The sequence below is a fragment of the Leucoraja erinacea genome, chromosome 7 (genome assembly GCF_028641065.1).
Source record: "Leucoraja erinacea ecotype New England chromosome 7, Leri_hhj_1, whole genome shotgun sequence".
In the NCBI taxonomy this organism is placed as follows: domain Eukaryota; kingdom Metazoa; phylum Chordata; class Chondrichthyes; order Rajiformes; family Rajidae; genus Leucoraja; species Leucoraja erinaceus.
The window spans coordinates 8,073,878-8,218,056 of NC_073383.1; the positions used below are offsets into that span (position 1 = coordinate 8,073,878).

Sequence of the window (144,179 nt, forward strand, 5' to 3'; positions counted from 1 at the left end):
CTTGTCCACTTCCCTCTACAGTTGCTGCCTGACCTGCTGATTTCCTCCGACAGTTTGTTTTTTACTCAATGTTGGAGAGAACTTTGGGACATTTCAAAGGGTTTCCTCGTGTTCTTCAATATTGAGTAACTTAAACGGAGTGAAGTGGGAACTGTGTACGATTTACAGCATATACTGCGTTTAAAAATAACAATTTGAATTTGTAGAACGTATTTAACAGTTAATCACCCTAAGGCACTCCACGGACGTTCATACATTCATGTGATAGGAGCAGAATTAGGCCATTCAGCCCATCAAGTCTACTCTGCCATTCAATCATGGCTGATCTATCTCTCCCTCCTAACCCCATTCTCCTGCCTGCTCCCCATAACCCCTGACACCCGTACTCAGTGGCAGACTGGCCAGGGTGTCAGCTTGCCCGATGGCAAGTGGGCCCCTGATGAAGTGGGCCCCCTATATCAAGTGGGCCCCTGATGAAGTGGGCCCCCTTGGTCTCCTGGCAACCAATATTTTTAGACCCAGTCCGCCACTGCCCGTACTAATCAAGAATCTATCTAACTCTGCCTTAAAAATATCCATTGGCCTCCACAGCCTTCTATTGCAAAGAATTCCACAGATTCACCACCCTCCGACTAAAGAAATTCCTCCTCATCTCCTTCCTAAAGGAACGTTCCTTTGTTCTGACGTTAGACATTCGGTCGGATAATGAGATTTTTCAGGGGACAAAAAAGAGCTTCAACAAAGAGATCGATTTGAAGGAGCTTGTCAAAGGTGGAGATTGAGTTGGAAAAGGTGGAGAGATTTGAGGAAGGACTTCCAGAGCAACTGAAGCCGCCGCTAACATTGCTGGAATGATGAAAATCTGGGAAGTACAGGAGCACGAGCAGCATCTCTGGGGGGTGAAAGGAATTGTCGATGCTCCAGGTCAAGACAATGCATCAGAATTCCTTCCCCGATGTTGCTGAACCCTCCCGATGCTCATATAGTGTTCCAGATTCCAGTACAGGCAGTCACTTGTGTCTCTAAAGATCTAAAGGTTACATAGTAAGGATGGATGAGGCATGGAAGATCTAGAAACAGAAAATAGGTGCAGGAGTAGGCCATTCGGCCCTTCAAGCCAGCAGCGCCATTCAATATGATCATGGCTAATGATCCAGAGTCAGTACCCTTTCCTGCTTTCTCCCCATATCCCTTGATTCCGTTAGCCCCAAGAGCTATATCCGACTCTCTCTTGAATACATCCAGTGAATTGGCCTCCACTGCCTTCTGTGCCAGAGAATTCCACAGACTCACAACTCTCTGGGTGAAAAGGTTTTTCCTCATCTCAGATTTAAATGGCCTACCCCTTATTCTTAAACCGTGACCCCTGGTTCTGGACACCCCCAACATCGGGAACATTTTTCCTGCATCTAGCCTATCCATTCCCTTAATCATTTTATATGCTTCTGTAAGATTTCATTACAAATAGCTTCCACAGCTTCATCTTTTCTCCATCAAAGGCAATCAACAGCAAAAAACAGGGAAAACCCAATTGCCAAAGAGGGCTGTTCCATTGCAAGATTGGTTGACTGCTCCAAAGAAAGACACAAAACGCTGGAGTAACTCAGCGGATCAGACAGCATCTCTGGAGAAAAGGAATTGGTGACGTTTTTGGGTCGAGACCCTTCTTCAGACTGCTCCAGTTGTATACCCAAATAATAATCTATTCAGTGTTGTCTGTGTATCGCGTATAATACTTTGATGCAGTTCTGAAAATTGCTCCATAACAAATGTCTAGGTATCTTCAGCGACCATCCAAAGGCAGCAAATGAAGCAGTTCTTTAGGAAAATAGAATAATGTTCCTCAGCCCATCAGAAATCCAATCGTGGAACTGAAACATTTGGAAAGTACAAATGGCTCGATTCTATCAGTAACATGGCCATACCTTACTATCAGTGGCGTACAGGCCAGGGTGTCAACTTGCCTGATAGCAAGTGGGCCCCTGATGAAGTGGGCCCCCAATGTCCCCAATGTCAAGTGGGCCCCTGATGAAGTGGGCCCCCTTTGTCTCCTGGCAACGAATAATTTTTAGACCCATTCCAGCACCTGTAAAGAAAGCTATCATGCAAGTTATCTTCAGTTTTCTGAAATCAATTGGCCTGAATTTTAAAGTCAGCGATGAAGCTTTGAAGCAAGGCTTTAGTCAACTCTGTGGCTTGGATTTCGTTCAGTAACAAAGCACACCTTACTGAATTAAATAGCAGGGGTATTGTACCTTTTTTTTCAACATTGTAAAATCATATGAGTGGAAGCAGAAGTTGGCCATTCAGCTCCTTGGTCCCAGCTCTGTCATTATTAAGATTGTGGTTATTCTGACTGTAACTTTAAATCTGCCTCTCCTTCCACTGTGCTAAATGTTCACCCCTTTTTTATCAAGAAATCTATCCAAATAGATTTTAATCAAGAAATCTATCAAAATATACAAAAACCTGCTTCCACGGATCTTTGAATAGAGTTGCAAAGACTCGTGGCTTTCTGTGAGATTTAAAATAAATCTGTCTTAAATGGGAGACCCAATATTTTTAAACAATGGCTCCCAGTCTAGATTCTCCCACAAGAGGAAACATCCTCTCCATATATATCTCGCCAAAACCCCTCAGGATATTACATGCTTCCTAACATTTTATTTTCTCAGTCAATGATCTCATGCATGATGTCTTCCTAACTCTTTCCGATTTAAAGATTCCCTTAAAAAAAAACCAATGCTGAAATAAACACAAACTGCTGGAGGGACTCAGTGGGTCAGACACAGCTGTGGAGAGATTGGACAGGTGAGGTTTTGGGTTGGGACCCTTTCTTCACACTGATTTGAGTATGGGGGAGAAAGCTGGAAAGGAGAGGTGGGGATGGTACAAATCCTGGCAAGTGATAAATGGATACAAGTAAGGGAGGATTTGGATGGGCAGAGTCTAGAGGTGAAAAGGAGACAAAAGGGTGTCAGATAAGATTGTAGAGAGTCCAGAGATTCAAGAGACATGTATTGTCACATGCTCCAATTGGTAGAGTGAAATTTGGTGTCACCATACAGCCATACGAATAAAAAAAAGAACAAAACACTTGAATAGTATTTTAACATAAACATCCCCTGCATGGAATCAAAGTTTCCTACTGTGAGGGAAGGCCCAAAGATCAGTCCTCCTCCTCTTTGATGTACACCCATGTTCGGGGCCTCCGGAGCCCTCCACATCCCTCTGCTGTCACGGGTGGCCCGATGCTCAGGCCCTCTCGCCGGCATGATGGAACTCCGATGTCGGAACGGGAGAACAACCTCAGCGGCTTGGACCTCCGAATCCACCAATCGGAGTCCGCGGCTCCCGAAGTCCACAAGCAGAGACCCACGCTGGCGGCCCTCGGCAAAAGGTCCCAGGGCACCGCGATGTTGAAGTCAGCGCCGCCCGCGCTGGAAGTTCTTCAAACCACAGCCCCGCGATGTTGTTGCTGCAGGCCCAGCACTCCGGTGGTTCAAACGGCGATCCCAGGTGATGCATCGCCCGCTCCGTGATGTATCCAGCGCTGCTGGAGCTCTGGTCCGGTCCTCGGCAGCATAGGCCGCGCCAATCCAATTGGTAGGCCGCAAGGACGCCACTCGGAAAATAGTCGCATCCTCGCCAGGTGGCAACTGGGAGACGGTTTCCCCCTTACCCTACCCCCCTCCCCACATTGAAAAACTAAAGAAGCCTCCTCAACATACTTTTAAGCAAAATTTAAAAAAATAAAAAAATGGAAAAAACGGACAGACTGTGGGCAGAGGCAGCCTTCATACGGCGCCCCTAGTGGCCACTAGGGACAGAGAGTGAAGAGGAGGGGTGATGTGTAATGTCAGATAGAGGGATATGGGAGGAATGGGACAGACAGGAGTGATTAATGGGAAAGAGGGGTGATTAATGGGAGATGGCATCTCGGGGATGTGTGAATGAGTGAAAAGGAGAAGGTTGAATAGGGAGTGGGAGACGGTGGGAAGATGTGTACGCAACAGTCAGAAAGATCGGTGTGGGAATGGGAAGTGGAGTTAAAATGGATAATAACTGAGAGATTAAGCAGGTCATGGCAAACAGAGGCCCCCATTCCATAGAGACCACTCCCTCTGTAATTCCTTGCTTCACTCATCCCTCCCACTCATCCCATCCCCTTCCCAGGTACGTTCCCCTGCAACTGCATGAGATGCAATGCCTGTCCATAAAGCACCTCTTTTGCTTCCATCCAGAAACCTCAGCTGCCCTTCCAGGTGAGGCATAGGTTCGCACGCACCTCTTCAAACCCCGTCTACTGTATTTGGTGCTCCCAATGTATCCTCCTTTACATTGGCGAGGCCAAGCATACACTAGGCAACTGTTTCTCCAAATGTTTGTGCCCTGTCCGCCATGGGCCCTAAGCTGAAGCATCATCTGCCAATTCCCTCCACAGATGCTGCCTGATTCTCTGAGTTGCTCCAGTACTTTGTGCTTTGCTCAAGATTTCAACATCTGCACTTCCTTGTGTCCCCTGCGCTGCAAACGCCTTCTCAATCCCATTACAATTCAGCACCCCCACCCAGACAACTTGCTCAGTGAATAATTTCGTGCTCCTTCTTAAATCTTCTGCGATGTTTTGTTTGTGTGGGGAGCACGGCACGAAAGCAAGGTGTTTGTCATGGCACTCCAAGAAATATAAAAACTACATCTGGTCACAGTTAATATGTCCGCCATCTGCATTTGATTCTTCCATATTTCTACAACACATATGTTATCATTCCGGCATTTGCTCAGCACTATTACTTCATGCTCATAAAAAACAGTTTCCATTAGCAAGTCAAGACCTGTAGGATCCAAGCGATCATGCCCTATTTGGGGCATGCAAAGCATTGCTCATGCAGCATTAAAATTATCATTGTTGGAACTCATGACGATACGGAGAGGCAGAAAAAGATCCGACTCTCCAACATAACACACTGGCAAACACCAAAGTGATATACTGCAAATGGAATGGAACTGGGAGACACAGCAAGATATTGAAAGTGCATTTGCTTAGAAATGAATTAATGAACAAAAGCGTCTCAATATTCTTTTTTTTTTAACATTTGAAACACAGTTTGATAAGCACCAGAACATTTGGATGAAACGATCTTTTCATAGACTTTCATGACATAATGTTGTTCTTGGATGATGAGAGTTTCTAGACCACCCAAGTGGTTCAGAACCTAAGCCTACAAGAGCATTCCCCAGACCTAAAGGATTTTGTATTTCCACACTCCAGGCAAAGAGAAGGAGTACATTTTGGGAAGATGTGTACCACATGTCCATGATTTCCTAACCACTAATTTTAATGGCGGGGCTTGTACTCTATGTGGTCCCGGAGAACATCGAGATAACTGATGTGCATAATTCCAGTCAAGCACAACTGAAGCCAGGCTCATTAATCATTTTCAATTACGGGCATAGTAATAGGCGATGGTGCACAGTTTGATAATGGGTAAAGCTCACAGCCTGCACAGGGTTCAAATGTCCTCCAAAGCTCAGATTTCATGAGATTTAATTAGACGCTGGTCCATGTCCTTGCATTCACACAGATTTCAAGATCTTGGTCGAATATATCATTCACCTCCAGATTGCAGTTGGGTAAAGAGGTTGAACAGCAATTTAACTGCAGATGATCTAAAGCGGGAAGACGTAGAATAAAGATTTCCCTTCACCTCACTGACAAATAAATAGTTGAAAATTGTGCTTGTATGGAGCAGAAAACTGCCCACCACCTTTCTATGGTCTAAGAAAACAGGGAATGCTGGAAATTCTCAGCAGGTTCATCCACGTATGTGGAGAGAGAAACATTGCAGGTGGAGGGTTTTTTATTAGTTAATCAGTTAATATTTCAGATCAGTTCTGAAGCAAAATGTTTGACCTGAGATTTTACCTCTTTCATTTTGCAAAAGTGCAGACGGACTTTTTTATTTCAGCTTCTGCAGTTTTTTGTTTTGGACTTCTTTCAGGTGGTATTCTTGAACGGTGAAAGTAAATGTTTTCCTAGCTTAAAAAGTTCCATAGAAGCTTTCCCACAGATACCTTGTTCCTGAATTTATCATTTTCCGCGGCGCCCTGTTCCAGTTCCAAACCCCATTGAAGACCGGCATTGGCTGTTGCTGTTTTGTCTCTGCACTCTGCCCAATGCACAAACTGTGTCACGCTGCCATTTCTACTGCACGCTGCCCAGTACTAGACTGCAACCTTTTATCTCCTGTTCCTTGAAACCAACATCACATTCGTTTTTTTTCTGTAGTTGTAACATTATTCGTTTTAGACCTATGGGGCCACCATATTAGATTATGTTTCAGACAGGCTTCAAGTGTTCTGCAATTATTTTACGGAGTGACTTTCTCCCCAAGGTCATGGAGCTCAAATTTCCCCAAATCAAATCTGATGATTAGAAACCAAATCTTCCATTTTGCATTGTTTTTCTCTGTTGATTTTGTGATACAAAACACAAGTTATTTTCATGTATGTTTTACTCAATCTATTTAAAACATTTTTACAGATCGATCACACTTCTGGAGTCCAGGACCAGGGGTCACAGTGTAAGAATAAGGGCTAGGCTAGTTAGGACTGAGATAAGGAAAAACTTTTTCACCCAGAGCGTTGAGAATCTGTGGCATTCTCTGCCACAGAAGGCAGTGGAGGCCAATTCATTGGATGTTTTCAAGCTCTTGGGGCTAACGTAATCAAGGGGTATGGGGAGAAAGCAGGAACAGGGTACTGATTTTGGATGATCAGCCATGATCACATTGAATGGCGATACTAGCTCGAAGGGCCGAGTGGCCTACTCCTTCACCTATTTTCTATGTTTCTATGTATAATTGCAGTCTCATTGGTGGCCTCCACAAGGCTCACCCTTTGGTAACAAATCAATTGTTTCTTTAGTAATTCATTAGGAGAAACTGTTATGCCCGGCGGTCTGTTGAGGATTAACGTACATCGATTCCAAACACCACCTTGTCACTTATTTTCCACGTTTAGCCTTATTACCCTGTCGACTTCATTTCTGTTTTCAGGAGCTGTGGCATTTCTTAAAACTCATTATCAGTTTCTTCGTCAGAAAGTCCAAGTGGATTGTCTCACTTCTTTGTGAGGCTACTAATATGTAACACCTAACCATTGCAATGGATCTTCCATGGATGGAACAACAATGGATGGATGCCCAGTCATTGTGTTGGAGTGATGATTTCTCAGCACGAGACATTGGCCGTAAACATGCTGCAATATCATCAGGGTGCTTAGCAGCTAGAAAGTAATGGTAGGGTCAACTGGTTTTGCCAGAAAGAGGTGGAGACTGGCTTTAAAATATAAGATGAATATATTCATGAGCTTTGCTAAATAAAGAATAATATAGTAAATTTTAATCTGCCCAGTAATCTGAAGATGATTACCAGCATATTATAATCTCTAATTTTCAATATACAGTTCAAGTTCAAGTGAGTTTATTGTCATGTGTCCCTGATAGGACAATGAAATTCTTGCTTTGCTTCAGCACACAGAACATAGGCATTTACTACAAAACAGATCAGTGTGTCCATGTACCATAACATAAATATATACACACATGAATAAATAAACTGATAAAGTGCAAATAACAGATAATGGGTTATTAATGATCAGAGTTTTGGCCGAGCCAGGTTTAATAGCCTGATGGCTGTGGGGAAGTAGATATTCCTGAACCTGGTTGTTGCAGTCTTCAGGCTCCTGTACCTTCTACCCAAAGGTAGCAGGGAGATGAGCGTGTGGCCAGGATGGTGTGGGTCTTTGATGATACTGCCAGCTTTTTTGAGGCAGCGACTGCGATAAATCCCCAGTAGAGAAGAACAGAAATTACTCCGTTTAGTATAACCAATCTCCTTTGACCAAACAGTGAAGACATAAAGTACCCCAGTCTGTGTGGGAAGAAACTGCAGATGCAAAAAAAGTTGGAGTAACTCAGCGGGTCAGACAGCATCTCTGGAGAAAAGGAATAGGTGATGTTTTGGGTCGAGACCCTTCTTCAGACTCAAGTTGAAGGTCTGAAGAAGGATCTTGACCCAAAACGTCACCTATTCCTTTTCTCCAGAGCTGCTGCCAGACCCACTGTTACACCAGCTTTTTTTATGTCTACTGCCCCAGTCTATTGCTCTAAAAAGGATTATATATTCATTGGTAGACAAAAGTGCTGGAGAAACTCGTTGTTTTCAATAATAATAATAATAATAACTTTATTTATAAAGCGCTTTTAGACAACATCAGTTACCACAAAGTGCTGTACATGGGAAATCAACAAAAAGTTATTACAAACTACTAAAACCATTAAGACGACAGGACTATAAAAACAGTAAAAAATTAAAAGACATTAAAAGCACTAAAACAGGAACAATGTCTCAGCCAGTGTCGAAAGCCAGTGAATAAAAGTGAGTTTTTAGGGAGGATTTAAAGATGGACAGTGAAGGGGCCTGTCTGATCTGCAGCGGCAAGGTGTTCCAGAGTGCCGGTGCAGCAACAGAAAAGGCTCTATCCCCTCTGAGCTTCCGCTTAGACCTTGGTACCTCAAGGAGCAGCTGATCTGCTGACCTGAGGCACCGGGTAGGAGCATATAGGTGGAGCAGCTCAGAGAGGTAAGGCGGGGCGAGGCCATTCAATGATTTAAAAACAAATAAAAGAATTTTAAAATGAACTCGAAAGTGCACTGGAAGCCAGTGAAGGGAGGCCAAAATTGGCGTAATGTGCTCCCTCTTTCGAGTTCCGGTTAAAAGGCGAGCGGCAGCATTTTGGACCAACTGGAGACGAGCCAACGAAGCTCGTGAGACTCCAGTGTAGAGCGCATTACAGTAATTCAGCCGAGATGAAATAAAGGCGTGAATTACTGTTTCAAAATGCTGCCGCTCGAGAATAGGCTTCACCTTTGCCAGCTTCCTTAGGTGAAAGAAGCTGGACTTAACCACTGCGCCTATTTGTTTATCTAATTTAAAATCACCGTCCATCATAAAACCCAGGTTTAAAACTGTTGGCTTTACGAACACTGCAAGTGGACCCAAGTCAACAGAGGGAGGTTCACGGCAGCCATTAGGGCCGAACAAAATCACTTCTGTCTTTTTTTCGTTAAGTCCCAGAAAGTTTAAGGCCATCCAGGACTTAATGTCCTCAAGACAAGACAGAAGTGATGAACAAGAAGGAACTGCAGATGCTAGAAGATCGAAGGTACACAAAATTGCTGGAGAAACTCAGCGGGTGCAGCAGCATCTATGGAGAAAAGGATATAGGCGATGTTTCGGGCCGATATTCTTCTTCAGACCATTGATCTGTATGATTAACCTATTTTCATGAAATCTAAAAATTTAGACATGTAGCTACAACTTCCGTTGTTAGATACTGAGAAATGTATTAATTAAATTGTTCTCGGGTTAGTAAGTGCATTCGTGGTTTTAAGTGCCACTGTTAGCTAATCAAAATTGGTTTTCAATGTACCATTGACTAAATATATTGGTTAATCCCCAGATGAGATTTGTTGCAAGATGCTAAATAGCTTTAGATGTAAAACATTAAAAATGTCTGCTGTCTTCTCCTGAGATGCTGCCTTACCTGCTTACTCCAGCACTTCATGTCCTTTTGTGTATTCACCGACATCTGCAGTTCTTTGTTTCTATAAAATGTCAGATTTGCTTATAATCTGGAGTTCGTCATTGTTCCAATATGTACAATTTAAAAAAATTCATTTATCGATCATCCATCCTCAATCGCTCTTCAGAAGGTGGTGGTGAGTTATCAACTCGAATCATTGCAGTTCTTCTTGTGAATGTTACTCCACAATAGCATTGGATTTAGACCAGTGATGGGCAGAAGGCAGTGAGTTCTGGGTCAGGATGCCATTAGACAGAGTTGGGAACCTAAGGATAGAGAGGGTCCCCATACCCCTGCTTCCTTTATCCCTTTTGGTGATTGACGTCATGGGTTTAGGAAGTAATGGCAGTAGAGCCTAGGTGAATAACTACAATCCATTTTCTCATATTTTTGTTGCTGGTCCATTTCAGGTACTGTTCAATGGTGACCCCCCCCACCCGATGTTGATGGTGGGGGGATTCAGCAATAGGAATGTCATTGCCTGTCAAGAGTTGATAGCTGGACTCTCTCACGCTGGAGATTAATACGGACCAATGTGTTTTTACCCTGAGTGCTAGTTGCAATTTATCAATACAATACAACGGTTTATTTGTCACATTGCACAAAAAGTGCAAGTGAAATGATATGTCAGCAGCGATACAATGATGAAGGGCACACACAAAAACACAATAAAATTTTAACATAATATCCACCACAGCATTCATCACTGTGGTGGAAGGCACACAATTTGGCCAGTCCTCCTCCATTTTCCCCAGTGGTCGGGACCTCAACCCTCCGCAGCCGTTGCTGCGGGCGTCCAGATGGTAAGGACAAGGTACAAGTCCAGGTAAGTCCAGTCGGCTCATCCCCACCGGAGATCGCAGCTTTTAGTTGGTATAGGCCAGCGGCCGAAGATTTAAAGTTCCCTCCACGTCGCAGCCATAAGCACCGCAGTCTGCAGGGCCGGCGGTCGAAGCTCCCCTCCAGGGGTGATGTTAAGTCCATACCGGACCCGCGGTAGAAGTTGGCCGCCCCCCACACAAAACACACAAAGGAACATTAAAAACATACTTCAAAACATACCAAAAAAAAAAGTTGAAAAAACTAACGCGCTGCTGACAGGGCTGCCGCCAGTGCAGCGCCCCCACCGACCAGTTAGCTGTTAGCTGAGGACCATGCATCAATGTTGTCTCGGCCTGCTGGCAGGCAGGTCTGGGTTGTTTCATTTGCTGAGGAGTTGCAAGTGGAGTTGCAAGTGGAATTGAAAATAGGACAATCATTAATGAACATCCCAACTTCTGACCTTATGATTGAGAGAAGATGATAGTAAAGTTGTTGAGGGTGTAGATACACTACCCTGAGGAAGCCCTACAGTGATGTCCTAGGTTTGGGTTGATTAGTTTAGAGATACAGCATGGAAACAGGCCCTTTGGTCAACCAGGTCCACGCCGACCAGCAATCCCCGCATTTTAACACTATCCTACACACACTAGGGAACATTTTTACATTTACCAAGCCAATTAACCTACCAACCTGTACGTCTTTGGAGTGTGGGAGAAAACCGAATATCTCGGAGAAAACCCATGCAGGTCAGGGGGAGAATGTACAAACTCTATACAGCCAGCACTCTATACAGACAGCACTCTATATAGTCGCGATCGAACCCAGGTCTCCGGTGCTGCAAGCGCTGTAAGGCAGCAACTCTACCGCTGTGCCACCGTGCCACCCAAATATTGACCTTCAATAATCCAAACCATCACCTGTTGTGTACGGTATAACACCAACTGCTGGGTGCCTTCCCCTTGATACCAATGGACTTAGCATTCACCAGAGCATCGTGAATCCACACTTATCCGCGATGCTGTTCCGATGTCAAGAGCAGTCATTTTCAGCTCACTTAATCAATTCAATCCCTTGTCCATTTTTGAACTGGAAATGTGAAGAGCTCTGGTCCTATTGAAACTCAACCTTATCGTCAATGAGTTGGTTATTGGCGTGTAAGTGCCACTCGATAGCATTGATTGGATAGATTTGCCTCGCTTCTTGTGAGCATAACATATCTGGGCAATGGTCCATGTCAATGTTGTAACATTATTGTAATAGCTTGACTCGAGCCACTGCTACTGCTGGAGTACATATCTTCAACATTACCATGCGGATGTTGTCTGAACTCATGGCCTTTGCTGTATCCAGAGCTTTAAGCCAACATTGTTGTCACGTGGACTGAATTGCATTTTTCTGAAGGTTGGCCTTTGTGATGGTGGGGATCTTTGAAGGAAACTAAGATTGTTGGCTTGCCACTTCTGGCTGAATGTAGCCAATGCTTCAGCTCTTTCTTTCACAAGCTCAGCTCCATTATCATTGAGGCTTTAGGATGATCTTGGAGCCTCCTCCGGCCATGAGCTGTTTAATTGCCCACAACTTCCATGACGATCTGTGGTGGAACATTGCTCTGATCTGTTGGTCTTTGTCCATTGTACATTGACTTTGCTATGAATGAAGCATGCGGGATCCTGCACAACCTGAGGTATCACTGCTGCTGATAGTCCACAGTTCTTTGTGGATGTCCAGGTTTAAGCTGCGTGTCTGGAGTTCATCACATGCAACATTGTTGCAGGACTTCACAACATAATGGGAAATGTCTGCAGTGCAAAGATGGTAAATTGTCTTCACAAGGACTGTGCCATGGTCACCTCTACCCGTGCTATCATGAACAGATGTACCTGCCATACGTAAATTGGTGATGATGAGGCAGAGCAAATTTATTTCATTTTTTGAATAATATTTTTTATTAGAAGCATATGCATATCATAATCCAAACCAATACAGAATTTGTTTAACGATTACATATTATTAGTATCTAGTGTCTCGGGGTCCCAGCTATCAAAATAGCTGGGATCCTCATTTATTAATTACGTATTAACACTGCTTCTAATTATTTATTTTAATTTATAGATAGAAAGAGAGAGAAGAAAAAAAAAGATAATTAATAAAAAGAGTAAATTATCAATAATACAGCTTAGTAGGTTATAAAACGTATCTAATCCTGGATTCAAGCTTCAGTCAGGCTCCTGTGCTGGACCAATCTACCCCTTCAAATAATCTATAAATGGAGAGAGCAACTTTATTTCTCATGTTGATTCACTCACAACCCACCGCAGACCTAATCTGGCAACCAAGTCCTTCAAGACACTTGGTAGTAGCACTGCCAAAGCATTCTTTGTGATATCTCACCCAGAGGTCACCAATATATTCCTGCATCAGCACTACAATATTTAAAAATCTAAATAGGAAATAAAATTGTGTGTATTAACTGATTTGGTTTATATATAGTGGTTCAACATTCTTAACTGTTTGAACTGAAGCGGCTTTGAATATTCATCATTTAATTAAAGTAGACTTAATTTACGACAGCATCCACTTTTCCATCCTTTCATGGCGGTATCAAGCTCGCTGTGAAAGGTGGATGCTGGCTTCTATCTCTCAAAACATAAATCTGATATTTAGATCTGACTCCCTGTTAAATCAATATTTCCTTACAACATCGAAGGCGACTATTTGTCCCATTGTCCAGGATAACTCTCAGAGTAATTCCAGCAATCCCATTTCTTTACTTATTTTCCTGCAACCAATTCATAGAAACATAGAAAATAGCTGCAGGAGTAGGCCATTCGGCCCTTCGAGCCTGCACCGCCATTCAATATGATCATGGCTGATCATCCAACTCAGTATCCCATACCTGCCTTCTCTCCATACCCCCTGATCCCTTTAGCCACAAGGGCCACATCTAACTCCCTCTTAAATATAGCCAATGAACTGTGGCCTCCACTACCTTCTGTGGCAGAGAATTCCACAGAATCACCACGCCCTGTGTGTGAAAAATGTTTTCCTCATCTCGTTCCTAAAAGATTTCCCCCTTATCCTTAAACTGTGACCCCTTGTTCTGGACTTCCCCAACATCTCTTACACAATTCTCTCTTATGCACCCTTTTACTCACCCTGTCTCTTCTTTCACCCACCTACGCGATGGGCAATTTACAGGAGAGACTTAGTTCACTAACCAGCTTGTCTTTGGGGTGGAAGAGGAAACCAGAGCACCTACAAGGCAAACACGCAAACTCTGCACAGACAGCATCAGCAGTCATAATTGAAGCTGGATCAATGGAATTGCCCGATATTTATGTTAATCTTTAACCAATGAAGTTTATGCATGGTAGTCGAACTATGCTAACAGTCATCAGTAAACATTGTTATAGTAAATCCTTTTGCGATAAAGATAAATTGAAAGACAAGTGTTGGATGGAAATTGCAAAGCAAAGTGCCCCACATGAAGACCAATGCTCAAACTAAAAATCACTGAATATCAATTTATCAGCTGATCAACAGACAATTTATCCGCTGATTAATAGATAAAATGATGAATCATTCTCAATTTGAATATTAAAAAAATTTAAACTTGAAGCACATTTTGTAAAGGATGCTTAACAAGATATAAGATAGGGCAGAAATGAGGTAACTTTTCTCGATAGAAGATTTTCTAAAACCAGAGGATCTAGGGTAAGAGATAATAGGATTAGAGGGTATTTGAGGAATAGATTAGGTGGCACAGAGTCTCTTGCCCAGAGTAGGCAAATCGAGGACCAGACATAGGTTCAAGGTGAAGGGGAAAAGATTTAATAGGAATCTGACGGGTAACTTTTCACACAAAGGGTGGTGGGTGTATGGAAGGAGCTGTCAGAGGAGGTAGTTGAAGCAGGAACTATCCCAACATTTAAGAAACAGTTAGACAGGTACATGGAAAGGACAGGGTTTGGAGGGATATGGACCTAGCACAGGCAGGTGGGACTAGTGTAGCTGGGACATGTTGGCCGGTGTGGGCAAGTTGGGTCAAGGGTCAAAAGGTCTGTTTCCACACTGTATCACTCTATGACTCTATGACCCAGTAGGAAGTTGGAGACTGGACACACTGCCTCAATGGATGGTGAAGGAGGACATTCTGAGACTACTTAAGAAGCATTGTGAGACTTCCGGTGGCGCTATGAAGTAGGAGAGACTCGCGCCAACTAGCTCCGTGAAAAAAAAAAAATGAAAAAACGGGGGGAAAAGACAGATCCTACTGGCAGAAAACGGCACCGATTGTTTTGCAGTAGGCCCGTGACGCCATCAGGCGCGCGACATCGGCAGTATGTCGACTCAGCATACTCCCCCCCACAAGACAAAAACCGGCAAGACTAAAGAGGTAGGCCCAACTGAAGCCTCGGCCTCAGGTTTAACAGCATCCCGAGAAGACATCTCAAAGAAGAAGAAAAAGACTGAGATAGAAGAATTAAAAACGTTTCTTACACAGGAAATCTCTAATTTAATGGAGGAACTTAAAAATCTTAGACAGAACTTTAAAGAAGAGCTGACATCTTTTAAAAAAGAAATTAAAGAACAAATTAAAGACGATGTTACAGAGATGGTACACAAAGTCCTGGAAGATTGGAAATTAGATATGGAAAGAAATTTGAGTGAAAATGTTGATGAAGTAAATGAAAAACTGAATAAGATGGAATCCAGATTTGATTCTAAACTTGAACCTATCTTCCAGACATTAAACCAACACCACAAGATTGTAAAAGAACTTGAGTCATTTGCTGAGACAAGCACCGCAACTACAAAACAACTCATCACCGAGAACCAACGCCTATCAAAGTTATTGCGTCAAATAACCGAAAAATGTACAGAGTTGGAGGGACGACAAAGGCATCAGAACTTAAGAATCGTGGGCATCCAGGAAGGCAGAGAGAGGAATCGTGACCCCCGTGAATTTCCTGCAGATGTACTGAAAACAATTTTGAACCTGGACCAAGCGCCATTACTTGCCCGAGCGCACAGAGTGCCGGGACGTCCCCCAAAGGTGGGCGACCCTCCAAGAATAATGATAGTAAAGGTCCAATATGACCATGTATTGGATGACATGATGAGGAAAATTGTCAAAAGCAGAAATCTTGTATATGAAGGAGACAAGATTAGCGTATTCAGAGATTATCCTATGGAAGTTGCTAAGAAAAGAGCATTGTTCACAGAAACAAGAAGAATACGGAAGAACATAAAGAATTTGAGATATGGACTGTTATACCCCGCAACACTAAGAGTTACTTACAAGGAGAAGGAACACTTCTTCATCAAGCACACAGAAGCATTTGAATTTGCCAAGAACATCGAGGACAAGATCGAAGATTGAAAAATATTCAACACTCAACACCTACCTGGATACTGCTATCTAGCAGAGAAGATATGGAACTGTAAACTTTAAACTATTATATTTAAGAGTTGCCTAAAATTCGCAATAAGAATTGGGTAAATATCCTGCAACGGATATATAATACTTACATTCTTGTACTAACTTCTAACAATTATTAATAATCATGAATACTAACTAACACCAACTATTGATAATTAGATTATTTAGATTATTTTAGAATTAACTAAAAGTATGAAATATAAGTAAAGTGTGATTCAGGTATTTTATAATGAAAAATGTATGGTGGCTCTCTCTGAAGTTTTTGTTTTTGATTATTCTTTGATAAATGTTTATATTATACAAAACTAACATTTCAATTTGAGACTACTAATTACATCATTAATGGAATATAATCATTATTTCTTTCCCCCCACAAATTGTTTGCATCGAATTGGAAACTTTCCTTTCAAGGAAAGTACGGAGCTAGTATTTTTATTAACCAAAAGCTACGGAAGTCCATGATGCTTAGCCACATTAGGGTGGCTATCACTAACTGCACTAACTGTAGTTGTAGTTGCTTTTTCTTTTTACTTTCCACACTTTACTAGTCCAATTTGCTATCACTTTTTTTTAATCTTATATCAAATTATATTTTGTATTTGGAATGGAATTGCATATTTTATTTAAGGAGATATGTTCGGATGGAAAACAGACGTGATCTAAAATTCATCTACCTGATGTTCGAGTATAAGGTAGGGTTGAGTGTGCTGAATCATCTGCTCTACCACTTAATCACAAGATGCAAGACATGAAAATAAAAATTGGGGGTGAGGGAATTAAATTCTGTAGATGGAATGTTAAGGGAATTAATGAACCTATCAAGAAAGGTAAAGTGTTAGCTCATTTAAAATCATTGAAAACAGATATAATATTTCTCCAGGAGACGCATCTTAAAAAGGAAGCACAACACAGATTGAAAGCAAAATGGATTGCTAAAGCGTACCACTCTTCATTCTCACATAAATCTAGAGGTGTTGCAATATTAATTTGTAAAGATATACCCTTTAAACATATATCAACGATAGAAGACATTGAAGGCAGATATATTGTAATAATAGGGGAGTTATACTTAAAAAAGGTGACTCTCCTCAATGTGTATGGACCCAATTTTGATAGCCCTCTGTTTTTTTCAGAGAATTCTTAACAATATTACGGAATGTACACAACAAAACTTAATAATCGGTGGAGATTTAAATTGTACATTGGATGCTTGTTTGGATAGATCATCAACTCAAAGAAAACTAAAATCTCGATCAAGTGAATTTTTAAACTCATACATTAATACTACTAATATTAAGGATGTTTGGAGAATTGAAAATCCACCGGGCCGAGAATATTCATTTTACTCACCAGTACATAAAACTTACTCAAGGATAGACTATTTTTTAGTAGATTCAAAACTTATCCCATTTACCTATAACTCGCAATATCATAACATCATAATCTCAGACCACACCCCACTAACATTTATGATCAAACTAAACGGAATGGTAGAGACACAGTCACAATGGAGATTTAATCCCCAAATTTTAAAAGATAAGATGTAATGAATACATAGTAAAACAGATTAAAATGTTTTTTGAGGCCAACGATAGCCCTGAAATCTCTGCTTCCCTTCTTTGGGAAACATTTAAAGCATTTGTACGAGGAGCATTAATTTCTTCCCAATCATTTTTTAATAAAGAGAATAGGGCCAAACAACAGAAACTGGAAATGGAAATAAAGTAATTAGACACAGAAAATGCAGCAGCACCATCCACGATAAAACACAATAAAATTGCAGTACTGAAATATAAACTAAACAAGATATATTCAGACCAAGTAATAAAACTTTATCAACATACAAAACAATTAAATTTTGAATTTGGTGATAAACCACAAAAACTATTAGCGCGTCAACTTCGTAAATTAGATGGGGAAAAAACCATACAACCATATAACCATATAACAATTACAGCACGGAAACAGGCCATCTCGACCCTTCTAGTCCGTGCCGAACACATAATCTCCCCTAGTCCCATATACCTGCGCTCAGACCATAACCCTCCATTCCCTTCCCATCCATATAACTATCCAATTTATTTTTAAATGATAGAAACGAACCTGCCTCCACCACCTTCACTGGAAGCTCATTCCACACAACTACCACTCTCTGAGTAAAGAAGTTCCCCCTCATGTTACCCCTAAACTTCAGTCCCTTAATTCTCAAGTCATGTCCCCTTGTTTGAATCTTCCCTACTCTCAGTGGGAAAAGCTTTTCCACGTCAACTCTGTCTATCCCTCTCATCATTTTAAAAACCTCTATCAAGTCCTCCCTTAACCTTCTGCGCTCCAAAGAATAAAGCCTTAACTTGTTCAACCTTTCTCTGTAACTTAGTTGCTGAAACCCAGGCAACATTCTAGTAAATCTCCTCTGTACTCTCTCTATTTTGTTGACATCCTTCCTATAATTAGGCGACCAAAATTGTACACCATAGTCCAGAATTGGCCTCACCAATGCCTTGTACAATTTTAACATTACATCCCAACTTCTATACTCTCCCTATAGCTCAGACCGTCTAGTCCTGGTAATAATCCTTATAACCTTCTCTTTACCATTTCCAGCTTGACATCATCTTTCCAATACTGCCCAGAACTGAACATAATGCTCTAACCACGGCCTCACCTACATCTTGTACAACTGCAACATGACCTCCCAACTTCTAAACTCAATAGGTAGACAAAGGGGGACAAACAATATACAAAATTAGAACAGACAAGGGAGAAACATTAACACTGCCTAAAGATATTAATGATAGATTTCTACAATACTACCAAAAATTGTATTCATCTAAAATAACAGAACAATCAACGGGAATGGAAACATTTTTACAGAATTGTAAGCTTGCGGGTCTAGATCAGAAAGAGAGAGAATTACTAGGGGCTGAAATTACGATAAAAGACATCGAAGAGTCAATCAAATCTTTAAAAAACGGAAAGGCTGCAGGCCCCGATGGTCTAAATTCTGAATTTTATTAAAAAAATTATGATTTGCTTTCCCCACGCCTACAGACAATGTACAAATACGCTTACACTCAACAGAAACTCCCAGAAACTCTAAATGAATCTACAATCATACTCATACCAAAAACGGACAAGGATCTTGAAGACCCAGGTTCATACAGAGCCATAGCCCTCTTAAATACTGATCAGAAAATATTAACTAAAATTCTATCTAATAGATTGAGCTTAGTGATCAGCAAATTAATACATCCCGACCAAACAGGGTTTATCCCAAACCGTTATTCATTTTATAATCTGAGAAGATTATTTAATATTATATACTCCAATAGAATTCCTAATGCAGATCTAGCAATTATTTAGTTAGATGCTGAAAAAGCATTTGACCAGGTAGAATGGCCATATTTATTTTCGGTGATGGAAAATTTTCAACTAGGAGAGAAGTACTGTACATGGGTTAAATTGTTATATTCTAATCCAACAGCCAGAATATTAACAAACAAAATGTTATCAACTAAATTTAATCTCTCTAGAGGCTGTAGACAAGGATGTTCACTATCCCCACTATTATTTGCTCTTGCAATCGAACCCCTAGCAGAAAGCGTTAGAAACCATCCAGGAATATATGGATACAATACTAGAGACACAAGGAATAAAATTTCCTTATATGCAGATGATGTACTAATATATATTACAAAGTTAGAAACTAGTATTCCAAACCTATTAAATCTAATAACTCAATTTGGTCAGTTTTCGGGATATAGAATTAATTGGAATAAAAGTGAAATCATGCCAATAACAAAATTCAATTTACATACAATACAACAATCCCCTTTTAAAATAGTTAAAGATAAATTTAAATACTTAGGAATCTATGTAACTAAGACATATACCTCTTTATTTAAACTAAATTTCCCACCCTTACTGAATAAACTACATAAGAATATTCAATACTGGAAAACACTCCCCATTTCTATGCTTGGGAGAATTAATGCTAAAAAATGATTTTTTTACCGCAACTGCTGTACCTATTTCAATTAATTCCGATATATATCCCAAAAACTTTTTTCAAAAAAGTCGACTCCATTGTTACAAGTTTTGTCTGGGATTATAAGAATCATAGAATAAGTAAAAAACATTTATGTAAGTTAAAGATAAATGGAGGTTTGGCTTTGCCAAATTTCTTATTTTATTTTTGGGCAGTCCATATTAAAAACATGAATTTCTGGCTGGAAGAAATGGATCGACAACCAGATTGGTTAATGATGGAAAAGGAAGACTGTCTACCTTTTGAAATAGGTCCAATCATATTTTCCCCCACAAAACTGCACAAAAAACCTATAAAGAAAACCCCATAATACATAGTGGAATACGAATTTGGAAACAAATAAAAAAATATTTAAAATTGAATAATATACCACTATGCCTTCCCATTGTAAATAATCCTTTACTCAAATCATCCTTTATGGACAAAGGTTTCACACAATGGAAAAATTATGGAATCAAAAATATTGGACATCTTTATGGGAAAGGCACTTTTCTTTCATTTCAAGAGTTACAACAGAATTATGGACTGCACTCAAATAATTTCTTCAGATATCTACAAATTAGAGATTATGTTAAATCTAATACACAAGTCTACAGGAGTAGGGAATCAGAAATTCTTGATGAATGTTTGAACAAGCATCCTAATACTGAAAAACTAATAGCTTATATTTATAACACCCTACTAAACAACGAGGTACCAGCGACCAAACCTTATAGATACAAATGGGAAAATGAAATAGGTCACCCTATAACGAAAGATATGTGGGACGAAAGTTTACAACAAATACATCAATGTTCATTAAATGCCAGACATACTTTAATACAATTCAAGGTCTTACATAGACTACACTACTCTAAAATAAAACTAAATAGAATCTTCCCACAAATCTCTCCTATTTGTGATAAATGTCTACATCTAGAGGCTAATTTAACACATACGTTTGCAAACTGTATAAAACTTAAACATTTCTGGACTGATATTTTTGAAATAACTTCAGACGTTATTAATACAAAACTGGACCCAGACACAAAATTAATAATACTTGGAATATCAGAACAAAGTTTAACACTCACAACAAACCAAAGAAATTTCCTCGACTACAGTATAATAATCGGGAAAAAATTAATATTAAAATTTTGGAAAGGCCCTACAACCCCCACAATTAAAATGTGGATTACGGAAATGTCGGAGACCCTATACTTAGAAAGAATTAGACTCGTCTTAATGGACAAAGAAGATCTTTTCGATAAAATCTGGGCTCCATTCATTAACTATCTGAAGGGATAGATTGGCACAGCACGAGGACCCAACTGAAACTTGAACTCGGGATCAGATGAAAAGCTATACTTTCTACGAACCTGTCTCCATTGACGTATTACAGGTAACCCATTCCACCTCTTCCGTTTTTCTGTTTTTTTTTTATTTGTAACTTTCTACCCTCTCTTTCTATAAAAAATAAAAACACTAGAAGCAGAAGTAATTGATAATTGAAAATTTTAATAATGTATGACTGATGTATATGAAAAGTCTTTTTACTATAATATGTAACTATACTTTATAATATGTCTACTTCTAATAAAAATATTATAAAAAATAAAAAATAAAAAAAAGCATTGTGACAACTACTTGAACCACATGACATACAAAGCTAAGGACCACATGCTGGTCAATGCTTGTTGGTTGACGTTGACATGGAGATGATGGGGCAAAGGGCTTATCTCTGTGCCCTCTAACGATGATTCTAAACCAAAATTGAATATAATTATAAATGTCATCATTAACCACAAGGTGGCCCCCATGTGTTAAATCAAGCTGGACCCCATAAGCTTCTTCATGAGGCAAACGTTAAACAACTGCGGACCAAACAAACGTTAAACAACTGCGGACCAAACAAACTCCACTTTAGAGATGGATGCCGGAATTTTACTGATAAATACTAAACGTTTCACCGCTTCAAATGAAATATTGTTCATACCACTGAAAATATCTACTTGGAAAAGCATTTGGTAATTGTTTTATTTCGCCCAACAAGGCAGAGGCAATATATTTGTCCAGAGGATGAACATATTCATACAGATGCCAATCCAGCAGAAAAGTAAAACAACATGAAAGTATTACCAGGCTTAGTAAAGTTGTACGGAGTGAGGATCAGTCCAGTTGACCTTGTCATAACTGTCTCAGTTCACACCAAGTGCAATATAATTCCAGCCCTAGATCTCTGCCAGGTGAGAAAATGGAAATAGAGAGAAAAAAAAGTGTAATTATTGGTAAATCAGCAATTTCCGGTACGGACAGGAAATTCTTTCAAGTAAAGACATAAAATCCTCAAATGTAATCAATTACAAATCACCAGCCAGAGCATTGATAAGTTTACTCACGGCCATAACTAAACATTTCTTGCAGGCCAAACTAAATTTGTTCAGGATTGGGTCGGAAATGGACAGTGCTTACGAAGAAGTAATTTCATGCTCACAATCCTTTCCACTGTATGAGCGTGTCAAACAAATACGTATAACAGGAAATCAATAGCTCTGATAATCATTGCCAAATGCAAAAAATGCATAACAAATTATTTCAGAACTATAATGCAACTGCTCTAAAAAAGATTTGGAAACACATCTTTGCAAAATATGCTTGTGAAAATTTACAATGGTAACCAACATGTGTGTTTATGAACTAGTACAATCCAAACCAGATGCTGCATTAATATACAAATGAAAGCAACAGCTACAGGATAAAGCAGGACCACAGGAGCTGGCTGATGCTCCTTCAAGAACCACATGTCACACTGAACTCTCCTCTTAAGCTCACAGATGAGTTATAGGTGAAATGGGAAGAAAGACCAAGGCTAAAGTAAGCAATTAAAAAAAAAAATCAGCACAATAATCACAGAATTGGTGACGATACTGACGGGTGTCAGGGGTTATGGGGAGAAGGCAGGAGAATGGGGTTAGGAGGGAGAGATGGATCAGCCATGATTGAATGGCGGAGTAGACTTGATGGGCCAAATGCTCTATTTCTACAACTATCTCTTATGATCTTATGAAATGTTGAAAATGAAAATCATTCCAAATGTACCTTCATAAAATGCAAATGCCACACAAAGCAACTGACTGGGATTATATTAGTTTTAAGTCCTATACAATTATATTAAATAATTTCAACATTGCTGGGAAAGTATTTTTATGCAGAGGAAATGTAGGGAATTGCATCTGTCTGAAGAAGGGCCTCAACACGAAACGTCACCCATTCCCTCTCTTCAGTGATGCTGCCTGTCCCGCTGAGTTAATCCAGCTTTGTGTCCAACTTGGATGTTGAAATATTAATAATCAGTTAGGGAAGTGTAATTTTACTTCGGAGTCACGCGAGTGACTACGTGAAGAACCCGCTTCAGCACGCATGCGCGGCATTACGTTTCAGCAGGCAACAGCGCGGACTCCGGGGAAGGAGCGTTCCGTTCGCGGAAGGGGTAGAGACGCCACCAGGACCGCACTCGCTGCGGTCCACGGACAGGGAGCTGCGCCGATGCCAGTCCAGCTGCAAGTGGCCCCCCTTTGACTAGGGAAGGAGTGTTTCGGTCACGCAGGGGAGAGACGGCACAGGACCACACTCGCTGCGGTCCACGGACAGGGAGCTGCACCGGTGCCAGTCCAGACGCAAGCGGCCCTTGGACTCCGGGGAAGGAGTGTTCCATTTACGGGAAGGGGAGAGACGGCACAGGACCGCACACACTGCGGTCCACAGACAGAGCTGCGCCAGTTTCCAGTCCAGAGGCAGCTTAAGGAACAAGACTCCAAGAAACGTGTCCCCAGCTCGGCTCCAGCAGACAGGCGTCTCATCACAGGGGGACAGAGGGCGGTAGGACCGCCAACCCGGCGCTCCGCCATCCCCGACACCGAGCCGAGCCCAGTTCCACTAGCGCCTGAGCAGCGGACTGGATGTCAACAATCCGGCCGGTGGTATCCGATTCGGCAGACGGGGACGTCTCACCGCCCGCTTAGGGCAGAGACAGCCGCCTGAGCCGCATGGAGCGGCTCGTGGAGCATAAGCTCCAGCGAGACTTGCTTTATGGGGAGCAGTTTCGCAGAGGGAGTTCAGGCACTCCCTCCACAGTGCCTCATGCACTGGCCATTGCTTCCTCCTCATACGAGGACAGCTTTGGCGACCAGAGCTGGGCTGGTCAAGAAGAGGGGCACTGGCTGAACAACATCGGGAGTATGCTTGAGGTACAGGAACAGGAAGAGCTGCTGGGTGTGGCCGCTACGTGGTTTCACCACGAGCAAAATGGCTTCAGTCTTAACTGAGGCCGGCCTACTACCTGTCTTTTCCAAAAATCCTCTCCAAGACAGGTAGCCATGAGGCGTTGGTTTTATCACACCTCCCCTAAATTGCATTTACTCAAAGTGCCCGCCATTATTGGGGGATACATTGAGCAGCGCATTTAACCTAAATGTTTTTTTTAAATGCATTTGATACCTGACGTCGGCTATCATGTCCACCTGCTCATTCCAGAAGGGCAGGGTAGTATGGCAAAACACCTGACCCTAATGTTCAACAGTATACCCCATAACTTCTCTAGTAAAGTCACAAACCTGCCCTCAATCTATGAAATTAACAGGATTATGAGAACGCCGACCTCACAAGCACAGATCCTGCTACCTGGCACTTACCAAACCAGTCCTTAAATACTGGACGAAGTGTTCAAACTATTCAGCACAAGAGGGCAGAGTCTGGAATGAGCACCACACAGAATACCAGACAGCAGTACCTCTCCGCGTCCACCAGCGGCGTCTACCTCATGGTACTGGTGAAAGCTCGGGGCCTGCATGCCAAACCCGTAGCATTTTAGGCCACGGCCCAGAGCAGGCCCCATGGAAAATGTGCCACCCCCCAACAAACATCGTCCCTACAAGAACAAGGAACCAGAAACCAAAGAAAACAACAATAAAGACAGATAAGTATGGTTCCTACCATCACATAAAGGTGAAGGGTTTGTACTAACAAAGGGTGGGTGAATCACGCCTGGTTAGGAAGCTATCACTTTGGTAGTTATATATAATATCTTGCCACCAATTTAGCAAGCATCCCAAGGGGTCTACCCTCCCGCGATGGTGAATGTCGCACCATCATTGCTAAACCACTTGAGTATTCACCAGGTATACCCATTCATGGGATTTGTAACTACTACCATGGGACCAAGGATACTTTATGGTAGCATCAACCTTGAGGATGCGTACTATTCAGTACCTTCTCATATAAGTTTCGGATATACCGCAGTTACCTGGATGGAGTAACCATGATGAGCATTGCGGCATTTAAGTCAAAGCTATCCAGTATCAACTAGCCCTGACACTTAAGAAACACCCGTCATGGCATGTCTATATTAACGACACATTATCTTTGGATACAGCTTTAGCTGCATTAGCTACTAACTTATTTAGCGGGCACTGCCATATATCCAGATATTAGGTGACCATCCACAACTTTGTCATCTGGTATTCATTAAGACTTTCAGTTATGGTAACGTTAACCACCAATCAACTACGTGGCAAAGTAATTGGGATAGCAGCAGCATTACCAGCTACTGAACATTGTACCTTTCCTATGAGCTGAGATACTAGTGTTCAAAACTATATCCATACCTGTGATATGGGGGCAAATGGATTAATCTGGAGTGTTATCATGGAATTATCGGCAGGAAGGATTATGGTTGTACACTTCCACCTGTTTTGAGTTACATCTTATGTGTCCTGATGTGTTGCTGAGCTTGTAATACTTAGTGCCAATGTGAATTGACTTAAACGTGTTATATATTAACTTACTTAATTCTAGTGAAGCATTTGCTCAGTAATCCACCAAATTTGCATGTTCATTTATAAGTTAACAACATCACAGTGGTGGCATATACCAAACCACTTGGGCGGAGAACATCGATATTAGGTGACAATTTATTAACAATTGGTAACCGTATGTCGTCAAACATGTTTGACCATCAGTAACCTCACCTATCAGGTGAGCTAAATACTGTAAACATACATTTAAACCAAAAATATTTGCTGAAATTACTAAGCAATATGGACACCAGATATCGATTCCTTATATCCAATCAAATCACCACGTACTAACTTACGTCACATGAAACCAATTTCAAGACAGCGGCAATGGAGACATTCCCGCGTATTGAGGGGTGGGGGAAATCTAATCTCTAAATTCTCCTTTCCTTCTACCTCTTCAATAGGTACTACGGCTTCATCAGTCGGGTATTACGCAAATTACAGTGGACCAAGTCCACAGGCATGGTTCCCAGTGATCCTCGATATGGTCATTAAAAGAATTGCAAAATTGGGAAGACCACTGCTGTGTTTGGATCAGCAGCACTATCAACCTGATGACAGCATTCCGTCGCATATCCTAGGGAACATACCTGAGGACCATCAAGAAATGGGACACTCTTTTCCAAAAACAGGAATTACACATTCAACTACAACAAAAAACTATACTGGAGCTCCTGGCAGGTCTTCACCACAATGAAGGAAATGTTCTGTCAGCCTACTCAACTTGGGTACCGCTCACTGGTGATCAGATACAGGAGAGGTATATTCAATCCATTCCCCAGAAATAGGTACACCCAAATTGGGATATCAGTATCCTGACATACCTTAGGGGATGATCACCAGCCAGGTCACTCACCCTGGAACAGCCTACCCTGAAGATGGACATGCTGGTGGCCTTACATCAACACAAAGAGCCAGTTCTCCCATCTACTGTGATGGGACAACATGGTTATGACACCAGATAGTGTCACATGCCCATTCAAGGGTTGGCCAAACAGAACAGACCAGGAACATTAGGTCCAGTCATGAAATTCCGGACATACCCACCTGAACCACGTTTTATGTGTCATGACCCACTCAGAGATCTACATCGACATAAGGAATACCGAGGGAGAGGAAAAAGCCTTATGGGTCAGCCACAATAAACCTCTTGGTCGGGTGACGAGCTAAACTATCTCTAGTGGCTCAAGCAGGTACTGGGAGTTGCTGGAGTAAATACTAACGTGTATAAATCTTATTCCACCAGGATAGCTCCCACGTCAGTGACTAAGAGAATGGAAGAGCCTATGGACCACATCCTGGCTACTGCAGGGTGGTCTAGGGAGTATACGTTCCAAACTTTGTTAACAAACCACTGTCAGAACCTGTATCGTTTGCAGAAAAAGAATCTGCAAAAATTATATAATTTAAGCCCAGGGGAGCAATTGGTCTTGTTGTTGTTGTTAATAACACCATTATTGTTTTTACAAACAGATTCATGGTTGATTACGATAACATACTTCCTCCCTCGACTGACTTCGGCAGCGAGTGAAGTATGAACTGTTACACGGTTTGAAATCACAGAGCTTTGAAGTCTTCACGTAGTCACTCACGTGACTCCGAAGTAAAATAGTAAGATTAAACGAGAACTTACCAGTTCGAAGTTTGATCTGTGTTTTATGAGGAGTTACGATGAGGGATTACGTGCCCTCCGCTCCCACCCTCATTATATGGATCAAACTAGCAAACTGATGTCTCCTTGTCTTTACTATGTTTACTTCAAATAACTGTGTCTATCTGTGATTCCACACCGCTGCTTTGAAGTATGCCGCGCATGCGTGCTGAAGCGGGTTCTTCACGTAATCCCTCATCGTAACTCCACATAAAACACAGATCAAACTTCGAACTGGTAAGTTCTCGTTTAATCTTACTATTAAATGCTGTCAAATGGTTGATCGTCAACAAGCATGCCAAGCTGAGGGGGTCCCAGGTCCAATATTATAGTTCCTCCATGCTCCTAACATACAGGGGCAAGTATAAACTGACTGGAAGTAGACATGGAAGTAGCTTCACTCGGATCAGCTCAGACCTTATCACGGCTTTAGTCCAACATCGGATCAATGAGCTGACTTGCAAAGGTGAGGTGACTATGACTGCTGTGACATCATTCTGGGATTTGGCCTTGTGGCACCAATAACAAACTAAAGCTAGTGCTCACCAAAGGGAAAACACTCGAATGGCTGGAGCTACAACTTGCATCTTCATTGCCAAAGGTCAATTATCTCTTTTCCAGAACATCAATGCAGGAGTTCCTCAGAGCAGTATCCTGGGCCCTATAATGATTAGATGCTTGGGTGGGAAGAAACTCCAGATGCTGGTTTACACTGAAGATAGACACAAAATGCTGGACTAACGAAATGCAGGCAGAGTCTGTGGACAGAAGGAATGGGTGATGTATCAGTTTGAGGGTCTTTACCCTAAACGTCACCCATTCCTTCTCTCCAAAGATGCTGCATGTCCCGCTGAGTTAATCCAGCATTTTGTGTCTATCTTCAATGATTAGATGCTTACTTCTGTAACAAGGTCAGAACAGGGGATGATCTTTGATGATTGCATGATATTTCATTCTACTTCTACAAGTGACTGCTCTGAGATTCATCTACTAAATGAACTGCAGTTGTTTGTTGATCTGACAATATCTCTCGAAGAACAAAGGCAGCAGGTACATGGGAACACCGCCACCTGCAGGTTCCTCTCCAGATCGCACACCATCCTGACTTGGAGCGACACTGTCAGCCCTTCACCATCACTGGCTCTCAGTCCTACAACGCCATCCCCTGTGGGGGCATCTTCACCAGAAAGTGACTCAGCACCATCTTCTCAAGGCCAATTGTGATTGGACAACAAATGCTGACCTTGCCGGAGATGCCCAAATCACAAAAAAAAAGATCAACATGTCCTTTCTGGTAGGGAGAGAGGGTCCAATTGCAGGATACAAAATCCACCATTATGCACTTAGACAGAAGGTAGACAAAAATGCAGGAGAAACTAAGCAGGTGAGGCAGCATCAATGGAGAGAAGGAATGGGCGATGTTTCGGGTCGAGATCCTTCTTCAGGCTGATATTGGGGGTGAGGGAGGGGCGGGAAAAAGAAAGGAAGAGGTGGTGACAGTAGACTTGTGGGAGAGCTGGGAAGAAGGGGGAAGGGGAGGGGAAGGAGGGAGAAAGCATGGAAATTGGAGAAGCCATTGTTCATACCAGTGGGGTGTAAACTACCCAAGCAAAATATGAGGTGCTGTTCCTCCAATTTGCGCTGGGCCTCACTCTGACAGAAAGGTCAGATTTGGAATGGGAGGGGTAGTTGAAGTGCTGAACCACCAGGAGATCAGGTTGGTTAGTGCGAAATGAGCGGAGGTGTTGAGCGAAGCGATCGCCAAGCCTACGCTCGGTCTCACCGATGTAGAGAAGCTGACACCTGGAACAGCGGATGCAGTAGATGAGGTTGGAGGAGGTGCAGGTGAACCTCTGCCTCACCTGGAAAGACTGCTTGGATCCTTGGATGCCCTAGGAACAGGAGATATGTTCAGATTTCGGATTAGGTTCATTATTGCCACTTGCACCATTGAGGGGTGCAGTGAGAGGAAATAGAAACACAGATAAAGCTAAAACTAATTTAATTCAACAATGGGCCCTGCCAGCTACTGCAGCAACTTTGAGCTTGGGTATAGACTTTAGTTTTTACCTTCCAAATATGTTTTCTTTAATAGCAAACTAGCTGTCCAAATTTAATTCTAAAACAGTATGAATCTCAAGTAAATTTTAAAGATAACTTGTTCTAGATTTCTACTTTATTGCTGACAGTTACAGCAATAAACATTATGTCGTTTCAAATTAAGGTATCTTAGTTACCAACCAGCTCTTTTTCTCGGTCCACTCCACTAGAATGCATAGAAAAAGAAATCTATAACTTTGTACAAGTTACCTACAGGTACTTCCCGACTGGCATAATAGGTGAGTTATGTAAACTTGCACTTACGTAAGCAATTCTTTAACCCTAGTGACACCACGTGGACTCTGCGTCGGAGCTCCTATGTGGTCTCCACGTCAAGTCAGTCGAGTCTGCATTGGAGTTCCCACGTGGACTCCATTTCAGACCTCCCACGTGGTCTATGTGTCAGAGCTTCCAATGTGGTCTCAGCTTTGGAGCCTCCACACAGGAGCTTCACTGTGGTCTCTGTGTTGCATGCTCCCCCCCATGGTCTCTACACCGGAGCTCCCCTGTGGTCTCTGTTGCTTCCCCCATGGTCTCTGCATCAGAGCTCCCACATGGTCTCCGCGTCAGATGATGTCTGTGTCGAATAGCAAACTTACAGGTGTGCAGCAGCTCTTCCGTTTCCAACTTATGTAACATGCGGCTTACGGAAGGGTCGAGAAGTAACCCTTTTGTAATTCAGAGTGTGTCTCTATACTATATCCAAACAATAATGCCTACTGCAGAAACATCGTGCCAACATAAGCAGACAGCACATACTTCAATGTACCAACTACTGATTAAGGCAACACTAGCAATTAAGTTGAACACATCAGAATTTCCACTGACAGTTACAGTGATAAATATGTCATTGCTCAGCAGTGCATCTTCACCAAGCACACAAACCAATTAAAAAATGATACATCTCCAACTGTTGGCAGCCTAATAGAGGATGGCAGAGTCTTAGTATCCTCCAGAGAAGGAGCCATCAAAGACAAGAGCTGTGAAACAACATAGCTCAGGATAACATGTAGAAAATAATGGTCAAGGGATATTTATCACGATGGTGCCCAGTAAAGAATGCTCCCCCACAGGACCTAGTACGCTAGCACTATCCTACACATTAGGGATAATTTACAATTCTTAACCTCAAAACCTGTATGATTTTGGATGTGGGAAGAAACATCCTCGAGTTGTACTTTACCGGAGCCCTGAACTCGACTTGGATAGATGAATAGAAAAGGTTGAGAGGTATACGGTTGAAACACAAGCAAATGGGACTTGCTCAGATAGACATCTTGGTTGGCATGGACAATTTGGGACAGAGGGTTTGTTTTCATGCTGTATAATTTAGTTTTTAGTTTAGGGATACAGCGAGGAAACTGGCCCTTCGGCCCACCGAGTCCGCGCCAACCAGCGATCCTCATACACTAGCACTATCCTACACACAAGGAACAATTTTACCAAAGCCAATTAACCTACAAACCTGTACCTCTTCAGAGTGCGGGACAAAATCAGAGCACCCGGAGAAAACCCAAGCAGGTCATGAGGAGAATGTACAATCTCCGTACAGACAGCACCCACAGTCAGGATCGAACCCGGGTCACTGGCGCTATAAGGCAACAACTCTACCGCTACACCACTGTGCCGCACAATGACTTCACGACTATCTACAAGAAGCATTAATAAAGTGTTGGTTAACGATCATTCTCCTGTTCCCATATTTTCTTATAAGGTTGAAGGAGATCATTCAGTGCATGGAGTCAACATCGATCCTCGGAGCCTACTCATTCCCTCACTTGTTTACCTACAACCTATTCGCCTCACAGACCCATCAACAGCACATTGTTTCTCCTATTACAGGAGATAATTTACAACAGCCAACTAATCTGTCGACCTCCATGTCTTTGGATGTGGGAGGAAATTGGAGCATCTGAGGAAACCAACATTGTCACAGAGGAAACATACAAGCAGGAGGCTGCTCGGGAAGTCAGTATCAAACCTGGGTTACTCGAGCTCCACAAGGTGCTACTCCACAATGTATCAAGATCAAAGCGGCAACAAGAGTATTTATTGGAGCCTATGTTAGTCTCAGTAGTTATAATGATTAAGTGGGGTCAAGGAAAGAGCGTTCACGTCGCGACCCAGTTTCCACCAATCTTTCCACCACCAAGCACAAGAAGCGCAAGACAGACACCATTGTATGCAGATGCCAAGAAGTATGCCCAGCTCTGGCTGAACAACTTGTAATCTTGTGTGTGGACTCGATAAGAAGAAGAAGATGATGATTAAGTGATCTTCCCCTGTCTGATTTTATCCCTGAAGAACCTCAGAAGGTGTCAAAGTTGTTCTGTATTTGAGACCAGATTCAAGAAGGATTTCAGACAGCAGGATTTCAAGATTCAAGCAACATTTCAAGCAGATTCAAGCACTGGTCGGCATGAGTTGGACTGAAGTGAAATATTTCCACCTTTCCAATGTGGCTTATCCCCAGTTATTTAGCTTACTTGCACGGAGTTACTTTTTTTGTTTTTTTGTGCTCTTTCCCATTTTCAGATCAGGTGAAAACCAGCCAGAGCTTCTCAGACCAGGTTACCAGCCAGCTGCGTATTTCTTGTGAAAGTAACAGACTTTACACCAGAGAGTGTGAGAGATAGTAATAGGCAGAGCGATGGAGAATGAAACAGAATGACAGAGAGCATGAGAGCAACTGAGGGAATAAAAGTAAACCCTCTTATTGGCCATTTGAGCGTATGGTCAAGACGCAGCTGGCTGGCCTTGGGGCTCAGCCACATTGGAAACGAAAACTGCAAGCAGAGAGAACTGGGGATTAGGAATAGGACACGGGGAGAACTTGGAGTTAGAGATGGGAGAGAGACAATTTCCTGATTTCACCATGGAGCCTCATTTGGAAATATTTCATTTTAGCATTTCATGTATATGTTCTTGGTGATTTTCTTTCCATTGATATATCTGAACAAGGAATAGTGAGCTGCAAATTAGGTCTACTTTGTATGCCCCAGTATTACATAAAATACCCAGCTTTCAATTGTACTTTCGAGAAGATAGACACAAAATGCTGGAGTAACTCATGAGGACAGGCAGCATCTCTGGAAAGAAGGAAAGCAGAATCTGCAGTTCCTTCCTCCATTATACTTTAAGGAATCAGGCTGTGATGCAAGGGAATGTCAGAAACGGGCAACAAAATAATGTTACAGCGAGTTAGCCTGACATTCCCACTGATTGTACATGTGCTCACATTTGTAATCTTTTCCACATTATGGTGTTATTTGGATTTTGTTAATTCCACACAAGACCCTCTGCAGAGGAAATACTGGGAATCTGTTCCACTGCAGATGAAAGGTCGTCACCCTGAACCTTACCAACTCTGTTCCTTTCTTCGCTGCTACGGCCTGACCAGTTGAGGTAACAACCACCACCTATAAGTGAGGGATGAGGTCAGTGCTGTGGTGAGAAATAATTGTGGCTCAGCAGATCATGGTGCAGAACTAGAATCAAGCTAAGAAATACCAAAGGGCAGAAAGAATTGCAGCAATTTTCCCAAACCAAAGCTGCAATATTGATCAGGATATAAATCAGGAAATTAAAGGCACAATACATGTAACAGGTGTAATACAGAAATGATAGAGGATTTTAAATAGTTTTGTTTAGTTTAGTTTAGTTTAGAAATACAGCGTGGAAACAGACCCTTCAGCCCACTTAGTCCATGCCGACCAATGATCACCCATACTCTAGTTCTATCTTACACACCAAGGACAATTTACTAAAGCCAATTAACCTACAAACCTGCACATCTTTGGATTGTGGGAGGAAAGCGGAGCACCTGGAAAAGACCCACGTGGACACGGGGAGAACGTGCAAACTCCGTACAGAGAGCACCCGTAGGCAGGATCGAACCCAGGTCTCTGGCACTGTAAAGGGCCTGTCCCACTTTCACAACCTTTTTTACTCGTGGACATTTTTCATCAGGCTTGAAAAACGCCCCGACCTACTTGATGCCACGAGTACCTACAACTAGCATCACGGCCTACTACGACCTACCTACGACCTCGTGACAACCATGCTGCGAGTATGAGTCAAGGGCAAACTCTGCAGAGGTCGTGAATTAGGTTGTGAAAGTGGGACAGGCCCTTAAGGCAGCATCCCTACTGCCGCGCCACATGTAAATTGGAAAAGTCAAAATAGGAAACTAAGAGGTATATTCGTACAGGAGTCTTATTTCAACATGATCAGATGCACAGCATGCACAGAACATTTGCCATAATATGTATACAGAACCATTATCTTCAACATAATGATTGTTTTAGGTTAATTCTGCTAATGCTTGTTTAGTTTAATGTTAACCCGTCTTTCTGTTTTAACAGCTCACTAATTTAGCTACTTTTTCATCATTTTCTATTTTTCTTTTGGATTTCCAACATTGCCAACATTTTCATTACTACATTCCAAAATATCCCACAGACCCTGTCACATCTTTTAGGCTGCAACAAAGGCAAGTTAATTCACAATCTTCTGCCTTCGGAAACGTCACCTGAGGTTTGATCGTTATACACTCTTTCTCATGGCTATGATCACATTGAATGGCTGTGCTGGCTGGAAGGGCCGAATGGCCTACTCCTGCACCTACTGTCTAGTGTCTATAAATGTTAAGGCGGTATGATGTTGCAGCACAACTTTTTCCAGTATTTGTCAACATTGCACTGCTCTGTAAATTCTTGGCGAAGGAGGACGATGTGTGTACTGATGGGTGCTCTGATTTGCCTGGATGTAGCTGAGAAACCAATAACCTTCTATCTATGGCCTGACCATTCACAGGAAGATGCAAGGACACACATGAGTCGCGCTCATGAAAAAATGGAGCAAGGTTTAAAAAGAAGACAAGAGTGAGCTATTTAGTTTAATTTAATGATACAGCGCAGAAACAGGTCCTTCAGCCCGCCGAGTGTGCGCCGGCCAGCAACCACCGCTCATTAACACCATCCTACACACACTAGGGACAATTTACACATACACCAAGCCAATTAACCTATAAACCTGTACATCTTTGGAGTATGAGATGAAATCGAAGATCTCGGAGAAAACCCACGCAGGTCACGGGGAGAACGTACATACTCGGTACAGACAGCGCCCATAGTCGGGATCTTACCCGGGTCTCCGGTGCTGCAGGCGTTGTAAAGGGCCTGTCCCACTTTCCCGAGTTATTCATGAATTCTCCCGAGTTATTCACGAATTCTCCTGAGTTTTCAAACTCGCAGAATGTTCGTAACGAGTCTGCAGGAGGCCGTGGATATATCGTAGTGGCTCGTTATGCCAGCTGTAGGTACTCGGGGCGTCAGGTAAGTCGGGACGTTTTTTCCAGCCTGATGAAAAATGTCCACGAGTAAAAAAATAGTCCCGAGTACCTATGGCTGGCATAACGAGCCGCTACGATATATCCACGGCCTCCTACGGACTCGTTACGAACATTCTGCGAGCTTGAAAACTCAGGAGAATTCGTGAATAACTCAGGAGAATTTGTGAATAACTCGGGAAAGTGTGATAGGCCCTTAAGGCAGCAATTCTACCACTGTGCCACCTTATTGTAACAGGACACAGGGGACTGTGAGGAGCGATGGTTCAGAAAACTCCAGATGGGATGCAAAAGTAGGTCTTCAGTATTGGGAAGAGAATGATGGGAAGCCTGTTGTGGAAGGAAGACCTAAGCTGCAATAATTCAGTCTATCGTGTGGAGATCAATTACATGATTAGTACAAGCTATGTGCTCACTTTATCTTATGCCTAATATATTGGAAGGTAATCTAAAATATCTTGTCTATCTGTCACAAATTGTTTAATATTCAACTTTCAATGAGCATTCAGGAAGAAGACTTTTTTTGATTGAATTGCTGTTGAAATATTCTACATGTACGTTACTAAATAAAATGACCAACAATTTATTTCATTAGTAATTGATAAGGAACTTGTATACAAAAATATGCTCAGTTAATCATAAATTCAATTATGCTATTTAAAGGTTTGGGAAATTGATCAATTCATATTTAACTTAATCAGGAATGAGATTCGAAATCAACCTAATATCAAGAGAAACATTTAATTTGTCCACAAAACCATTATTATATTATACTGAGAGAAGAAAGGGAGGATTTCTTTAATTACAGTCTGTTCTGTAAACAGCAGAGAAGGGCAAGATTGATTAATTCAGAATCTCAATGATTCATAAATGCAAGATATCTCTGAACTAGTTTGTAAGAAAATAATTTATTATTTATTAGCTGACAATGACAGAGGCTAAAATAAATTGTTTTTTTCATTACTTATTAAAGTAGATTTAGAGTATGAAGGAAACCAAATTAATTGTGCTTTTATTTATTAAGCAACAGATATCTCATTTATATCTCAAACTAGACTAAGTGGGACCCGTTGGGTCCCAGCATCACACGGGAGGGCTGGTCCCCCAACGCAATATTCCACTTCTCCACCAATTCCAATATTGCTGGCCAGTGGGGGGGTTTCTGGAGCGCTAATATGTGTGTTGTGGGTCAAAGGGACTGGCTTCCAGAGGGCTAGTATGGACATTGTGAGCTGAATGGATTCTTGGGCTGGCAGCTCGGCCACTCTGGCCAGGCAGCTCAGGCAGCTCAGGCTGTTGTGCACTGAAGGAATTGGGTTCCAGAGGGCTAGTATGGACATTGTGGACTGAATGGATTTTTGGACTTGCAGTTCACTAAGTCATGGGTGGTGGGCTGGCACTTCAGTCACTTACAGCTGGTGGGCTGGCATTTCACTTACTCATGGCTGGTGGGCTGGCAGCCCAGTCACTCACAGCTGGTGGTGGCAGTTCACTCAGTCACCCCTCTTCCCTTCTCCCCCCCCCACACGCATTCAGTCCATCTCCCCTCAATCTCCCCCCATGCACTCTTAGTGGCTCTCATTCACACACATTCACACAGATACTCAGACACTCATACACAGAGACACAGTCAAACACACACTCACGCAGACGCTCACACTCATCCACAGCCACAGCAACTCATACATACGCACGCACAGACGATGACGCACACACACTTTAGAAGCAATAGAGATACTATATCTGCAAGCATTTTAGAACCAATAGACATTTTTTTCAAGCATTTTAGAACCAAAAAAGACACATTCTGCAAGCATTGTAGAACCAAAAGAGACACTTTTTGCAAACATTTTAGAACCAATAGACACTTTTTGCAAGCATTTAGAACAAGTAGACATTTTTTTTGCAAGCTTTAGAACCAATAGACATTTATTTGCAAGCATTTTAGAACCAATATACACTTTTTGCAAGCATTTTAGAACCACTAAGGGCACTCACATTTGAGTAGACATGTGTTATTCACAGCTCAGAGAAACGTGACCCTCTGCCTTTCTCCATCTTGAAGAGATTGTGAGGCACACCACTTCTGGGTTTTATAGTCCTTCCCCCTCCCACAATTGCAAGCATTTTAGAACCAGGAGACATTTCATTGCAATCATTTTAGAACCAGGAGACATTTCATTGCAAGCATTTTAGAACCAGGAGACATTTCATTGCAAGCATTTTAGAACCAGGAGACATTTCATTGCAAGCATTTTAGAACCAGGAGACATTTCATTGCAAGCATTTTAGAACCAGGAGACATTTCATTGCAAGCATTTTAGAACCAGGAGACATTTCATTGCAAGCATTTTAGAACCAGGAGACATTTCATTGCAAGCATTTTAGAACCAGGAGACATTTCATTGCAAGCATTTTAGAACCAGGAGACATTTCATTGCAAGCATTTTAGAACCAGGAGACATTTCATTGCAAGCATTTTAGAACCAGGAGACATTTCATTGCAAGCATTTTAGAACCAGGAGACATTTCATTGCAAGCATTTTAGAACCAGTAGACATTTCATTGCAAGCATTTTAGAACCAATAAACATTTCATTGCAAGCATTTTAGAACCAATAGACATTTTTTTGCATTTTAGAACCAAAAGGCACATTCTGCAAGCATTATAGAAACAAATAGAGACACTTTTTGCAAACATTTTAGAACCAATAGATACTTTTTGCAAACATTCTAGAACCAATAGACTTTTTTTTTAGCAAGCTTTAGAATCAATAGACATTTTTTGCAAGCTTTTAGAACCAATAGACATTTTTTTGCAAGCTTTAGAATCAATAGACATTTTTTTGCAAGCTTTAGAACCAATAGACATTTTTTGCAAGCTTTAGAACCAATAGACATTTTTTTGCAAGCTTTAGAACAAATAGAGACACTTTTTGCAAGCTTTAGAACCAATAGATTTTTTTGCAAGCTTTAGAACCAATAGACATTTTTTTGCAAGCTTTAGAATCAATAGACATTTTTTGCAAGCTTTAGAACCAATAGACATTTTTTTGCAAGCTTTAGAATCAATAGACATTTTTTGCAAGCTTTAGAACCAATAGACATTTTTTGCAAGCTTTAGAACCAATAAACATTTTTTGCAAGCTTTAGAACCAATAGACTTTTTTGCAAGCATTTTAAAACCAATAGACATTTTTTGCATTTTAAGAACCAGTAGATATTTCATTGCAAGCATTTTAGAACCAGTAGACATTTCATTGCAAGCATTTTAGAACCAATAGACATTTCATTGCAAGCATTTTAGAACCAACAGACACTTTTTGCAAGCATTTTAGAACCACTAAGGGCACTCACATTTGAGTGGACATGTGTTCAGTGTTATTCACAGCTCAGAAAAACGTGACCCTCTGCCTTCCTCCACCTTGAAGAGTGAGTGAGGCACACCACTTCCTGGTTTTATAGTCCCTCCCCCCTGCCACCAGCGGGGGCAGCAGAGAGAATGGGGAATTTTGTAAAAACATTAATATCTCTGTCATTTTTCATCGACGGGAAAAATCCTCGGCACACATGTGGCGGAGGCCGGGCTCTGAGCAAGGTGGCCAGAAAAGACAGCCATAGGTGGCGGCGTTCTCTCGGAAATCGCAGCACAGACGGCCAAAAGCGGTCAAGAACAGAGATTTAGTAATATAGATATCTAATTTCACAATGGTCCACACTGTCTAGTGAGTAGGGAAAATACTGTTTTCTCTATAGCCCCCACATCTATCTGCAGTGGGCTGACCAGAACTGCAGTGAACTTGCATTAACGTGCATCATTATGATAGACACAAAAAGCTGGAGTAACTCAACGGAACAGGCAGCATCTCTGGAGAGAAGGAATTGGTGACATTTTGGGTCGAGACTCTTCTTCAGACTAGGGATAAGGGAAACGAGAGATGCAGATGGTGATGTGGAGAAATAAAGAACAATGTATGCAAAACAGTAATGATAAGGGAAACAGGCCATAGTTAATTGTTTGTAGGGTGAAAATGAGAAGCGAGTGCGACTTGGGTGGGGGAGGGATAGAGAGAAGGAATGCCGGGGCTACCTGAAGTGAGAGAAATCAATATTCATAACGCTGGGCTGTAAGCTGCCCAACAGAAATACGAGATGCTGTTCCTCCAATTTGTGTTTAGTCTCACTCTGACAATGGAGGAGACCATCATTATGATGTTGCAAACAGAGAAGTCATCCTGATGTCAAATCTGACAATGTGACACCAGAGAAGGATAGCCAAATTAACATAAAGCCAAAGTTAAACTAACTTTAACATCTACAGCCATTTCTGGATTTACAAAAAGGATGCGTCCATGGGAAATGGCTCATTCAGTGAAAATTTGCAAATTGAAAATACAATATAGGGCTTTTGCTATGATTTATTCCAATGAGCCGAGAGAGGCAGCCTACGCATTTTTGCGGAAAATATATTCATAATTCAAAGAAATCTACCACAAGACTCACTGCATTGCAGAGAAAATGTCTAAACCCAGCATTCATAAATCAAAAAATGCCTATATCATTTTAACGTACCTCATAACATTGTTATGAAGTGGTGTCCCTTGATTTAGAAACAATTTGTACCGTTCCACCATCATGTTTTCAAAAGAGAGAAACATGGAACTGCAGATGCTGGTTTACACAAAAAAGGCACTGAGTGCTGGAGTAACTCAGAGGGTCAGGCAGTATAGATGCCGTAAATAATTCAGAGATGCTGCCTGACCCATTGAGTTATTCCAGCACTTTGAGTCTTTTTATGTTTTCAAAAGAGCCACCTTACTCTTAATTTCCCCGCGAGTTTTATAAATTTGCTTAATTTACTCATTAATTGATGATTAAACCCCCTACAGAAAGTGATCTAATAAATATCTCTTTAATACGATTGAAGTTTTTAATGCCTGCCAATCAATATAGAGCCCAGATATTAAATCTTTATTATTCTTTCCTTTAAGTCATGAATTATTTGAGGACGATTTGAAATTTCAGTTGTTAGATTTACAAATTACAAATATACAAATAGTTTACAATTTACAAATAGTTTCACTATGCTTATGTTCCCTTTCCTTGTATTTCTGTGCATTTGCTAATTCAAACATTCTTTCCACTTCTCAATTTTACTTTGTGTACATGATGTGACATTGAGTTCAATCCACCCCATGCTATTTAACCCGACCTTCAGTCGTTCCTCAAATTCCTACTCAACCCTACAAATGTTTATGTAGATACAGTTTGTCTGGAGCAGAAAATGCTGGAAATACTAAGCAGGCTTTGCAACATTCCTGTCGGGCAGTGGGGCTGGAGAAAATTGCACAAATACACATGGGAGAGGTTGTGGGAGAAATGGAGATAAGGGGTCACCATTTCAAATGTCAGAGGACCCGGAGCAAATGTGTGTGTTGCCAGTGGATGCAGGAGCTAGTGAGGATGGCAACGTGGAGAGCAGAGTTTGGAATGAACTGGCTTGTGGAAGGTGTGATACTGATCAGGAAAGCCATAAGCATGGACACAAGATCCAAGCAGCATTTTGGTGCCAACAAGACTCACAAAAACATGTACGTCAAAAAATTGCAATTAGTTTAGAGAAGAATAGCTGCCATTTCAATCCTGGTCAGCCACAGATGTAGAAGGACAAGGACATATCAAATAAACAAAGGAGCCCATTTGGTTACTCAAGTCTGAACGATCATTTCACGGTAGGCAGATGGATTGGAAAACAACAGAACGACACGTACAAATGCAAGCTATTATTCTGGTGAAGACATAAAGTGCTGGAATAACTCAGCAGGTCAGGCAGCATTTCTGGAGGACATGGATAGGTGACATTTTGGGTTATAACTCAGATTATTATCCATGTCTTCCAGAGATGCCGTCTGACCTACTGAGTTAGTCCAGCACAGGGGTGGGGAACCTTTTCATGTTGGAAGGCCGCATTAGGTTAATCTAATAAGGCCCCATCCAAGAAACTTAAATTTGATATAGGATTATTTCTTTTTTTATTATTTATTTATTTATTTATTTTTATTTTTTTAATTTTTATTAGAAGTACGGTAAATTACAATACTACACAACACATATATCTTAATACATTTTTTGTACCGCTTCATTTTTTTTTGAGCTTTAAGAAAAAGATAGAAGTAAAGAAAGTAAAGAAAGTGCGCAAGTCGTGAAGTGCAAGAGTGTTGGGAAAAGAAAGCCCCTTAGAAAAGAAGTTAGAGAAGGAAGTAAAGTGAGAAAATAGACCCTAGAAAAGAAAGAAAAAGAAAATAGGAACAATCGCTCTATTATAACGTTAAACTCCGCAGAAAGGGGACTACCAACCAAGTCTGGTTTTGTTGTTTTACCTCCCGTTACCAGGTCCTGATACCATTTATTTATTTTTTTTAATTACTATTGCACCTCATACTTGTAATAGGTCCAGAAACATAGACCACGTATTTTGGAATTGGTCTGCTTTACCTGCTAAGAGGAATCTCATCTCTTCCAGATGTAATGTTTCAAACATATTTGATATCCACATTTTTATTGTTGGTGTGGGCGCATTTTTCCAGAATTTAAGTATAAGCTGGAAAGTAGGCAGATGGATTGGAAAACAACAGAACGACACGTACAAATGCAAGCTATTATTCTGGTGAAGTCATAAAGTGCTGGAATAACTCAGCAGGTCAGGCAGCATTTCTGGAGGACATGGATAGGTGACATTTTGGGTTATAACTCAGATTATTATCCTACTGAGTTAGTCCAGCACAGGGGTGGGGAACCTTTTCATGTTGGAAGGCCGCATTAGGTTAGCTGTAATCTAATAAGGCCCCCATCCAAGAAACTTCAATTTGATATAGGATTATTTCGTTGAATCTTCTTTTACTCTGGTATTTTAAATACGTTAATTTTAAGATTAAAATAAAAATAATAAGAGACAAACAAAAACATATTAATAAAAATAAAAGGATTTATTCTACAGAATTTGGATTCATTCAAAAGGCCGCACTTAATGGCCTCGAAGGCCGCATGCGGCCTTAAGGTCACAGGTTCCCCACCCCTGGTCCAGCACTTAGTGTCTCGTTTTGCAAAGTACCGTCTGCAGTTTCTTTTGTCTCTATTGTTCTGGTGAATGTCTGGTCTCAACTCTGACTTGGGAAGCATAAACTTTGCTGTTTTCCATGTTTAGTTGCCAGCAATCTAGCTAGTTAAATTCATCAGCATTCAAGTGAGCGCATTACAAAACCTGAAATGCTTAGATTTAGGCTTGCTATTTATCCGAAACCATGCATGTGCTTGAGTTTGCTCAGTGCGTGGATAAATATACTTTTTATGTTAACTGGGTCCACTATTTAACTCACTTCATGGTCTGCTGTGTTTACGTGTTCATCCAGGTAATTTTCAGACACATCAGTCTCGCACATCATTTGTACAGAAGCCAATAAAATCATTAGCTTGTTAAGCTTGCATAGTAAAGTTAAATCACAGCCTATGAAGAACAGATTAATAATTGAGGAACCCTAAACCATCCAAATTAACAGTTTATTGCCATAGACAGAAGAAGACTGCATAGAACCTTGGCAATGTTTTTCTGATGCATTATAACAAGGTGTACTTACTTAACAATAGACTACAGCTCTTGTTCCAAAAGATAGTGGTCAAAGTTCATTATAAAACTTTTATTAGAAGCATGCATTTCTTTGATCTTCATACACTGAAAAGCAGCCCCCATTAGTTTCATATTTACCTCTCCAGTAACACACGTTAAATGTGTCACTAAGTGCCATCCTCAAGGATGCTTTTATTAATGTCCAACTGTCTGCTTTGGTTGTTTATTTAACCAGAGACGCCCATTTTTGCTGATAATTTACCATGTATTTGGAACTCATTGTGACCAGACTTTTATTTAAAACTGAAGACCTAATTAAACATAGAAACATGGAAAATAGGTGCAAGAGGAGGCCATTCGGCCCTTCGAGCCAGCACCGCCATTCATTCTGATCATGGCTGATCGTCCCCTCTCAATAACCCGTGCCTGCCTTCTCCCCATATCCCTCGACTCCACTAGCCCCTAGAGCTCTATCTAACTCTCTCTTAAATCCATCCAGTGATTTGGCCTCCACTGCCCTCTGTGGCAGGGAATTCCATAAATTCACAACTCTCTGGGTGAAAAAGTTTTTTCTCACCTCAGTCTTAAATGACCTCCCCTTTATTCTACGACTGTGGCCCCTGATTCAACATAGGGAACATTTTTCCTGCATCTAGCTTGTCCAGTCCTTTTATAAGTTTCTATAAGATATCCCCTCATCCTTCTAAACTCCAGTGAATACAAGCCTAGTCTTTTCAATCTTTCCTCGTATGACAGTCCCGCCATCCCAGGGATCAATCTTGTGAACCTACGCTGCACTGCCTCAGTCACTAGGATGTCCTTCCTCAAATTAGGAGACCAAAACTGTACACAATACTCCAGACTTGGTCTCACCCGAGCCCTATACAACTGCAGAAGAACCTCTTTACTCCTATACTGAAATCCTCTTGTTATGAAGGCCAACATTCCATTAGCTTTCTTCACTGCCTGCTGTACCTGTAAGCCAGCTTTCAGTGACCGGTGTACAAGGACGCCCAGGTCTCGCTGCACCTCCCTCTTACCTAACCTAACCCCATTGAGATAATAATCTGCCCCCTTGTTTTTGCCGCAAAAGTGGATAACCTCACATTTATCTATATTATACTGTATCTGCCACGCCTCTGCCCACTCACTCAACCTGCCCAGGTCACCCTGAAAACCTCCTAACATCCTCTGTTCCTGGTTATGCAAAATCAGCAGGTTAATGGCACTATTCTTTCAATGTATTGTACATGTGACTGGGTTTTAAACCAAAGACGTTAAAACACTAGTGTTCCCTAGTTGGCAAAAACAAATGCTACCAAACTGACAAAATGGTTCATTTGGAAGTTATATTTAAAGACCTTAAAACTGAATTCATCAATATGAATAAAATATAACTGAAAAAAAGACAGATGCTGAAGTAACTCAGCGGGTCAGGCAGCATTTTTGGGAGACGTGGATAGGCGATGCTTCTGGTCTGGACTCTTCTTCAGACTAATTGTAGCATGGGACGAGACAGCTGAGAATAGAGATGGGGCGAGACAAGGCCTGGCTAATGGCAGGTGGATACAGGTGAGGGAGGGTTTTTTGACAGATGGGTGGACAGAGTCCAGAGATGAAAACAGACAAAATGATGTAAGGTACGGTAAATAGTAAAAAGTCAATAGTGAAACCAGAGGAGGGGATATCGAAGCAAGGCTAAAGGGGGCAGGGAGCAGGATAGTTGGAGAAAGGAATATGCATCTGGTAGAGGCACAAGGAAGAGAGGGGATATTAAAGGGAGGGGAATGTGAGGAAGTGGTTACCTAATTTTCAATCTGAAATTGACCCAATTTACACAGGATATCAGTAGTACAAGAATGAAACCAGACACCATTGTTAAACCTTTACCTCTTTCATTATTACACTTACATTTAATGCTCTTCAATCTACTAACTGTCCCAGTTTTCACTTCAACATCACCCTTTCACCTCATCCACAGTTCTCGTGAACAGTTTACTTAATGTCAGGAAACAAATAAAAACTTCATACCTCCACCTCTTAGGTCCCTGTGAAACCTCCAAAGTGTTGTCTACTGTATATATCTCTGACTAGATTTTGTTTTTTCCTTTCACAATCTGCCTTTGACCGCCCCTCCATGTCTAACCCTAAACCCTAAAAGATGTCTCCTCAGAATTGGTGTTTCTTTCATTGCACGTATCTGATATTTCAATGCATTGGGACTCAACGTGGCAGTTCTGTCACCTCAATCTGCAAACAAGAGACCTCGTCATGATTCTAATCCCTTTTCCCAGCCTTTTTAACCTTGTGGATCCTTTTATTGATCCTTTTCCTTTCTTTTAGATTTTAAGTACGGCCACACTAATATAGTTTGGCTTTCTATTCTTTAATCTTTCTTATCTCTGTCAAGAAAATCAGGATTCAAACCCTTCTGATAATAGTTGAAGTCGAATACTAATTTTCTGTTGACTTAGCCTGTCTAAACCATTCCACTCCTTGAATCATCATTCTGAGCATATTCCCAATTTGAGCTCTCTTGAAGACTACTTATTATGCCTCCATCCATCTTGCTCCTCAACCATGCAGAGATCTTTCCCAGATTTTCACAGATTGCTGTGCTTTGGTGAGGAAGGGTGGAGTTACATTTTGCCACGTTTTATTTTGCTTTAGTTTTAGAGATACAGCGTGGAATCAGGCCTTTCTGCCCACCAAGCCCATGCTAACCAGCAAACACCCGTACACAAGTCCAATCCTACACATTTGGGACGATTCACAAAATCCAATTAACCTGCAAACCTGCACATCTTTGGAATGTGGGAGAAAACTGAAGCACCTGGAGAAAACCCACACGGTCACAGGGAGAACATACAAACTCCGTACAGACAGCATCTGTAGTCAGAATCGAATCCGCTGGTGTTGTAAGGCAGCATCTCAATCGCCGCACTATTGCGCTGCCTAAAAACAGTATACTGATATAATCAGCAAGATATGTTTATTTCAGATCTCCTGTATTTGCAGTTTTCTATAACTTTATTTTTAATTTCCACCTTTTCTTCAGACGTACCTTGTTTACCCTCTTGCTCATTTTTTCTCATTGTCTCCTCAGAGGCAGATGGTGGATGTGGGTGGTTTTACATAAACAAGCAAACAAATAACAATTTGTCCAATCCTTCGGGTGTGAAAGCCAGCATTTCCCATTCATTTATCTTGTCACATTATTTGAATAGTTGCTAGATACTAGTCTCCCACCCTTGAGAGGTTAGCGTCCCCGGCTTCCAAATCGTTCTGGAATGTTCGCCTCCATGTGAGTTTTGGTCGGCCTCTTTTCCTCCTTCCGTCAGGTTGCCATGTCATTGCTATCTTAGGTGCACGTTCTGGTGACATTCTGAGCACATGTCCTACAAATTTCATCCTGCGTCCCTCTATGTCCTGGCTGAGAGGCTTTGTTGCAGTTTCCCGGTAGATCTCCTCGTTTGTGATGTGGTCTCTGTAGCTAGTCTTCAGGATCTTCCTCAAGCAACGTTGTTGGAATGCATCCAATTTATTTTTCATCTTCACATTGATTTTCCATGTGTCACTGGAATAGAGGGCTGTAGGGAGGACTACGGACTGGAAGAGCTTGACTTTTAGCATCTTGGATATCTCACCACTAGACCATATTGGCTGCATTTGGCTGAAGACTGATGCAGCTTTACCAATTTGGGAGTTGATGTCGACCTCTGCATCTCCATCTGCTGTGAACATGCTGCCAAGATAGGTGAATCTTGTGGTGTTTTCCACTGGTTCCCCATTGATTATCAGTTAGACTATTGGCTGCTGGTCTCCAGTCTGCATGGTCTTAGTCTTCTGACAGTTGATCTTTAATCCAACCTTTGATGCATTCTCCTCCAGAGCAGTTCTCATCTCTTGAAGGGTGGGTCTCGACTCTGCTAGTAGTCGGCATCGGCAAAATCTAGGTCAGTGAGGAGTCTTCCTGTTCTCCACCAAAGTCAGGTTTGTTAGACCTTATCTTTACACAGTTGCAAATAGCATCACAAGCAATAGGAGGATAAGGTGCCAACAATATTCTCTTTTCAATTATAATGGAGCCCAATGAAAGAATGCAACCACCTTTAGTCACTTGTGTTTGCTGGATGATCCAAATTAGCTTATTTCCATGGACACACTCCACAGAAATAAACAAATGTGGTTAACTCAACATGATATTTAGAAATGGGTGGGTTCGCTGAATACAGTTAAAGCAATGGATTCCAATATCAGTCTGGCCACAATGTTAAAGGGATGGTGTTCTTGGCAAATGTTCCACTACAGCAGTTACACCGTCACACACCCTATAAAATGAAAAATGAACAAAGGTTGGACTGATTCAATCTGCCAAGATGTCAGCATCCGCAATTCTTTAAGACTCAATACAATCAATACAATCAATACAATCAGTTTTATTCATCACATTGCACATAAAGTCCAAGTGAAATGAATTTGCCAGCAGCGGTACAATGAGAAAGAACACACAAAAACACAATAACATTTTAACACAAACATCCACCACAACATTCATCACTGTGGTGGAAGGCACAAAATTTGGCCAGTCCTCCTCCATTTACCCCGTGGTCGGGACCTCAACCCTCCGCAGTCACCGCTGCGGGCGTCCGGATGATAAAAGTCAAGGTAAGTCCTGAATCAGTGCCTCCCCCACCGGAGACCGCGGCTTCAGATTGGTGTAGGCCGCAGGCCAGCGGTCGGTGATTTAGAGTTCACGCCGCAGCCAGAAGCACCGCAGACTGCAGGGCCGGCTGTCGAAGTCGAAGCTCCCCTCCAGGGATCCCCAGCGTGGAACCACGCTCCCGATTGTAAGTCCATGCCGCGCCCGCGGTAAAAGTAGGCCACGGGCCAGCAGTCAGAGTGGAATCTTCTTCCTCTCCCGGGTCCCCAACGTGAGAACCCGGGCTGTAGACGCCGCGCCAGCTGGAGCTGTGCACGGCTTCAGGCTGCCGGCTGCCCCGGTCCAGCGAAACGGAGCACTCCCCTCCGGCGAGCCCCAGTGAGGGCTCGCCCGCTCCACGCCGAGAGTCCACGCTGCAACCGCCGCTGAAGCCCCGTGCGCGTCTCCAGGAAAGGCCGCACCGATCCTCGTTGTTAGGCCACGAGGGTGGCGACCTGGAAAAAGTCGCCTCTCCATGGAGGAGGCGACCAAAGCGGCACCCCCCCCCCCCCCCCCCCCCCCCCCCCCCCCCCCCCCCCCCCCCAACACAAGACACACAAAGAAATATTAAAAACATACATTTAAACACACTAAAAGAATTTAGAAAGGTGAAAAAATAGCATTAGTTCAAACGACCTTCTGAAGAATGGTCTCGAACCGAAATGTCAACATCGGGGGTCTGGGAGCTCCAAACCGGCGCGGCCTTGTTAGCTCCGGAAGCTGCGGTCTACAGCTTGGAAGCAGCCGTTCCAGGTGGCCCAGCCGCTGAGAGGACTCTCCCGACGCCAGGGCAAGACCACCCAGTGAGAACAGCCAGGAACATCGGGCCTCCGTACAGGCAACTGCGGTGGCAGGCCTGACTTTGGGTGAACTTGGGGTTGGGGACTTGACATTGTGCCTTCCCCCACAGTGGTAACCATTGTGGGGGGGATGATTTTCTGTCTCTACGTAATCCTGTTAGTCTGTGTCCAAGATGGCTGCCGTGGAGGGAGAGTGGACACTGGCGCGCTTTGGCTGCCGCTGCTCTCTCTTCACATTGTGTTTTTGATTTTCTGTTTTTGGACTGAATTCTGTTTTTTAGTTTGTGTCTCTGTGATGTCTTTATTATTTATTTTACTCTGATTATATGTTTATATTCCTATTAATCTATGCAAGGTGTCCTTGAGATGTCTGAAAGGCGCCCAAGAAATAAAATGTATTATTCTTATTCCTTCGCTCCATAGATGATGCCTCACCCGCTGAGTTTCTCCAGCATTTTTATCTACCTTAAATCAAGATAAAATGAGTGCGACTGCACTGGACATAGAAACATAGAACATAGAAAAAATAGGTGCAGGAGGAGGCCATTCGACCCTTCGAGCCATGGTTGATCACAATGAATCAAGGGAGATTTGACACATTTTGGTTTCCTGTTAAGGTTCAAGCCAATGAAGCCAAACACATACCTGGCATAAAGGAAGGTGGATGCTATTGTTGGATGAAAACTATCCCAGCTCTGGCACACTACAGCAGGGGATCCTGATGCTGGCGTTCTTGCCCAATTATCTTCAGCTGCTTCATCTATGGCCTTCCCTCCATATCCAGGTCAGAAGTAAGGACATTCTTTAATATTCAATTCCATTTGCAACAACATCAGCTAAAGAAGAAGTCCATGCCTGCATACAGCAAGACCTAGACAAGATTCAGGCATGGACCAAATGGTGGAAAATAATATCCATAACCATACAAGCAACTTACAATGATTGTATGAAGATTGGTCTTCAGTCTGAAGAAGGGTCTCGACCCGAATCATCACCCATTCCTTCTCTCCAGAGATGCTGCCTGTTCCGCTGAGTTACTCCAGCTTTTTGTGTCTACCTTTGGTTTAAACCAGCATCTGCAGTTCCTTCTTACACATACAATGATAATAGCCAATGATAGAGGGATCAAACTAACCATCCTTGACATTCAATGGCATCACCATTGCTGAGTCTCTGGGGTTTCCAGAGAAGATTAAGTGGACTGGCTGGGAAAATACATTGCTACAAAAGTCACAAGTGAACCACCTCCTGATACGCCAAGGGATTTGCACCATCTGCATGATACAAGTCAGGAGAGTTTTGGAATATTTTCCATTTGCCTGGATGAATGAAGTTCAAGCAACACTCAAGGAGCTCAACACCTGCTAGCACAAGACAGTTCACTGGAATAACACCCTGACATTTAAGTGAGAGGAGCAGAATCAGGCCATTCGGCCCATCAAATCTACTCCGCCATTCAATCACGGCTGATCTATCTCTCCCTCCTAACCCCATTATCCTGCCTTCTCCCCATAATCCCTGACACCTGTTCATCCTGCATAAATATTTACCTTATGCATCACCAGAACAGTACAGCAACAGTTCTCCTATAAAAACTCCCTACACCTACTATGCGTATTCCAAATGTGCCCCCAGGTGCAGTCTCTACCACCTGGAAGGACGAAGGCAGAGAGCATATGACAATGCTCAACTTACAGGTACCCCTCCTACTGCCATCCCATCCTGTCCCAGATACAGATTGCCATTCCATCACAGTGGCGGGGTCAAATCCTGTATCCCTCTTCCACATTGCCACGTTGATCAGAGGGATGACAGCAGGCTGAGGATGTGACTCGCTACAATCCTCTAAAGCGAAGGGATGGGCAATAAACGTTGCCTCGCCAGCACAGTCAGCATTTCATGAACAAATCAAAAATTGTTTACAAGAAGACAGAGCATGCAGTGTTTACTCTAATTGCAATGTCTTCAGACATCAATTATTATAATCATGTTTCGGAATAGATTATTTGAGACTGTTGAGAAGATGTATGTTTATGTTTTATTTCATGAAGGATGTGGCATGGGCCCATCTAGAATGTTTATGCTTCACTGCTCCCATTGCCTGCCCTCCTCCTAGGCTCTACACCATTGCCAGCCTGAACAAAACGTTGATCTTCTTGCCCTCTGTTGTGACAGATAACAATCTTCCAAAACTGCAATTCATCATTTCTCGTTACAATGACAGACAAGTTAAAAGTCCAGCACTTCCTGCATTTGTTGAAAAAAAAACGTATCAGGATATTCTCTGTATGACAATATTGTAGCCATTATTTCCCATCCATGAATGTTTTCATTGAAACTATTCCATTTACACCTCATGCTGGCTCAGGAGTGTAGCTGACTCAATAAGAATCTTTTTCTTCCCGATGATTCCCTCTCCTCCCTTCTTCTGTCAGGCAGAAGATAGGTACAAAAGCTCGAAAGTACCTACCACCAGATTCAGGAACAGTTTCTTCCCCACTGTTATTCTTCTTCTTCTTCTTCTTCTTCTGTATGGCGTGCACAGCCTAAAGTTGTAAGCCAACTTGTTCTGTTTGATCTTCTGTTTCTGCACGCCAGATCGATTGAAACAGGGTGGACCACGTGAAGGTTGCAATCTCCCACCCCTTCCCCACTGTTATCAGACTGCTGAATAATCCTCCCAAAAGGCATAGTCTCGATCTTCCAATCTACCTCATTGCAGTCCTTGCACTTTTTCCCTGCAGCTATAATGCTGTAACACTATATTCTGCAGTCTGTTATTTTACTCTTTGCAATACCTGGTATACTTGTTGTGGTTTGATTGTACTCATGTATAGAATGCTTTGACTGGATAGCACACAAACAAAGCTTTTCACTGTATCTCGGTACACATGGCAATATTAAACCCATGCCAAATGATCAGACACTGGGACACAAATTAAAGCAAGGTATTAGTGTAAGCTGTAGAAACAAGGAACTGCAGATGCTGGTTAAAACATAAAAGGACACAAAGAGCCAGAGTAACTCAGCAGTTCAGGCAGCATCTCTGGAGAACATGGTTAGGTAACGTTTTTTCGAGACCCTTCTTCTCCAACCTAAAATCACCCGAGAGACTTCTCCTTCCTCTGAAGAAGGGTCTTGACCTGAAACGTCACCTTTCCATGTTGTCCAGAGATGCTGCCAGACCTGCTCACTTAATCCGACACTTTGTGTTATTGATGTGACTAAACATATCACACACTGGTCGGTTCCATAAATTCCACAATGGCCATCAGTGGAATTTATCAATGGCATGCTATTGTACATTACCTTTAAGCTTCATAGATGTCGATTTGGGATCAGAGATCCTATGCTCCTGGACATCTCCCTCTGCCACAAGTACATCCGTGAGCATAACTGTCTGGCGTCCACTGAGCTGGCCAATGGTTGCTCCAGCAATGCTGATCATTTCATCAAAGATGTAACAATACCCAAGAGGTCCCTGCAAACTCAAGGGAAGAGAGTTTAAGTTTCCTGCCATGAACATCAGCCATGTGAAGCCCTGCACCCCATCCACAATCATTGGCTGACACATTTGTAACTAACCCACACTTGAGATGAGAAGTACCAGACTGCAACCACTTCAAATGTGTGCATTTTGTTTGGTGATGTGTTCACCACATCACTGGGGAACAGCTGCAGGTGGCATAGCTCTTAACTTGCAGGGGCATTCCAAGGTTACTTCATGTCCTCCCTCAAGCATCAAAGGCCTCAGGTCAGCCAGTGGAAGCAGTGATGGTTTACTTCAGATCTGCTTGCAAACATTCATGGTTAACTGTCTTTGAATAGACCAGTGCAGCATTGGGAGTGCGTTGACAATAACTGGTACACTTTCTCTCTGGTTTGAGGGGCATTGATGCCTTTTCTCCCATAGATCGAAATAATTCAGTAACTGTTTCCAGGGCTTGTCAGAAATATTGGAGACACGCGAGGAAGATGGTTTCTTCAGGACGTCAGTGTTTCAGTGATTTCCAAACAACAACTCCCGCACTCCAAAGACACATAGGTTTGTAGGCTAGTTGTTGGTAAAATTGTAAATTGTCCCTAGTGTATGTAGGATTGTGTCAGTGTGCAGTGATCGCTGATCAGCATGGACTCAGTGGGCCGAAGGGCCTAATTCGATGCTGTATCATGTATTTTCTACATGGGAAAAGTGATTAAAGATATGTATACAGTAGGTGGTATTAGGTTATCACAATGGCTCAGTGACAGAGTCGCTGCCTTAAGGGCCTGTCCCACGAGCATGCGACTCCATGTGGCAAGTGTGACCTAACGTGGTCGCTTGAGCCGTACGGCCTCGCAGGGCCAGTCCCACTTCGATCGTCGGAGACGTATGGAGTTGTTTGGAGCCGGTCCCGACATCACGCGGGGCTCCGAAAAACTGACCATGTTCAAAAATTCTGCGCGGCAACGGCCTGCCGGCCCGCAGCCACCTCGATGCCGTACGCACCGCCTCGCCGGGCGTACGCAGCGTCTCGACGCAGTACGCAGCGTCTTGACGCCGTACATCACGCGCGAACTTCGCTCGAACTTCACGTCACTCACTCGACCTCCACACGGCCCCCGCTTCTGGTTTGGTCGCGCTCGGCGCATGCAGGCGCATGCTGGTGGGACCGGCCCTGTACGGGGATCACTCGACCTCTGCGCGGCCCCCACTTCCAGTTTGGTCGCACTTGCCGCATGCAGGTCGCATGCTGGTAGGACAGGCCCTTTACAGTGCCAGAGACCTGGGTTCGAACCCGACTGGAAACATAGAAACATAGAAATTAGGTGCAGGAGTAGGCCATTCGGCCCTTCGAGCCTGCACCGCCATTTAATATGATCATGGCTGATCATCCTGACTGGGATCCTGACTGTTCAGCATTTGATTCTTCTCCTTGTAAACCTATGGGTTTTCATTGGTTGCTTTGGTTTGTTCCCACAGTCCCAAGACGCACAGGTTTGTAGGCTGATTGACCTCTGTAAATTGTGAATTCCCTAGTGTGTAGGGTGGTGTGAGTGTGTGGGGTGATTGCTGGACGGTGTGGGCTCAGTGGGCCAAAGGACCTGTTTCCATACTGTTTCTCTAAAGTCTAAAGAAACCAGAGCACTATCCTACACACACTAGGGAACCCTGGGGGAAACCCGTGTAGTTACAGGGAGAAGATGCAAGCTCCAGACAGAGTACCAGAGGTCATGATCTAACATTGCCTATAAGACAGCTGCAATAACTAATGCACCATTGTTATTTGTAGTTTATACCCACTGGTGTTTCCTTATTCTCAGTCTCTACCAAGTTACATGTGAGTAAACAAGTGAAAGGGCCAGTCATTCTGCCCTTGGTGACTTGGTGAACTTCTTGATAATCAAGCACGTCGAGACCTAATCAAATTACAGAATGATCTGCGTTGGAATGGTCAGACTCATCATGCAACGGTGAAAGCAACAGGTGTCCTAAACTTTCTGAGGCGCAACTTTCATCATTGTTCAACTTCTGTCAAGGAGAAACTATACTTCACCCTCTTTAGACCTCACTTGGATTACGCAGTTGCAGCATGGGACCCATACATAAATAAAAACATTTCTTCCATTGAACGTGTCCAAAGACAGGCAGCTCGATTTGTTACTAACACCTATGAGAGAGAAGCGTGTGTCACCAAACTTCTGAATTCTCCGGGGTGGAACCCTCGCCAAGACAGACGTGAAGCTCACCGTTTGACCTGTTTTTACAAAATGTTAAATGGTCAGCTCGACATAGATTACAAGACCTACACCAAACCCAAACCAATTAGGAGCAGACGAGGGCATTCGATCCAATTTGTGATCCCAGCTACCAAGACAGATGTGTACAGCAATTCGTTCTTCCCCCGCACAATTAAAGCATGGAATAATCTCCACCCAACTATAGTTACCCAACCAGATGCAACTAAATTTAAAGTAGCTCTTTCTTCCCAATAACCCTTTCTGGCTTCAGTCCTCCCTCTACCACCTCCAGTTTAAATTCCATTTGGAATATTTTGGAGGACCAAGAAACCAAGAACCAAGAACCAAGCTGACAATGTTCACAGCTTCCAGTCGGCTGTCAATAAAGGGTGGAGCACAGGGAGAGAAAAAACAAAATCACAAATGAATCTTAAACCAAATCCATTTAAAACTAGCATTTTGAAATTATCATTAAGGACTATTTCTAAAACAAATCTGGCAAGGTTTTGACAAATAGCAATTCAACAAAGGGTGTTAGTTATGAAATGTTAACTCTGTTTATTTTTCCACAGGGGATGCCTAACTAGCTGATTGTATCCAGCACTCTCTACTTTTGCTTCAGATTTCCAGCATCGGAAATGTTTGGATTTTTTTGTTCTTTATCAGTGGTATTTTGAAAAAAATATTTAATACGACCAGCCAGTCCCCACGGAAGGTAGCAAACAAACGAGAGAAGGAGAATTTCTGTTTAACACTGCAAGTTATAGTTTGCATTTGTTTTGTCTAAAAGGGCTATGAACATGGATTTGTCTTTTGATTTCAACACAAAATTGGATACATTCTTAATGGTGATTAAATTGCTGGATTATGGAGTGAGTTTCCAAAAGTAAGATGGGTTTAATGACCTTATTTCATGATCCTCTTTACAACACAAAACACAATGTGGATAAACAATTTTTGTGAGGAATGTACAAAACATCAGAGAATTATTCTCAGGTGCAGCTCCCACTGCTTTACTTTGCAAGTATGCACTTTGTCCCAAAAATAACACAAGGTCTCTCAATGCCTCCCCAATGATGTGCTTCAACCATCCACAGCTCCAAATGTTTCTGTCTACAGCCAATAATATGGTGAGGCTGTCCTCACAGTGCAGATCATCTTCCAAGGAGATGAGAATTCAGTGGTGTTTTTAGATTAGCTAAGAGCTCAGCTCAACAGTTCCAGAGGCCCATTGCAGCTGGCACTTACCATCTAGGGCATTGCTTATTAAATAACTCAGTATATGATAAATTCTGCATGCTGTTTATGGCAGTCATGTGGACTGAGGTTGCCACAGCTGGGCTGCACGCTAATGCCTTGAGTGTTCTGAAACGCCCAGTTCAGCAAAGCACATTCTAATTCGGCTTCCTCCATCAGTGACATGTTTCTGCACTCTTGCAAATGGTCCTTTGAGAGAGATAAAAAGGAAATAAAAACAGATGGCAGTGCGCCAGCAATAATTCTGCTAACTCAAACTTCACTGCCGCATTGGTTGTGACAGCAGATTATTTTATTTACCAAAGATGTAAAAAAAAAAAAAAAATCCTTTACATGTGCACAAAAGCCACTTATTCAGATGCTCCCACTTGTTTGCTTAATTTTTTTTTTGTCAGCCTGGGACGATCACATCACAAGCTTTCCAGCTTATATCTGAGAGCAAGATGTGGTACAATTTCATTTTCCGTACTTAAAGACATATCGGTGTCAAGGCAACTCCTCTTCTCATTGCTAAAAACAGAAATTAAATTAGACAAGACCACCCTGAAAATCAAGGATCCACTTTTTTTTTTAGTCCTAAACCATATTCACTTGTCTCCACCTCATCTGTTGCTCTCGGACAGATTGCCAAGAAAATGTGCTTTTATCTGAAGAAGTCATCTTCACCCAATCCTTTGAATGTAATTTGGAAATAACCATTAGTATTGTACTTTTAGAAATCAATTTCCTGGGCAGTCTTTATGATTCTGGCAGTGTTTGCAGGCTGCTACATTTCAAATGCAAGTCACAAATTATTTGACCCTGATCCTATCAGCTAACTTATCCACTCTGAGATAATAATTTATTGCTGTGACCATGACTTCAGACCCATGGTGCTTTTGAAGGCATGTCACAAAGTCATACAAATATTTATTTGAAATATAGAGAAATTCTGAGCAACCCACAGTGTGTATAAAAAAATGAGAGGCATGTAAAGAATATTCTGTTAATTAGTTGATCCTAATAGCAAGTTGAACAATAGGAATACCTTTATTTCATTCAGTTTATGACTTTTTTCCAGACAAAACCTCCCTCTTGTGACCATCTTCAAGGCCAGAATAGGTTATTTGATTAAGACTCTTTGAATGCTCCTGATAAGAATGTTTCCAGACAACTAATGCCTTTCCATAGCAGTTGCAAACAGGACATAACTTGTTGACTGAAAGTTATTTATCAATCTCAGTAAATAGGTGGGATTAGTCATAGTATCCCAAAATACACAATTCATCAGTACCTCCACTTTTCTGTAATGACTCCTTCTTTAACACAGCACTGACCAATGCTACACGAGTCAATAACATAAGAAATCCAGCAATTACAATGAAGCTTCTTGAATCTCATCTATCTTGTAATTTTGAACACTCTAAACCATCTTCTTTGCACATTACAGATCTTGAACTTTTTTCTCATCTATTCATTCATTCATTCATTATCGTTGAAAACATTAGCGACGCAGTGGTGCCAGTTTCTAACGGGAACAGTGATGGATGCACCACGCATCTCTGTCCTTCAGTTCCTGCGGACTTCCGCCTTTGGAAGGCTGGAGCAAGGTTCGGATGTTCCATGTCCCCACAAGGATGTATTTCTTTGGCATCAGAAGGTGTATCAGCTTCCCAGCGCCCTTGCGGGTTTGGCTGGGAAGTATCATGTTCCCCATCGCTGGGGCACCTTCTTCAACCAAGTGTGTCATTTGGTTTTCATTCATCAAAGTTTCTGTAACACACTTTTTTCCAGGGTGGGGTAGTTAACCACACGCCCAACCCCCAACCTGGAGGACCAGGGACTGCTTCATCTGACTCCTCACCCGATACCTGTCCGGTTTGGTTGAACCTGCCAGGGATACAAAAATCCCATCCGACATAGCTCTCAGGATCACTGGAGTACACAAGCCTCTCCTCCATGTCAAGGTTGCAGTCCAGGAGAGGTCTGACTAAGGATACATGTCTCAATTCAGCCAAAAATTACTAAGAGTATGGCATACTAGAAAACATATTCACGGGAGTATTGAAGGTTTTAAATGGGCAGAAATATTTAGTATGGTGTAATGATCATCAAATAGAACTACCAATGGTTGTATCTAATAATCAAGCAAGGTCAATGATAAAGATTTACCCAGAATATTGAAGTTGGCCTGGAGAGAGTTTTCAGTCAAAATCAAAATTAAACAAAGTAAAATGATTCAAAGATATACCAGGCTGCCTTAAGAAATATTGCAGGGCAAATTACCCATAGTCATATCAGTTCAGGTACAAACCCAATCTTGATCTGTCTCACATGCATCGAAGGAGCAGTTGCAGTAAGTTAGTTAAGTTAGAATGGAACTGATTGTCAGTGAAGACAAAGCAGATAACTAGTTGTAGTAATGATTAAAGTAGACAGGTTTGTGGTGTGGTGACTGTGTGGTGAATCCAAGCTGATGAATTCATACCCGTGTACAGTACAATACAATACAATACAATACCATTTATTTGTCATTTGAACCTCACATGAGGTTCAAACAAAATTTGGTTTCTGTAGTCATACAAGAAAAGAACCAAGACACACACCAACACAATTTACACAAACAGGAAGGAATTGCAGATGCTGGTTTACACCGAAGATAGACACAAAATGCTGGAGTACCACAGCGGGACAGGCAGTATCTCTGGCGGGAAGAAATGGGTGCTGTTTCGGATCTAAACCCATCGTCACCCATTCCTTGTATCCACAAATGCTGCCTGTCCTGCTGAGTTACTCCAGCATTTGATGTCCATCTTTGAATTCATACCCATTGTCAACTTCACAAGACTGACATAGAGAGCTGGCAAGATCAAAAGCTTTTACCGAACCAGATCAATCACATGCACACCCATTTGATAATAAGAATCTTCCAGGCTTGGTAATTAATAAATCACTTAATGTTCAGACACAAAATTGTCTTTGGATGTGACGATTTTGCAAGCAACCATGGACAAGATATTACATTGCATAGGTAATTGTCTTTTACAGATTAACTTCACCATAGAAAGCATTTTACCGGGATGCATCACAGCTTGGTTTGGGAACGGCTCCATCCAAGACCGCAAGAAATTGCAGCGAATTGTGGACGCAGCCCAGACCATCACTCAGACAAACCTCCCATCTATTGACTCCATTTATACCTCACGCTACCTTGGCAAGGCCAGCAGCATAATCAAGGACGGGTCGCACACTGGCCACTCCCTCTTCTCCCCTCTCCCATCAGGCAAAAGGGATACATGTGTGAAAATGTACATCATAGATTTTGTACGATAACAAATTGAAATCTAATTTCTTGTGTCATGGTTCACCAGAAGAATTAACTTTGGAAAACAGTCCTCACTTTCATTCAGATTTATTTGACTACTTTATGAAGCAACCTGGTAGTAAACTAAAACTAACTTCACCATATCATTCAGTGTCAAATTGGCAACAAAGGAAACAAACATTACTCAACTTTAACATTGACTTAAATCAAATTAAATCGCTGGAGAGAATACAATAAATTGCAGCCAAGTTGCATTTAAACATATAAAATTGTAAAAGATAATACTTAATTCCTATTAATTGAAAGAATTTGCAAGAGTGAGTGGATTTGGAGGTCAGGGGCACTAGGAGCAGATGAGAGTTAGGCTGGATACCCAAGACTGGATACCTTGCAGACGGTGAGATCAATTAAACTGACCTAAGATAGACATGAAAAGCTGGAGTAACACAGTGGGACAAGCAGCATCTCTGGAGAGAAGGAATGGGTGATGTTTCAGTCGCTGAAAAAAATCGCCAAGTAGGACAGGCCCTAAAGGGTGTGAGCAAACCTGTAGAAAGGCTGCTAACTAGAACAGGACAGCAGAGGAACAGGTCCTTCAGCGCAGAATTTCTGTTCCGAACATGTTATCAAGACCAATCCTTATCTTCCTTCACATAATCCATATCTCTCCATTCCCTTCACATCCATGTGCCTACCCAAAAGCCCCTTAAATGCCACTGTTATATCTGTCCTGATCCTGACCCCCTGCAGTGCTTTCCAGGCACTCACCACTTTCTGTGTAAAGAACTTGCCCAGTACATCTCCTTTAAACGTTGCCCCTCTCACCTTAACGCCCTGCCCTCGAGTATTTGATATTCCCATCCATGAAAAAAGGTTCCGATTGTCTACCCTATATAATTTGATATACTTTTATCAGGCCTTTCTAAGGGACTACAAGGTGGCTTCTTAGAGCAGTTTATGGTTGACCCTACTAAGGAAAAGACAATTCTGGATTTGGTGTTGTCTAATGAACCAGATTTGATTAGGGAGTATGGTAGTGTCCATAATATGATTAAATTCAACCTGTAGTTTGAGAGGGAGAAGATGAAATCAGATGTGAGAGTATTACTGTTGAGTAAAGGAGACTACAGAGGCATGAGGGAGGAGCTGGTTAAAGTTGATTGGAAAGGGATCCTAGCAGGAATGACAATGGAACAGAATTGGCAGGAATCTTTGCGAATGATTCAGAAGACGCAGGATCTTTTCATCCCAAAGAGGAAGAAAGATTCTAAGGGGAGAATGAGGTGACCATGGCTGGCAAAGGTGGCCTCAAAGACAGCAGAAATTGAAAGTGGCCTGCACTCTGCTTGAAAAAATAATTGAACATATAATATTGCTTGAAATGCTATGAAATTTGCTGGGAAGCCAAATTGGATTGGGAAGCTCAAAATGCTTGAAATTGAATTTGAAGGCCTACACTCTGCTCGAAAAAGGAAATTGAATTTGCTGGCCTGACTCTGCTCGAAAGATAAAATGAATTTGCTGGCCTAATGCTATTTCAAGGAATAAAACTATAAGCGACTGATAGCCCAAAAGATTCTTCAGAAATAGCCCTGATATCAGCTAGCCCAAAGTGACTCATCTTGACCAACTGAGTGACTCAGCTGTCTGTGCTCCATACTATTGAGTTTTACAAAAAAACGCTCCAGAAACCATATATTGCTATGATTTTTTGGACATCTTACTGCCATCCCAGTCCTCAACGGGTCCAGTCTGATAGCAGCCCCAAGGAGTGGACATAGGGCTACTTTCCGATCGATGGGGATGAAAAAAATAGATAAATTATACGTTTTTTTGAGTGCTTCACAACAGAAGAAAAATCTTGAGATCAGCTGATTGGTTGCTCTTCGCCCGTCAATCACCATGATGAAGGTGGTAAGTCACCTGGAGCTTACCGGGGGGTACTTTAGAAATTGTGGAGACATTAGTAGTGGTCTTTCAAGACACACTGGTGTCAGGAATGGTCCCAGAGAACTGGAAAATTGCAAACGTTACTCCACCTTTCAAGAAGGGAGTGAGGCAGAAGAGGGAAAACTATAGGCCAATAGCCTGACTTCAGTGTTTTGTAAGATTTTAGAGTCCATTATAAAGGATGAGGCTTCCGAGTACTTAGAAGCTCATGATAAAATAGACATGGTTTTGTGAAGGGGAGATCTTGGGCCTGACAAATCTGTTGGAATTCTTTGAGTGATTAAATAGCAAGATAGACAAAAGAGAGGCAGTGGATGGTGTTTATCTGGATTTTTGGAATGTCTTTGATTCGTAGCCTCATGTGTGACACCTAAAGAAGATGAGAGCCCATGGTACTAGTGGGAAGATACTAGCATTAATAGATGATTGGGTGACTGACAGAAGGCAAAGAATGGGAATAAAGGGTTTTTTTTCTGGTTGGCTGCCAATGACTAGTGGAGTTCCGCAGGGGTTGGTGTTGGGTCCGCTATGTTTCATGTTGTGCATTCATGATTTGGATGTTGGGATCAATAGCTTTGAGGATCTCATTGAAACTAACAGCACAATGAAAGACCTGCAAAGAATGGATGTGGCGAGGATGCTTCTACCATAGGGATGGTTTTGGACCAGAGGAATTTATTTGCCAGAGATGGTGAATATGTGGAATTCAGTGCCACAGACATTTGTGGAGGCCAAGTCTTTGGGTGTTTTTAAAGCGGACATTAATAACTTCTTAATTAGTAAGGGTGTCAAAGGTTACCTGGAGAAGGCAGGAGAATGGGGTTGAGAGGGAAAGATAGAGAAGTCACGATTAAATGGACATTGATAACTTGTAGACTCAATGGGCCAAATGGTCTAATACTGCTCCTATGATTTAAGACTTACCATAACTTCTGCCAGTCCAGAGAAAAACCAGAAATCAATCTCCTTGCAACAAATGGAAAGCAGTGAATATTATATAGGTGATGTGGTGTGTATATAGGAGAATCAATGACAAAGGCACATGTTTGCAGAATACTTAAAGAGAATGGAATGAACAAGCTACACATTCTCTAGCAATGCTCCATGTGTTTTAGTCATTCACTGTAATCTTGGCACTCAATGTATTTAGAATGAGATCTCGCACAAATATTATAGCTGTCAAGGGTGAAGAATTTTAGCCATGCACAAAGGTTGGCAAAATTAGGGATATTTTTAGAAGAAGCTGAGGTAAGGTTTATTCAAGGATTATTAAATCACTGTTATAGACTGAGATGCCCCATCTAAGGTAGTCCCATTTGGCCCTGTTTGGCCCATATCCCTCAAAATCTTTCCTATCCAAGAACCTGTCTAAGTGTTTTATAAATGCTGTTACAGAACCGGCATCAACTACCTCCTCTGACAACTCATTCCATATGGCCACCACCTTGTGTGTGACAATGTTGCCACTCGGGTCCCTTTTAAATCGTGCCCATCTCACCTTAAACCAATGTCCCCTGCTTCTTGATTCCCCTACCCTGGGTAAAATGTTCTTGCATTCACCCTATCCAATCCCCTCATTATTTTATACACCTCTATAAGGTATATATAAGGTACCTCTATCACCCCTCAGCCTCATGTGCTTCAAGGAATAAAGACTCTGACTTTATTCCTTGGAATAATTCCTAAAGCTCTAATGAGCCCAGATATTGGGCCAAATGGAAGGCTCCTATTTCTCAACATAGAGGGCAAATTAGCGACACCCATTACCTAGAACAGAGATATAAATAATAAGGGAATATAGTTTTGAACTAAATAGCAGGAAATTGGAGGGATGTTGAAGAAAACGGCTTTTGACTCAGTAAATAGATGGATCTGAAACTGTGCTGGTGACAGAAGCCTGCATTACATTTCAAAGGAGGACACAAAACGCTGGAGCAACTCACCGGGAGAGGCAGCATCTCTGGAGAGAAGGAATGGGTGACATTTCGAGTCGAGGCAAAGGGATGGATAAGAACAACATGTTGTACAATGACCTACAGGGCTACAGACAGAGAGAGAGGAAGCGAGAGGAAACCCCGTTGCTCATTTTTTAACCCATGTGGATATGATGGCTGACATGATGGGTTAAATCCAAAGACAGGCACAAAAAGCTGGAGTAACTCAGCGGGACAGGCAGCATCTCTGGAGAGAAGGAATGGGTGACATTTCAGGTCGAGACCCTTCTTCAGGCATCTGAAATTATCTCCAGCTTTTTGTGTCTATCTGATGGCTGAACCTGTTTGAGTCACATGTCAGTGGACTTTGCATTAATTTTGCGTGGCAAACCTGCAGCTGCAATGCTGGTGGCTGCAGGACTCCCAACGCCCTGCCTGCCCCGGATCTGTGGCCATTCTACAAGGTGGAAAGAGCCATGATCCACCATCAGTGATGGGAGCCACATGCAGTAGAAACCAAGGCCCCTCCACTTTCTGCACTGATGGCCCTTTGACAACTCATCATGTCAATGGCCTTTTTTCTAAATGTGTCTGTTGATCAGAGGCATTCAGAAACAGTCAGAAAACATTTAAATAATTCAAACAATTAAAATATTAATTAAACAAATAAATAATTCATTTTAAACCACTCAACTTATGTAAATTAATTTAAAATATCAATATTAATTAAGAAAAAGTTTGTTTTTTTTTAAAACAAAGCGCTCAACTTTTCAATGAAGGTTGGCAACTCGATCCAAAGGAATGTGGTGTTGTCTGAAGCATCAGCTGTGGCTGGTGTGTGAAGGGCCAAACAAGAAGTGTGGCTGTACCCTCGCCAGTTACACTGGAACAGCTGCTAGATTAAGCAGCAAGTCCATTGACCATGCAAGATCTGAGATGTACCATATGAGATACGAGTAGGAAGAAACTGCAGATGCTGGTTTAAACCGAAAAGACACAAAAACTGGAGTAACTCAGCATCTCTGGAGAAAAGGAATGGGTGACACATACAGCCCAGTGGTATGAATATTGAAATTTCTAACTTCAAGTAACCCCTGCATTCTCTCTCCCTTTCCCTCCCCCACCCATCGCACCAGCTTCTCGTTTTCACCCAACAGCTAACAAAGGCCTTTTTCCTTTATCATTACAGGGTTTTTGCATATCGAAGATTTCTGGTTTTCGTACCAGTTCTATATATCTGAAAAAATACATCATCGTGTTTGGAATTTTGTACAAAAAACAAAAGAGTGCGCTTGGTTCTCTTGTTCCCCATTTATCCCTGGTGAAACAGTAGGGAAGATTTTAAGAAGGGTCTCGACCCAAGTAAATGATTACGTCTCTTTTGATACCTATTCCATCTGTTTGGGTATTTCTATGTTTAAAATGATATTATATAGGGTCTCCAGAGATGCTGCGGAAGGCGTCCCACCGAGTTACTACAGCAGAGTGTGTGTGTGTGTGTGTGTGTATATGTGTGTGTGTCAATATACACACACACACACACACACGTGTGTGTGTGTGTGTGTGTGTGTGTGTGTGTGTGTGTGTGTGTGTGTGTGTGTGTGTGTGTGTGTGTGTGTGTGTGTGTGTGTGTGTGTGTGTGTGTGTGTGTGTGTGTGTGTGTGTGTGTGTCACACACACACACACACACATTTTTTTTTCTCATTTATGATATTGTTTACAGTTTACATATTCTGTTATGCTGCTGCAAGGAAAAATCGCATTGTTCTATCTGGGACATATGACAATAAAACACTCTTGACCTGACCTCTCCAATGCAGTGTCCGGGCTCAGAGTTCCTGCTGGCATGTACACTGACGCCAGGCAGGAACCATCGACTAACAGCCATTAGACTAAGCATTGAGTCCTTTTGACCATGCGAGATCTGAGATGTACCCACCATCTTCCTATTCCTATCCTCACTAACACGTGGCACTGGGAGTAATCCAGAGAGCTCTACCCTCAATGTCCTGCTTTTTTAAACTTGTGCTTAACTTACTATATTTTTTTTTTTTTTTTTTTTTAAATTTTTTTTTTTTTAAATATTCACTCTGCAAAATCACATCCATTTTTCTACCTATGTTATTTCTGCCAACGTGCAAAATGGCTTCTAACTGCTCACTGTCCCCCTTGAGAATGTTCTGCAGTTGCTCAGAGACTCAGTGAGTTAGGGGGGGGGGGGATCATTTTGTGGTCTTTTCATTTGGTGGTTGCCCAAAGTCCAATGGGGACAGCGTAATGCTGTTTAGATCTTATTGAAATAGCATGGTAATGATTAACATGGACTCGGGAGATGAGCAGCAGCACAGATATCAGCATCTAGATCCCATCTGGTTAATGAAACATCTCTTGCAGAATGCAAGACATCTCTTTTGATACATTTTGCAAGATGTGGGTGTCAGTGGCTTGGCTAGCATTTATTGCCCAGCCCTAAGTTCCCTCATGAAGGTGGTGGTGACTGCAGTTACTCACCCGAACACAGCCAATCCCATAACCACCGATGAGTCACAGAACAGTAGCAGTAACAGTAACAGTCAGATGCCCTGGACCTGAAACAACAACTCGTTTCTCTTTCCACAAATGCTACCTCAATTACTGAGCATTTCCAGCATTTTCTTTGGTTTCCCATCCAACAGGCAGCAGGATATGTAGTATCTCAGGAATCGCATCTACCAACTGCAGTCACTACAAGTATAATATAATCCACAGCAACAAAAATAAATTGTGTTTATAGTTTTCCTTCAACATCTTAAAATGTCCCAACATGTTATGTAAGATCAACTTCTTAAAACGAAAGGTAACAGGAATTCAAAATTTGAATGAAACAAATGATATAATATGGCATGAACAGGAGGTATTGATGTAATTGAATTGGTTGTAAAGATGACCTGGGTAGTTATGTATAAGAAAGAACTGCAGATGCTGGTTTAAATCAAAGGTAGTCACAAAATGCTGGAGTAACTCAGCGGGTGAGGCAGCATCTCTGGAGGGAAGGAATGGGCGACGTTTCAGGTCAAGACCCTCTGGGTAGCTATGTTTAGGGATAAGATGATACATTGCTTCACCATGGCAGGATATTGATTTTATTTAGATTTATAGCTCGCCTCAACCTATAATAATCTCAAAATTTGAACACCACAAAAGGATCCAAAAAAAGGATATGACAGAAATGTTTACATGGACTGTATTATTACGAAATATATTTACGTGGACTGTATTATTTTTCACAAATATAATTTTACTCTTTTTTTAACTGCTCATTCTCAGGAAACTGCCGAACCACATTGACTTTTTGTCCTCATCGTCCTCAGGTCAATGGCCATCTTCTTCATTAGCTTATTTGGGCTTGACAGGAGAGACCAGTGGCACAGTTTTCCACTCCTAAGGTACACATCTTAGGTAGTATCCCATGATAATTTACATTAAACAACAACTTCACTTTAGTGGCGGTTTTCTCTTCCAACAGAATTGAAATTCCTAAACAGTTTCGAGGGACTTAAAATCTTTATCTCTCCCTTATTTTGGATTACTTCTGCTTCTTCTTCTTGCGTATGGCGTGCACAGTCTAAAGGGCCCGTCCCACGAGCATGCGACTGCATGCAGCAAGCGCGACCAAACCAGAAGCGGGGGCCGCGCGGAGGTCGAGTGATCCCGTACAAGTTGACGTGAAGTTCGAGCGAAGGCGTACGCCGTCAAGACGCTGCATACGGCGTCAAGATGCTGTGTACGGCACAGAGACGCTGCGCATGCCCGTCGTGGCGGTGCGTACGGCCTCAATTTTTGGACAGTGTCAGTTTCTCGGAGCCCCGCGCGATGTCGGGACCAGCTCCGCACAACTCCATATGGCTCCGGCATTCGAAGTGGGACCGGCCCCGCGAGGCTGTACGGCTCAAGCGACCATGTTAGATCGCGCTTGCCGCATGGAGTCGCATGCTCGTGGGACAGGCCCTTAAAGTTGTAGGTCAACTTGTTCTATTTGTTTGTGCATGTCAGGTTGATTGCATTAGTCGAAACAGGGTGGACCACGTGAAGGTTGCAATCTCCCACCCCTATTTTGGATTACGACTCAATATTATAACCACGGCACCATCATTGCTCCTTACAGCCACAAAACACATTCATCAAATCAAGTCAAGTCAAGTCAAGTTTATTTGTCACATACACATACGAGATGTGCAGTGAAATGAAAGTGGCAATGCTCGCGAACTTTTGTGCAAAAGACAAAGAACCAAACAAACTATAAACACAATCATAACACACATATTCTTTTACATAATAAATAATGGAAGGAAAAACGTTCAGCAGAGTTAGTCCCTGGTGTGATAGGCGTTTACAGTCCGAATGGCCTCTGGGAAGAAACTCCTTCTCAATCTCTCCGTTCTCACCGTTCATGATTTATATGTCTTACTGCTTTAAGAGCATTTTCAACATAGTGTAGGCTTATCCATCATAACAGAGATATTTGACGTTATTATTGCTTCCGATGCACTGTAATCATGATTCGATTTGAACCTTACAGATTTCCACAAGTCTGGCTGCCAAAGTTGAATCCAAGCCATTGACTGGACACATCCCAGGACTCACCCATTCAGTGAATCAATTCAGCATTGAGGGCTTTCCTTATTGATATCAACAGGTCAATAGTATGAACTAGGAACCTGCAGACTGGTCAAGATGGTGCTGATGCCACCCTGCTGGTGCTGATGTTAAGACCCAAGAGTGTTTGTCAAATACACTGGGAACTGAACAATAACAATGTTACTTGCTGCAGCTTTACAGATTAACACAATAACAGAACAAATAAAGAGACAACAAACAATACTAGTGAATTAGACCCTAACAGTGCAACCCGATATACACAGTGCAATCTATAAAAGGTTTATAGTAGTTAGCTGCTGATGTAGAGCCGTGACTAAGGTTATGCAGTGTGGTTCAAGAGCCTGATGTTTAACACAAAGAAGCTGGTCTTTAACCTGGAGGTGTCAGCAGGCTCAGAAATGGAAAGGATTCGAATGCAGGCTCACCAAGAAGTACTGAAGAAAACCCAAAACCCAAACGCGAATGGAATCGAAAGATATAAACCTGGAAACATCAGATCTCAGAACTGCTATCAAACTGACAGAATGCAGAACTGATTAGTCAGCACCCAATTAGTGATTGTCTCAGATATTTATACCAAGTGATAGATTAATGGAGCAGATTAAATGCAGGTGTAACTCCCATTAGCTCGGGGATGAGTGTGGATAGACACTAAGTCTGGAGGCAAGCGTGGCAAGTGTGACAGGAGGTAACGGTTCCCATAATTAAATTCCACCTGTCAATACTCTGCTCAACTTTCCACCTGAACTATATCCTCTGTGTACGACCTTCCTTGCAATCCACAACATCACCGTTTTTTTGTGTCAACCACAACCTACTAATCATACCTTGTGCATTACATCCAATTCATGACTATATATTACAAGCAACAAATGTTCCAGCATCAATCTCTGTGCTACTCCACTGGTCATAGACCAAATCAGAAGAACAAACTTCCACCATTGCCTTCTACTTACTACCAAGCCGATTTTGGATTCCATTCAACTTGTCTTGGATCCCAGGTGCCTTGAACCTCTGGACCAGTCCACCATGTGGGACCTTGTCAAAAGCCTTACTAAAGTCCATGTAGCCAATATCAATACCCAGCCTTTATCAATTATCTTAGTTACCTCCTCAAAATACTCAATCAGATTAGTGATAAGATTTCTCCTGCACAAAGCCATATTGACTACCTGATCAGCCTCTGCCTTTCCAACTAAGTACAAATCTTATTGCTTCAAACCTTCTCCAGTAAATTCTCTACAACTTCTCTACTAGGCTAGTGAGCCTAGCATTAGCCTGTAGTTACCTGTTTTACCAATGCTGCTGCTCTTCAATAAATAAATAATCCTCCAGTCTCTTCTGTAATCTTGCCTGTGACAAATTAGGATGCAAAAATTAATCAGAAGGACAGTGAAACTGTCATTGTTACTGACAGTTTCACTGTTCATGTGATGCATTTTACTGATTGTCACCTTCCCCTCAGCTAACAATGAACCATTCTACATTTCCTTGTCATTGTCTGCTTTGATCTGTCGTTTTCACACTTTACCCTTCCATAACTCTAGACTCACTCTCCCCTGACTCTCAGGTTGAAGATGGGTCTTGACCTGAAACGTCGCCTATTCCTTCTCGCCAGAGATGCTGCCTGTCTCCAGCATTTTGTGTCTATCTTTGGTGTAAACCACCATCTGCAGTTACTTCCTCCTCATTATCTTCTGTGTCCTTCACCTTTGTGAATATAAACATGAAGTATTCATTTATGACCTTTATCCCATCCTCCGGTTTCCACACAACAATTCCCTCTTTAGTCCCTCTTCCCCTAGCTACCCTTGCTCACAAATATATTTTAAAATGACTTGAGATTCTCCTGAAGCTTAGAGACACAAGGAATTGCAGATGCTGGAATATTGAGCAAAACACAAAGTGCTGGAGGTACTCAGCAGGTCAGGCAGCATCTGCAGAGGGAATGAAGAAGCGTCCTAACCTGAAACACGGCCTGTCCATTCCCTCACAGATGCTGCCTGACCCATTGAGTTTCTCCAGTACTCTGTTTCTCTCTATTGAATCTTGCCGGACGATCTTTGATCAGAGGTTGCTTGCTTTACCTTGCGCTAAACTTTATTCCCTTATCATGTAGATATATACACTGTAAATGGATCGATTGTAACCATGTATTGTCTTTCCGCTGACTGGTTAGCACACAATAAAAGCTTTTCACTGTACATCAGTGCACGTGACAATAAACTAAACTGAACTGAATGCTTAGAAATTCTTCTCTGGTCAGGAGTTCTAAATATACTTGTTGCTTGCAGCCAAATCTGCGTGTTGCTCTTCAACTCTGGGATTAACTTAACCAAAGTCAAATGCACTTTATTCAACCAGTAACTTCTCACCCAAAGAAAACATTAACCTTTCTTTAAACACACAAGAGACAGGATGAATCTCTCCCTATCTTTCCCTTCAACGTCCTTGAGAGTCTTAAACGCCACAGTTAGACCATTTCCTAATTCTCTATCATTAAGAAGACAAACACCAATTAAGTGAACGCAACATAGAGGGAGAAGAGTCAGAAGCATAGACTGGAACTTGTTGCATTGAATTTCAGAGGAGACTTTACTTCATCACATCATAGGTCCACAAAGATTTTATACGTAAGATCTTTTATACGTAAATGTGTGCTCCCCCACATTTACAGAAGGTACTGCTTCCTTAACCTTTAAGATTCAATAGTAAATCAATCCAGAAGTGATCTAAAATAGAAACAAGTGCTCTTCATCAAATTTAAACTAAATTGAAGTTATAGCCATGAAAAGTTATTTTTAATAATCAATTGGATAAATCCAAATATTCTGATATTTTGTTCATTTGACAGTGTGGCGGCTGAATTAAGCTGCATGGATCTTCAAGCCATTATTCTACAGGTTTCTTATTCATTATGAGGTGATCATTTAAATGGTTTTATTAATCTCCCACTCAAAGTGTGCATACTGTACCTATCATCCAATTCCATGGGCCTTACTGAATATACTGCAAAGCAGTAATGGAAAGAGCTTCAATACAAAGATTAGTTTTGTTTAGTTTAAAGATACAGCGTGGAAACAGGCCCTTCGGCCCACCGAGTCCACGGCGACAAGTGATCCCGCATACTGATATTATCCTACATACACTCGGGACAATTTTTTACATTTATACCAGGCCAATTAACTTACAAACCTGTACGTCTTTGGAGTGTAGGAAGGAAACTGAAGATCTTGGAGAAAACCCACGCAGGTCACCGGGAGAACGTACAAACTCCATCGGGACAGCACCCGTAGTCAGGATTGAACCCGGGTCTCCAGTGCTGTGAGGCAGTAATTCTACTATTACACCACTGTTTGCCCAATTCCTGGCACAGCATTATTCCAAAATGAATAATTGTACACAGAATGGAGAGAGTAACTGCATGAGGCAGAGATTCTAGTTATTCTAATACCGATGGAACCTGTCGTCATAATGCCAGGGGCAGCTTACAATCCAACATTGAATTCTCCAATGTTAGGTAATCTCTAACAATCCATGCTTCCCCCTCCCCTTTCTCCCCCTTTCTTCCCATCTCCTCTCCCCTCTCCTATACACCCATTTCTCCTCTCCTCCGCCCTATTCTCCTACATCGTTTTTATTCTAATCATCTGGTTTCACAATTTGCAACTCTTGAATCATTCTGTCACACACCTTTAGTTTTTATCTCTGACCTTTGTTCCAACTATCTACCTATCAAAAACCCCTCTTGCCTGTTTTGCCAATCCTCTCCCCTCTCCCTACCCCGCCCAACTACAACAATCAGTCCGAAGAAGAGTCCTGACCTCAAACGTCACCCATCCATGTTTTCCAGTGATGCTCCCTGACCCGCTGAGTTACTCCAGCACTGTGTGAAACGTCACCTATCCCTGTTCTCCAGAGATGCTGCCTGACCCGCTGAGTTACTCCAGCACTGTGTCGTTTTATGCCAAATATCTTGACGGATTCTTGGTGGACGCTGCTAGAAACAAAGAAAAATGCTGCGACCATGACAAAAAAAATAAGCCGGGTGAAAGAGGTCATGTGATTGTCATCTGGTGAGAGCAACGTTGTGCAGCGGTGGAGTTGCTGCCTTACAGCGCCAGAGACCCGGGTTCAATCCTGACTACAGGTGCTGTCTTTACGGAGTTTGTATGTACTCCCCATGATCTGCATGGGTTTTCTCTGAGATCTTCATGGGTCCTCCCGCACCCCAAAGACATATAGATTTGCAGGCTAATTGGCTTGGTCTAAATGTAAATTGTTCCCAGTGCGTGTAGGATAATATTAGTGTGTGGGGATCGCTGGTCGGTGCAGACTCGGTGAGGCAAAGGGAATGTTTCCGCCTGTATCTCTGAACTAAACTAAACAAAGCCAACTTCATGGTTATGCAGTGTATCCTGGAATGTCTGGAACGCCATTTTGCAGATAGACTATAGGGAGCATATGATGAAAAGGAAAATATGAATTAAGAACCATATAACATTAAGAAAGAAGATGAGTTCTGTTCATTCAGTCCTTGAAATGATTCACGAGAGTCTTGGGTTAGAACAGAGGGTTTTTTAGAAGATTGAAGGCAAACATCGTAAATAAGAAGTGCAGTCCGAGTCATCGGCATTCTAAGTTTTCATTAATTGCCAGGAAGAGAAGCAAAGTCATGGAGTTTTGTTTTGTTGTATCCGTGTTTTAAGTTGGTTTCTTTGTTGTTTTGTTTCTTTAGAATTGGTTTGAGAGAGAGTCCTGGATTGTACGTAGTCAGATTAAAATGTTAGGAATACGACAGTCGCTATTTCATATACGAAGTCTCCACATGTCAGAAAAAAATTGGCATTTAGGCAAGTTAAGGGGCTGTCCCACTTCGGCGATCTAATTGGCGAGTTTAGAAGAGTTTGAAAAAATGGCATGTTGAAGACCTCCTTCGACTATGTAGAAGACCTCCTTGGACCTCCTTCGACCATGTAGAAGACCAGCTTCAACTAGCTACGACTAGCTACGACTAACTTCGGGAACATTTGTCACCGAATAGTGGAGAGTGAAGACGACCTCCTTCGATCTCCTTCGACCTCCCTTCGACTATGATGAAGACTATCTACAATTACCCTTGACTACCCTCGATTACCTACGACTACCATGCCGACCTACTACGACCTACTACGACCTACTACGACTAAACCCACCAGTAAAAAAAGTATAGATTTTTTCCATGACGACCTTTTTTTACTTGCAGGCATTTTTTTAACATTTTGAAAAAAATGCCGTGACCTAGCTGAGGCCTCGCATACGCGGAGACCACTCTCGAGCATGAAGGAGAGTTACGAAGACCTCCTACGACCTCGTGTCGACCATGCTGCGAGTATGAGTCGAGGGTAAACTCGCCAGAACTCGCGGATTAGGTCGCCCAAGTGGGACAGGCCCTTTGGTGATTCGTGTAAATTTAAATTAAGAATTTGAAATCGCTACTTTGGGAGATTGGAATATTTGGGGAGCAATCCAAAAAGTTGTTTTTGCTAACAAGAATGTTTTCTTTTCCATAAGTTTAAAATATTTTGCAAGAGGTTTTTGACATGCTGATTTTGAGTTTTAATGTTCCTCTGGAAAAATTGTTTTGATATAATCATACTCTTCTTGCAATCTTAATCACACTGGGGAGCAGCCCATGGGAAAATTTGTGCCGAAACTAAAGGGGGAAAGCTGCAAGGCAGGGAATAGAGATGACAGTAGACAAACTGTTAATGAAAATGATACCGCAGATATAACTTTTTTTTGTTGATGGATCTTCTCGGGTGGTCGTTGGAATCAAGAATACTGGATGTGACATTGATGTAGAAATGAGGCACATTGCTAGCAGAGATAGCTTTGAAACTGCCAACTAAACTGAGTGCTCAGATTACCAAAGGTAGACAAAAATGCTGGAGAAACTCAGCGGGTGAGGCAGCATCTATGGAACAAAGGAAATAGGCAACGTTTCAGGACAAAACCCTTCTTCAGACTGATGTGGGGGCGGGAAGAAGAAAGGAAGAGGCGGAGGAAGAAAGGAAGAGATGGAGCCAGTGGGCTGAGGGAGAGCTGAGAAGGCGAGGAGAAAGTAAGGACTACCTGAAATTAGAGAAGTCAATGTTCATACCGCTGGGGTGCAAACTGCCCAAGCGAAATATGAGGTGCTGCTCCTCAATTTTACGGTGGTCCTCACTCTGGCCATGGAGGAGGCCCAGGAAAGAAATGGAGGGGGAGTTGAAGTGCTGAGCCACCGGGAGATCAGGTTGGTTATTGCGAACCGAGCGGAGGTAATGGGCGAAGCGATCGCCAAGCCTACGCTTGGTCTCACCGATGTAGAGCAGCTGACATCTAGAGCAGCGGATGCAATAGATGAGATTGGAGGAGGTGCAGGTGGACCTCAGGCGCACCTGGTAAGACTGCTTGAAAGGAGTCAAGGGGGGAGGTAAAGCAATAAGCGTAGCATTTCTTGCAGTTGCAAGGGAAAGTGCCTGGAGAGGGGGTGGTTCGGGTGGGAAGGGACAAATTGACCAGGGAGTTACGGAGAGAGCGGTCTCTGCAGAAAGCAGACAGGGGAGGAGATGGAAAGATGTGGCAAGTGGTGGGATCACGTTGGAGGTGGCGAAAATGTCGGAGGATTATTTGTTGTATGTGACGGCTGGTAGGGTGGAAGGTGAGGACAAGGGGGATCTGCCCTTGTTACAAGTGGGGGGGATGGGGAGTGAGAGCAGAGTCACGGGGTATAGAAGAGATCCTGGTGAGAGCCTCATCTATGGTAGAAGAGAAGAACCCCCGTTCCCTGAATAATGAGGACATCTCCGATACCCTGGTGTGGAACACCTCATCCTCAGAATACCAAGCTAGCAGCAGTAGCATATTTTGTTCACCCATATTTTTCCTCCACCAGTCGACATTTGCACAGACAGAGCGTATAGATGTAACAGACCAGCTGATGTTTTTAACCACCATGGGAAGTGAGGAGTTTTACATTGGTGGAAGTCGTGGATGTAGAAAGTGGATTAGAGAGGATGTTTCCAATAATGAGAGAGTCATGGACCAGAGGTCAAAGCCTCAGAATAAAAGAACGTATCTTTAGAAAGGAGATGGGAAGGAATGTATTTTGTTAGAGGGTGGTGAATCTGTAGGATTCACTATCACAGCTGACTGGAGGCCAAGTCAGTGGATATATTGGAAGCAGAAATTGGCAGATTCTTGATTATTAAGGGTGAAGGCAGGTAAATGGGGTTGAGAGGAAAAGATAGATCAGCCATGATTGAAGGGCGTTTAGACTTGATGGGCTGAATTGCCTAATTCTGCTCCTAGAAATTATGGATTTATGGACACTAAACCTTTACCATCACTGCATCTTCCCAACAATCATCAGGTTATTAAACACTATAACTTCCAAATAAGATCAGAACTACATAGACTGGGGGCATTGTTTAGGTCTTTGCGCTATTATTGTTTATTTATTTGTTTGTTTGTATATACACGCATCAAAATAGTAGGAATGTATTATGTATATTATATATATACATCCAGAATGACCATTCCATAGTTTATGATGGTGTTTACTGAATTTACATATCTGCTCTGCTGCAGTAAGTAACAACTTAAGTGTTCCGTTTTGGAATATATGTCAACAAAACACTCATGGCTCTTGACTTTCCTCTCTGAACATCATTCAGGTTGCACAAGGATGAGAATATTGTCTAATTAAAGTAAAAGCACACATACAAGCAGATGAATTGGCAGGGTTAGGTGCCCAACAAGGGGAGGCATGGGAACTACCATATAAGCAATGGTAAAGTAAGGTGATCGGGTATATGCATTCACAGTTAATCAGACTAAGATTAAAGATTTGAAACAGGCTCAATCAATGGGCAATGAACTAAAACAATCTGGAATAGAACATGCCCTGTCTCTCATGATAAAAGGAAAACTAAGATAAAGTGGAACAGACCAAGCAACTCGTCATAAAACCTACCCCACTAAAATAAGCAAAGAGAAAATCCAAGAAATATTAGTCCATTGGCTTATTGTCTTTTACAAAGAACTCCACATCCTTCCTGTAACAGTGCAACCAGAACAAGACACAATACTCAAAATGTGGACTCATCAATGTCCTGTGAAGCTGCAACATGGCCTCCTGCCTCTTATACTCAATGCCCCAACCAATGAAGGCAAGCATGCCATATGCCTTCTTTACCTCTACAGACTTGCGTTGACACTATTAGAAAGCTATGGACTTGGATCACAAAATTCTTCATTTGGCCAATGCTGTTAAGGTTCTTGCCATTAACTTTATCATTTCCCCTTATATTCGATCTCCCAAAGTGCAACACATCACACGTGCTTGGATCAAACACCATCCGCCATTTCACCACCTATAAAAAAGGTAACCATTATCCAGCTATATACTTTGACAGCCTTTCTCACTGTTCACAACTGTTTGGTGTCGTCTGTAAATTTATTAACTATCCATCTGCATTTTCGTCCACAATGGTTCATGTGATGATGGGTCTGTTACATAAGGAAGGTTGACCTCTGTTCCCCAGAGTTTAGTTGAACGAGAGAAGGTCACATTGAAACAGAGTCATAGAGTCATAGAGTGGTACAGTGTGTAAACGGGCCCTTCGGCCCAACTTGCCCACACCGGCCAATATGTCCCAGCTACACTAGTCCCACCTGCCCACCTTTGGTCCATATCCCTCCAATGTCCTATCCATGTACCTGTCTAACTGTTTCTTAAATGGTGGGATAGGATAGTCCCTGCCTCAACTACCTCCTCTGGTAGCTTGGTCCATACACCCACCACCCTTTGTGTGAAAACATTACCCCTCAGATTCCTATAAAATCTTTTCCTCCTCACCTTAAACCTATGTCCTCTGGTCCTCAATTGACTTACCCTGGGCAAAAGACTCTGTGCATCTTCCCAATCTATTCCTTTCATGATCTTATGCACCTCAATAAGATCATATACACCTCTATAAGATCATGTTCGGACATCTAAATTTCAACGGGGTAGATGCAGGATTGATCTCCCTGTTTGGCTCAGGAGTTTAGAACCAAGGATTAGTGTCAAAATAAGGATTAGGCTATTTAGAACAGAAATGAGGGGATATTCTTTCACTCAAAGGATGGCGAACCTTTGGAATTCTCTGCTGCGAAGGACTGTGGTGACTCAGATGCTGAATGTATCAAAAACAGAGATCGATGGATATCTGGACATTACTGGAATCAAGGGATATGAGGATAGCCAGGACAATGGTCCATGGGGCTGAAGAGCAGCAATGATCTTATTAAATGAAGCGGCAGATTCAAGGGGACAGGTGGTCTTCTCCTGCTCCTACCTCTTCAGTCCTTAATTTTTCAATAACAACAACCACAAAACTGGAGCTGAAAGTTCGAAAATTAGTCATTGTCAATTGAGGACAGGGCCAGATCCACGTGGGAACTGGAGAGGATCTACTGTTTCCTTTTAATAAAAAATCCAATCATTTCTCTTGGGTAGGATAAAGTAATTCTTGAATGCAAGCCAACCCCTCTTCAACCCTAAAGTTATAGCATTGATGCCTTTCGTGGAACTCTCTCCAGATGACATTTAAACAGCATTTTTAATTTGTTAACCCAAGTCTTTGTTTCTCTCACTGCAGGGCTTAAAGGAAAACTAATGAAACTTTTGAAACTTCAGAATATTGAAACATTTATCTTTATTCTTTTAGATAAGTAAATTCTTTGTGGGGACTATTTTAAACATCTGTGCTAGAAATTATTATGCCTGGCTAAATCTGGATTAGATAAACGTTGAAATGTATTAAATGAGAAACAAAGAAAACAGTAGGGAATGCACAATCCTTCATAAGAATCTCAGGCAGACCACGCACTGATTCTACCCTTAAAAGTAAATTGGTCATCTAACCAAGCTGTGATACAATAAAACCTTGATATGATAAAGGCTCTCAATTTTGACATTACATGGAAAGACAGGGAATAGCGAGGAACGGTAACTGGGAAAAAATAAAATGCACCTCTGAAGGACACTGACAACTGGATTTGTTAGTATCCTCCGGTGGTGTATTTTACATATTTGCAGTGTTTGCAGACATATGGACAAAGTTACATCAAATTGCATTGTAAAATGTATTGATCAATGATTTGTGATCTCTTTTGCGACTTGTGGGACTAGTGTATTCTTGTCCCACTGGACAATTTTTCCTTTGGGACTAGTGGGACTAGTGTAGCTGGGACATGTTGGCCGGTGTGGCCAAGTTGGGCCGAAGGGCCTGTTTCCACACTATGTCACTCTATGACTCTATTTAAACTCATGAATTATGTAAAATTAGCTTAAGAAGACTACCTGTACACTTCCTTTGTTTATTATGTGGATGTACTTCCGATATATCATTAAACAACACAACTGGGACACACATCACATTTTTGTCAATATACAACTCTATGTGGAACTTCATGGCTTTTGCTTTAACTATGTTAATTATAGATTTAATTACAACTCCACAGTAAAGTAGTGTTTTTAAATATTTTTGGCTATCTGAGAAAATTTAGATAATGATTACTTTTTGCTGTTGACAGTTTGTTTAAATTACTATGGCGGGCATTGGTATATTTATGTCTTTCAAATATTTAACTTTTAAGTCTGGGAGATCACAAAATGCATTTTTAAACATTGAGTGATTGATAGCAAGACATTGAATTGCGCGGCTAATTTGAAGTTTATTTCTGGCAAATGAAAATCAATAATACTTTCCTCAAACTAACAACCATCCAAATATGTAAATATAAGGCAGTATACTGCTTCAAAATTGTTATTTTATATTTGATGCATCTATATATCATTTTTTTAAATTTAGTCTATTTACTTCAGCTGGTAAATATGTTCAAATGAAAATATAGATAATTATTATGTCAGTAGATAAATACATGTCCCAACAGGGCAAGAAAAGTAGAAAAGAGGTAAAAGAAACCAAACTAAGGCAAGGATTCCCAACCTGGGGTAAATTTCGCCTACCGAGGGGGTAAATTTGTTGATTCTAGATTTCTACATATTTTTTCTCATTGACTGACTGTGTATACCGGTATCTGTTCATCATTAGTTGTTCATAAATAAGTGAAATAACATTGTGCTACTAAAGTTGCCAGGGGTAAACGGGACGAAAAATGTTGGGACCCCCAGAACTAAGGTATTAAACTCAAAACATTTATACTTGTGACGAATGCTGTGATGTTCAGCAAAATTTGCTGCAAGTGGATTTTACTTTCATGGGGATAAATTTCCAGTTATTTAACAATCTGCCTACACTCAAATTCTATTGAGAAATCTTGCAGGAAAGAATCTTTTTTTGATAACTGTCACGTCATCTAAAAATACGTTCATCTCCAGTCACCATCAGTTAGTGATACACAGTTGAAGTGCAAACCTGAGAAAGGTTTCAACTGCACCCGAGGCTACCTTCTTTTCAAAATGATGTCTCAGCCGAAAAGTTTATTTCTGCCAATTTACCCCATAAATCATATATTTTGGAAGCTTCCTACATGACCTTTTTTTTCCAGAAAAATACACCTGTAAACAGCTGGCTTTAATGCAGTCATTTCCGTTTTACTGTTCAAGTTAATTTTTTTAAACAATGCCTTCAGGGTCCAGCCTCCCAAGAAGCACTTAGTAAACACAGCAAGCCTTAACACTTTTCAAAAAGCATCATTACCACAGTGCATATTTATTGCAGCGTATCACAGTCATTACAAACTATTATGACTTCATTTGAAATTATTTGCCTTTTTACTGATTGGTATTCAATAGCATTTGCTTTTGTTCCTTTACCAGCAGGACCGCCGCTGAATTGCAGCTCTCTCTGATGGAAATAAAGAGAAGAAAATTAACCTTGCAAAATTACAGCTTGTCAAATGACTAATGAGGAAAAATCAAAACTGCAGTCTCTATCTTTACCTTGTTTGAATTATCTTTTTTCCCTTGAGTGGCTGGAGTTTGAATCTTAAAAATAGATTTCTTGAATCTTTCCAAACTGGTACAATGCAAGATATTAAAATGCAGCAAACCATTTACTCATAAACCATCACTAAGAATTTAGGGAATCTTTTCTTGAAGAAAATATATTATTTCTGAAGATTTCCATTCAAATTCCTTGCAAAAAAAGAAGGAAATCTTATCAGTGCCATACTGTGTGTGTGTGTGTGTGTGTGTGTGTGTGTGTGTGTGTGTGTGTGTGTGTGTGTGTGTGTGTGTGTGTGTGTGTGTGTGTGTGTGTGTGTGTGTGTGTGTGTGTGTGTGTGTGTGTGTGTGTGTGTGTGTGTGTGTGTGTGTGTGTGTGAGTGTGAGTGTGAGTGTGTGTGTGTGCGTGTGTGTGCGTGTGTGTGTGTGTGTGTGTGTGCTCAAAATGCTGGAGTAACTCAGCGGGACAGGCAGCATCTCTGCAGAGAAGGAATAGGTGATGTTTCAGGACGAGACACTTCTTCAGTTTCAAGGGAAAAGAGATAATCCAAACAAGGGAAAGATAGAAACTGCAGTTTTGATTTTTCCTCATTAGTCATTTGACAAGCAGTAATTTTGCAAGGTTAATTTTCTTCTCTTTATTTCCATCAGAGAAAGCTGCAAATTCAGCGGCGGTCCTGCTGGTAAAGGACAAATCAAATGCTATTGAATACCAATCAGTAAAAAGGCAAATAATTTCAAATGAAGTCATAATACTTTGTAATGACTGTGATATGCTGCAATAAATGTATATGCATATATAGGAAGGTACTGCAGATGCTGGTGTAAACCGAATATAGATACAAAAAACTGGAGTAACTTAGCAGGTCAAACAGTATCTCTGGAGAAAAGCAATAAGTGATGTTTCGGGTGTCTAGGTTAATGCAACAGATCAGTGACTAAAACATCAGCAGAATCTACAAACGATATCACAATTTTAGTATTTTAAAGCAGTTATTAAAGACATGAGAACACATTTATCTAACTTTTATTTCTGTTGCTCCTTTTTATTAAATTTAAGGGGGAATAAGAATTGGAGGAAAAATCTTGCAATTTACCACGGTAAATTGTCAGAGTTTACTTCGCCATATGAAAGGACTGTAAAGATTCTATCAAGAAAACTACCATGGACACATTCATGGAAGGTACCACTTTCTAAATTTCGCAAACAACTCTGAAATATAACAACAAATAACTCCATATTGGGTCTTGAATAGAAATTAACACACTAAATTAGACCTATAATAAATCAGAGTTAAAGTCACAAACAGTTCTTTAAAAAAAAGGCAAGTTTTGAATTTTAATGACGTTGGCTTACACAATGAATTGGTTATATAATACATAACACTTTGTGTTTGGTCTGTTTGTCAGTGCAGTGCCCTAAAGATATCTTGCTGATAGATCTTCTAGTCAGATTCAGATGCTAGTAGAAATGATTGTTCTAAATGTAATAAATAGTCTTTTTTATTGTTGGAATTTAAGGGTATCCAGCAGTATAAGGTTAGTTAGTGCAAGAAAGTGGCACTGAGGTTCATTCATTATCGTGATCTTATTAAAAGGCAGAACAAATAAAGGGGCTAAACGGCCAATCTATGCTTATGTTATGTTTTTACCTCAGACATTTGTTATATTTATTAAGGTTTTCCACTTTAAAATAAATAAATTACCCCTAATGTCTATCAACTTTGTTTCTGTACTTCTGTATTGCTTTAAGTGAGGCTTCGTCAATAATTGTTAACTAGTAACGTTTGATAGTTTATTGATAGTGTTGGGATAATTGTGTTGGGAATATGAATATCTACATAACTTAAAATGTTTAATATTCTAATTTAACTTTTTTGTTTTAAGATGTTTTTTTTAAAGAATTTCAAAGTACATATAATTTTAACTTTTGTGCTAGCGCTGAAATCAAAATAATACGATACGAACTGAAAGCATGCATGACTGCAGTCTTCTGGACCTATACTGGGATGTGGGTGCACAGCTGACCATTGTTTGCTCTTTGCTGCCATCACAAGGATCCTGAAGGAAGTGCGTGCATCTAATCAGCATCTCATCAAACTCCACTTGTTTATGGCATTAAAAATGTCCTCACAAAAGGGACTACAGGCAATACGTTGCACTGAACTGTCATGCTAATTTACACTAACTGATAAACCGTTCTGTCATCCAGATGTTGCCTACATCAGAACTCCATTAGTTGAAACAAAACAATATGGCAAGTCTGGCTATTTTGAGTAAATTTATGCACAAACAACATTTAAATGCTTTTAGTCTCAAATTCTATTACAGTGCAACGTGAGAAAACTAGTGTGCATTGAAGGGTTGCGGAATAAAGTAGGTAGAAGTTCACAAAAGTAGAATATCAGGTCAGTGACTTGATATGGACATTTCTCATTTGCAGATATCTTTGGCTCAGATGTTTTGTAAATCAAACATTCCTTCATTTTAAAAGCATCAAGCATTAGTAAAATTATCTGCAGTGTGCCTAATCATGGCCCAGCATAACGAAATAAGAAGTAACATCTGCATTTTAGGGTATATAATAGATACCAGTAAGGCACAGGGAGTCCATCAAGCAAGGCTGTTGGTGTCAATTTACAACTCAAACTTTGATAGCAAATCCACCTCTACAGTCGGTTGTCCCCATGCCAACTTCCCAACAGAGTCAAGTACTTAAATCATTACCTATTTTCCAAATATCTACCTGCTTGCCTTGAAAAAACAATTGGTGCCAAGAATATTGTTATTGTTGGTGTCACTTACTCTGAACTTTGTTCTAAAATCCTAAATACATATATTTAATAAAAAATCTTTTCGGGTCCGAAGAAGGGTTTCGACCCGAAACATCACTCATTCCTTCTCTCCAGAGATGCTGCCTGTCCCGTTGGGTTACCCCAGCATTTTATGTCTATCTTGATACATGTGTTTCATGCCTGCCCAGTCCATCTGGGGCTTTTGATTCAGACAACACAGCATGTGAAACCTTGTCTAATCAGCAGAAAGAACAGATCCCTCCAAGGCCACCTAAAGGGTCTTCAAAAACATGTTCTGCTGGGGATTGATTGGGAAGCCAGCAAGGTTTTCGTAACTCTGCTGAACGAGGGCTTTTATTGAATGTGACACCAGCAAATCACGCTGATATTACAAGGACAGTCAACAACAAAGCAAAGGTTTCTTAGGTGACAGTCCAAGGGACCAAAGAAGGGAGACTGGGCTTGAAGACATACCTACTTTTTGAGCGGAGAGCAATGGGGTCTATTCTTCCAGAGGAGCCCAGCTCATATGCCATTTGACGAAGGAGCAAGGTGCCAGAAACGGACTATCACTGAGGACATGCGCATTGCTGAGGCACTCTTTGAGGCAGTGCCAGGTCTGCAGATGGTGGGGTTGACCTCAGGTTCATAGGCTTCGACCAATCCAGGGATCAGTATAATAGGGTTGCAAATTTTCTCACTCCCAAATAAGGGACAAAAGGTCAAAATACGGGACAAATTCCCAACGGCAATTCGTTGACCGACTCGGTAGTGGCTGGGTGAATGATGAGTTGGCCCGGGTGCTGGGCTGCACACAAAGCCCAGCCGGTGGACCAGCTGAGGAGTTTTGGCCCGGGCGCTGGACTTTGCGTGCGACGTCGCGTGGCCCGGGCCAAAACCCCTCAGCTAGCCCGCCAGCTGGGCTTTGTGTTCCGCTGCACGCACAGTCCGGCACCACATCCAACTCATGAACCCATGATCGGCAATGAGAGGAGGGGTGGTGGTGTTGGCGGTAAGCAAAGGTCCGAAGGACGGGGCCACGGGCGAGGCGCTGCTGCTGCTGCACTCCACGGGCTGCACCACGTCGGGACGGGTGAGGCGGGGCTGGACGCGGCGCTCCGACCCGACAGTCCCCTTGAGCCGAGTAGTAGCAGTCAAATACGGGACAAGGGCGGTCCCGTATGGGGCAAACCAATTTAGCCCAATATACGGGATGTCCCAGCTAATCCATTGGCAACCCTAAGTACAATACATCAGCCTCATCTCCTGGATCCCAGCCCACCATCACATCCGGGAGGGGATGGGTTCTCCAGTTGGGAGATTTATCTCCTTTACTTTGCCTTGAACCCTGCCAGCTTCCTCAGCGTGTCTTAGCCAGTGAAACAGAGTGACAGCTTGTATGCATGACATGACATCAATTTGTCTCCACACGGGTTCTGAGCTAAAGCTGAACCACAATGGTAGTCACTCACTTATCGTTCAAATATCCTGTGACTCCATCGGATAATCACAATTATCTAATTTCACTCCTCCCATCGGGTAGAAGGTAAAAGAGTCTGAACACTGTGGCCACCAGGTTCATGAATAGCTTCTTCCCAACCACCACCAGGCAGGTATTAAACGTTTCACAACTCTAACCTCAACTATGAACTGTCAATTGAGTCTGGTTGCACTAATGACTTCAGGGTTTTTTTTGCACTAGCATTAAGCTTATTCATTTATTTTGTTTATTAATGTGGAATTCTTTGCCACAGAAGGCAGTGGATATTTTTAAGACAGAGATAGATAGATTTTTGATTAGTACAGGTGCCAGAGGTTGCAGGGAGAAGGCGGGAAGCAGAGGTAGATCTGATCTGCCATGATTGAATGGCGGAGTAGACTTGATGGGCCGAATGCCCTAATTCTACTCCTATCACTTATGACCTCATGACCTATATATTATCTATATGTACTATGTTTTCAGGCTTGTTTTGCTGTTGCAAGTATGAATTGCATTGATCTGCAGTCGGCACCAAAGATCTTATCCGCTATAAGATCAAGTCAAGTCAAGTCAAGTTTATTTGTCACATACACATACGAGACGTGCAGTGAAATGAAAGTGGCACAAAGTTGGTCTTTGGTCGGCACAAAGATCAAATAAACATTCCTGATTCTTGACTCTCTCTTCCTCATTTCTAACTAATGTCCGCACCATCGGAATCTTTCAATCAGCAATCGGGTAGTACATGAATCTCTCAAATGCATGGATACAAGCTAACGTGATAAGCCGGGTATTGGTGTTGGCTGAATGCTGTAATCGTGACAATGAAGTGGAAGGCATGAATATTCAGTGCAATTAGCAACAGCCTAACACAGTGATTGAGGAACAGGCCCGTTCACGCTCTCCCTCTCCCCACAGTGTGCTGTGCTTCAGCCGCACCCCAGCCCAAAATGCAATCCATGTTAACTATTTACCCTAGGCTTTCACTTCTTGTCTTGGTTAAGTTAGTCCGATTACCTCCTTTAATCACTAAAGCGCATTAACAAATGGAAGCTAGACAAATATGCTGGGGAAACTCAGTGGGTGAGGCAGCATCTATGGAGCGAAGAAATAGATGACTTGGCAATAGGTGACTTGTCCTCTCTCCGAAAGTTCTTTCTTTAACAAATGGAAGTAGTTTTTTTGAAGTTGCCACATACAGGCTGTGCAAATAATTTAAACAAAAACTGGTGCTAATTGGTAGAGCCTTTCTCCCACTAGTCTCCCATCTTTCTGCCATCCTTTTTCATATTCTCAGTACATTTCCTGGAGCACAGCAAGCTCAGTGGATTCTAAATCATTACTGCAGATTTTGCAAACAGTTCTGTCATATAGCATGTGTAGGAAGGAACTGCAGATGCCTGTTTAAACCGAAGATAGACACAAAAAGCCGGAATAACTCCGGGACAGGCAGCATCTCTGGAGAGAAGGAATGGGGCACGTTTCAGGTCGAACGTCTTCATATAACATGATCTCTGCACTTTGATCCTTACTCCTAATAGCCCAAAAGGGGGAAGGTCACCTTTACTTACTAGCATTAGGTAGTTATGAGAGTATTGGCTGCCATTTGTGTGGAATTGCGCACATTTGGCTCCACTAATCTCAGATATCCAGAACCGGCAGAGGTGTGTAGAGCCAGCAGATAATACTCTGGTGCTGAGCAACAAGTTTGAGCCCTTTGTCCTCTGTGTTTCCTTCTACAGGGGTACGGTGGAGTCTGTTCTCACGTACTGCATAAATACGTGGTACTCCACCTGCAACTGCTCGGACAGGAAGGCTCTGTAGAGGGTAGTGAGGGGGGCAGAGAGGATCATTGGCGTCTCCCTACCCTCGGTACAAGAACTGTTCCAGAGCCGCTGTCTGAAAAAAGCTCGGAGAATTGCTAAGGACAAACTGCACCCCCTCCACATACACCTGGATCTCCTGCCATCAGACAAGAGATATCGAAGCATCAAAGCCCGGACTACAAGACTGCTAAACAGCTTCCTACCACAGGTTGTGAGGCTGCTAAACAGTCACTCTGTACTCACAGTCACCTGATTCTGCGGCTGGCACGGACACTTTAATAACTGGCACTGGCCACTCAAATCAGCTGCCCCGGACATTTTTATGATTGGTTTATTGTATTTTAACGTTGTGTTTTACCTGCTTTTAACTATTTATTTATACTGTTTCATCAGGGACTGGATTGTTTTTAGTGTTATTATGTATGAAACGTTTTAAATTTCATGTGCGATGCTCCGGTATTCCCTGGGAAACGTCTTTTCATTTTGCACTGTACAACTGTTGCTTACAAGATGACAATAAAGGTTGATTGATTGATTGATTGATCGATTGATTAATTGATTGATCATTGTATCAATTACACTCCTTCCCCCACCCCCACCTAAAGGTTAAAAATGAAGAATTTACTCCATTCTTCCATCCCTTTGCAGTTTGGATAATACTTGTGTAGTAAAATATTCAACATTTCAAAAGTTCATTGAATATAGAAGTGAATACAGGTGCACAACCTTATATCCGAAGATCCAAATAACGAAAACCTCCGAATAGCGACATTTTTTCAGTCCTTGAAGAAAGGTCCTTGAAAACGTTCACCGAGGGCGGCCCGCAGAGGTGACAGCGGAACCTCCGGTCGGTCCTCGAAGAAAGGGGAACTAAAGCCCCATTCATAAAAGAGAAGGTGAGGGTATATTGCGCGGGAGGGTTAATAATTGACAATCTGCTGCTGCCTGCCCGCTGAGGTTAAAAAGTTCCCACGGTAGACTCACGATACACAGTGTATCGTGAGTCTTGCGTGGGAACTTTTTTTAACTCAGCGGGCAGCAGCAAATTGTCGCTCCCTTCAGTTTCACCCCACCTACACCCCTCTGCTTCCCGGCCATGTGTGTGACCCCTTCCCTCCCCTCTCCAGCTCCCCGCGCATTGCACCTGCGCGGGGGCTTTGCACTGTCTTCACGTCGGAGCTAGTGCCAGTCACCGGAGACGTCAGGACCAACGGGACACCGACCCCCAGGCCCACTGCAAGCACGGAGATCCCAGAGACCCACAGCCAGCAGCAGCCCAGCCCCGTTCCAATTCCAGAGGAACACGCTCTCCGCTGTCCCCGTAGGGACCGAAGCTGATGGTGTGCAAGGTGCGTCTTGGTCTTGAGGTTGCGGATGAGGGGGCGCAGCTCGGGCTGTGACGTCTCCGGCCACCCCCTGTACAGGAGCTGAGACTGGGAACTGTGGAGTTGTTTGCAGTTGCAGAGGGAGGGGGCAAGGGCGGTACAGTTCCCAGTTTCAGCTCCATTCCAGGGGGGGGTGACCGGAGACGTCAGGACCAACGGGACACTGACTGCAAGCACGGAGATCCCAGAGACTCACAGCCAGCAGCAACTCTAGCCCAGCCCCGCTCCAACTCCAGAGGAACCCGGGTTGCGGATGAGGGGGCGCAGCTCCGGCTGTGGGCGAACTGCCACTTGTCGCTGTAGCGGCGCATCGGGGAGCGGGTTCCTGTTGGTCCTGACGTCTCCGGCCACCCCCCTGGACAGGAGTTGAGAGACGTCAGGACCACCAGAAGCCGCTCCCCGATGCGCCGCTACAGCAACAAGTGGCAGTTCGCCCACAGCCCGAGCTGCGCCCCCTCATCGGGACACCGACCCCCAGGCCCACTGCAAGCACGGAGATCCCAGAGACTCACAGCCAGTAACAACTCTAGCCCAGCCCCGCTCCAACTCCAGAGGAACCCGGGTTGCGGATGAGGGGGCGCAGCTCGGGCTGTGGGCGAACTGCCACTTGTCGCCGTAGCGGCGCATCGGGCAGCGGATTCCTCTGGAGTTGGAGGGACAGGAAGACACAGCGGCTTTTGAGAATGGTGGGCAATCACTTCCAAAGTTCTGCCCACACAGTCAGTACACCTCTCCTACACTTGTCTCCCGCACTAAGATTATCTCGCAGAGAATGATCCCAGCCTAACCCTCCCTATGCTCTCCTATTCTGCAAGAAAAACCTACATTGAAGACTCAAACTCGCGATCGAGTAACTGCCGGGATCGAGGCGCAAACTCGCGACCTTACGGATACGAGCCGAGCACTCTACCACTGAGCCAGCCGTTAAAATCTACGCTAAAAATCTTCCATTCCGAAAACCGAAAAATTCTGAATTATGAAAAGTGTCTGGTCCCAAGGCTTTCGGATAAAAGGTTGTGCACCTGTACTGTGATCCCATACCACCAAAGGAAATGGCCAAGATGTCCATTCATTTCAATCATCAATAATGATCAATAATTTCAATCAATATTGTAGGGGCAGATCTGCAGTAAATAGGAGCTCCTTCCCATTGCCCAAACAATCATTCAAACCCCTTCAAAACAGTGCATTCAGGCAGTATTCACTTTTCCCATATTTTGTTACGTTACAGCCTTATTTTAAAATGGATTAAATTCATTTTCTTTATCATCAACCTACTCACAATACTCAGAATGAAGAAACAAAACCAGGTGTTTAGAAATTTTTGCAAAGTAATTAAAAATAAATAACTGAAATATCACATTTACATAAGTATTCAGACCCTTTGCTATGACACTCAAAATTGAGCTCAAGTTCATCCTGTTTTCATTGATTTTCCTTGAGATGTTTCTACAAATTGACTGGAATCCACCAGTGGTAAATTAAATTGATTGGACATGATTTGGAAAGGCACACAGGTGTTTATATAAGATCCCGCCGTTCACAGTGCATGTCAGAGCAAAAACCAAGCCATGAAAATAAAGGAATCGTAGATCTCTGAGACAGGATTGTGTCGAGACACAGATCTGGGGAAGGGTATAAAACAATTTCTGCAGCATTGCAGGTCCCGAAAAGCACAGTGGCCTCCGCCATTCTTAAATGAAAGAATTTTGGAACACTAACCAATAGACAATAGGTGCAGGAGTAGGCCATTCGGCCCTTCGAGCTAGCACTGCCATTCAATGTGATCATGTCTGATCATCCCCAATCAGTACCCCGTTCCTGCCTTCTCTGATATCCCCTGACTCCGCTATCTTTAAGAGCCCTATCTAGTTCTCTATTGAAAGTATCCAGAGAACCGGCCTCCACCGCCCTCTGAGGCAGAGAATTCCACATACTCACAACTCTCTGTGAGAAAAAAGTGTTTCCTCGTCTCCATTCTAAATGGCTTACCCCTTATTCTTAAACTGTGGCCCCTGGTTCTGGACTCCCCCAACATCGGGACCATGTTTCCTGCCTCTAGCAAGCCCAAACCCTTAACAATCTTATATGTTTCAATAAGATCTCCTCTCATCCTTCTAAACTCCAGAGTGTACAACCCCAGCCGCTCCATTCTCTCAGCATATGACAGTCCCGCCATCCTGGGAATTAGCCTTGTAAACCTACGCTGCATTCCTTCAATAGAACCACCAGGACTCTTCATAGAGCTGGCCCCCCGGCCAAACTGAGCAATCGGGGGAGAAGGGCCTTGGTCAGGGAGAAGACCAAGAAACCGATGGTCACTCTGACAGAGCTCCAGAGTTCCTATGTGGAGATGGGAGAACTTTCCAGAAGGACAACTATATCTGCAGTACTCCACCGATTAGGCCTTTATGGTAGAGTGGCCAGACGGAAGCCACTCCTCAGTGAATGGTACATGACAGCCCGCTTGGAGTTTGCCAAAAGGCACCTAAAGGACTCGCAGATCATGAGAAACAAGATTCTCTGGTCTGATGAAATCAAGATTGAACTCTTTGGCCTGAATGCCAAGTGTCACGTCTGGAGGAAACCAGGCACCGCTCATCACCTGGCCAATACCATACCTACAGTGAAGCATGGTGGTGGCAGCATCATGTTGTGGGGATGTTTTTCAGCAGCAGTACCTGGGAGACTAGTCAGGATCAAGGGAAAGATGAACGGAGCAAAGTACAGAGAGATCTTTGATGAAGGCCTGCTTCAGAACGTTCTGGACCTCAGACTGGGGCAGACGTTCACCTTCCAACAGGTCAATGACCCTAAGCATGCAGCCAAGACAATGTAAGAGTGGCTTGGTGCCAAGTCTGTGAATGTCCTTGAGTGGCCCAGCCAGAGCCTGGACTTGAACCCAATCGAACATCTCTGGAGAGACTCGAAAATAGCTGTGAATCGATGCTCCCCATCCAACCTGACAGAGCTTGAGAGGATCTGCAGAGAAGAATGGGAGAAATTACCCAAATACAGGTGTGCCAAGCTTGTAGCATCATACCCAAGAACATTTGAGGCTGTAATCGCTGCCAATGGTGCCTCAACAAAGTACTGAGTAAAGGGTCTGAATACTTATGCATATGTGATATTTCAGCTATTTCTTTTTAATTACTTTGCAAAAATTTCTAAACACCTGTTTTCGCTTTTTTATTATGGGGTATTGTGTGTAGATATGAAAAATGAATTTAATCCATTTTAGAATAAGGCTGTAACGTAACAAAATGTGGAAAAAGTGAAGGAGTCTGAATACTTTCTGAATGCACTGTAGGTCCTGGCACAGCCCCAGGTAACTCTACCACTGATGGCTTTCTGCAATGTGAAGTGTGTCTTCACACAAAGCCTGTCTCATTTGTTAAAAAACAGTTAAAATGTTCAGGAAGGAACTGCAGATGCTGGTTTAAACCAAAGATAGATACAAAAAGCTGAAGTAACTCAACGGGACAGGCAGCATCTCTGGAGAGAAGAAATGGGTGACGTTTCGGATCGAGCACCTTCTTTAGACCTAAAATGTGTCACTAATTTTGCTTGCAGCTAAGATTTATAACCATATAATAACCATATAACAATTACAGCACGGAAACAGGCCATCTCGACCCTTCTAGTCCGTGCCGAACACATATTCTCCCCTGCGCTCAGACCATAACCCTCCATTCCTTTCCCGTCCATATAACTATCCAATTTATTTTTAAATTATAAAAATGAACCTGCCTCCACCACCTTCACTGGAAGCTCATTCCACACAGCCACCACTCTCTGAGTAAAGAAGTTCCCCCTCATGTTACCCCTAAACTTCTGTCCCTTAATTCTCGTAGTCCTCTTGTTTGAATCTTCCCTACTCTCAGTGGGAAAAACTTATCCACGTCAACTCTGTCTATCCCTCTCATCATTTTAAAGACCTCTATCAAGTCCCCCCTTGACCTTCTGCGCTCCAAAGAATAAAGCCCTAAACTATCTCAGATATTAATCCAGTAGCATGTAGGTAGAAACAAAGCAGAGATGTTCAGTATATGCTGTTGCCAGTGTAGGTCTTCTTTATTTTACAAACATACACTATGCATACATACTCACACACATTCATGAGACTGGTAAGATAATTAATGCATCACTTAACACGAATCACACCATTCTGGTACTCAGTTCATAAAGTTACAGTTACCATTATATACACTTCATCTGTGATCACTAGAACCTTTGTTTGTAACTAACTTATATTTTTTCCAATGTGGTAAAGCATCTTTAAAGAGTCTCAAAACACTTTGTTAAGGAATTTTAAACAAAAAATTGATGTAAAGCCTCATAAAGTGGGATCAGAGCAGTTGACCAAGAACTCAGTCAGCCAAGGGCTCTAAAGAGTATTACAACGGGAGAGAGAGCATTGGAGAAGCAGCGAGATTTCGGCAATGGATTTCAGGCCTTTAAACCTTAGCCGTGAAAGGTACGGCTGCCAAAACTGATGCAGCAAAACTCATAGACGAACAAGAGGGTAACCATAGCTATTCTGGCTGTAGCAGTACAAAGCAGATATTTACTTGGACACATTGTAATTATTTATCTTAAATAATATGTTTCATATTTTGTTCGCTTTTTCATCTCTTGGCACCAAGCTTTACTTTAAAATCAATCTTCACGTGGCCAGCTCCAATCACAGGTTCTGCAGGAATGTCGCTGCTTGTGTATATATTGATGCTAATTCTTCTGATTATTTTTCTTTCTGCTCGTTCTAACTATTCTATTACTTGCGAATTAATGCTATCTGCGGGTCCTGGAACAAGTCACTTTCTCTCCTGCTGATTTCCACACACTGTTTATCTTTCCTGAGACATTGCATATTTTGGCGCCTACTTTTCTTATAACAAAAATGACCATGAGAAACCACAGACATGAACCTATTGCAGAACACAGTTTACATTGTCAACTTCTCTTTGAAAATGTTCTTATGGTCACCCCAGAGTTGTTAATCATCCAGAGCAGTATTGACAGCTGTTCGTTGACAACTGGATTCCGGACAAATGCTTAATTCTTCCAAAATCTGGGTCTCTCTTTAGCTACAATTATCAAATAACATCAGTAATTGAAGGACCATATAGCTTCTGGTTACGTTAGAATGTCTATGAGAACAAATGTCAGTCTCGTGGGGCTTTGATGGTGGTTGCTATGGGTTTCACCAAACTGTGACAGTAATTCCAGGGGAGTTCACATTTGCACTAAAACAATCTTGTTGATGCTTTCTGTGGACAAGGTTAAGGTGGTTTCCAATGTTTAATTTTCCTTCAGCCAGTCATTTCAAAACCTAAACATTGATTGTGAACTTATTGTGTTTTCTTTTTCCGCCCCAAACCAGATCTTTAACAGATTACAGATGTCTACTCAGTGTTACACATCCACAATAAGATTGAGTACCTGTGCTTTGGTACAAAAGCATAACTGAGCTTGCAGGGGAACACTGCCAACTTTCTCCCTCTGAACCAGGCAATTGAATTGCCAGCCACTAACGGACATAAATCATTCCCAGTATCTGCACAACCATTTGGACTGAGGTGGACAGATCTCAGCAGAGTGTGTGCAAAGCAACCGCATATACTAGTTTATACTGAAGATAGGCACAAAGTGCTGGAGTAACTCAGTGGGTCTGGCAGCATCACTGGAGTAAAGGGGATCATGACAGAAGCCTCCTGGTGGCGATCCATGGAAACAACGACACAATGCACTCAGTGACACGCGGGCAACCTATTCTGTTGGGTGACGACAGAAGCCAACAGCGAGCTATGTGTCTTCTGACACACGAGCAAACAAACTGGAGTAAAAGGATTTTGAGAAAAAAGATCTTAACATAGGATGGGTTTGAGGAAATGGAGGCTCTTATTGTAAAGCAAGTTTGGAGCACGAAATCAGATGGTGAAGGCAAGATGCGAACCACAGGCGAGCATTGTGTTTCACACTTTCACAGCGAAGGTATAACAGAGTGAACGGCAGCATACTGAACCCAACTGACTGTACATGAAAGGTGGCACAAGCCATATTTACACAACATAGGCATCACCAGCAAGGATGGCATTTGATAACCAGCCCAATTGGCCTTGAAGGCATGCAGTGTCTCTTTCTTATACTACTCCTAGTAATCCTCCTAGCGGTAGAAGGTACAAAGCAGTGGTTTCAGTTCAGTTCAGTTTAGTTTATTGGCACGTGTACCGAGGTACAGTGAAAAGCTTTTGTTGCGTGCTATCCAGTCAGCAGAAGAATAATATACAATTACAATTGAGCCATTTACAGTGTACAGATGCATGATAAGGTTTCCCAGTATTTAAATCTAGAGATAATGAATGAATGTCAATGCATGCAAGTATTATGTTAGCTGCAGTTAGAATACAGCTTTCACATAGTTTTAGAGGAACCAGGGTTATAAAAACCTGGTTGTCCCATTAGGCCTGCTGTTGTTACAGGTTAGTGTGGTAGACATTCCCATTGCAGATAGATTTTGGCTAATGCGCTAATGTTCATGTCATTAAGGGGAGGTTTATGCTGGGGAAAGAAAATGACAAAGATCTTCAAAATATATCACTGTGATTTCCAACAACCCTCACATATTCATAAATTTAGATTAAAAATGTCATGCTCTGGTTAAGCCAATTTTCAGCACCATTTTTCTTTCCAATATAGTGTGGTCAAATTTCTAACCTGCAGCAACAATGCGTAGCTGGCGATACTGATGAAAATCTTGTTCACTTTGCAGATTGTGCTCCCCTAAAGGGCCTGTCCCACTCTCCCGAGTTATTCACAGATTCTCCTCAGTTATTCACAAATTCTCCCGAGTTTTCAAACTCGCAGAATGTACGTAACGAGTCCGTAGGAGGCCGTAGGAGTCCGTGGATATATCGTAGCGGCTCGTTATGCCAGCCTTAGGTACTCAGGGCTATTTTTTTTACTCGTGTACATTTTTCATCAAGCTGGAAAAAACGTCCCGACTTACCCGATGCCCCGAGTACCTACGGCTGGCATAACGAGCCGCTACGATTTATCCACGGACTCCTATGGCCTCCTACGGACTTGTTACAAACATTCTGCGAGATTGAATACTCGGGAGAATTCATGAATAACTCAGGATAATTCGTGAATAACTCGGGGGAAGTAGGACAGGCCCTAATACATTTGCTGGAATGATGGAAGCAGAATTCATCTCAACTCCAGCAACACGGTGGCGCAGCGGTAGAGCTACTGCCTTACAGCGCCAGACACCAGGGTTCGATCCTGACTACGGGTGCTGACTGTACGGAGTTTGTACGTTCTCCCCGTGACATGCATGAGTTTTCTCCAAATTCGGTTTCCCCCCCATACTCCAAAGACGTACAGGTCTGTAGGTTAAATGGCTTGATGTAAATGTACCTTTGTCTGTTTCCAGCCTTCTCCGTTTTCATCTCAGATTTCCAGCATGTGAAGTTTTTTTATTTCTATTTATTGTGCCTTTGCAAATGTGCCTTTGCAAATGTGCCTTTAGCTCCAAAGCTCAATGTTAGGGAATTCCTTACTTAAGTTCTTCTACCTTTCTTGTCTCCTTTAGAATACTTATTAAGACCCAATCTTTACTTATATGGTTATTTGGCTATGTATACAATTTAATGTGATATTTCTCTTCTGAAGCATTCAGCGTAATATATTTGACTGCGTGAAAGGCACCATGAAAATTTAAGTTCATAAGTGATTAGAGTAGAATTAGGCCATTCGGCCCATCAAGTCTACTCCGCCATTCAATCATGGGTGAACTATCTCTCCCTCCTAACCCCATTCTCCTGCCTTCTCTCCATAACCTCTGACACCCGTACCAATCAAAAATCTATCTATCTCTGCCTTAAAAACATCCACTGGCTTGGTCTCCACAGCCTTCTGTGGCAAAGAATTGCCTGTATCTACCTGGTTCTACCCTTGCAATCGGTCCTTGATCTTGCCATTCAACATCTTTCTATGTGGTGACACAGCATGCTGCAATCATTCAGAAGGGTTTTCCCAAGCCATCCGGAACCGTTGCTATGTATGTACCTAGACACCTTCCAAAAACAAACTACACATGCCTATGGAACATGCACTTAACATTTTTGAAATCTCTTGGGCTTTGTGAAACGTTCCATATTAGTCAAGAGTCAAGTTTGTTTTATTGTCAGATGTCCCAAGTGGAACAATGAAATTCTTACTTACAGCAGCACAACAGAATATGTAAACATAGTACACAGTAAACAATATAGAAACGTGGAAACATAGAAAATAGGTACAGGAGTAGGCCATTCGGCCCTTCGAGCCTGCACCGCCATTCAATATGATCATGGCTGATCATCCAACTCAGTATCCTGTACCTGCCTTCTCTCCATACCCCCTGATCCCCTTAGCCACAAGGGCCACATCTAACTCCCTCTTAAATATAGCCAATGAACTGGCCTCAACTACCTTCTGTGGCAGAGAATTCCAGAGATTCACCACTCTCTGTGTGTGAAAAATGTTTTCCTCATCTCGGTCCTAAAAGATTTCCCCCTTATCCTTAAACTGTGGTAATAAACAAGAGAGAAAAAAAAGTTCAGTGTGTGCATATACATACCTACAAATATATATACACACATGCACACATATGTGCACACAAAAAACAAACAATAATAGTGCAATAAAACAATAATAGTCTATGTAGTTCAGAGCTTATTTGAGGTTGTAGTGTTTAATAGCCAAATGGCTGTAGGGAAGTCCGCATGGTGGACTTTAGCAGCTTATCATACAATGGGCTCAGTACTGTCAGGGGTTCGGTGTCCCAGCCAGAACATGCCAGTGGGTGGAATCAGACTGCTCACTCACCTAGTTTTGTGGAAGAATAAATTGCCTGAACAGAGGCTCGGTGACTTTCTCACTGAGCGAAGCCCTGCTGCCCAACATGTGATCCCAAGGAAGATAGACAAAAAATGCTGGAGTAACTCAGCGAGACAGGCAACATCTCTGGAGAAAAGGGATGAGTGACGTTTGTGGTCGAGACCCTACTTCAGACTGAGACCCTTCTCTCCAGAGATGCTGCCTGTCCTGCTGAGTGACATTTTGTGTCTATCGTCGGTGTAAACCAGCATCTGCAGTTCCTGCTGTGCCTCCCCTTCACTTCCATTCATTTGCCACGGAGCAGCGAACCAAAACTTTGGGCAATTGGCAAGCACAGAACGGAATCCCCAGCCAGGCAATTCTGAGCTGATGGCAGAATTCCTCAAACAGTGTAATAGGCCTGAATGCTTCCAGTGGAGAGGATGTTTCCACTAGCCTGAATGTTTCCAGTGCAGAGGATGTTTCCACTAGTGGGAGAGTGTAGGACCAGAGGTCGTAGCCTCCTAATTAAAGGACATTCCTTTAGGAAGATGAGGAGGAATTTCTTCAGTCAAAAGGTGGTGAATTTGTGGAATTCATTGCCACTGAAGGGTGTGGAGGCCATCAGTGGGTATTTTATGGCAGAGATAGATAGATCCTTGATTGGTACAGGTATCGGGAGTTATGGGAAGAAGGCAGGAGAATGGGGTTGAGAGAGGAAGATAGATCAGCCATGATTGAATGGCAGTTGACTTGATGGACAGAATGGCCTAATTCTGCTCCTATCACATGAATGTATGAAACAGAATATTAATCACAAGGCAACAGCAGACCGCATCAGGAAAGTTTGACATGCTGAGACCGATAAAATAATTAGTGATATGAAAGAAACAAATACCTCTGTTTCCCAGTATTTTGGGGGGGGGGATGCGAGTGGCACAATTCTGTCTGGATCTCACAGGCAGTTCATATTTGCCAGGACAGGCTAAAAGCCATTTACGGTGAAATGAAACAGGGTATTCAATGAACTTGAAAAGCTTCAGCCGCTACTTAACAACAAGGAAGAGATTACTGATTACTAATGGCAGGAACAAGACTGAAGACGTATATTTAGAGACCACCCATAATCACTGGTTCTGACCTCTGATCAGAGTCACTCTGGCTAACCATCACTGAAAAGCTTTGCTAAGTAAAGACATATTTCAACATTGTCCCAATTGAATGGTCATTCTTTTTTCCTTAGTTGAGTCCCTAAGTCCATAACAGTCCCTCTGTTTGACTACTGTATATGTACTGTAGCTTCTGTAAACTAAATGAAGAACATTGAGAGATGGGACTCCACTACAGATTTTATATGATGTTTGTAAACATTTGATAATGGCAAATGGCTAGAAACTGCTGTTCATAGGCCTGTGCTTATGACAATTTTCACACAATATTAAATTTTAGCCAGAGCTAATCATAAAAGGAATAATCTCCAGGTGAAATCACACCAGTCATGAAGCTGGATTTATGTGCACAACCCACGTTGGTACATCAGATCTTTGCCCAAAGTCAAACATAAACCCTGTAACATTATTATTCCCACAGCACTCATTTCTACCTGACTTTTCTCTTAATTTAAAAGGAGAATCCACTGATTTAGAACTAACTGCTCCTTGTCTTTCATAAGTCCACTGAATCTTCAACCGTAGTTATTGCTTTCAGCATTTAGCTGCTAAGATCCTCAATCCATGGGTGGCTCAGTATTACCAGCACTCGATTACCAGAGAGACTTTGAAGACACCACATCCCACATGGTCCTCCCTGAAGAACAATATATTGTCAGCACCAGGTTTCCCAAGATGTCATGTTTACAGGAAGACTTTTGGCCATTTTCTCGTGGCTGGTCTTGTTTAGTTTCTAGTTTAGTTTAGTTTAGAGATACAGCGCGGAAACAGGCTCTTTGGCCCACCGAGTCTGCACTGGCCAGTGATCCCCGCACACAACTAACGCTATCCTACACACACTAGGGACAATTTACATTTACACCAAGCCAATTAACCTACAAACCTGTACATCTTTGGAGTGTGGGGGGAAACTGAAGATCTTGGAGCAAACCCACACAGGTCACGGGAAGAACGTACAAACTCCGTACAGACGGAACCCGTAGTCACGATCGAACCCGGATCTCTGGTGCTGTAAGGCAGCAGCTCTACCGTTGTGCCACCCTTGTGTTGGAACTCTCATCACGAGACCTACAGTTGGCCACACACTACCGCATCAGAGAGGTCACCCAGCAGAAGCCAACCAAGTTCAGTGGTCTCTCCCTAACCACTGTGACCCTGTGCGGAGGCCTACATTACATTCAGTCGCCTGTATTGAGCAGCACACCCTCTGAATGCTGATGTCCAGACACCAGACAGATTGCCAGCCGGACAGACGAGAAGACTTAAGGTCAACTCATAGAAGTGCAACACCCTCACCAAATCCCAGGATTGCCTAAGCCATGACCGTTCAGAGCAGAGGAACAGCAGTTTGTTTGTCCAATAACCTTGAGTCCATGCACTGGCAATGCACAAAGGTTAGCCTCAATGGCAGAAGTTCCACCTCAGCATTCAGTTCTGGGCCTCCTCCACTGTCAGAGGGAGCCCCAATGCAAATTGGAGGAACGGCACCTCTTATTTCGCATGGGCAGCTTACACCCCAGTGGTATGAATTTGACTTCACTAACTTCAAGTAACCCTTGGTATCCCTCTCTCCCCATCCCTCCCCCAACCTAGTTCTCTGACTAGTTTCACCATCCTCCTGATTAAATTTTACCAATTTTATGCTTCGTTGTCACCTTCTCCTCAGCTAGCAATGATTAATTCTACATTTTCCTTGAGTCTAATGAGATTTCTAAAACCAGCAATAGTTGCTGCCTTCAGCACAGGCAGCCAGTTCTAGTGAACATTCAGGAGAAGGACGTCCCTGTGGTGAATGCTACGTTTCCAAGAAGATGCCTGATCATTTCATCCTTATCATTTACACTGGCGGCAATGACTAAGGTGATGGACCCAGGTTAAAGCCTGCCCATTAATACTGTGACCATAGTCATGTGTTCTCTCCAACTACAGCGGCTGAGTACAGTTGAGGCTCATGAAAGGCAAGTAAGTGGAAAAATGCCATTGGTGCCCATGGGATGTGGATCTGGTTGCCTGCATCCATTCGGGTGAGTGCACCAGGCACATGTGTGGGGCTTCATCAGGATGTAGCACGCTGCACAAGCTCGTAAGCTCCTGGAAGCTCCGCAGGTGGTTCCAGAGGGGTAGCTGCAGATGCCACAGCCCGAGGGCCATGACACACGGTCTGAGCAGCAAAAACCCTGTCAAAGCGAGAGCGAGGCAACTTTTCCTAAAAGTTTCATAAAACTACAAAGTTAAATTCTCCAGTGGAAATCTCCACACTACAACCCTTAATGTTGTCAGAGCACACTGATAATGAGCTGGGGGAATGTTAATGTCAGATACAATCTCTGCTCATCTTCAACACAAGTCCTTCGAAATCCCTGAGCCTCCCACTTAAATAGCCAGCTGCAACATGCCTGCCATTGGTGATGAGTGGCACCACACTAACAGTAATGCCTCGGTCCCGCTTAGGAAACCTGAACGGAAACCTCTGGAGACTTTGCGCCCCACCCAAGGTTTCCGAGCGGTTCCCAGAGGTTGCAGGTGGTTGCCGGAGGCTGCAGGTAGTGTAAGCAGGTAGGGGGACTGACAAAAACCTCCGGGAACCACACAGAAACCTTGGGTGGGGCACAAAGTCTCCAGAGGTTTCCGTTCAGGTTTCCTAAGTGGGACAGGGGCATTACACACTAACCTCCACGCGGTGATGTCCAGCCTGCACATCGAAACATGGGTGCACCCGTCACACTGATACAACTAGTGTAGGCATGGAATTGCCTTCGACGTTGATTCACGGTGGGAGGTTGTCTCCCACCTGGACAAGACTATGCTTCTATTTTACTCAACTTTCAGGATACGGTTGATGATGGTCGCGCAGGTAGCGCTGCTACTCCAGCATCTCAAGTTTGTTTCTGACCTTGGGATGCTGCCCGTGTGGATTCAGTAAGTTCTCCTCTTAACTGTGTGGAATTTCCTCTGGGTGCTCTGGTTTCCTCCCACATTCTTAAAGCATTCTGGTGGGTTAATTGGTTGCAAAAGCTGTCCCTGGTGCAGGTCAATGGCAGGAGGGTGGCTGTTGGAGTTGATGGTCATGTGAAATAGAATAGGTTCAAGAGAATAAAGAGACATAGCTGCTGGAAAGAGACTTCTGCCATTGTTCTGAGACCATCATGGACTTGATGGGCCAAATATCTTCTTTGTGTAGGAAGGAACTGCAGGTGCTGGTTTAAACTGATTATAGACAACAAAATGCTGGAGTAACTCAGTGGGACAGGCAGCATAGAAACATAGAAACATAGAAATTAGGTGCAGGAGTAGGCTATTCGGCCCCTCGAGCCTGCACCGCCATTCAATATGATCATGGCTGATCATCCAACTCAGTATCTTGTACCTGCCTTCTCTCCATACCCTCTGATCCCCTTAGCCACAAGGGCCACATCTAACTCCCTCTTAAATATAGCCAATGAACTGGCCTCAACTACCATCTGTGGCAGAGAGTTCCAGAGATTCACCACTCTCTGTGTGAAAAAAGTTTTTCTCATCTCGGTTTTAAAGGATTTCCCCCTTAAGCTGTGACCCCTTGTCCTGGATTTCCCCAACATCGGGAACAATCTTCCTGCATCTAGCCTGTCCAACCCCTTAAGAATTTTGTACGTTTCTATAAGATCTGTGCTTGGCTAGCATTTAAGATGCCTTATCCTGTCCACTAATCACACTGACATCAGTGGGCAGCTTCTCTGTCTCTCCATTTGCACATGCCTTGCACAACAGTTGATTATATTCAGATGACAAATAATTTCCCTGAGAAGTTCCCATTTTCTTGACTGCACTAATCCCATAACATGACGATGACAAGGACAAATACAAACCTGGAGAGAAGGAATAGGGTGAATGAGAGAAGGAATTCCTTCTCTCCCGAGATGCTGCCTGTCCCACTGCATTACTCCAGCCTTTTGTGTCTATCTTCAATGATTTTCTTTCTTTGTTCTAAGGCAAAATGACAACAATTATAATAAAATGAGGCAGCTGATAATTTCACATCCATTTACTGCTGGCAGGGAAAGAAACATTTCTCTCTGTCGTTGAACCTGGGCATGCAGTGCTAATATGTGGAAATTGGTAATCATGTTAAAATTAATATAACATGGTAAACAGAAAAGTGGAGGTAATGCTGTTAGAATTAATATAATAATGCTGTCTTGAAAATAGGGTTCATGTGATAGGCAAGAGATCGATGAAAGCCTTTGCCAATTTTGGAGCAGTGGGTAAAAACAAGTATAAATGCAGGGTCAGGATGTCAAGTAGTGAAGTGCAGGGAAAATAAAAACAGGAGACAAGGTCATTAAGTCACCTAGAGGCTCGTGAAATAATACTTATCCGTTTAGTTTAGTTTAGAGATACAGCGCAGAAACAGGCCCTTTGGCCCATCGGGTCTGTGCCAACCAGCTATCCCCACACATTAACACTATCAGTCTGAAGAAGGTTTTCGGCCCGAAACGTTGCCTATATCCTTCGCTCCATAGATGCTGCTGCACCCGCTGAGTTTCTCCAGCATTTTTGTCAACCTTCGATTGTCCAGCATCTGCAGTTCCTTCTTTAACACTATCCTACACACACTAGGGACAATTTCTACATTTACCAAGCCAATTAACCTACAAACCTGTACGTCTTTGGAGTGTGGGAGGAAACCGAAGATCTCGGAGGAAACTGAAGATCTCGGAGGAAACCCACACAGTTCATGGGGAGAACGTACAAACTCCTTACAGACAGCACCCGTAGTCGGGATCGAACCCGGGTCTCCAGTGCTGCAATCGCTGTAAGGAAGCAACTCTACCGCTGCGCCACCGTGACCATTTCTTTGTAACTATTTCTTAAACCTAGAAACGATTATACTACATGCTTTAATACATTGTCCTTCTTATTCAGATAAGTAATGATCTCTCACCAATTCAGCAAACCAATAGTCTTTTGAAACCATGAGATGCACATTGCGTGTTGTTTCAAATCTCATGTAATCAAAAGTTTTTTTCAAAATTAACATAGTTCTATTTATTTAATTGAAAGGGTTACTTTTCTTCTATAAGTAAAAGATGCAGGTTTGTATTTGTCCTTGTCGGCGTCATGTGATGGGATTAGTGCGGTCAAGAAAATGCGGACTGCTCAGGGACATTGTTTGTCATCTGAATATAATCAACTGTTGTGCAAGGCATGTGCAAATGGAGAGACAGAGAAGCTGCCCACTGATGTCAGTGTGATTAGTGGACAGGATAAGGCATCTTAAATGCTAGCCAAGCACAGCACTTTAAAACATGCACTGACGTGACCCTGGTGGAAGAAAAGCCAGACAAGCTGTGATGGGGTTAAGTAAAAGAAATCCCATTAGCCCCTCCTGATTACACAAGTTGGGATGTTTGCCTTTCTATTCAGCAGTGCTGGAGATAATATCAGGGCAAAAGGTCATGATTTTCCCTGGAAGGTTTCTTGGCAAAGGGCTGTGGTTAGATCAGAAGGCTGACGACAGGGCGATGGTGTCGGATGAAGCATCTGCACAATTCCAGGAAATGAAAGACAACATGGAACTTGAAGGCTAATGTTGCTTTTAGACTTGTGCCTTCGCACCGAATATTTGGATGCCAGGGCCAATAAAAATTTCATGTTGACATCCCTTGTTCCAGGCACCATTAAATCCAGGAATTATGTTAATCATTCTTCCGAATTTTGTCCTTGTAGGGTCAAAATTGCCGATTCATTTCTTACAGTGACTAAACCAGCCTTCGTTCCAAAAGTGACTTAATGCCTTAAAATGTCTGGGAAGAATATTTAAGATCTATCTCAGTTTTAATGAGAACCCAGAAGCACATCTAAGATGCTCATCAGGGATCATATTGTTTCTAATGCTCCCCCACATGAAACACAAGAAATACAAGAGAAACACATTATTCTACAACAAACTGGATTTATAAAGCACATTTAAAGTAGCAAAATACCCCAAGGTGCTTCATAGACTTATCAAGCAACATTCAACATTCAGCTTTATTAGGATAATTAAAGCAGGTGACCAAATGATTAGTCAAATAAATAAATTGATTAATTACTATCATAGAAAAAGCTTTTAACATAATTAGGTGGCTTTGGTTGCTGGCAATGTACAATATTTTGAATACGTTAATAACCCCAACACCAAATTTTCATAATTAATGAGTTGCTTCTGGTCTGAGTCATTTAGCATTAAGTACTCAAAAGTTTCCTGTCTTTACTTGAGTTTGCTCAGCCACTTACCCTCTGTGGGCTTCTACACAGGCACATAGTAACTCTGGGGTGCATGAAATTGATAACACAAATATAAAAGACGCTTCCAGGAAACCTCAGTGTAGGGCACTTCCTGCTGCTTTGATTTTGCAACTGCACCAGCTTCAGAACTGAGAGAACAGTTATACCAGTTGAATATTTCAGTTCAATCTTCCACATCAACCGGAAGAGTTAGCGGTTCCGGGAGGTTTTTGTCAGTCTCCCTACCTGCTTCCACTACCTGCAACCTCCGGCAACCACCTGCAACCTCCGGGAACCGCACGGAAACCTTGGGAGGGGCGGAAAGTCTCCAGAGGTTTCCATTCAGGTTTCCAAAGTGGGACAGGGGCATTAAAAATGCAATCTCTCACTCAATCTAACCTGAGTATTGTCCTGCCTAATTTTAAGGCGTGTCCATGTTAAATAAATGGCAGTGGAGGTCAATTTTCTAGATGCTTTCAAGAGAGAGTTAGATAGAGCTCTTAAAGATAGCAGAGTCAAGGGATATGATGAGAAGGCAAGAACAGATAATCAGCCATGATCATAGTGAATGGCAGTGCTGGCTCGAAGGGCCAAATGGCCTACTGCTGCACCTATTGTCTATTGTCTATTGATTTTATCTCTCATTCACACTTCCCATATGTCTTGTACCAATGGATTACCAAAGTGCAACAAAAACGTTTAAAAACAGCAATATATTTTTGCATAACCATAATATTTATTTTAAAGCAAGACGCATTTTGAGATGCAAGATTTTACTACTATATTAGTGCTGCTAGTAAGGGAATAAAACACGAAAGCTCAATTTCTGGGATGCAATATTACAGTTCCAAGAACACTAGATATGCTTTGAGGAACAAGATGCTCCTTTAGGCATCTCGTGGTCGACATGGGAACGGAAGATCATTTAGTTTATCTAAGCTCACCTTCCAGTAGGATTGTCGACAATAAATTCACTTAGAATTTAGAATTGTTACCCAAGAACGAAGGCGGCTGCAGAAAGTGGTGAACATTGCCCGGTCAGTCAAGGGTATTGACTACCCCAGCATCGAAGGGATGTAAAGAAAGGCTGCAAAGATCCCCACTACCAGGAAGAAGATACAGGAGGTGAGGATCACTACCTCTAAAGGGCCTGTCCCACGAGCATGCGACTGCATGCAGCAAGCACGACCAAACCGGAAGCGGGGGCGGCGCGGAGGTCAAGTGATCCCGTACAATTTGACGTGAAGTTCGAGCGAAGGCATACGCCGTCAAGACGCTGCGAACAACGTCGAGATGCTGCGCACGCCCGTTGAGGCGGTGCTTACGGCCTCAATGCGGAATTTTGGAGGTGTCAATTTTTCGAAGCCCCGCGCGATGTCAGGACCAGCCCCGCACAACTCGTTACGACTCCGGCGATCGAAGTGGGACCGGCCCCGCGAGGCCGTACGGCTCAAGCGACCACATTAAGTCGCACTTGCCGCATGGAGTCGTATGCTCGTGGGACCGGCCCTTTAGTTTCTTCCCAACAACTGTCAGGCTCTTGAACCATATTACACAACCCTAACCACATCCTTAGCTCAGAGCCAAACCACTATGGACCACTATAGGTTACATTACGTAGTTCAGCTTGCACTATTACAGTCTGTTTACCTACTATTAGCTGCTAATTTATTGTATGAAAGTTTGTTGCAAGTAAGAATTTCACTGTTCTGTTCCAATTTGCATATCCAACAAGTACTCTAGTTGGTACACAATCAAGTGCTCTCACATAACAGAGGATTACTGCTTGCAGTTCTCCATCTGGATAATAGTTCTTAACTCATCTGCAAAACATTCCTTCCTGGCTTTCGCGGCCAAATGATGACGCACTCACGGTTTTGTTGAGTTTGCATGTTTAACTTCACAAACCTCTCGGCTGACTTTCCACTGAAGGGTGGGAGGGATTGTTATCAGACCATCGGTCTTAAGACCCTGTACCCTCTCTACTCTCCGTTGGACGTGAAAAGATCAGACAAATCTGGGAAGTGTTCTTCCCGGTGTCTGAGCCAATTTCATTCTCCTTCAGTTTCTGAAATGGATCGATGTTCATTAACTCATCGTGGTCAATAGGAGATTGTATGAGAATATTATGTTTTCTATATTATAACATGACTATTTGTCTGATAATCCTCACTGGGTTTAAAACATCCTAACATGGTGAGAGAAGCTACACAAAAATTGTGCTTTGCTATTTTCTAATCACAAAGCCATTGAAACCAGAAGCTGGCATCTCGTATCACCAGTTTTATGCAGGCGTAAACACCACAGAGCTTCCCGTAATACAAACTCCAGCTCAGGCCAGACGCACAGCTCTAATTCCCAATTACTGTCTCCAGCCACCTTCCAGGCCCACATTCCCAAGCCTTGGCTCCAGCTCCGCACAGCCATCCCACATTCCTGGCACTCTTATCTGGGAGTGTGATCTCCCCAGTGACTCTGGGGAACGGTTCACAGAGAAGCTGAGCAACATCACACCAGTACCTCCGCGCTGTGTGCTCAACTCCCTGCTCTACTCTCGAACCCACAGCTAAGAATCCAGACACAGCTCCAACACCATCCATACATTTGCTGACGATACCCTTGTTGTCCGGTGAATAATATGCAGTAGAGGCGAGGAATTAATAATCTGATTGAATGGTGCCAGAGCACAATCTTGCCCTTAGCATTAGCAAAAACCATGTAGCTGATCATTGACTTCAGGAAGGGAAAGCTGAGGATCCATGAACCCATCTTCATCAGTGGGACAGCAATGGAGAGAGTCAAGAGCTTTCAGTTCCTGTGGGTGCAGATCACTGAAGACCTGTCCTGGGCCCAGCACATTGGTGCAATCACAAAGAAACCTCATCATTGCCTCTACTTCATCAGATGTTTGAGGAGATTCATCATGGTTCTCAATACTCCATCAAACTTCTCTAAGTGTGCTGTAGGGAGCACACCAGATTAGGTAAACCATGGCCTGATTAGGGTAACTAGGAATGGAGGAGGATGCAGAAAGTGTTGGACACTGCAGGGATCTATACAAAGCACAGCTTCATGCAGGCAGCATGGTGGAGCAGTGGTAGAGTTGCTGCCTTTCAGCACTTACAGCGCCAAAGATCCGGGTTCAATCCCAACTACGGGTGCTGTCTGGACGGAGTTTGTACGTTCTCCCCGTGACCGCATGGATTTTCTCCGACATCTTCGGTTTCCTCCCACACTCCAAAGTTGGTCCTCCAGCACATCAAGGACTATCTACCACCAGACCTCGACCCCCACCAATTCGCCTATCGCCAAAACAGATCCACAGAAGACGCCATCACCGTAGCTCTCCACTCTGTGCTGAGCCATCTGGAGCAGGGGCAGAGCTACGTCCGGATGCTCTTTGTGGATTTTAGTTCAGCCTTTAATACAATCATTCCGGACATTCTCATAGGTAAACTGGTCACTCTCGGCCTCCCCACTGTCACATGTGCCTGGATAAAGGATTTCCTCACCAACCGGCCCCAGACTGTGAGACTCGGCCCCCACCTCTCCTCCACTCGCAGGTTGAGTACCGGTTCCCCATAGGGCTGTGTGCTAAGCCCCCTCTTATACTGTCTCTACACCTACGACTGTAGTCCGGCCCACAACAACAACCGCATCGTCAAATTTGCTGACGACACTACTGTGGTCGGACTTATTTCGAAGGGAGACGAGGCAGCCTACAGAGAGGAAGTCCTGAAGTTGACAACCTGGTGCTCAGAAAACAATCTGGCTCTGAACACCAGGAAAACAAAAGAGCTCATTGTCGACTTCAGGAGGCACAGCACCGACTTAGCCCCCCTACACATCAACGGCGAGTGTGTGGAGAGGGTCAACACCTTCCGGTTTCTCGGTGTCCATATCGCTGCTGACATCTCCTGGACGGACAACACGACAGCAGTCATCAAGAAGGCTCAGCAGCGGCTGCACTTCCTGAGGGTCCTCAGGAAGCACAACCTGGACTCTAACCTGCTGCTGACCTGACCTTCTACCGCTCGTCCATCGAGAGCCTGCTGACATACTGCATTACAGCATGGTATGGCAGCTGCACCATGGCAGACAGGGAGAGGCTTCAGAGGGTAACCAGGACAGCGCAGAGGATCATTGGCTGCCCTCTCCCCTCCCTGATGGACATCTACACCTCCCGCTGCCTTAGCAGGGCAAAGAAGATCATCAAAGACAGCTCCCATCCTGCGTTTGGACTGTTCGACCTGCTGCCCTCTGGAAGGCGCTATAGGTGCATCAAATCCAGGACAAACAGACTCAGGAATAGTTGCTTTCCGAGAATTATATCTACTATAAATTCAAATTCACACATGCACTGACTACACCGCCCAACACGGACTTCCTTCTGTATATATGTATATATGAATGTAGCGCCGCAGAATTTGTGCACCTATTCCTCCCCCCCCCCCCCCCATCTCCCTTCTGTTTTTTTGTTTTCTGTCTCTTGTTTTTTGTGCTAAATTGTAGTTATGCACTGAGTACGAGCAGCTTTCAGTTTCACTGTACATGTATAGTGACAATAAATGGCATATCTCTATATCTATATCTACGTACAGGTTTGTAGGTTAATTGGCTCAGTATGAATGTAAATTGTCCTCAGTGTTTGTAGGATAGTGTTAGTGTGCGGGGATCGCTGGTCAGAGTGGACTGGGCGGGCCCAAGGGCACGTTTCCGTGCTGTATCTCTGAAATAAACTATGTCTGTGGTTTTTACATTGCCTCATCACCTGCCTTAAAACCCATACAACTGCCATAGAAGCAAGTCATCCTCAATCCCAAGCCATTGCTAACAAGAGAAGAGAGTACCTTCTGCAGCAAAAGGAGTGACTATGACAGAAATCCAACTTTGGTTATTCTGGGTAGACAAAAATGCTGGAGTAACTCAGCGGGCGAGGCAGCATCTATGGAGCGAAGGAAATAGGCAACGTTTCGGGTCGAAACCCTTCTTCAGACTGGGGAGAAGGTAAAATCGGGCCTTGCGGCGCTGGGGAACGATGAGTTTGGAGGCTTGGGAGGGCAGGGAGCCGGAGTTGATGAAGTCAGTGATGGTGCTAGAGATAGTGGTCTGGTGCTCGTCTGTGAAGTCATGGTCCAGGGTTAAGTAGGCGGAGGTGTCTGAGAGTTGGAGCGTGGCATCAGCCTTGGAGATGGATTTTTTTTCCCCATTGACTTGAGGACCTGAGATAAAACAACCTGCAGTAGGCATTCAGGTACAACTACTTATTGTATTAATAGTTCAATGCATATTTCTCCCTCTTGAAATACACCCACACTGGTTATCTGGCCAGTGGAAAGCTCAGAGGCTGGCTATACTTGTTCCTGTTTCATTTCCTCGAACTCTTTCTCTACATCTCATCCAGGGGACACATTTTGTAGAGATACAGCACAGAAACAGGCCCTTCGGCCCACCGAGTCCGCGCCGGCCAGCGATCCCTGCACACTTGCCCTGTATCACACGCGCAAAGGACAATTTATAATTATACCAAGCAAATTAACCTACAAATCTGTACGTCTTTGGAGTGTGGGAGGAAACCGGAGCACCCGGAGAAAACCCACACAGATCACGGGGAGAATGTACAAACTCCGTACAGACAGCACCAGTAGTCAGGATCGCGACCCAGGTCTCTGGTGCTGTACGGAATGCTGTGACACGCCATTGTGATTACAGACCAGATTATTCTATTATAGTTCAAGTTTAAGTGAGTTTATTGTCATGTGTCCCTGTACAGGACAATGAAATTCTTGCTTTGCTTAAGCACACAGAAAATAGTAGGCATTTACTACAAAACAGATAAATGTATCCATATACCATGATATAAATATATACACACATGTATAAATAAACTGGTAAAGTGCAAATAACAGAAAGTGGTTATTAATAATCAGAGTTTTGTCCGAGCCAGGTTTAATAGCCTGATGGCTGTGGGGAAGTAGCTATTCCTAAACCTGGTTGTTGCAGTCTTCAGGCTCCTGTACCTTCTACCTGAAGGTAGCAGTGTGTGGCCAGGACACACAGAATTTCCTGCTGTTGATAATATCCTCAAATTTAGTGACCAAATGCACAAAATAATATAGAATGGGCTATATCCATTTGCATTGCCAGTTCACATTACATCAACTGGCCACTAACACCTCCTGGCACTGCCCAGGTCAAATGTTTAATTCATTTCATTTCTATAGCACTGTATTGTGTTATTTTCTATTTAAACCAAGCCGTGTATCCATTTCAAACCCATCAAATTGCAGAAGAAAAAATTGCCATACAAACTTGTTTAACTATTTGTTCTCTTTTCCCTAACTTCCGATCTCTCGGGCTCAAAACGGCAGCAATTTGAAATCCCTGCAAGTTTGTTAGAACCCATGAACTGTTGACTTAGAACACATATTCCCACAAAAGAGAAAGAGCAGCGCCAATGCCCTTTGGAACCCCTGAGATGCCCAGCGATAACAGGGTCACATGTTTGACATTAGACAATAGAATATCTACGGTTGCAGCCGAGAAGAATGATGTCTCTGTCTCCAGAAATTCAATGCTTGATTAAGTGCTTGAGAAATAATGACACCGTAATGAATTCATTAAAAAATCAAACTGTCTTCACATCAGATTATATCAAGAGAACTACTACCTTTTTGAGTTACAGTTACAGATTTAACACCAAGTGGGCACACATGATGTGATCTGATCCAAGATTATCTGCCTAGAGCTCAAGATCTTGGAACCCTCCTTGTCTAAATACTCCTTCTTGACTAACTTCACAACAAACAACATTTCTCATTCATTTTTTTCCCCTGCTGATTACAGTGCGAGCTAAAAATCTCAACATTTTCTTCTGAAACCATGACATTCTTTTCATTTTGTAAAGTCTAAGATGAAAATAACTTACTGAAATGATCTAAACATACATAGATTGTCCCTTTTTTTAGGCAGAGAAATAAAGAAATGGATATTGTTAACTTGCTGATTGTTTTTTTTTTAATTTTTCTGTATCTAAATGAAAACTCCAATTCCTAACCTGCACAGCAGTGGTTTCCAGTCATACGATCAGTCTCCTCTGGTGGCATCTTGATATTCTCAATCCAAATGAATCAGTTTTCTGAGCGTGTTGTAGTGCAGCTGCCTTTCTAACATCATACTAGAATTACTTTGCATGTTGCTCACATAATCCAGATCTACGGTCATTCAGTTTGAAATAAATTAGTGTTTATATTAGAAACTCTGTTTAATAAATTAGGTCTATTCCACGCACTGTCAGGGCTCTGATGGCTTGTGACTCACATATAACAGATGCCTTTTCCTTGTTTGCATGCCAGGAGAAGACTGATGTGATTACTTCCTCTTTGCTATTACTAGGTCCTCTAGGTTTAGTTATCTACTGTCTACTGAGAATTAAAAACAATTTAGCAGGCATCTGGTGCAAGGAACTGTTTGGATTACTACCTTTCCGTGAACAATACCTTTCTGTTGGGATCACAGTGTTAGTCAATAATTGGCATTTGTTTAAAAAGACATCATTCAAAAACATTTCTGTTTTCAAGAATAAGCTCGAGTTACAGGATTCTTCGGAAGCAGCAGCTTTAATTATGATTTACCTATTTATGGTGCCTGGACTTCATAGTTTTCTCTTTTGTAAGTTTTGAATTGCTGTTACACTGTATATGTTTCTATTCAACATCATCGTCTGGTATTAGAGGATGCTTGGACCGCTGTCATTATTTACTTTTATCACCAATTTATATTTAATCATATTGATGCAATGCAAGCCCCTACACCACAAGCACTGGAACTGCTGCTTGAATATTTCTCAATTAAATCCAGTATATGCTTTATAAAAGATTAGAAATTGTTGTCATGTGATGGTTCAGCTTAATTGTAAAGATGAAAAAGGGGCAAAAATACAAGAACAATTGTCTGAAGAAGGGTCCTGACTCAAAACGTCTACTCTCCATGTTCTCCAGAGTTGCTGCCTGTCCTGCTGAGTTGCTCCAGCACTTTGTATCTTTACTTGTCATGCTGTATTTGCTGTTCTTGATCTTCTTTGACTGGACTAAGAAAAGAAGTCTCTTGCATTTTTGGATGTCCATTGACAAAATAAGGTCATAAATGCAAGTTGCCTTTTGTGATTTCAAGGTGCGACAAAGTGCTCAATAGTCAATTAAAAATACGTAAAACATTGTCGTTGGAATTTGAGGTACCAAGAAATGCAGAGTTGATTTGTCAAGAATCTCTTCACTCACAGGATTTATGTTGTGCTATATTACACAATCAAGATGAAATCAAGATAACTGCAGGTTCATGAGACACTCAGTACAGGGGAGATTTTCCACTATTACCCCAGTGTGAGTAATCAGCAAGGGAAATGGGCCAATCATGTCAGAAAGCATGGAATGCATTGAGTAAGGAGGAGACATGAGAATGTATCAAGTTGATGTTTCAATGAATGTAGAGAACAATGTATACTGTCAATTCTGCTGTTGGCAATGTATAGAGAACAATGTATATTTACTATGTTTAAATTATGAACAAACTATATATTTGAAACTAAAGAAGGTTAAATTACAGTTTATATATTAAGAAGGTTTAAAAAATAAACCCAACACTGTAGAAAGACAAACTGTAGTATCATTTGGGGTCAGCAACCCATGTTGGGAGTAACTCAGCGGGTCAGACAGCATCTTTGGAGATAGACACAAAAAGCTGGAGTAACTCAGCAGGACAGGCAGCATCTCTGGAGAGAAGGAATGGGTGACGTTTCGGTTCGAGACCCTTCTTCAGCATCTTTGGAGAAGTTGAATAGGTGAGATAGAAACATAGAAGCATAGAAAATGGGTGCAGGAGTAGGTCCTTCGGCGCTTTGAGCCTGCACTGCCATTCAATATGATCATGGCTGATCAACCAAAATCAGTGCCCCGTTCCTGCTTTCCCCCCATATCCCTTGATTCCATTAGCCCTTAAGAGCTAAAACTAACTCACGTTTTGGGTCAAGACTCTTCTTCAGGCGGAAAGTTATTAACAATTCATTGCAGGTAATTCAAAAAGAGGTCAACAAAAAAGTTTTTTCAAATAATTAAATTCTGAAAGAATGAGACATTACACTTACTAAAGTCAACTTTCAGTGCCAATGAAATTGTTGGACTGTAATTAAGACTTAACACTCTGTCAATTAGAATATTCAGCATATAATTAAATATTTATGTAGATTGGAACAAATAAGTACTCACCCCATCGAGTGAGTTTAGTGCCTACATGTGCAGGAAGGAACTGCAGATGCTGGTTTAAACAAAGTGCTACATGCCAGCAGGGTAAGGTACCTTTAGATTTAATTCAGCACAGCACAAATATTTGATTTTTATATTTGCTTAGATTTATGTCTTCCCCCAAAACCCTGCCCATGGTTCAGAAAATTCAAAAAAATAAAATCACTTGAAAGGCAAATTACTAGAAAATGTAATTCATGTTATGGTCACTTTACACAAACCCAAAGAAGAAGAATTGTGAATGGACACTTAATTGATTTAAATAATTGTAGGTACAGTTTGTATTTGAATTTGTTACTGACAAACAGGATGGACTGGAAAATATTGCAAAAAGCTTCCTAACAAATTTTGTATATGAAAGGTCACAATCAGTTCAACTGATCTGCCTAATGAAAACACTTTCACATTCACAATTCATTCCTGATACTCTCCATAACCCAGGAGAGAAGCATGTGAGCAGGAAACAGCAAATAAACTTCAATTTCAAGTCATTGTGAAAATAGTTACAGATCGCAAATAAATAATATTCTCAATGTCTTCAGACTGTACTCCTGCCATTCTAATACCTGACAAGAAACTGCATCAAAACAGTCAAGATAACACAAAGTTGTCTTCTGCTTTTTAGAACAAAATCCATCAACAAAGACATTAATAACCACCGCGAATAAGAAAAAGGAAGTGCAATAATGAACAGAAGTATTTTGAAATAAAACTACAAGTGCTTCTGAAGGAAACTATTTTGTCTTATTTCAAGACATGAGAGAGACTACAGCTGCTGGAATTAAGAGCAAACTAGAAAGCGCTGGGGGAAACCTGCAGATCAGGCAGCATCTGTGGAGGGAAATGGGCAACACTCTTTTGGGTCAGGACCCTTCTTCGGACTGCTGGAATAGAGGTGAGGTAGCTGGTAGAAAGAGTTGAGGGGAAGTCGGGACAAGAGCTGGCAAGTGTAAAGTGATTCCAGATGGGGGGGAGAGGGGGGGTTGATTGATTGACCAAGATTAAGCATTACATTTGAAATGTTTCTGGATTCTAGGTTGATTCAGCAGTTGGCCCCAGGAAATTCAGCACGACAACTATTCATTACTTCCATCTCTTGCATATATTCCCTGCCCTGTCAAGTAACTCTGATAGATGTATTAATGGCTATAGTTGAGGATCCACAAGCTTGCCTTCATCGATGGGACGGTGGTGGTATTAGTCAAAAACTTCAAATTCCTGAGCGTGCATATCTCTGAAGATCTGTCCTGGACGCAGCACATTGATGTAAGCATAAAGAAAGCTAATCCATGCCTCTACTTCCTTAGAGGATTGAGGAGATTTGGTATGTGAATGAATACCCTCTTGAACTTTTACAGGTGAACTGCAGAGAACATATTGACTGCTTGCATCAAAACCAGGTTTGACAACTTGAATGCCCAGGAATGAAGAAGACTGCAAAAAGTGGTGAACACTGCCCAGTCTGGTCTCCCCACCAGCCAAGAGACCTTGGGTGTCAAACAGGTGTCAGAGGTTATGGGGAGAAGGCAGCAGAATGGGGTTAGGAGGGAGAGATAGATCAGCCATGATTGAATGGCAGAGTAGACTTGATGGGCTGAACGGCCTAATTCTACTCCTATTCCTTATGACCCTATGGCCTATAGGAGTTGCTGCCTGAAAAAGGCAGCCAGCACCATCAGATACCCACACCATCCTGGCAACACTTTCATTTCACTCCTGCCATCGGGAAAAAGATATAGGATCCTGAAAACTTTAATGGCCAGGTTCAAGAGCAGATTTTTCCTCACTAACATCAGATTATTAAACACTACAACCTCCAAATAATCTCTGAACTACATAGACTTTGAGGCATTGTTTTTGTCCTTGTTTGTTTATATTTATAAAATTCAAACTAAGTAGTGTGAATTGTGAGGAGAATGTCGAAAGGTTTCAATGGTGATATAAACAGACTAAGTGAATGGATGAGAACGCAGATTCAGACACACTTATAATCACTAATTAGCCCCTTTTTCTAATTTATTTAATATATTATGGCAAATAGTTACAAAAGAGCTCTGGTTTTCCACGTACATCTGTTTTACAAAAGGTGTAGCAATGTTTCCTATTCTTAACATAATCGACAGTTTTTTAACCACAAAATTGCCTCCTATTTAGAATTTGAAAATCACATGATTCTCGATGCAAAATCTCTAAACTGCTTCAGTTTAGTTATGAAATTCACCTTAGGTACTTCCATCTTGAATTGCAGTTGTTACAAAGCCATAATAATCTATGGTCCTTTTCCATTCCAACCTGTGCTTATCCAAGTAGCACTGCAAAGAGGAGGAGGCAGAGAGAACCGCAGAGCGTGCAGATTCGTTCAACCTCCCATTCGAATACAAAATGAAATATTGACCACAAAAGGAGAAAATTAGTGCTCACACTTCATAAACCTATTTGTAGAGAAAATACTCCAACAGGTCTGAGGAAGGCTCAAGTTAACTGTTTATGTGATTATAAAGCAATGAAAGTCGATACCAAAACACAATTAATTATTCTTAACAGGCAAAATAATAGGGCAATAACACACACAGTGTAACATATGGCCTGCAGCAGTATTGTAGTTACAGCAATGGCAAGTTCCATTAATCCAAATAATTGTGAAGTCTCAAACAACAGGGGAATTTTCCTCTTTTTTTCCAGAATCTGCACACTGTAGCAACTTTACTGTAAAATGTAAAACATTCATTTGCATTGATTGTAGCTTCTAATGCTTTAATATCACTTTAACAGCTCTTTGGGGTAATTGTGCTGGAAGCTGTACTTTGAAGGAAATGATGTCAGCATTATTCATACTGTTAAACACCCAGCCCGACAAAGCTGAATTATTGATCGACTCCAATCAAATTTGATATAAACATTAATTCTCAATAAACGGAGGCATTTACTCCAAAGGTTCTGTTATTAAGTATGCACTGTACAGATGGTTTTGCTACACATGGTGTGCTGCAAATTATATTACTGAAGAATGATCAGCTGTGATATGGCTCTGCTAAATTAATAAGATGATAATGATAGAACTGATGTTTTTAAGATAGGTTTTCATAAACGATTTTTTGCATAAATACTGATACATCTGAGTGTTCAATTACTAGTTTGTGTGTGATTAAAGTAAAACTGGCTCCATTTTTATTTAGACAACAGTTATCACTCAAATATTGCAACAGAATGCTGTGGCATGCAATTAGAATCTCAACAACACCATATTAAATTTTACAGTGAATAAATTACCTATGGCCAATCATATGTAAAAATCCCAAATGCTCAGTCATAAATTAACTTTATTTTTGTCCATTCTATTAAAGGTTTATTGCCAAAGAAATGGGGTAGCTTTTTTCAATGAACTGGCATAGCCATATCGATACAGGAATTGACTGTGTTCACACACACACAAACACACACACACAAACACACACACACTAACCACACACAAAACACACACACACACAAAACACACACACACACACACACACACACACACACACAGACACACAAAAACACACCACATACACAAACACACAAAACACATACACAAACACACACACAAACACACACACACACCCACACACACACACACACACACACACACACACACACACACACACACACACACACACACACACACACACACACACACACACAAAAACACACACACACACACACACACACACACACACACACACACACACACAAAACACACACACACAAACACACACACACAGACACACACACACAAACACACAAAAACACACACACACACAACACACACACTAAACACACACAAAAACACACACACACACAAAAACACATACACAAATACACACACACACACACACTAACACAGAATTCTTAAGCAAAAAGTTCCAAGTTTGCATTTGATCATAAAATCCCAGATAATTTGCATTCCAATCTACTTCCACCAATTATCCTGGCAGTTTTTTACACGCACCTCCTCACTCTGTAAAATACTTGCCTCGTTAATGTCCTTTGAACGTTCTACCTCTCACCTTAAAATTATGCCCTCTAATCTTTGTTATTTCCACCCTGGGAGATGGGCTCTGGCTGTCCGCCCTGACTATGGCTTTTATCATTTTATATACTTCCAACCGGTTGCCCCTCAGCCTTCAACACTCCAGAAGAAAAACGATCCAAATTTGTCTAACCTCAACTTATAGCTAATACTCTGTAACCCAGGCCTGGTAAATCCCTTCCGCACCCTCTACCACACCTCCAGATTCTTCATGTAATTCAGCAATCAGAACTGCACACAATGTCACCTAATCAAAGTTTTATATCATTGCAACATGAATTCCGGACTTTTATACTCAACATGCCACAAAACAATCATGCATGCATACACCTTCTTCACCACTCCATGACACTTTCAAGTAACTGTTGACTTGCACCCCAAGAAAACTCTGCACATCAATGCTCCCAAGAATCCTACCATTTATTGTCTGTATCAATATAACTAAAAGTCTCATCTTGACCTCTTCCAATAAATAATTTGTTAGCCCTTAATGAAAATAAAACGAATTGTTTGGCCTGCCCTATACTTGAAACTGAAACGGCAATGAAAATCTATATAACTAAAAGTCTCATCTTGACCACCTCCTGTCTGCGCTGTATATTGATTTTTAGAAAAAACGCTACCATATATCGCTATGATTTTTGGCCATCTTACTCACAGTCCCCTCCGCAGAGGCAGCCCTGATGATTTTTACGATCGATGAAAAATAAAAAAGTTATGAATTGTGAGATCAGCTGATTGGTCCTCTCTCCTGTCAATCACCATGATGAAAGTAATGCCCCTTCCAGGGGTGGGGGGGCAGGACTATAAAACCCCGAATGCCTGGACACGAGTCAGTCACACTGGAAGATCGCGAGGGAGAGGCCACAACTGTGATTCTGAGTCAACTAAACTGTGAGTCTGCAATGTACTTGCAATAAATGATTTGTTAGCCCTTAATGAAAATAAAATGAGTTGTTTGGCCTGCCCTGTGCTTGAAACTGAAATGGCAATGGAAATGAAATGAAATGAAAATGAGATGAGTTGTTTGGCCTGCCCTGTGCTTGAAACTGAAATGGCAATGGAAATGAAATCAAATGAAAATGACCATATGACTTGCCTGAGCTAATATTCTGGGGTCCAACCTCATGAATGGTCAGCCCCACATCAAGCTGACTGATGTGGGCCAATGTCTTTGTTTCTCGAGAAAATGGGTACATAGCTGCACTTGTATTCAAAGCTATCCAGCAGGTTTTGCCCACTTGGAAGAAATTACTGCAGAGGGCAAACAAGAATAGACCGCTGATTTTCAGACCAGTCTCTGAAAATCTTGCTGGGAAAAGGACAAAGGTCCCAGAAGCCCTCAGACAGGTGGTCAGGCAGCAGTGCAGAGAGGACAATGGCACATGAGATGTCCCCAGGCTGTGGATGTAGTGTCAGAAAATGTAATGAAATCAAATCCCCTTCTCTTCCATCTGACAACTTCCATCATCCCCATCATCAACCCACAAAAATCTCCATCAAAGAGCAAAGCACCGGAGGATATCAACGGGACAGGAAACATCCATGAAGGGAATAGATACTGTAACCAGCTTTCATGGAGGACGACTGTGCATGACTTTGTTTAACATGGGGAGACTGGTGCACAGACAATTGTGACAGATCTGGGTCAGAATCCAGTGGCATGGAATCCAAGGTGACCGGAGACCCTTTTCTGCTGCAGCCTTCATCAGCCTTCCCAGCCGTTGTGACGCTCCATTAAAGTCAACTATCATCCTCCGCCTGTTCCACCGTTGAGGTCTTGGTTGGATTGCTCATTGTCAGAGACCTCCCCCTCGACCTTACCGCCATGGGTGACCCTACCAGGAGCATAGCTCCAGACGGCATCGCTCTCAGGATCTCATGTCCACACAAGCTTCTCCACCACGACAAGGTGACAATCCATTATTTGTCATATGCACCAACTCTGTAGCCGGACAATGACTTTCTTGCTGCATCATCCATTAGACACAATTACAACAATAAACACATAGTAAATTATCAGTTCTTAATGAACTAGACTGTAATAATGCAAAAAAATAAAGAATGGAAAGCTACCATAGTAGTGCAAAATCCCCAGTGGTTCAGTAGGGTTGAGGTAGTTGAGGCAGGTTAGTGTGGTTAGTGTTTAGTGTGGTTAATGTTATGCAGGGTGGTACAGGAACCTGATGGTTTAAGGAAAGAAGCTGAAGGTCGTGGTTCTTAGACTCTTGTATCTTCTTCTTTATGGTGATCGTAAGATGAGAACGTGGCCAGGATGATGTGAGTCTTTGATGATATTAGCTTCCTTCATGAGGTGCGGTTTCCTGTAGAGTCCTTTGATGGCTGGTGGTCAGTGTCTGAGATCAAGTCAAGTCAAGTGAGTCTATTGTCATGATGGACTGAGAAGACATTGTCCACCATTTTCAGCAGCCTCCTTCGTTCTTGAATTTCCAGGCCATGATGCAACCAGCATGTTCACCCCCTCCATACACTTGCAGATTGTAGAAGTTCAATACAGTAAGTCTTCAGCAACATGCAAACCTCAAATGTCTGAGGAAGTTATTTTGCGAAATTGCAAAGCGTTCTTTGGCAATTGCATCAATGTGCTGGGCCCAGGACAGATCAGAGATGTGTGACCCCAGGGTCATGAAGCTGTTGACCTCCTTCGCTGCCATCTTGCCAATGAAGACAGATGTGCAGAGCCCTCTGTGCCACCCCTGTGAATGGTTAACATATGCCATTAGTGAACGATCACTGGTTTTCACTGCTGGCATCAAATCACCATGGCACGAAGATTGATGTCATCAGCCACCTCTTCTGCATAATATCAGCTTGCAGCACAAGTCTGACAGCAAATGAACACAAATCAGCACATGATACCTTGGAGTCTACCTGGATAGTAAACTGGACTGGTCCAGAAAAGCTGTACAAGAAGGGACAGAGCCAGCTGTACTTTTAGAGAAGGCTCCGCTCCTTCAACATCTGCAGTAAGACGTTGCAGATGTTCTATCAATCGGTGGTAGCCAGTGCCATCTTCTTCGATGTTGTGTGCCGGGGCAGCAGGGCGAAGGCTGTGGACCCAACAGGATTAACGAGCTCATCAGGAAGGCTGACTCGTCTTGAGGGCGGTGTTGGATTCATGGGAGGTGGACGTGGAGGGGAGGATGCTCCTCAAACTGTGGAGCATCCTGGACAATACAACTCATCCCCTCCATGACACACTGGTCAACCTGAGGAGCACCTTCAGCAACAGACTGGTTCCACCAAGATGCAGCACAGAACGCCACAGGAGATCCTTCTTCCCTTTGGCTATCAAACTGTACAACTCCTGACCCTTCTGTCGTGGGGTAGACCGGCTCCCCTTCCCCAATCTTTGCACATCCATGATCCTTTCCACACGTCACTTTAATTTCATGTTTCATGTATCGTGTGCTGTGTGACTGTTTGCAGATCAATTTCCCACCTGGGATAAATAAAGTTTTATCATATCATATCGAATCGAACGGCACCACTGTAACCAACAACACAAAACTTAATCCTGCAACACCTATTTATCAGTCACCCATGACAATATCTCAAATATGTTACACGATATAACCGATCCGACCAAAAGAGAACAAATAAACTCAATTTCCAGAGATGAAAATAACCACACAATTCTCGATTGTAGCGTCAGGAAGCCATGTTGATAACTTGTTTTCAAGCAATCAGTAGGTAAGAAGGGCAGGATATAGTTTGAACAGGGAGCTGAAGAGCATGGGAGAATGTGGAATAAAGAGGAGAACATGGTTCTGATCCTTGCAGTGCAGTGCGATTCTAAAGAGGCTCATACTTCCAAAACTACTTATATATTAAAGTAATTCCAATGAAATGACAGGAATTCACCAAACAAGTCAAGCTGCTCGAATAATGCATGAATAATTTGATTACATAATTCTATTACCTGAACACTGCTTTATTAAATCTGATCACACTGATGCATTTTCACCCCAAACTTCAACAAAGTTATTTTGTAAAGATTTAATATGTATTATTACATCAGGAATATTTTTCCAATCATCAATGACTTATTCATTTGGTTACGGACATTTAATCATTCAACTGATAAGTTAAAAATTGGGACGAATGATTTTTCATGCAGCTCCAAGGTACAATATTAAAGCCGTCTTCTTTTCGACAAATCCCAGAGAAATAAATAATAGGTGTTTAAGAAGGAACTGCAGATGCTGGAAAATCGAAGGTACACAAAAATGCTGGAGAAACTCAGCGGGTGCAGCAGCATCTATGGAGCGAAGGAAATAGGCAACGTTTTGGGCCGAAACCCTTCTTCAGACTGATGGGGGTGGGGGGAGGTGGGGAGAAGAAAGGAAAAAGGAGGAGGAGGAGCCCGAGGACTGAGGGCAAGCTAGTAAGGGGAGGAGACAGCAAGGGCTAACATAATTGTGAGAATTCAATGTTTATGCCACCAGGATGCAGACTCCCCAAGCAGAATATGAGGTGCTGTTCCTCCAATTTCCGGTGTTGCTCACTCTGGCCGTGGAGGAGGCCCAGGACAGAGAGGTCGGATTGGGAATGGGAAGGGGAGTTGAATTGCTGAGCCACAGGGAGGTCAGGTTGGTTAATGCGGACCGAGCGGAGTTGTTCGGCGAAACGATCGCCAAGCCTACGCTTGGCCTCACTGATGTAGATCAGCTGACATCTAGAGCAGCGGATGCAATAGATAAGGTTGGAGGAGATACAGGTGAACCTCTGTCGCACCTGGAACGACTGCTTGGGTCCTTGAATGGAGTTGACGGGGGAGGTAAAGCGACAAGTGTAGCATCTCTTGCGGTTGCAAGGGAAAGTGCCCGGGGAAGGGATGGTACGGGAGGGAAGGGAAGAATTGACCAGGGAGTTACGGAGGGAGCGGTCTTTGTGGAAGGCAGACAGGGGGGGAGATGGGAAGATGTGGCGAGTGGTGGGGTCACATTGGAGGTGGTGAAACTGACGAAGGACTATTTGCTGTATGTGACGGCTAGTGGTGTGAAAGGTGAGGACTAGAGGGACTCTGCCCTGGTTGCAAGTGGGGCGATGGGGAGAGAGAGCAGTGTTACAGGGTATGGAAGAGACCCTGGTGCGAGCCTCATCTATAGTAGGGGAGGCGAACCCTCGTTTCCTGAAGAATGAGGACATTTCCGATGCCCTGGTGTGGAACACCTCATCCTGGGAGCAGATGCGGCGTATATGGAGGAATTGGAAGTAGGGGATGGAGTCCTTATAGGAAGCAGGGTGGGACGAAGAGTAGTCTAGATAGCCATAGGAGTCAGTGGGTTAGGACCCAGTAACCTAAAATTATTCAGGGAACTTTTGGCTTAACCCAGATTACAAAAATACTCATTTATTTATTAAGTTAGTCAATGCACAAATAAAGTTAGATAGTGTAGAACGGAAGTTGTGGGTTAGATTGAGTCCACAAAATGCTGGAGTAACTCAGTGGGCGAGGCAGCATCTTTGGAGAAAAGGAATGGGCGATGTTTTGGGTCGAGGCCCTTCTTCAGATCCTTCGAGATCCTTCGAGACCCTTCTTCTTCTTGCAATAATCTAACCCTTAATCAGGTTAGATTATTGCAAGAACAAAGGGCAAGGCTGCTGTTGGAGGAATGCAGAAATGTTCGTGCAGATAACAGAGCCGAGGCAAGATGTCAAGCTGACAGACGGGCATGAAAATCCTATCCAAGTTCAGCTTAGTTTAGTTCATGATACAGTGTGGGAAACAGGCCCTTCGGCCCACCGAGTCCGCGTCGAGTAGCGATCTCTGTTACACCAGCACACACTACAAATTAGGGACAATTTACAATTTTTACCGAAGCCAATTAACCTACAAACCTGTACGTCTTTGGAGTGTGGGAGGAAGGAGATAACCCCACGCAGGTCATGGGGAGAACGTACAAACTCCGCACAGAAAAAAACCGTAGCCAGGATCGTACCCGGGTCTCTGGTACTGTAAGGCAGCAACTCTACTGCTGCGCCACCGTGCCGCACTGTACAAAACCAACACCAAAGATTTATGATATTCAGGAAGAAAACTTTCAAAAGATTCAACATACAAGTGTCAAGTGGGCACATAACATCCTACTATTATGTCTTTGGTTTTAAAGCTTGTTCATTCTTCAGCAGTGACTTGTGAGATTAAATTACGTTCCATCGTTACCTGCTATAATAACAGATTTATATATCACCAACTATCCAGTTTTCCTCAGTTTCTTGATCATCATTTGGAACAGAACCAACGTTGAATAATTCAATAAAAAGGCTTTATTAATTCTTATCTTAATTGGTTTGAGTGTTAAGCAGAGGCCTCAGTTCTTGAAACATGGAATAAGGAGCTGCACCTGATCTGCAAAGGTTTTTTCAAAACTTAACAAAATGCTTGAGGCTGTCAAAGGCTGAGAGGGTACAGTTCAGGCATCCACCCATCTGCACTAGAGGGCTCCTTGTGGAATCCATTGGGAAAGACCAGGTTGCCTCAGAAACACCCCTCTGTAGTTGTCATTGTCGGATTAGTTTTACCACATCCTACGAAGTTTCCTCCAGTTAGTGCAGAAAAATAAAATGAAAGGGAAATGAACAGCAGAATCATGCAATTCCACCTGGTCCATTTAATATGGAAATTAAGTGGCTTTAATTGAGTATGGGCAGGAGGTAATTTTGCATTGCATCATTAAAAACTAATGATGCCCTTGATATGAAGTAAAGGTTTACTCCATATGAATGATATTCCCATTTATAAAGTACTATAGTAAATTCTATCTGTGCGTGTACTCAACATTTATGACGTGTTAACCCAGAACAAAGATATGTAGAATGGTTAGTGTCCTTTCATTGCAAGGAGGCTGAGCATAATGTATTGATTAACAAGAAAAATAATTAGCTAAGTTCCTATATATTGTGCTGAATGAAATCATTTGCGAGTTCCTCGACCGACAGTTTTCATTATCTGATTATTGAGAGATCCAAGAGTTTGGACTTTAGACTTTAGAGATACAGCGTGGAAACAGGACCTTCGGCCCACCGAGACCGTGCCGACCAGTGATCACCCTGTACACTTGCACTGTACTCCTACACACTAGGGACAATTTGCAATTTTTACCAAAGCCAATTTACCTACAAACCTGTACGTTTTTGGAGTGTGGGAGGAAACCAGAGCAACTGGAGAAAACCGCGCTGTCGCAGGGAGAATGTACAAACTCCGTACATTCAGCACCCATAGTCAGGATCGAACCCAGGTCCCTGGCGCTGTAAGGCAGCAACTCTACAAGTGTGCCACTGTGCCGCCCTGAGGTGTGAAGGATGGAACAATAATTAACCTGCCAAAGGAATTCCTAAATTTATATTCCTTTTAGGAAATAAAAACTGAAGACCGGGTACCCTGAGAAAAGCCATTTGGCATATCTTGGGGGTAATTGCACTGTATTTACAAATATACCATTCTAATTAGAATCATAGTTATACAGTGTGGAACCAAGCCCTTCGGCCCAACTCGTCTATACCGCCCAAAATGCCTCATCTAAGCCAGCCCCATTTGACAATAGACAATAGGTGCAGGAGTAGAGCCATTCGGCCCATCGAGCCAGCATCACCATTCAATGTGATCATGGCTGATCATCCACAATCAGTACCCCATTCCTGCCTCCTCCCCATACCCCTTGACTCCGCTATCTTTACGAGCTCTGTCTTGCTCCCTCTTAAAAGCATCCAGAGAACCGGCCTCCACCGCCCTGAGGCAGAGAATTCCACAGACTCACAACTCTCTGTGTGAAAATGTTTTTCCTCATCTCTGTTCTAAATGGCTTACCCCTTAATCTTAAACTGTGGCCCCTGGTTCTGGACTCCCCCAACATCGGGAACATGTTTCCTGCCTCTAGTGTGTGCAAACGCTTAATAATCTTATATGTTTCAATAAGATTCCCTCTCATCCTTCTAAATTCCAGAGTATACAAACCCAGCCGCTCCATTCTATCAACATATGACAGTCCGACCATCCCGTGAATTAAGCTGGTGAACCTACGCTGCACTCCCTCAATAGCAAGAATGTCCTTCCTCAAATTGGGAGACCAGAACTGCACACAATACTCCAGGTGTGGTCTCACTGTCACCTGTACAACTGTAGAAGAACCTCTTTGCTCCTATACTCAACTCCTCTTGTTATAAAGGCCAACATGCCATTAACTTTCTTTGCTGCTTGCTGTACCTGCATGCTTACTTTCATTGACTGATGAACAAGGATCCCCAGATCACATTGTACTTCCCCTTTTCCCAACTTGACTCCATTCAGATAATAACCTGCCTTCCTGTTTTTGCCACCAAAGTGGATAACCTCACACAAGTTTATGAGTGTGTTTATAGTTTGTTTGTTTGTCTTTTTGCACGAAGTCCGCAAGCATTGCCACTTTTCATTTCACTGCACATCTTGTATGTGTATGTAACGAATAAACTTGACTTGACTTGACTTATCCACATTAAACTGCATCTGCCATGCATCTGCCCACTCGCCCAATCTGTCCAGCACCTCTGCAACTTAATAGGGACTGTCCTGAAGACATTGCCATTAACTTTCTCATCTTCCCTGGCCAATGAATTTCTCCATGGTAAAAAACAGATGAGAAATATTTATTGTGAACCAGGCCCATCTTCTGCAGCTTCACACAAAGATGACCTATTTGGTTCCTAAGGAATCTTTTAATTAACTTTCCCCTTAATGTAATTAATTCTCCCATCCTATCAGAACTATCTTATGCCCCCTTTTTGCCTTCCAGATTTCATTTTGAAGTATGCTCCTCAATCCCCAAAACTCCTGCGTGGTGCACTTGATTCCAGTTGCCTACACCTAACCGAAGATAGGCGCAAAAAGCTGGAGTAACTCAGCAGGAAAGGCAGCATCTCTGGAGAAAAGGAATGGGTGACGTTTCGGGTCGAGACCCTTCTTCAGACCTGAAGACCCGCTGAGTCACTCCAGCTTTTATGTCTATCTTCGGTTTAAACCAGCATCTGCAGCTCCTGCCTATACCTACTCTGTAGCTCCTTCTTCTCTCTGACCAGAGCCTCTCATCATCCAGGTTCCCCATTCCTACCCATCTTGCCTTTCACTCTAACAGGAACATGCATACCTTGAACTCTCATCACCACACTTTTAAAAGCATCCCACAATTCAGCCATCTTTTTGCCCACAAGCAAATGACTCTAGTCGACCATTGCAAATTCCTGTCTAATAGCATCTAATTTGGCCTAGTTTGATTCAGAACGTTAACCTGTGGACCTGCCCTGTCCTTATCCTTAAATATTTTAAAGCTAATAGATCTGTGGTCGCTGGGTGTAAAGTGCTCCCCACTGCCAATCATTTACTTGACCTACTCAATTCCTTCATAGGAGGTCAAGCTTTGCCCTGTCCCTTGTAGGGTTCAGACCCTTACGACTGAAGAAAGGTCTCGACCCAAAACGTCACCCATACCTCTTCGCCAGTGATGTTGCCTGTCCCGCTGAGTTACTCCAGCATTTCATGTCTACCTTCGATTTAAACCAGCATCTGCAGTTCCTTCCCACCCACAGTATAAGACTCCTGTTTGTTCACCCTGCCCTTGAGAATGTTCAGCAGCCACTCATAGACATCATGTTGCTCAGAGCCAGACATGTTGTCACAGTCCTGGCTGCTGATGCTCATCCCCCCCCATTCCAACAGTACCCAAAAGGTTATGCTTGGTTCCGAGGAGAATGACCACAGGGGATTCCTGCACAACCCTGCCAACTCCCTTTACCCTTCGTAGTGGTCACACGTCTGACACCTTCTGACTACACCTTAGGTGTGACCACCTACTCTAACTTCTATCTGTAAAGCTCTCAGTCTCCCGTCCATCCTGAGATTATCCAGCTGCAGTTCCCTCACCTGATCAGTCAGGAACCATAGGTGGAGACACTTCTAACAGGTGTATTCACCAGGGACACTGGACATTTCTCTCATCCCCACTTTCAGAATTAGAGGACGTTCTTTTAGGCAGGAGATGAGGAGAAATTTCTTTAGTCAGAGGGTGGTGAATCTGTGGAATTCTTTGCCACAGAAGACTGTGGAGGCCAAGTCAGTGAATATTTTATTGGGCCGAATGGCCTAATTCTATTCCTATCCCTTATGACGTTATCTTACCTTCTGACTCCGCTTAGCTTGCTTGCCAAAGACATGAGCTAAAGTCAAGTCAAGTCAAGTTTATTCGTCACATACACATACGAGATATGCAGTGAAATGAAAAGTGGCAATGCTCGTGGACTTTGTGCAAAAAACAAACAAACAAACAACAAACTACAAACAGAATGGAACAGAATCACATATTCTTTTTCATTTTACATATTGTGGGAGGAATGCAAAAAGGAAATAAACAGCAATTTTAAAAAAAAGCAGTAGAATTGTACAGTAAAGTTAGTCCCCGGTGAGATGGGAGTTTACCGTCTCTGGGAAGAAACTCCGTCTCAACCTCTCCGTTCTCACCGCATGGCAACGGAGGCGTTTGCCTGAACGTAGCAGCTGGAACAGTCCGTTGCAGGGGTGGAAGGGGTCTCCCATGATCATATTGGTTCTAGAGTTACACCTTTCGATGTATAATTCCTGCAGGGGGGGCGAGTGAAGTTCCCAAAGTGCGTTCGGCCAAACGCACTACTCTCTGCAGAGCCTTCTTGTCCTGGGCAGAGCAATTCCCAAACCAAATCGTGATATTTCCGGACAAGATGCTTTCCACAGCCGCTGAGTAGAAGCACTGGAGGATCCTCAGAGACACTCTGAATTTCCTCAATTGCTTGAAGTGGTAAAGGCGCTGCCTTGCCTTACTCACCAGTGCAGCAGCGTGTGACGTCCATGTCAGATCCTCAGAGATGTGGACTCCCAGGTATTTAAAACAGTTCACCCTATCCACAGGATCCCCATTTATCCACAATGGTGTGTACGTCCTCAGATGATGTGCCCTCTTAAAGTCCACGATCAGCTCCTTAGTGTTTTTGATGTTCAAGAGGAGGCTGTTGTCCTGACACCAGTGCCAGATCAGCCACCTCCTCCCGATAGGCCTTCTCATCGTTGTCTGAGATCAGGCCCACCATCACAGTGTCATCAGCAAACATGTTTATCGAGCTGAACTAGCCACACAGTCATAATTTGTGTACAGGGAGTACAATAGGGGGCTGAGGGCCGCAACCCTGGGGCGGTCCCTGTGCTCAGGGTGAGGGACTTCGATGTATTCACCCCCCCCCCCCCCCCCCCCCCCCCCCCCCCCCCCCCCATCTCTAAACTACCTGGGGCCTGGCGGTGAGAAAGTCCAGGACCCAGGCACACAGGGAGGTGTTGAGCCCTAATTCCAGTAGCTTCTCGGCCAATCTGGTGGGGACTATCATGTTGAAGGCTGAACTGAAGTCTATGAACAGCATCCTCACGTAGTCCCCCTTCTGGCTGTCCAGATGGGAGAGAGGTGTGCAAAACCTGGGAGACCGCATCGTCCGTGGATCTGTTCGGACGGTATGCGAACTGCAACGGGTCCATGTTCCGAGGGAGGAAGGCGCAGATGTGTTTCTTCACCAGCCTCTTAAAGCATTTCATGACTGCCGAGGTGAGGGCCACCAGACGGTAGTCATTCAGACAGGCTGGGGAGGCATTTTTAGGTACCGGTATGGATCTTTTGAAGCAGGCAGGGACCACAGACTTGTCCAGGGAGAGGTTGAATATTTTCGTGAGCACCGGAGCTAGCTGCGTAGCATAGGACTTAAGTACTTGCCCCGAGATGCCATCTGGGCTCTGCAGCTTTCCTCGTGCTCACTCGTGTCAGAGCCCTCCTCACGTCGTGCTCAGCGTAAGGAGGGCTCAACACTCAATACTTCACACTTACCTCAACACTTACCCTCAAACTTCACCTACTAGTTTAGGTTTGTTTAGTTTAGTTTAGAGATGCAGCACGGAAACAGGCCATTCGGCCCATTGCATCCGCACCAACCAGCGATCCCCGCATATTAATACTATCCAACACACACTGGGGACAATTTAACCAAGCCAATTAACCTACAAACCTGCACATCTTTGGAGTGTGTGAGAAAACCGGAGCACCTGGGGAAAACCCACACAGGTCACAGGGAGAACGTAAATCTCCATACAGAGAGCACCCGTAATAAGGGTCAAACCCAGGTCTCTGGCGCTGTAAGGCAGTAACTCTACCAATGTGCCACCATGCCACCCAATGCACACACTCTACCAAAATGGCCACTACTTGAATGGAAGCTGAATTAGTGACTGCCTTCCTTTTATAGACCAATAGGAGCCGTCACCCCAGGACACTAGCAACTGCCTTTTAAATATCCCACACTTCTCCTCCTCTCAGCTGCTCACTCACAAGTGAAGCTGCCATTTTTCATGCCAGAGAAAGCAGCTAGAGAAAATAGCCAAGTATTCACAGAAATAACATCAAAGTAAAATGGCTTCTTCTGCTGTTAACACCACGATTGAGGTTTTACTAGGTCTCAGCAGATTACGTGTTGTTCAATTAACTGCAATAACTTGGCAAAATCAATTACATATTGCAGATAATCAAAATCTGAAAATAAAACAGAAAATGTGGAAAACACTCAGCAGGTTGAATAGTATTTTGGGAAAAAAGAAAGAGTTAATGTTTTAAGTTGATGACTAAAGTTATCTACAATTTTTCAGCGCTCAGCAGTACTGCAGGTTCATTTCTGTTTGTTCTCCATTTTGACTGCAAAACAGTTTCATTCCTCTATTCAAAAAGCAAGAAAACTCCAGGGAGTTAAAAATTCTAAATCAGGTGAAGATCCTACTTGCTGAAATATTCCCCAATGTTAATGAAATCTCTTCAAAAAAATATTTAAAAATTAATGAGATCTACAAAAGCACAACATTTTACGTAATTGTATTGACAATAGGTTATAGAATATGTATAAATCCAGGGGAATAATATAAATTGATACCAAGTAACTTGAAACCTGTGCATTTTCTTCTATCAGGGTAGAAGCAGCAAATTAAGCTTTAATAGAATAATTTGCCATTGTTGAAAAGCAAATTCAAGTGACGAAATGTTCAAAGGAATTCCAGCCTGTGATAGTGAAGCACCGGAAGATTCAATAATTTGAGATTCAATCATTGACGCATCAGGTTTTGTGATCTCGGCCAAAGGAAGAAGGAACTGCAGATGCTGGAAAATCCAAGGTAGACAAAAGTGCTGGAGAAACTTTCATTTTGGGCTGAAACATTCCTATTTCCTTCGCTCCATAGATGCTGCCACACCCGCTGAGTTTCTCCAGCACTGTTGTCTACCTTAGTGTTGGCTATAAATGCACTGACGTCAGTAAAACAGGAGCCAACCATTTGAGCTGCTGGTGACAGTACTCTCGCACTATCTTTGGACAGAGAGTTCCAGGTCAATTAGACCCACCAAGAATCAAGGACCAGCAAAATAATTCCAAGGCGGGATGGCATGTGGGAAACCTTCAAGCCACGATGTTCCCAAATGCCTGCTGGCCTTTAGCACCTTTGGTGTTGGGTATTCTGTGTTTGCAAGGTGTTACTGGAATAACTTTGCTGAGGGCAAATGAGATAGACAAATTCTTGATTAGATGGCAAGGGTTATGGGGAGAAGGCAGGAAAATGGGTTTAGGAGGCAGAGATCAGCCATGATTGAATGACAAAGCGGGCGCAAAGGGCCGAATGGCCTAATTTTATTCCCAAATGAATCCCAACTCGCAAATTATCTATTGGATCCATTAATGATCATCTTATACTTATGCTCCGTTGAGGTCTCAATGGGTTGATCACTTGGCCGGACTCAGGAGAGTGTTGTGGAGCAGAGGGATCTATAACAACATTTTAGAGACATTTGGACAGGTACACATGGTTAAGAAAGGTCTACAGGGATACGGGCCAAATGCAGGCAGGTGGGACTGGTGTAGATACGGCATCTTCATCAACATGGACACGTTGGGCCGATGGGCCTGTTTCCATGCTCGATGACTCTCAGTAGAACCATCATTACATCTGAATAGCGTCCATCCTGCCAGGCAAATTTGAACTTCCTTTGTGCTTGGATCAAGTCTGGCTTCAATTTGTGTAGGAGCACATTTGTCAATGCTGCTTTAATCCAGCCACCTCACATGCATGTTCATTTCTATCCGCTTTGCTCTTTCACACATCCCCGTCTATTCAGCTACCACTGGCATTTAATGTCTGATTTATGTCTGATTTATGCAATGCCATGCCTCCCCCCCCCCCATGCCTCCATTCAGAGGTATCTTTGTATTTGCCTTCAAGAAGCAGAGAGCAGATAAGACAAGGTCAAGAGGGAACTGGAGGTGACACTCCATCCATTTCATCCCTCACAGCTCTCTTACCCCCAAAAGTACCAGGAAGTGACCATCTCCATCGACTCACCAACGTTATTCCAACAACACCTTCCAAACACGGAATGGACACGGAATGCCCAATACCAAGATGAACAAGGTCAGCAGGCATATGGGAACATCGTGGCTTGAAGGCTTCCCACATGCCATCCCACCTTGGAACTATATCGCCATTCCTTGGTTTTGTGGTGGGTCTAATTGACCTGGAACTCTCTGTGTAAGGATACTGTGAAGCTACTGTGACCAGCAGCTCAAAAGGTTTGCTCACTGGCATCTTCTCAATGGTCACCATGGAAGGTTAATAATTGCTGACCTTGCAAAAAATCCCCATCTCTCAAAAAGGACAAATGAATGTTGGTGCATTGGTCATGCACTGACTTATGCATAAACTGACGAATAGAAAGAGCCAGGGATAAACCATTATATATATATATACTATATATTTGGGTTCAATATCCTATCAACAGGCTGATTACTGTGGGATACCCTTTTTAAAACATCCCACATATTAACTAAATCATTTGATCAAGTTGCAGGATCTTTAAGTACTGTTCATTTGCTCTGTCTAATCTTCTTCTTCTTGCGAATGAAACATAAACCAAAGGAATAGTTAGATCTCAAGCCAGATGTTGAACAGACAGGTTGTTGTCTCTACGTCAATGTCTGCCAGGCCCTGAGCTCCATTTGGTGGGTGGTAGAGCGGGCACCCAGAGATGCCATGGTTGGCTGTCTGTTGTTCTGCTCCGCATTCACAGGCAGGGCTCTGGCGGAGCCCCCATCTCCACACGCTGGCATTGAAACGCCCAACTCCAGTACCAAGTCTGTGGAGCTTCACCCATGCTCCTCTGGGGAGGTCAGACCCTGCACAGCTTTTATCTGGTGAAGAGATGTAAGTGTGTAATGGAGATGACCACTGTGACTGTCATCCTGTGACCACTTGGTGGCTATCCAGTGTGCTTTTGACCTTTTAAGCTGTTTATGTAAATCAACATTTTCAGCTTAAAACTCAAACTTACCATTTTCGTGTAAATTAAATTTATCTTCAATTTGCTTTTAATGAATGACACACTGGATTGTCACAGAAATTGAAACTTCATTAAAATGTATGAACTTCAATATCAAAGGCTGAAGCACTCTCTGTGAGAGAGCTCCAGGGTACATTAAAATCCTGCAGTGAATTCCAAATTACAACATTTATCCAAGGCCATCCAACTCTATAGACATAGCATCCAACGTGCTATCTGTACTGGAGAAAGGGAATAGGTGACATTTCAGGTTGAGACCTTTCTTCAGACACAATGCATCACCTATTCCGTTTCTCTAGAGATGCTGCCTGACCCGTTGAGTTACTCCAGCATTTTGTGTCTATCTTCAGTGTAAACCAGCACCTGCAGTTCCTTCCTACACGCTCTAACTATGCTGTTATGCAATTTCAGCTGGAATCATGTGGGCTTGACAAATCTCTGCCAGTGTGTATTTACAGAACATTATCTACCACCACCTCCCCCTGTACATCTAGGACCTCTGGTAACGTAAGTTTGGACGAAAGGGATTTTCACACTGCACATATGAAACTTGATGCTGTGGGAGGTTCCTGATGCTGTGGCTGTCACCATTGATGAAACAGATATAATGTTTAGAGGATCGTTCCAGCAGTTTTATCTCAGCATTGCGACAGCTGCCAGTCACTCACCAATAACTGGGACATCAGAACTAACTGTTGAGCCTTCCTGAGGCGTCGTGGGCCTAACTCAACAAAACACCAGTGAAGGGAGGTGCCCACTTCATAACCCCAATGATATACTGGCATCCACATGATCGTTTTTGTCAGTGCTTGTTAACATGTAGGTAGCTGACTATTGCATATAGAGTTAGTTGTGGTCCTGAGCATAAGTTTGTATAATCTGTTTAGAGAGTACTTTGGCTTTGAGCTTGGTTTTCATGGTTGAGCTTTTATCCTAGTGTTATAGCGCATGTACTTTGTGTTTTAATTGCAATGTAATTTAACAGTACCAGACCAAATAAAATGCAACTCATTTAACTCTTGCTGCTCATGTTACAATGTAAAAGCAGTGATAACTTGGAGGTTCAGTCTCCTGCATGGGCTCTGTAACTCTTATTGAATGATTTGAATGTGCCAGAGAATATTTATCAAAGGAATATCCAATGAATATTAGAAAACAGTCAAAGATTAAGCTGTTTTATAGTAATAAAAAAGCTTGTATTCATTGTGATTATTGCATTCCTTTCAGGACAACACAAAGCAATTTTTAGTCATTTTTGAAGTTTCAACACTACCATAATATGGGGAATCTGGCAGCAGACAAGAGAATGTGGACCATGGAGATACATTCAGAACATGAAGAAAACACTCAGAGGTCTGGAAAGAGAAACAGAAGATGGCCACAAAAAGCTGGAGTAACTCAGAGGGACAGGCAGCATCTCTGGAGAGTAGGAATGGGTGACGTTTTAGGTCAGGACCCTTCTTCAGACTGCCAGGAAGGCTTTAAAGCCCTCCGTTTCTTCATCGAAAAAGACACTGGCTGTCTGGAAAGAGGAACTTTACTTTACGTCAAAGATCTTCATCAGGGCTCTTTCTGTTGATATACATGAAAAGCTGGAGTAACTCAGCGTTCAGACAGCATCTCTGGAGGAAAGGAACAGGTGACATTTCGGGTCGAGACGTTTCTGTTGAGATGTCTTTCTCCTAAAACGTTAGTTCTGATGTTTTTCCAACGGATTCTGCTTGACCTGCTACGAGCCAACATCTTCTGGCTTTGTTTCAGATTTCCAACATCTGCAGTTTTATTGATCTTCAATTGCATGCAACAAATAGCCTGGTCCAGTCTTGATATAAACCAAGTTTTAAGTCATGGCTAAATGACCAGAAGTACCTTCTGAAAACATGTGCCACTGGAGCTTTAACTTACACCAGAGAGAACATAAATCGAATCCTTAATGGGCCTGTCCCACTTAGGCGACTTTTTAGGCAACTGCAGGAGACTATGCGGTTGCCACATGGTAGCCACATGTTGGCGGGTGGTTGCCAGGGAGTCACCTTCATGGTCGTGAGGATTTCCCGCATTCTGGGAACTAGTCGCGGCCTCATTATGGTCGCCTCGAATTTTTCAACATGTTGAAAAATTAGCGGCGACCAGAATGAACCCGCCATGGAGAGTAGCGAGAATTCTCGTGCAGTATGCGGGTCGTCAGGAGGTCCTAATGGGTTGACAGGAGGTCGAAGGTTCTCGTTGGTTGTAGCCAGTGCTGGCCGGTGAATTTCATTGGCTCATTAGGAAAAAAAACGTAAGCAGTTGTTTTCAGATCCAAAGAAAACCAACCGGTAATGTTAATGTCCGCCAAGCTTCACAGCCGTGTATCTCTGGCTTCTTAAAAGTTGTCTCCACTCCTTCTCCCCCTTTCTCCCCCCCTTCCCCCCCCCCCCCCTCCTCTTTAAAGGACTTACGTGGCCCTTCCAGCACAATGTGCTTTCACTGTCTTAATTACAGTGCCAACCTTCCTGTTCATAGCGATGTGTGTCTTTATCACCTTGGCTTTGCACCATGTGAATTTCACTCAGACAGTGCTACCCCCGCTTGCCCTGTCCCCCGCCTGCATAACGGGCTGGTGAAGGAAGCGATGTGTGTGTGTGTTCCACTCTGACAGTCGCCGTTCCAGACGCTGGTTTTTCAGGCGACTGCCGGCAACTTGACAGTCGCCGACAGTTGCCTGTAAAACCACCCAAGTGGGACAAGCCCTATACTGAATGATGGTCTTTGGAAGCGAGCAGCGATCCCCTGGCACTGCAAAGGGAACTCTGCCAAACTCTGCTTCTCCCTTTGTAAGCGTTGGCACAGGTGGTTAAAATGCTTGCACATTTGGACTGGTTGTACACTGATAGTCCACTGGGTGGCACCAAGTGTGAGCATCAATCTCTGTACAGGTTCCCTTCTACTCTAACAAAGCTAGAAGGAGTTCGCTCATTATAGGATTCATAGTACGATATGCTTTGAATGCACACAATTAAGATGACAAAGCACCAACACTCGGTGCTGTTTTGTAATAAAGGATAACAAACAGAAGAACCACAAGCTCAATCGAATAAAAAAGAAAATTGCTTCATATAGTTGCAGGTCTTGAATTACAGCACAAGATCGAGAAGCTATTTCATACAATATTTTCTAAGAAAATTTGCTATCTGAGTTGTGCAGCACCAATGTAGACCATTCAGCCCAACTTGCCTTAGTGATCCTGGTCCCATTTGCTTGGGTTTGGCCCACATCCCTCTGAACAATTTCCATCCCTGTAAGTAAGTAAGTAAGTAAGTAAGTAAGTAAGTTTATTGGCCAAGTATTGACATACAAAGAATTTGCATTGATGCTCCACCCACAAGTAACAACATGACATACAGTGGCAGTTACGAATGACTTAGAAAACACTAAACATTAATAATAATACCTGTCCATGTGCCTTTTAAGTAACACTTTCTCTTGCAGCTCATACCATATACCCGCCATCCTGTGTTTGAAAAAGTGTTCCCCTTTAAATCTATCCCCTCTCAAATTAAACCTAAACCTTTGAGTTTAGATTCCTGTACCCTGGGAAAAAGACCGTGACCAGTCACATTCTCTGTGCATGCTCATGATTTGATACATCTCTATAAGGTCGCCCCTCAGCTTCCTTTGCTCCAAAGATAAAAGGCCCAGCCTTTCCAGTCTCTCCTAATAACTCAAACAATCCAGTATCATCCTTGTGAATTTCTTTTGCAACCTTTCCAGCTTAATGGCAGCCTTTCTATGGCTATATGACCAGAATGGCCTACAGTATACCAAGTGTGATCTATCCAACACCTTATACAGGTACACATATGCAAGATGCTTTCAACTCTTGTTCTCAATACTTTTTCACCACCTAGTTTATCTGCCACTGCTTTCAGTGCGTGTATCCCTATGTCTTCTTCTTCTTTTGTGTGGCGTGCACAGCCTAAAGTAGTTGGACTTGTTCTATTTGATCTTCCATTTGTACACGTCGAGGTGATTGCATTAGTCGAAAGAACGTGAAGGTTGCAATCTTCCACCCCACCCCATCCCTATGTCTGTACTACAACACTCTCCAGGGCCCTGCCAATTACTGTGCCAGCCATGCTCCACTTTCACTTACTTAAATGCAACACTTCGCATTTGTGCAAGTTAAATTCCATCTGCCATGACTCGGTCCACTTCTTCAGTTGATGAATAACCCGTTACAATCTTAGATATGTGTAGGAAAGAACTGCAGGTGCTGGTTTAAATGGAAGGTAGACACAAAATGCTGGAGTAACTCAGCAGGACAGTCAGCATCTTGAGAGAGAAGGAATGGGTGACGTTTCAGGTCTGAAGAAGGGTCTCAACCCGAAACGTCACCCATTCCTTCTCTCCAGAGATGCTGCCTGTCCCGCTGAGTTACTCCAGCATTTTGTGTCCACAATCTGAGATAACCTTCTTCACCGTCCACAAAATAACCAATTTTAGTGTAATCCACAAACTCATGCCAACAACATTCACATCCAAGTCATTAATATAGATGATGGACAACATTGTATGCTGCAGGGATTAGACCCAACACCAATGCTGTGACACACCTCTGGTCACAAGGCTCTAACTTGAAGAACAATTGTCCAATGCCACTCTCTGCCTCCTACCAACAACCCAATTTTATATCCAATTGCTAGCTCACCCAAGATCTCATGCGATCCGAGAGAACGCTGGTTCAGGCTCTAGGGATTTAACCATCCTTATGTGCTTTAAGACTGCCGTCACCTCCTCTTTTGTAAAGTGAATGTTTTAAGACCATACTTTTCTCTTTCCTGAATTCCCTAGCTTCCATGCCCTTGGCCACAGTAAATACAGATGAGAAATATTCATTTAAGACTTTGCCCATCTCCTGTGGCTCCACTCATAATAGACCGCAAATAGATCCTTAAGGGGTTTTATTCTCTCCCTGGTTATCCTTTCACTCATAACATACTTGCACAATCTCTTAACATTCTCATTTGCCTTACCTGCCAAAGCTATCCCAAGTTCTCTTTTCCCTCTTAAGTGTACAGGCGCAATATTTAAGTTACTGAGAAACCTGGCATCATCAAAGATTACATTATAAAAATAATTGTGTCAATGGGGAAAAGAGTTAGGTCCTGGAGAGATTCAGACCCACAATAACAAAGATATTTTTTTCTGGCAGCATTTTCAACATTAAAGGTACTGTAATAGCTATAAGCTTATTGTTGTTCTGGAAGTTAATAATACTAAAGGTTGTGTGTTGTTTTGTCTAGGAGAGTTTCAATGCACAAATGTCAATGGAAGCAATTGCTTGTCAATTTCTACGGCAAAACTGTCAGGCTATGTTCTTCAGAGATAATGGTGTCTGAGGTCACATGGAAACAGTTTTTTCCTTAGACTGCTTCTTTTCCTGCTTGTTAGTTTCCAGAGTAACTTTTAAGTGATTTTTTCATTCCCAATCATAATTGAGATCACAAATTTGGCCTGTGTAATACAAAGTGTTCTCTAATTCATCAATCCCATTATAACCAATTCATGGCACGGAAACACACATTGTAGCAGAACTACCTTTAAAATCCCTGGGGTTCTCACCTGACCTAATCAGAGCCACAATATCCCTCATCAACCTGCTTTGCCATTTACTCTAACAAGATAAATATGGTCCTGAACACTCCCTATATCATTTTTAGAATGCAAATGGGGCCACCTATGGCGCTGACATAAGTACCCACCCCCACATCATTGTCCATTTGTACAAAGCCTCCCACTTGCTGGATGTGCCTTTAACTGCAAACAGCCTCTACCCAATCAACCTTTGCATAAACATTGTAATAAACTTGCTCTGGCAGTTGCTGCCATACACGTACTATCCTATCGGATGGCACGGTGACACAGCGGTAGAGTTACTGCCTTACAGTGCCACAGACCCGGGTTCCATCCTGACTAGGGGTGCTGTCTGTATGGAGTTAGGACGTTCTCCTCGTCACCAGCATAACATGTAATACATGTACAAGGGGTTGAAACTCATATATTTTGTATAAATTAAGATTTTAACTATGAAGATAACAGTTAAGGTGGGTAAATATTACTTTCATCATATTGATTTCTGGCTAGAACCAGCATCTTTCAAATGAAAGTTTGAAAAAAATAACAGATTTAGTTACTTTGGGGTTGAAGCAGATCCATGCTATAGACATCCCATTTCTGAATCTCCAATCTACTTTGCAATGCTATTTATTGGTTCTTATGTAGTATGACATGCACAAATACCACCTTGCAGGACATAAACAGTTAAAAGTGATTCATTTTTCTTGCATAAAATATGTATGCCCTCTCTTTAAATTACAAATGCAACTTAATCCTCCATGACTGCTCGTACAATAAAGTCCTCTCTCTGATGATTCCAAACTACAGTAGTATTGCTTCCTGCTAGATAATTGTTTGCAATACCATTGTTTCTTTTCCTCCCCCATGCTATTTCTTTTATTGCACATTCAGAGAGATATATCTTGGTTTTTCGCCAGATAGTTCTTCATTTACTTAAGCATTTACAGATGAAGATTGCTGTAATTACCAGAATACCTGCTTATTTTCTAAGTATTATCTTGGCAACCAGCTGGCATTTACAACCAATTAACAAGCTTTACCATTAGTTGCATAGGACGATCTTCGAGTCTGCCCATTGTGTGCTAATTTTCCATCGCAGATAATCGGCATAAGTCTCTAAAAGGGGGGAAAAAAAGTGAAAAGAAAGGTCTAAAAAAATCTGCAGATGTGGAAATTACCATGTGGCTCGTGCAGACAAAAGCCACCTTGTGACTCACTGATTGCAATGCATATCGTCACTGCTGGTTCTTTAAGTATTCCCTTTGTCTCATCTTTTAAAAAAAATGTAAGTACCCACCTTTTTACCATAAACTACAACTAGCATTTGCTTGCCTGCAATTTAGTGAAATTGAGCAATTGCAGGGCTAAACACTTGGAACAATTTGACCAAAACAGCTTGAGGGGAGGGGGGCGAATAATGAAAATGTGCCTGTTCCAATTAATAAAGATAGCCACTAAATGATTTGCTAATTATTTCCCAATTGCACTTAGTGGAAGTGATCTATCTATAAATTAGCTTGAGAAAATGATGGGCTAACCTTTACTCTGTTGCTTTTAGTCAGCAGGGATCTGCTGGGGAATTAAACTAACGACTTGATCTGCGATTCTTATTTTGCATACATTCTTCAAAATGAAGTTTCTGGAAAGACATCATCTGCAAATAATTCACTATATCCCAGGAATTTATACTTTATGGTTTTTTACATATTGGGAATATTACTTTAAAATATTATTCGGGAATGTATGACTTTCTATGAAATGTAACATATGTTACTTATACCATCTTGTCATTTATTAAATTATTTCATCATTTAAATATATGCACAATGACAGAAGCCAAAGTTGTTTTTAAAATATAAAAAACACTGAAAATCCCGCAAGTACCAGCAGGTCAGGCAGCATCTCGGGAGAGATGATAGTCATAAAATGCTTGAGTAACTCAGCGGGTCAGACAGCATCTCTGGTGAAAAGGAATCGGTGACGTTTCAGGTCAAGACTCTTCTGAAGAAGCTGTCTGACCCGCTGAGTTACTCCAACTTTTTGTGTCTATTTTTGGTTTAAACCAGCAGTTAATACTGTAGTTCCTTCCTACACATCTCCGGAGAGAAATTCTGCTGGTTTTATCTGATCCTGGTAATAGATACTTCCAAAAAGTAATTTATGCAAGTTCTGACATAACAAGGGAGGGGTTTTGGTCATGTCAACGCCTCATAGAACTGGGATTGCTCAACAAATTGCAGTTGTTCCAAGTTCCTTACATTTGAGAATTGGGATACATTTTAAAGAATACTTTTTATTCCAGAACTATTCTGGGATAAGAGCCAGAGAACATGCTTCCCAACCTTTGCCTTTGACAGTAGCTGTGCCAGATTACCACAAGTTACTCTTTTCCCAAGCTTCTTTTCCTCTCTCACAGAAAGGCACGCGTTGAGCACTTTCCAAAACTTCTGCTGATATTGAGGATTTTCTTTCTCAGACTGTTTGCTTAAACATCTTGGTTGCAAAGTTTGTGATCTGTTGCACTTTGTCCATGGTGTCCTTGTGACAATTTCACAGCATAAGGTGTTTTGTGTATAAATAAAGTCCCTAATTGTTAAATATTGCTGATTCTCTTTATCCGCATTCGATAAGTGCATGTGACAGAGCTAGTTTGGTGAGAACTTCAGCTTCTTCCCATCCCGCATATAAATCAATCACCTAGGCAAAGAGTTGTGATTATTGTCAAGCACTTGGCTCACTATTAACCTACGATCATTGCAGGGATGAGTCTTCTTTTCAGCTTTAGCCACCGTTATAATTGGGGTTGTCCAGTCACCCTTCCTTGTTTTTACTGGAACACCATTCCATTGTTATTTATCTAACTCGTCATCTATTGAATTCCCCAATGCAAGCTGGACAAGTTGAAGCTTAAAATAAATTGGTTTTGCACCTGACATGACATGGATATGGACATTATAATCCATTATACACCCTATAGGCCTCATTGAACATTTCTGCATGCTTTCCTGTTAATATGTGTAACCATCAATTTCAAACATCCATGCTGACCATTGATGCATTAATCAGTCACGGTTTTGAGTACAGAAATTGGGACATTACGTTGCAGTTGTACAAAACATTGGTGAAGCTACATTTGGAGTATTGTGTTCATTTTTAGTCACCCTGCCGTAGGAAGGATGTCATTTAGCTGGAAAGAGGGCAGAGAACATTGATAAAGATGTTGCCAAATCTCAAGCGCTTGAGCTATAGGGAAAAGATGGGCAGCCTAGGATTTTATTCCTTGAAGCTGAGGGGTGATCTTATAGAGGGATATAAAATCTGAGGGATATAAAATATAAAATAGGCTCCGGTAGGCAGCGCGACTCTTGTTAGCAGCGGCCTCTGCAGCCCGTCCGCGTTTTTATTATTTTTTGTGTATGTTTCTTGTAGTTTTTGTTATTTTTTGTTGGGGTGTGTATGTGGGGGGGTGGGGGTGGGATGGGAGGAAGGGGGTAACTTTTAAATCTCTCCCTGCACAGGAGACCCGACCTTTTCTTTGTCGGGTCTCCGTTGTCGTTGGGGCTGCAACGAGGAGCAGCCTCCAACAGGAGAAGACCGGGGACTCTGGTGCCGACGACTCACCTCACCGTCGCGGAGCTGGCCGAGTCCTGAGCGGGTGGAGCGGTGGTGGAGCACTGCTGCTGCTGCGGCCTGACCTCCGGAGATTCGGAGGCTGCAACTGCGGGTCTGGCGGACGGCGGCACCGGGAGCCCGCGGGTCCCTGGAGGGAGACCGCTTTTCAGGGCTCCCGCAACGGCGACTTCTACCGCCCGAGTTGCGGGGTTGAAGAGCTCCTGAAGCGGGGCCTGACATCACCGCCCCGCGCGGCTTGGAATGGCTGCGGGATTCTGCGAGCGCACGCCGGGGGCTCCAACACCAAGACCCGGTGTGCGACCTTGCATCACCCGGTGTGGCTTTAATGGCCGTGGGACAATCGCCATCGCCAGCCGGGGGCTTTGACATTGACTCTGACATCGGGGGGGGGGGGGGGGGGAGAGTGCATTGGAGAGATAAGTTTTTTTGGCCTTCCATCACAGCGATGTGATGGATGTTTATGTAAATTATGTTGTGTCTTGGGTCTATTTGTTTGTAATGTATGGCTGAAGAAACGGCATTTCGTTTGGACCTCAAGGGGTCCAAATGACAATTAAATTGTATCTTGTATCTTGAAAAAATCATGAGGGAAATAAACGAGTAAATGTACAACGTCTTTTACCCAGAGTAGGGAAATCAAGAACCAGAGGACATAGGTTCATGGTGAGAGGGGATAGAATAGGAACCTGAGGCACAACTTTTTCACACAGAGGGTATTGGGGCGAGATTCCAGAGGAGGTAGTTGAGCAGTTACTGTAACACCATTTAAAAGGCACTCGGACAGGTGTATGGATAGAAAAGGTTTAGAGGGACCTGTACCAAACGCGCACAAATGGGATTCACTTAGATGGAGCATCTTTGTTGTCATGGACAAGTTGAGTTGGGCAAAATCACTTTCACCTCTCTCCATCTGACATCACGATGCTATCTCCTTCGCTCCATAGATGCTCTGCACCCGCTGAGTTTTCCCAGCATTTTTGTGTACCTTCTGTCTGATAATGTTGGTTGATTCATATAATCAGTTATTGTTACTGCGGATTGAATGTTGTGATACACATTTCACCTGGCCTGCAGTCTTCAAAGGTTGATCTGAACAGGCTTTAGAGTTCACGGCAAGCTCTGCTTCAAACATTTGGCCAAATTTTTGAGACATATCCCCAGCAGACCTCACCAACTTCTACAGATGTGGCGTAGAAAACATTTTATTGTGATGCATGCATCACAGCCTTGTTTAGTTTAGCTTAGTTTAGTTTAGTGTTGTCACGTGTACCAAGGTAAAGTGAAAAGCTTTTGTTTGTGTGCTCTCCAGTGAAAGAAAAGACATGATGACAATGTCTGAAGAAGGGTTTCGGCCCGAAACGTTGCCTATTTCCTTCGCTCCATAGATGCTGCTGCACCCGCTGAGTTTCTCCAGCTTTTTTGTGTAACCCTGATGACAATCAAGCTGTCCACAGTGTATAGATAAAGGACACTTGACACAACAGGCATTCCCAGGAAATGATGGGAATATTGCATCTATTCAAGGAAGCATTGAATCTTGAATATCTTCCTCTGTCCACCTAGTAATCTCTTCCTGTGTCAGAGGTCAGAATTGTGCCTCTCTTTTGAAGTTAAAATGGCCTACCAATGTAGATGGCCATGTTTAATCAGAAGTTTAATGCTGGTGACTCATCTGGGAGGGAAGATGCTGTTTTTTTTACTGAAGATGGACACAAAATACAGAAAAAGAATGGGTGACGTTTCGGGTTGGATTAAGTCTGAAGAAGGGTCTGACCCGAAACAACACCTATTCCTTTTCTCCAGGGATGCTGCCTGACCTGCTCCAGTATTTTCTGTCTATCTGGAGGACACCGATGTTGGTTCACTTATCCTTCCATTGAATTTGGACGATCTTGCAGAGACAGATTTTGTGGTATCTTTTCAGTTAACTGAGGTGCCTGCTGCATACTATAAATTATCATCTTATTTGTTCCACAAACAAAACAAAATTATGTTGCACTCCACAGAGGTCACAATTTTGCACACAGACACACATACCAGATCTCGAGTGTTTATTAATGGGCTGATTGTCTTCGACTCAGCCAGTCTGAAGTAGGTCTGGACCCTAAACGTCACCCATTCCTTCTCTCCAGAGATGCTGCCTGTCACGCTGATTTACTCCAGCATTTTGTGTCTATCATCTGTTTTTTTTATCCTCCACACAATCCTGACAATCGCTTAACCTTCTACACTGCTCAGGCCCAATCGAAGTTGAGGCCTTGTTATTGTGTTTGCCTCCAAGCAGGGATCTGGCACTGGACGGAGGAACTGGATGCACTTCCCCAGATCAGAGAGCATATTTACATCTCTCTCACCCACAACCTTATCAACCATCTCTGAAAGTCTGTATTATTCAGTGCCATTTTAAAAACAATTAATGTGGATTTAAATGATTGGAAAAATTATATCCAAAATCAAAAAATGATTTTAAACACATAATTATTGCAAATAAATTTTAAATCATGAGTATTAATCGATTTAATTAAAAAAAACATTTTCCATCCTGGGTGCATTGACACTGCTAGCCAATTATGAAGTGAGCTCCACTCCAGATACGGAGGTAGTTAATCGCACGGTCAGTGGAAAGTGCCGGGACAGTGAGCTACGAGCCACTGTGACAATCTAGGAGCATGGTTGCACCCAATATCACAAACTGAATTCACTACTTACCTTTTGCTTTCCATGGTGTTTACAGATGGAGTCAGAGTGTGCTTTTTACAATCCATTTCAGTTGGAAGAATGCATTGGGGCTGTGTGGGAGTCGCAAGAAACTGCAGATGCTAGAACTGGGATCAAAAACTAAACTGCTGATACAACTCAGTGGGTTAAGCAGCACCTGTGGCGGCGAATGCGTGGTCAACGTTTTGTGTCAAGACCCTACATCAGGAATGGATGTTTCAGTTTGCATCAGATTCAGGGACAGTTTCGTCCCAGCTGTTACCAGACAACTGAACCATCCTATCAATAACTGGAGAGCAGTCCTGAACTACTCTCTACCTCATTGGAAACCCTCGGACTCTCTTTGATTGGACTTTACTGGCTTTACCTTGCACTAAATGCTATTCACATTATTCCCTTTATCATGTATCTGTACACTGTGAATGGCTTGGTTGTAATCATGTATTGTCTTTCCGCTGACTGGTTAACATGCAACCAAAGCTTTCCACTGCACCTCAGTACACGTGGCAATAAACTAAACACACAATACAAGATAGAGGATCTCAGTCTGAAACATTTACATACACCTTTTGACTTCAAGGATGCTGGTTGGTCTACTGAGTTCTTCCAATGTTCTGCTTTTGGTTCCAAGTTCAGTAAGAAGAATGATTTTCCTCTGCTGTTGGATGGCATCAATTTGTGCAGGCACATTTTCATTCCCATTTGTTCTGGGGCTGCATAAACACGTGGTACTCCAACTGCAACTGCCCAGACAGGAAGGCTCTGCAGAGGGTAGTGAGGGGAGCAAAGAGGATCATTGGCGTCTCCCTACCCTCGGTACAAGAACTGTTCCAGAGCCG

The 144,179-nt window shown here is 42.7% G+C and overlaps 1 long non-coding RNA gene across 1 annotated transcript; it reads right to left on the reverse strand.

Annotated features, from left to right (window-relative positions):
* Positions 1–21,364: 21,364 nt before the first annotated feature.
* Positions 21,365–111,560, reverse strand: LOC129698615 (uncharacterized). The gene is made up of 2 exons (XR_008723686.1): positions 109,626–111,560; positions 21,365–22,179 (listed from the first exon to the last, which is right to left on the reverse strand). It is a non-coding gene; the product is annotated as an uncharacterized LOC129698615 (long non-coding RNA).
* Positions 111,561–144,179: the final 32,619 nt, after the last annotated feature.